The 144,179-nt window shown below is 38.8% G+C and overlaps 2 protein-coding genes across 2 annotated transcripts; one reads left to right on the top strand and one right to left on the bottom strand.

The window, feature by feature from the left end:
- Positions 1-62,332: 62,332 nt before the first annotated feature.
- On the top strand, positions 62,333-122,145 carry EPOR (erythropoietin receptor). The gene is made up of 8 exons (XM_053717852.1): positions 62,333-62,648; positions 109,890-110,022; positions 111,278-111,444; positions 113,573-113,712; positions 114,562-114,715; positions 116,643-116,733; positions 116,822-116,909; positions 116,990-122,145. The coding sequence occupies exons 1-8, from the start codon at positions 62,525-62,527 to the stop codon at positions 117,632-117,634; spliced, it is 1,542 nt and encodes a 513-aa protein (XP_053573827.1). The 5' UTR covers positions 62,333-62,524; the 3' UTR covers positions 117,635-122,145.
- Positions 122,123-126,083, bottom strand: SWSAP1 (SWIM-type zinc finger 7 associated protein 1). Its single transcript, XM_053717853.1, has 2 exons — positions 125,637-126,083; positions 122,123-123,138 (listed from the first exon to the last, which is right to left on the bottom strand). The coding sequence occupies exons 1-2, from the start codon at positions 126,039-126,041 to the stop codon at positions 122,704-122,706; spliced, it is 840 nt and encodes a 279-aa protein (XP_053573828.1). The 5' UTR covers positions 126,042-126,083; the 3' UTR covers positions 122,123-122,703.
- Between the last annotated feature and the right edge of the window lie 18,096 nt (positions 126,084-144,179).

Raw genomic sequence — 144,179 nt, 5'->3', positions numbered from 1 at the left:
AATTATTCCCACTCTCATTTTCTAAATCCATTAGGGCTTCTAGTGTTTCCATATCTGTCTGTGTCAGACTATCCAAATTTTGTAACTTCTTTTCTTTTTCAAAGTGTCTTACCAGTGTGAGTTTTTGTGTAAATTTATTTATATCAATGAAAAGGTCAAACGGGTTAGGTTTCTGAGTTGGTGCAAAGGATAGGCCTCTTTTTAATAGACTTGTCTCCTCTACGCTTAGTATTTGTTTGGAAAGGTTAAAGATTTTTATAGTTTCTTCTTTTATACCTTTTATCTCATTTCCCTGCGTCTTTTTAAGCTGAGATTTTCTTCCAGCCCTGCACCCTCTTCTTCTTCCATTTGTCTTTTTCCCCTTCTCCCTTCTAGGGGTATTTGTGGTTGTCTCCACTCTAGGGGTGTATATTGTGTCTCCCTTCCTTCTCTTTGTGTCTCTATATTTCTTGGTCTGTCTGTCAGGTGTCTTTCGTGAAAATCCTTATCTAAATGGTTATTTCTATTTCTGTAGTTATCATGGGTATATAAAACAGATTTCAGAAATGAAGGGCACTCTCAGGGTTTGTGATAATTGCGCGTCAGCAAAATATTTTCACAGTTTTTCTCCATTTTGGTGAGCACGGCTGAAAGCCGATATGAGTTTTGATTAGTCTTGATGAAGGCTTCTGTGAAAGCCGAAACGTCAACCAATAAATGTTGTTACTAAGAACAATAAAAGAAAATATTTTGCTGACACGCAATTACAGGTATACCTCACTTTACAGCGCTTCACTTTACAGCGATTCGCTAATACAGCGCTTTGTGGAGCTGAAGTTCAACCTCCAAGGATTTTGAAACAGTGCTGTATATCATTGTGAGATTGCGAGAAAAGTGACTGGCACCATTTTGTTATGCTTAGCTCACTCTGTTAACTGCATTGCAGTGCAATCTGTGTCTCAGTGCTATAGTCTGGCAAATTTTACTACTGTAATTGTCACTATTTTACAGGTACAGTATTTATTGAATACTAATTGAATACTTGCTGTGCGAGTGTTAACCTAAACGTAGCACTATTGCACTTCTAATATATGTTAGTTGAAACATGTTTTTAAGATTTTCTGTATGAGCGGGGTATACCTGTATCACAAACCCTGAGAGTGCCCTTCATTTCTGAAATCTGTTTTGTATATCTTTTTGAGGATTGCACCCAGGTTCTGGACTATTTACCAAGGTTGGAGTGCTGGAACAACCACTGTTTATATTATATACTAATACAATCTCTATTTAACACTCATTTGATGTAGTACAATAGATGAAAGATTTGTTATACATACTGTTAATACCACAGCACAATATACAAAATGATGATAATTTTTCAAATCTAGCCTCTAAACAAATTGTAACAATAAATAATATTGACGGCTCAATAGAACTAAAATGATAATATATATACACATATAGTTGGATCATTTAAACATGTAAATTAAATTGCTAATCATGTGGAGAAGGGACACAGACATATGAATAAATATAGTATAATGAATAAAGATTGTTGAATCAGATCATATAAAATAATGTTTAACAAACGACACAAAATAATCATAAAAAGGAAAAGGAAAAATGTATATTATCAGTAATACTAAAGTGGTTGCACCAATGTATTGATGTGATATACTCTATAATAAATGCAATATAACGTGAGTGATATACTAAATGGTGATCCGTGAAAGAAATGGAAATAGAGTTCCAAGAACTGTAAAATAGTAAGTTGATATATTAAAATATTATAATGTGAAATTCATGTGTGTGTAATTAAATATTTATGTGAGTGTCTAAACTATACAATTCATTGTATATATTATTATGAGTGTCTAAACTATATCGATGCAACAATGGCTGTGTGATGTGAAGGCAGGAGAAGAGACGATATAAGGGATATAAAAAAAGAGGTGTGTGCTCTATACTAGTTTTGAATAGGCAGTATCAGTGAATATAATATGTGATATGAATAGTGATGTGCTATATATATATGTTCTAATACGATCTAAATAATATCAGTGAACACGTGATGGCTCTATTGGTGAATGAAAGATAGGGTATTTGTGACCTAAATTACAAAGATAAATAGTGATATGTTTGTTAGTGAAATATTCTAATGCTATCTGGAGAGTATCAGTGAACGTGTGATGACTCTATTAATGAATGAAAGATAGGGTGTTTGTGACATATATTACAAAGGTGTATATGTGCGACACCAAAAGGGCAAAACTGGAAAAATCATGATGTATAATATAATAAATTGAAATTCGATGTAGTATGATTAGTCTGTGTGTCTATAACAATTCAATATTAATAAATAATGATAGGAGTTCATAAAAAGGTATAATACAGTAGTATGTTGTTTTCCTAATTTGATCTGTCAGACTATTTAACATTTAAAACAGACAATGTTTTTGAAGTAATACATATCACGAGTTAAGACTAGTGATGTCCCGAACTGTTCGCCCGCGAACGGTTCACAGAGAACATAGCTTTTCGCGTTCGCGTTTGTGGGCGAACACATGGCGATGTTCGATCTGCCCCTATGTGTCATCATTGTGGAAACTTTGACCCTTTATGTCACAGCCGCCTGACACATTAGAGCCAATCAACATCAGACACTCCCTCACAGACACTCCCAGCTACTCGGAATCCGCCATTTTAGACTCATAACGACCTTGCTTTTTTAATGAGAGGACGTGTTGTGTTTTTGCTCCTGACATTAATAGGAAAAACATAGCTAGGCTAGTGTATTTACAGTCCAGAAGGACTCCACTCATCTCTGCTGCAAGCACAGCACCCCAAAAAGCCCTTTTTAGGGCTATATTTCGTGCCGTTTTTTTTTTTTTTTCGTTTTTTTTTTATTAGCATTTGCCTGGCTTTCAGCTGTGTGTTTAAGGCTCACAGCATATGCTGTGACTACTGCCACCACTGATATCTCCCTAACAACATTAGTTTAAATTTAACTAACCCAAAAATATAATTATTTTTCTAGTGTAATTTTTTTTCATTTTCTATTAGGCCAGTGTCACACAGCATATACTCTGGTTCATTGCTCTGTGCCAGCCAGCAGCCACCAGTGTTAATATCCGTTTATAACATTATTTTAAATAAAAAAAAAAAATAAAAAAAAATATTTTGCTAGTGTAATCTAATTACATTTACTATCAGGCCTGTGTCTGTCAGGCTCACTCAGCATTAATATACCTCTTTTTTTTCAGTCTTTTGGTTAATTGGTCTGTGCCAGGCAGCCACCCAGCACTCATATCTATTTTTCTTTCACCTTAATTTTAATATAAAAAAAAAAAAGTTTAAATTTGTTTGCTAGTTAGTGTAATCTAATATAATTTTCTATCCGGCCTGTGTGTTTTGCTGACATAGAGAGCCTACTGTGTTTACTTGCTGCCCTCCCTAGTCTATGAGCCATGACTCATATGTGTTTAACCTTTTTTTAATTTCCCCCCCAAAAAAATAATTTCAATCATTTTTCTAGTGTAATCTAATAGTATTTTCTATCAGGCGTGTGTGTATCCGACATACAGAGCCTACTGTTTTTAATAGCTGCCCTTCCAAGGCTATCAGCCACGACTCATATGTATGTGCTTAACCTTTTTCTTAAAATTTCCAAAAAAAAGTCTTTAAATCATTATGCTAGTGTAATCTAATTGTATTTTCTATCCGGCCTGTGTCTAACTGTCTATGTGACTTACACAGCATACTGTTGTTATAATTGCTGCCCTACGTAAATTTTCAAATATTTTGCTAGTGTAATGTAACTTAATTTTCTATCAGTCTTGTGTTTTTGTCACTTACACAGCATACTGTGTTAAATTGCCCTACCTACCATCCACGACTCATATCTGCCAGCCTGTCTGCCAGGCCCAAGTAGCCAATTAGTGGCACCAATCACAATTCTTGTAACAGTAATAAAAAAAAAAAAATCATAATTTTTTGGACTGCAAATATTCAGTCTCCTAGTGCCATTGAATTTCATTTACCTCCTGCCTGCCACTGCCAGCCTTTTGTGCCAGGCCGTCTAGCCAACTATTTACACCAATCATAATTGTTGTCACAGTCAGACAGTATAGTTATTCATTTAAATAAAAAAAAATTTTAGTGTTGATCTTAATCCTCAGTTTGCTCGTGCCTTTGAATTGCACTTTTCTACAGCCTTCCAAGCCTGTGTGCCAGGCCTACTTAAAAAATATTTACACCAATCATATTTGTTGTGACAGTATTCTAATAATTAAAAATTAAATTTTTTGGTAATAGTTGCTGTGATTTGAATCCTCATTTTGCTGGTGCCATTGAATAGCACTTTCCTCCTGCCTTGCAGCCTGCTGTGAGCCAGGCCCACCTAGCCAATTGTTGTCAGCAATCATATTTCTGTTAACAGTATTGCAAAAATTGTCAATCATCACTGTTTAGACTGTCAGTAATCAGTCTCCTAGTGTCCTTGCATTGCATCTACCTCCTGCCTGCCATCTTTTTGTGCCAGGCCGTCTTGCCAACTATTTACACCAATCCTAATTTTTTGTCACAGTATAGTTACTAATTAAAATTAAAAAAATCTTGATTGTTGATGATCTTAATCCTCAGTTTGCTCGTGCCTTTGAATTGCACTTTTCTACAGCCTTCCAAGCCTGTGTGCCAGGCCTACTTAAAACATATTTACACCAATCATATTTGTTGTGACAGTATTCTAATAATTAAAAATTAAAATTTTTGGTAATAGTTGCTGTGATTTGAATCCTCAGTTTGCTGGTGCCATTGAATAGCACTTTCCTCCTGCCTTGCAGCCTGCTGTGAGCCAGGCCCACCTAGCCAATTGTTGTCAGCAATCATATTTCTGTTAACAGTATTGCAAAAATTGTCAATCATCACTGTTTAGACTGTCAGTAATCAGTCTCCTAGTTTCCTTGAATTGCATCTACCTCCTGCCTGCCATCCTTTTGTGCCAGGCCGTCTTGCCAACTATTTACACCAATCCTAATTTTTTGTCACAGTATAGTTACTAATTACAATTAAAAAAATCTTTATTGTTGATGATCTTAATCCTCAGTTTGCTCGTGCCTTTGAATTGCACTTTTCTACAGCCTTCCAAGCCTGTGTGCCAGGCCTACTTAAAAAATATTTACACCAATCATATTTGTTGTGACAGTATTCTAATAATTAAAAATTAAAATTTTTGGTAATAGTTGCTGTGATTTGAATCGTCAGTTTGCTGGTGCCATTGAATAGCACTTTCCTCCTGCCTTGCAGCCTGCTGTGAGCCAGGCCCACCTAGCCAATTGTTGTCAGCAATCATATTTCTGTTAACAGTATTGCAAAAATTGTCAATCATCACTGTTTAGACTGTCAGTAATCAGTCTCCTAGTGTCCTTGAATTGCATCTACCTCCTGCCTGCCATCCTTTTGTGCCAGGCCGTCTTGCCAACTATTTACACCAATCCTAATTGTTGTCACAGTATAGTTACTAATTAAAATTAAAAAAAATCTTGATTGTTGATCTTAATCCTCATTTTGCTTGTGCCATTGAATTGCACTTTTCTACTGCCTGCCAGCCTGTGTGCCAGGCCCAACTATCCAATTAGTGCTAGCAATCATAATTCTTTTAACAGTATTGCAAAATTTGTCAATCAACACTGTTTTGACTGTCAATCTGCAGTCTACTAGTGCCCTTGAATTGCATTTTCCTCCTGCCTGCCTGCCTGTGTGCCAGTCCCAACTAGCCAATTAGTGCCACCACTCATATTTATTGTAACAGGATTGGAATTTTTGTTAATAATAACTGTTTTGACTGTGATTCTTCAGTCTCCTAGTGCCATTGAATTGCAGTTTCCTTTCTCCCAGCGTGTGTGCCAGACAGGCCCATTTGCCAAATAGTGCCAAACAATCATATTTGTTGCCACAGTACTAGTAATATTTCAAAAAATTAACAATTTGTGATTTTTAAAACATCTTTCTTTTTTGTTGTTGTCAGTCTCACAGCGTATACTGTGCCCACTTTCACAGTGCCACCACTCAATTGGTGTAATAATATTGTTAGTGTCCATTTAAAAAAAAATGACAGGCAGAGGCAGGCCACCCCGCAGGTTCCGTGGTCGTGGTGCTGTGATTCCTTTAGACCCTACAAATATGCACATTGTTCAGACGCCGGGTGCCAGAGGGGATGCAAAAACTTCTGAGGAGGACCTAGTTGAATGGCTAACACAGGAAACCCAATCTTCTTCAGCTTCCGCTGCTAGTCCTCCTAACCTTGACGCACCATCTAAGTCCAGCTGTGCTTTGGGCAGGTCTCAAGTGACCAGTGCCACTCCGCCGCCTGTCGCCACCACCAACACTAGCACCACAGCCGCTTCACTTGATCTGTCACAGGAGTTATTGACACATCATTTTGAAGAAATGAGTGATGCGCAACCATCATTGACAGAGGATGTAGATAATAGTGATCAGTCTCAGTCAGGCAGCATTACCGACATGGAGGTACGGTGTGATGATGATGATGATGATGTTGTACCCGCTGCTGCTTCCTTTCTTGATGTTTCAGATACAAGTGAAGCGGTTGATGATGATGTGTCGGTGGATGTCACGTGGGTGCCTGCTAGAAGAGAAGAAGAAGAGGGGGAAAGTTCAGATGGGGAGACAGAGAGGAGTAGGAGACGATTTGGAAGCACGGGGAGGTCGTCTCAAGGAGCTAGTGGCACAGTCAGACAGCATGCATCGTCACCAGGGGTCAGCCAGACAGCCCGCCGACGCCCATCAACGCATGCTGTTGCCACCACCAGAATGCCGTCATCGCAGAGCTCAGCAGTGTGGCATTTTTTTTGTGTGTCTGCCTCTGACAACAGCGATGCCATTTGCAACCTGTGCCAAAAGAAACTGAGTCGTGGGAAGTCCAACAGCCACCTAGGTACAACTGCTTTGCGAAGGCACATGGTCTCCCATCACAAAGGCCGATGGGAAGAACACATGAGTAGAAGCAGCACACAAAGTGAAAGCCGCCCTCCTCCTCCTGCTCCAGCATCTTCAGCCACGTCACCCAGTGCTGTCCTCCTTGCCCCCTCTCAACCATCCTCCACTCAGTCTCTCTTACGTAGCAGTTCCTGGTCATCTGCCCACAGTCAGGTGTCTGTCAAGGACATGTTTGAGCGTAAGAAGCCAATTTCTCAAAGTCACCCCCTTGCACGGCGTCTGACAGCTGGCTTGTCTGAACTCTTAGCCCGCCAGCTTTTACCATACAAGCTTGGTGAGTCTGATGCTTTCAAAAAATTTGTATCTATTGGGACACCGCAGTGGAAGGTACCTGGCAGAAATTTCTTTTCACAAAAGGCAATCCCAAACCTGTACTCTGTTGTGAGAAAGGAAGTTATGGCATGTCTGGCACACAGCGTTAAGGCAAGGGTCCATATGACCACGGATAGCTGGTCTGCAAAGCATGGTCAGGGCAGGTATATCACCTACACTGCGCATTGGGTAAACCTGCTGACTTCTGACAAGCATGGAATGCGTGGCTCTGCAGAAGAGTTGGTGACACTGCCACGACTTGCAGGCAGGCCTGCTTTTACCTCCTCTACTCCTCCTACTCCATCCTCTTCCATAACCTCTTCCTCGGCTGAGTCCTCTTCAACTTCTGCGTCTTGCTCCACATCTATGGCACCCCCCCAGCTCCCCAGGTACTATGCTACATCCCGGGTACGGCAGTGTCACGCCGTCTTGGGGTTGACTTGCCTGAAAGCAGAGAGTCACACCGCACCAGCACTCCTGACCGCCCTGAACGCACAGGTGGATCAGTGGCTGACACCGCACCAACTGGAGATTGGCAAGGTTGTTTCTGACAATGGAAGTAATTTGGTGGCGGCATTGAAATTGGGCAAGTTGACACATGTGCCGTGCATGGCACATGTGTGTAATCTAATTGTACAACGATTTGTCCATAAGTACCCAGGCTCACAGGAGGTCCTGAAGCAGGCCAGGAAGGTGTGTGGCCATTTCAGGCATTCCTACACGGCCATGGCGCACTTGTCTGATATCCAGCGTCGAAACAACCTGCCAGTGAGGCGCTTGATTTGCGACAGCCCGACACGGTGGAATTCAACACTCCTAATGTTTGACCGCCTGCTCCAACAAGAAAAAGCTGTTAATGAGTATTTGTATGACCGGGGTGCTAGGACAGCCTCTGGGGAGCTGGGGATATTTTTGCCAAATTACTGGACGCTCATGCGCAATGCCTGTAGGCTCATGCGTCCTTTTGAGGAGGTGACAAACCTTGTCAGTCACACCGAAGGCACCATCAGCGACATCATACCATTTGTTTTCTTCCTGGAGCGTGCCCTGCGAAGAGTGCTGGATCAGGCAGTAGATGAGCGTGAAGAGGAAGCGGGAGAGTTGTGGTGTCCATCACCCCCGCAAACAGCCGAATCAGCATTGCTTGCTGGACCTGCGGCAACGCAGGAAGAGGATTGTGAGGAAGAGGAATCAGAGGAGGAATGTGGCTTTGAGGAGGATGAGGAGGAGGAAGACCGAGCACAACAGTCATCCCAGGGTGCTCGTTGTTGTCACCTCTCTGGTACCCGTGGTGTTGTACATGGCTGGGGGGAAGAAGATACCATCAGTGAGATCAGTGAGGAGGAGGAACGCGACATGATTAGCTCAGCATCCAACCTTGTTCAAATGGGTTCTTTCATGCTGTCGTGCCTGTTGAGGGACCCTCGTATAAAAAAGCTGAAGGAGAACGACCTGTACTGGGTGTCCACGCTCCTCAACCCCCGGTATAAGCATAAAGTGCCTGAAATGTTACCAAATTCCCGCAAGTCGGAAAGGATGGAGCATTTTCATAATAAATTAAAAACTATGCTTTACACAGCGTATAAGGGTGATGTCACAGCACCACGGGAATGTAACAGGGGAAGAGATGAAATTAATCCTCCTCCTCCCACGACCACGGCGGCAAGGACCGGGCGCTTTCCTGACGTCTTGTTGATGGAGGACATGCGTACCTTTTTAACTCCCATGCACCATCAGAGCCTTTCGGGATCCAGCCTTAGAGAAAGACTCAACCGACAGGTAGCAGACTACCTAGCTTTAACTGCGGATCTCGACACTCTCAGGAGCGATGGACCCCTTGACTACTGGGTGTGCAGGCTGGACTTGTGGCCTGAGCTATCCCAATTTGCAATGGAACTTCTGGCCTGCCCCGCTTCAAGTGTCCTGTACGAAAGGACTTTTAGTGCAGCAGGAGATTTTGTCACTGAGAAGAGAAGTCGCCTAGGTCAAAAAAGCCTTGACTATCTCACTTTTATAAAAATGAATGAGGGCTGGATCCCGAAGGGACTGACATTGGGAGATACATTTGAATAAAAAACTACTGATGATGATATGAGCTGGCTTGGGCTACAACTGGTACACAGGCTGGCCTTTTTTTTTTTTTGGTTATAAAGACGGAGGACTTGCTTGACTTATCTGCCAACAACTAGTGTTCAAGCCACAAGCTTTTAGGGCACTTTATAAATGTTTTACAAACATCGATTTTTCTGGCCGCTGCTACAGCAGTTGCTACAACAATACCCCAATTTTTCAGTCATTTGTACATTCCTAATTTTTCTGACCTCTGCTGCATCTCTGTGGGTACAAAAAAAAAAATAAGGCACATAACACTAGTGATTAAACTGTTACGAATTGTACAACTTTACACACCACTCATATCCGGTGGACCATTCAATTGAACGAAAAATGCAACAAATTTGAAAGAGTAGGACCGACCAAGCATCTTTATCCGTCTCTTGGTTGCTCTAAATTATCTCCGTGTTCCATCTATGCCATATCTGTACTCTATTGTAAAAAAGGGTGGCATATGTTGTGTTTCATGCTGTTGTGCCTGTTGCGGGTCGTGGCCCATGATATAAAAAGGCTGAAGGAGAACGACCTGTAGTAATGGGTGCCCCATCCAGTTTTTAGAAAAATGTTCCTGGTTCCTCTCAATTATCTTTGGGTTTCTAAAATGGATGCCATACCTGTACTCGCTTGTGCAAAAGGATGGCATATGTGGTGGTGTTTCCTGCAGTTGTTTCTGTTGAGGGTGCTGGACCCTCTTATAAAAAAGCTGAAGGAGAACGACCTGGAGTGGGAGTCCAAGCATGGTTTTTGGGGCTATTTCACTTTTACAAACAATTATCTGTGGGTTTCACAAATCAATGCCGTACCAGTACTCTATTGTTCCAAAGTATGCCATATGTTCTCTTTCCTGCTGGTATTTTGTTTGAGGGTCCTGGACACTCTTATAAAAAGGCCTAAGGTGAAAGAGGTGTACTGGGTGTCCACTCATTTTTATTTTCTATTTCTCATTTGACCAAAATTATCTCTGGTTTTGTAAAATCAATGCCGTACCTGTACTCTATTGTTCAAAAGGATGCCATACGTCCTCTTTCCTGCTGGTGTTTTTTTTGAGTGTCCAGGACCCTCTTATAAAAAGGCCTAAGGAGAAAGAGGTGTACTGGCTGTCCATCGAATCATTTTTTTTTATTCAAATTTCCATTTAAAAAAAAATTTCTATGGGTTTCTAAAATCAATGCCTTTCCTGTACTCTATTTTTCAAAAGTATGCCATATGTCCTCTTTCCTGCTGGTTTTTTGTTTGAGGGTCCTGGACCCTCTTATAAAAAGGCCTTATGGATAAAGAATTGTACTGGGTGTCCATCCAATCATTTTTTTTTATTAAAATTCATGGTTGCAAAAAATTATCCACGGGTTTCTAAAATCAATGCCTTTCCTATATTCTTTTTTTCACAAAGGATGCCATATGTCCTCTTTCCTACTGCTGGTTTTGTTGAGTGTCCTGGAGCCTCTGCTAAAAAGGCCTAAGGATAAAAAAGTGTAATGGGTGTCTATTCAATGTTTTTTTAGATTTCCCGGTTGTAACAATTTTTTTCTGTCTTTCAAAAATCAATGCCTTTCCTGTAATCTATTTTTCAAAAGGATGCCATATGTCCTATTTCATGCTGTTCTTTCTGTTGAGGCTCCGGGACACTCTTATAAAAAGGACTAAGGATAAAGAAGTGTACTGGGTGTTCAATCAATGTTTTTTTTCTATTTCCCGGGTCATATAACTGATCTCTGTGTTTCTAAAATCAATGCCTTTCCTGTAATCTAATTTTCAAAAGTATGCCATATGTCCTCTTTCCTGCTGGTGTTTTTTTTGAGGGTCCAGGACCCTCTTATAAAAAGGCCTAAGGAGAAAGAGGTGTACTGGGTGTCCATCGAATCATTTTTTTGATTCAAATTTACATTTGCAAAAAATTATCTATGGGTTTCTAAAATCAATGCCTTTCCTGTACTCTTACTCTATTGTTCAAAAGTATGCCATATGTCCCCTTTCCTGCTGGTGTTTTGTTTGAGGGTCCTGGACCCTCTTATAAAAAGGCCTAGGGAGAAAGAATTGTACTGGGTGTCCATCCAATCATTTTTTTGATTCAAATTCACGGTTGCAACAAATTATCCACGGGTTTCTAAAATCAATGCCTTTACTGTAATCTTTTATTCAAAAGGATGACATATCTCCTCTTTCATGCTGTTGTTTCGGTTGAGGCTCCGGGACCCTCGTATTAAAAAGGCCTGAGCATAAATAAGTGTCACGGGTGTGTAATCAATGTTTTTTTCTATTTCACGGTTGCAAATAATGATCTGTGGGTTTCTAAAATCAATGCCTTTACTGTAATCTTTTATTCAAAAGGATGACATATCTCCTCTTTCATGCTGTTGTTTCGGTTGAGGCTCCGGGACCCTCGTATTAAAAAGGCCTGAGCATAAATAAGTGTCACGGGTGTCTAACCAATGTTTTTTTCTAATTTCACGGTTGCAAATAATGATCTGTGGGTTTCTAAAATCAATGCCTTTACTGTAATCTTTTATTCAAAAGGATGACATATCTCCTCTTTCATGCTGTTGTTTCGGTTGAGGCTCCGGGACCCTCGTATTAAAAAGGCCTGAGCATAAATAAGTGTCACGGGTGTGTAATCAATTTTTTTTTCTAATTTCACGGTTGCAAATAATGATCTGTGGGTTTCTAAAATCAATGCCTTTACTGTAATCTTTTATTCAAAAGTATGACATATCTCCTCTTTCATGCTGTTGTTTCGGTTGAGGCTCCGGGACCCTCGTATTAAAAAGGCCTGAGCATAAATAAGTGTCACGGGTGTGTAATCAATGTTTTTTTCTAATTTCACGGTTGCAAATAATGATCTGTGGGTTTCTAAAATCAATGCCTTTACTGTAATCTTTTATTCAAAAGGATGACATATCTCCTCTTTCATGCTGTTGTTTCGTTTGAGGCTCCGGGACCCTCGTATTAAAAAGGCCTGAGGATAAATAAGTGTCACGGGTGTGTAATCAATGTTTTTTTCTATTTCACGGTTGCAAATAATGATCTGTGGGTTTCTAAAATCAATGCCTTTACTGTAATCTTTTATTCAAAAGGATGACATATCTCCTCTTTCATGCTGTTGTTTCGGTTGAGGCTCCGGGACCCTCGTATTAAAAAGGCCTGAGCATAAATAAGTGTCACGGGTGTCTAACCAATGTTTTTTTCTAATTTCACGGTTGCAAATAATGATCTGTGGGTTTCTAAAATCAATGCCTTTACTGTAATCTTTTATTCAAAAGGATGACATATCTCCTCTTTCATGCTGTTGTTTCGGTTGAGGCTCCGGGACCCTCGTATTAAAAAGGCCTGAGCATAAATAAGTGTCACGGGTGTGTAATCAATTTTTTTTTCTAATTTCACGGTTGCAAATAATGATCTGTGGGTTTCTAAAATCAATGCCTTTACTGTAATCTTTTATTCAAAAGTATGACATATCTCCTCTTTCATGCTGTTGTTTCGGTTGAGGCTCCGGGACCCTCGTATTAAAAAGGCCTGAGCATAAATAAGTGTCACGGGTGTGTAATCAATGTTTTTTTCTAATTTCACGGTTGCAAATAATGATCTGTGGGTTTCTAAAATCAATGCCTTTACTGTAATCTTTTATTCAAAAGGATGACATATCTCCTCTTTCATGCTGTTGTTTCGTTTGAGGCTCCGGGACCCTCGTATTAAAAAGGCCTGAGGATAAATAAGTGTCACGGGTGTGTAATCAATGTTTTTTTCTATTTCACGGTTGCAAATAATGATCTGTGGGTTTCTAAAATCAATGCCTTTACTGTAATCTTTTATTCAAAAGGATGACATATCTCCTCTTTCATGCTGTTGTTTCGGTTGAGGCTCCGGGACCCTCATATTAAAAAGGCCTGAGCATAAATAAGTGTCACGGGTGTGTAATCAATTTTTTTTTCTAATTTCACGGTTGCAAATAATGATCTGTGGGTTTCTAAAATCAATGCCTTTACTGTAATCTTTTATTCAAAAGTATGACATATCTCCTCTTTCATGCTGTTGTTTCGGTTGAGGCTCCGGGACCCTCGTATTAAAAAGGCCTGAGCATAAATAAGTGTCACGGGTGTGTAATCAATGTTTTTTTCTAATTTCACGGTTGCAAATAATGATCTGTGGGTTTCTAAAATCAATGCCTTTACTGTAATCTTTTATTCAAAAGGATGACATATCTCCTCTTTCATGCTGTTGTTTCGTTTGAGGCTCCGGGACCCTCGTATTAAAAAGGCCTGAGGATAAATAAGTGTCACGGGTGTGTAATCAATGTTTTTTTCTATTTCACGGTTGCAAATAATGATCTGTGGGTTTCTAAAATCAATGCCTTTACTGTAATCTTTTATTCAAAAGGATGACATATCTCCTCTTTCATGCTGTTGTTTCGGTTGAGGCTCCGGGACCCTCGTATTAAAAAGGCCTGAGCATAAATAAGTGTCACGGGTGTCTAACCAATGTTTTTTTCTAATTTCACGGTTGCAAATAATGATCTGTGGGTTTCTAAAATCAATGCCTTTACTGTAATCTTTTATTCAAAAGGATGACATATCTCCTCTTTCATGCTGTTGTTTCGGTTGAGGCTCCGGGACCCTCGTATTAAAAAGGCCTGAGCATAAATAAGTGTCACGGGTGTGTAATCAATTTTTTTTTCTAATTTCACGGTTGCAAATAATGATCTGTGGGTTTCTAAAATCAATGCCTTTACTGTAATCTTTTATTCAAAAGTATGACATATCTCCTCTTTCATGCTGTTGTTTCGGTTGAGGCTCCGGGACCCTCGTATTAAAAAGGCCTGAGCATAAATAAGTGTCACGGGTGTGTAATCAATGTTTTTTTCTAATTTCACGGTTGCAAATAATGATCTGTGGGTTTCTAAAATCAATGCCTTTACTGTAATCTTTTATTCAAAAGGATGACATATCTCCTCTTTCATGCTGTTGTTTCGTTTGAGGCTCCGGGACCCTCGTATTAAAAAGGCCTGAGGATAAATAAGTGTCACGGGTGTGTAATCAATGTTTTTTTCTATTTCACGGTTGCAAATAATGATCTGTGGGTTTCTAAAATCAATGCCTTTACTGTAATCTTTTATTCAAAAGGATGACATATCTCCTCTTTCATGCTGTTGTTTCGGTTGAGGCTCCGGGACCCTCATATTAAAAAGGCCTGAGCATAAATAAGTGTCACGGGTGTCTAATCAATTTTTTTTTCTAATTTCACGGTTGCAAATAATGATCTGTGGGTTTCTAAAATCAATGCCTTTCCTGAAATCTATTATTCAAAAGGATGACATATCTCCTCTTTCATGCTGTTGTTTCGTTTGAGGCTCCGGGACCCTCGTATTAAAAAGGCCTGAGGATAAATAATTGTGTAACGGGTTTCTAATGAATTTTTTTTTTTATTTCACAGGTCATATAAATGATCTCTGGGATTCTAAAATCAATGCCTTTCCTGTAATCTATTATTCAAAAGGATGACAGTACTACCAAAATACAGCCAATGAAGGGCCTTAGGAAGACTGAGCCAAGGTTGGATTGTAGTATTTGGTTAGGCTAATCATGATGGCCATGTAGACCACCACCACCGAGAGTCCTGAAAGTAACAGGGATGATGAGATGAAAGAGCTGAGAATAGTAGAACTTGAAACAACAGAGTTAGCCATGGGTGTTAGTGCAAAACCGCTTGGCTTTTTTTTGGCTTTGGGTGCGGCTATTCATGCAGGCCATATAGAGCTGACAACATTCGGTGTTGTATCAGCTATTAAACTAATAAGAACAGTACTACCAAAATACAGCCAATGAAGGGCCTTAGGAAGACTGAGCCAAGGTTGGATTGTAGTATTTGGTTAGGCTAATCATGATGGCCATGTAGACCACCACCACCGAGAGTCCTGGAAGTAACAGGGATGATGAGATGAAAGTGCTAAGAATAGTACTACTTGAAACAACAGAGTTAGCCATGGGTGTTAATCCAAGACCGCTTGGATTTATTTTTGTATTGGGTGCGGCTAATCATGCAGGCCATATAGAGCTGCCACCATTCGGTGTTGTATCAGCTATAAAAATAATAAGAACTGTACTATCAAAATACAGACAATGAAGGGCCTATGAAGACTGAGCAAAGGTTGGATTGTAGTATTTTCTTCGGCTAATCATGATGGCCATGTAGACCGCCCGTAACAGGGATGAAAGTGCTAAGAATAGTACTAATTGAAACAACTGAGTTAGCCATGGGTGTTAGTCTAAGACCACTCGGCTTTTTTTTGCGTTTGGGTGCAGCTAATCATGAAGGCCAGATAGACCTGCCACCATTTGGTGTTGTAACAGGCATGAAAATGCAAAGAACAGTACTACTTAACACAACCTACTTACCATGGGTCCCAGAGCATATGTTTGGTTGTTATATTTTGTAAGGGTAATCATGCAGGCCATATAGACCTCCACCGATAGGGTGAGTATGAGTAACAGCTATTAAAATGCGAAGGACATTACTAATTAACACAACATAGTTACCATGGGTCGCAGACCAAGAGCAGATGTCTTATTATTATATTTTGTATGGGTAATCATCCAGGCCGTATAGACCTCACCAAATAGGGGGAGTTACAGAGATTAAAGTGCTAAGAATGGTAGTACTTAAAACACAACCTCGTTAAAATAGGTAGCAGACCACATGTCTTATTATTATAATTTTTCAGGGTAATCTGGCAGGCCATATAGAACTCCCCCGATAGGGGGGGGGAACAGGGATTAAAGTGCTAAGAAAAGTACTAATTGACACAAGCTAGTTGGGTCCAAGAACGCATGTTTGATTATTAGAATTTATTAGGGTAATTATATATCTAACAAATCTATCTATTTCTCTTCTATCGATTCTATCTAACTATCAATCTATGTATATCTATCTATCCTATCTATCACTATCAATCTATCTTCTGTCCGGGATTTTAGTTGATTTAGACCCATTATGGCTTAAAAGCAGACTCTGCATAAACTATGTAATTTTCCATGGGAGTTTTGCCAGGGATCCCCCTCCAGCATGCAACAGTCCAGGTGTTAGTACCCTTGAAACAACTTTTCCATCACTATTGTGGCCAGAAAGAGTCCTTGTAGGTTTTAAAGTTCGCCTGCCTATTGAATTCAATGGCGGTTCGTGCGGTTCGCGCGTTCGCGAACAATACCGGAAGTTTGAGTCCGCGGTTCGCGAACCGAAAATTTTAGGTTTGCGACATCACTAGTTAAGACCTTACAAGAATTTTAAGCTAATTACACCTATTCTAAGCCTCCCAATAAAATAACAAAGCCCTCCAAAATAAACAAAAATTCCCTACCCTAATCTAAATTAAAAAAGTTAACAGCTCTATTACCTTACCAGCCCTTAAAAGGGCTTTTTGTGGGGCATGCCCCAAAGAAATCAGCTCTTTTGCCTGTAAAAAAAAACACAATACCACCCCCCAACATTACAACCCACCACCCACATAACTCTACTCTAACCCAAACCCCCCTTAAATAAACCTAACACTACCCCCCTGAAGATCTTCCTACCTTGTCTTCCCCCAGCCGGGCCGAGCTCTTCATCCGATCTGAGCGATGTCTTCAATCAAGCGGCAGAGAAGAAGTCTTCCATCCGGGCAATGTCTTCAATCAAGCGGCAGAGCAGAAGTCTTCCATCCGGGCGATGTCTTCAATCAAGCGGCATCTTCAATCTTCTTTCTTCGCTCCTCCGACGCGGAACATCCATCTTGCACGATGACTTCCCGACGAATGAGGTTCCTTTAAATGACGTCATCCAATATGGCATCCGTCGAATTCCGATTGGCTGATAGGATTCTATCAGCCAATCAGAATTAAGGTAGGAAAAATCTGATTGGCTGATTGAATCAGCCAATCAGATTCAAGTTCAATCCTGCTGATTCAATGCTGATTGGCTGGTAAAAGAGCCGATTTCTTTGGGGCATGCCCCGCAAAAGCCCTTTTAAGTGCTGGCAATAGAGCTGTTACTTTGGGGCAATGTCACGCAAAAGGCCCTTTTAAGGGCTAGTAATAGAGGTGATTACTTTAGGGGGATTAGATTAGGGGTTAATGTATTTAATATAGCTGGCGGCGGGGTAGGGGGATTAGATTAGGGGTTAATAATTTTAATATAGCTGGCGGCGGGGTAGGAGCTCACATTAGGGGGTAGTTTAATGTAGCTGGCGGCGGTGTAAGGGGCTCACATTAGGGTGTAGTTTAATGTAGCTGGCAACGGTGTAAGGGGTCACATTAGGGGGTAGTTTAATGTAGCTGGCGGCGGGGTAGGAGCTCACATTAGGGGGTATGTAATGTAGCTGGCGACGGTGTAGGGGGATTAGATTAGGGGTTAATAATTTTAATATAGCTGGCGGAGGGGTAGGAACTCACATTAGGGGGTAGTTTAATGTAGCTGGCGGCGGTGTAAGGGGCTCACATTAGGGGGTAGTTTAATGTAGCTGGCGGCGGGGTAGGAGCTCACATTAGGGGGTATGTAATGTAGCTGGCAACGGTGTAGGGGGATCACATTAGGGGGTTATACTTTTAATGTAGGTGGCGGCGGGGTCCGGGAGCGGCGGTTTAGGGGTTAAATACTTTATTAGGGATTGCGGCGGGGGATCGCAGTTGACAGGTAGATAGACATTGCACATGTATTAGGTGTTAGGTTTTATTTTGCAGGTAGTTTAGGGAGTTACGGGGCTCCAATAGACAGCGTAAGGCTTCCTACGCCTGCAATTTGTGGCGAGGTGAAAATGGAGTAAGATTTCTCCATTTTCGCCACATAAGTCCTTACGCTGTATATTGGATACCAAACTGCGTGGGTTTGGTATACCTGTCTATGGCCCAAAAAACTACGGGCGAAGGCAGAAATATACGAGCGTAACTTCTAGATTAGGCCGTATATAGGATACCAAACCCGCACAAATTTTGGCGTCGCCGGCTTCTGCGGGCGACGCTGTATATCGGATCGGGCCCCTTGCTCTGCAATTAATGTTATTCAGGAATAATTGTCACTATATAACATATGAGGTTTTGCTACAGTTGATACAGAGAGACAGCTTATAGCATTAGTACTCATAAAGAATGAGTCTGCTTTACTCACCTGGTTACTAAGCTATTTTACAAATGTAAACAAAATGCAAGAAGCTTACAAACAACTCTCGCCCTCATTCCTTATCTCAGAGCTCAGTCAGGCTTTTCATTTCACATGAATATTTATGATATTGATGGAAGTGATTCTGGATTTTCAGTTTGGTTTGTTGTGGTTAAGCACTTAAATCGTTATCACTCAGGAGAATGTGCTAATGGCGCGAACAGAAAAGCTACAGTGCTTGTGTATTGGCTGAGAGGTTTGGGTGGGACAGTGTCTGCTGTAGGAGATAGTGATAAAACTGCTGCACTGTGCTGTGTTATTAGTGTGATCACTGTACAAACATCATACACTCTGTAGTACAATCTACTACTCCTGCACGACACTAATTCAGCTGTATCTGAACTTCCATTATGCCCTGTATAGAATTAGAGCCCATATACAAAGCAAAATCAATGTACACCCATCCTGGCACATAGAAGTCACTACATCAGAGGTGTCAAACTGGCGGCCCACGGGCCTCATGCGGCCCTCAACCTAATTTTGTGCAGCCCACCGCCACCTCCATGAAAAATACTAATTATAATATGCTTATTACTTAAAGGGACACTGAACTTAATTTTTTTATTTTGTGATTCAGATAGAGCATGCAATTTTAAGCAACTTTCTAATTTACTCCTGTTATCAAATTGTCTTCCTTCTTTTGTTATCTTTATTTGAAATGCAAGAATGTAAGTTTAGATGCCGGCCCATTTTTGGTGAATAACCTGGGTTATTCTTGTTGATTGGTGGATAATTTAATCCACCAATAAAAAAGTACTGCCCAGAGTTCTGAAACAAAAAAGAAGCTTAGATGCTTTCTTTCTCAAATAAAGATAGCAAGTGAACGAAGAAAATTTGATAATAGAAGTAAATTAGAAAGTTGCTTAAAATTGCATGCTCTGTCTGAATCACGAAAGAAAAAATTTGGGTTCAGTGTCCCTTTAAAGAGCGAGTGTGCTTACTGTTAGGGATGCGCATATGTTAAAACCCCTCAGTCTTTAACAAGAAAGATTGTTATTAAAAAAAAAAAAAAAAAGCAAACACAGATAAATACATAATGATTTATTTGACATATGCAGCACTACTTTATATGTGTTCATTACTATGGCAGCACTGATTTCCCACATCATTTCTGTCCATTCCTTTCCATAATTTGCTCTTTAACTAAAATCACATACTTTATATGTATTTATTTTATATTATATACAACAGGTATATGTCTATCGCTATATAAACAGTGGGTCGCTATGCCGACAGCATTGTGATCCACTATTTATAATGCAAAGGAAATGTTATACTTTGAGTATGCGTATGCTAAACTGTGAGTGCGCCCAGAACAGGGCTGCTAAAGAGAAAAATAGCACGGACTCTGTGGCAGAGCAATCCGATGGCGCGTGTGTGTCACCTTCTTAAAAGCATTAGAGCGCGTTTCATCAAGCCAGAGTAAGTTAATTAGGAGTTATAGAACACAATCTTTTGAAATGTATGCAGTTAGAGCAAATGTCACTGCTTTCTTTAACAATGACAAGATATGTAGGTAGTGTGCGGCCCACATGAGTTGTACTTGTATGTAAAATGTCCCGTGACTCAAATGAGTTTGACACCCCTGCACTACATTCATATACTAATATGCTATCATCATTCAGATCTGCAACATATTCTACTAATCCTGTACAGAACCTATACACAATGCACCTGCATTGTGCCATGCTGAGGTCTCTGCTATCCCTGTACAAACCCTCTGTTGCTCTGTATGAACAGAGGGGAAAGTCACAGACCTTAGTGGGCAGGGATCTCATTGTTTTGTGAATTTTGATTTCAGTGATGTATTCAGTATTCATGCTGTCCTAGGCACTATGGAAATCGGTTGCCCCCCACCCCCCATCCCCAGCAATTTTATTTCAACTGCTTCTTATAAATGGAGGCCAGGGGCACATAGGGCAAGATTACAAGTGATCAAGTAATGCGCAACAGGCTTTGCGCTAGTGCAACAGTGATTTTGAGACCAATTTTTCTTCCGCTAATATTACAAGTCGGGAGAAATCGCTATTGCTCCCACTGCAATAGTCCTTTCAGCATTCACAAAACACAACAAAAATACATTACAAAGTACACTTACCCCCATAAACTACACGATTAACTCCTAAACTGCCATCCCCCCACATTGCAAACACTAACTATACATATTAACCCCTAAACCACCACCCCCCCACATTGCAAACACTAGATAAACGTATTAACCCCTAAACCGCCACCCCCCACATTGCAAACTACATAAATAAAATATTAACCTCTAAACCACCACCCCCCCCACATCACAAACTACAATAAATAAAATATTAACCCCTAAACCGTTCCACATCGCAAACTATCTAAATAAATCATTAACCCCTAAACCGCCATCCTCCCACAATGCACCATAATAAACTAATAACTAAACCCCCTAACCTAAAGGGACAGTCTAGTCCAAAAAAAACTTTCATGATTCATAGGGTATTTAATTTTAACCCCTTAGTGACCAGACCATTTTTCAATTTTCTTACCGTTAAGGACCAAGGCTGTTTTTACATTTCTGCAGTGTTTGTGTTTAGCTGTAATTTTCCTCTTACTCATTTACTGTACCCACACATATTATATCCCATTTTTCTCGCCATTAAATGGACTTTCTAAAGATACCATTATTTTCATCATATCATATAATTTACTATAAAAAAAATTATAAAATATGCTGAAAACAATTTAAAAAACACATACGGCTAGATTATGAGTTTTGCGTTATGAGGGGTGCGGTGCTAACGAGCAGTTTATGCTCACCGCTCACTTACATACAACGCTGGTATTACGAGTTTTTACAAACCCGGCGTTAAAAGACAAGAAGTGAGCGTTGAGCAAAATTTTGCTCCACATCTCATTCCAATACCAGCGCTGCTTAAGTCAGCGGTGAGCTGGTGTAACGTGCTCATGCACGATTTCCCCATAGGAATCAACGGGGAGAGCCGGCTGAAAAAAAGTCTAACACCTGCAAAAAAGCAGCGCTTAGCTCTTAACGCGGCCCCATTGATTCCTATGGGGAAATAAAATTTATGTTTACACCTAACACCCTAACATGAACCCCGAGTCTAAACACCCCTAATCTTACACTTACTAACCCCTAATCTGCCGCCCCCAACATCGCTGACACCTACATTATATTATTAACCCCTAATCTTCCGCTCCGGACACCGCCGCCACCTACATTATACTTATGAACCCCTAATCTGCTGCCCCCAACATCGCCGACACCTACATTATATTTATTAACCCCTAATCTGCCGCCCCCAAATGTCGCCGCAACCTACCTACAATTATTAACCCCTAATCTGCTGCCCCCAACGCTGCTGCCACTATAATAAACATATTAACCCCTAAACCTAAGTCTAACCCTAACCCCCCCTAACTTAAATATAATTTAAATAAATCTAAATAAATATAACTATCATTAACTAAATTATTCCTATTTAAAACTAAACACTTACCTGTAAAATAAACCCTAAGCTAGCTACAATATAACTCATAGTTACATTGTATCTAGCTTAGGGTTTATTTTTATTTTACAGGCAAGTTTGTATTTATTTTAACTAGGTAGAATAGTTAGTAAATAGTTATTAACTATTTAATAACTACCTAGCTAAAATAAATACAAAAGTACCTGTAAAATAAAACCTAACATAAGTTACAATAACACCTAACACAACACTATAATTAGATTAATTCCCTAAATTAAATACAATTAAATACAAGTAAATACTATAAAATAAAATTATCTAAAGTACAAAAACAAACACTAAATTACAGAAAATAATAAACAAATTACAAGATTTTTAAACTAATTACATCTAATCTAATCCCCCTAACAAAATATAAAAGCCCCCAAAATAAAAAAGCCCTACCCTACACTAAATTACAAATAGCCCTTAAAAGGGCCTTTTGCGGGGCATTGCCCCAAAGTAATTAGCTCTTTTACCTGTAAAATAAATTACAAATCCTCCCCAACATTAAAACCCACCACCCACACAACTAACCCTACTCTAAAACCCACCCAATACCCCCTTAAAAAAAACTAACACTAACCCCTTGAAGATCACCTTACCAGGAGAAGCCTTCATCCAACTGGGCCGAAGTCCTCAACGAATCCGGCAGAAATAGTCCTCCAGACGGGCAGAAGTCTTCATCCAGACGGCATCTTCTATCTTCATCCATCCGGCGAGGAGCGGGTCCATCTTCTAGACATCCGACGCGGAGCATCCTCTTCTTTCCATGGCGACTGAAGAATGAAGGTTCCTTTAAGTGACGTCATCCAAGATGGCGTCCCTTCAATACCGATTGGCTGATAGAATTCTATCAGCCAATCGGAATTAAGGTAGGAAAAATCCTTTTGGCTGATGCAATCAGCCAATAGGATTGAAGTTCAATCCTATTGGCTGATCCAATCAGCCAATAGGATTGAGCTGGCATTCTATTGGCTGATTGGAACAGCCAATAGAATGCTAGCTCAATTCTATTGGCTGATTGCATCAGCCAATAGGATTTTTCTATTTCTATCAGCCAATCGGAATTGAAGGGACGCCATCTTGGATGACGTCACTTAAAGGAACCTTCATTCTTCATTCGCCGTGGAAAGAAGAGGATGCTGTGCATCGGATGTCTAGAAGATGGACCCGCTCCGCGCCGGATGGATGAAGATAGAAGATGCCGTCTGGATGAAGACTTCTGCCTGTCTGGAGGATCACTTTTGCCGGATTTATTGAGGACTTCGGCCTGGTTGGATGAAGACTTCTCCCGGTAAGGTGATCTTCAAGGGGTTAGTGTTAGGTTTTTTTAAGGGGGTATTGAGTGGGTTTTAGAGTAGGGTTGGTTGTGTGGGTGGTGGGTTTTAATGTTGGGGGGTTTGTAATTTTTTTTACAGGTAAAAGAGCTGATTACTTTGGGACAATGCCCCGCAAAAGGCCCTTTTAAGGGCTATTTGTAATTTAGTGTATGGTAGGGCTTTTTTATTTTGGGGGGGCTTTTTTAGTTTGTTAGGGGGATTAGATTAGGTGTAATTAGTTTAAAAATCTTGTAATTTGTTTATTATTTTCTGTAATTTAGTGGTTTTTTTCTTTTGTACTTTAGATAATTGTATTTAATTGTATTTCATTGTATTTAATTTAGGGAATTAATTTAATTATAGTGTAGTGTTAGGTGTAATTGTAACTTAGGTTAGGTTTTATTTTACAGGTACTTTTGTACTAGATTATTTTAACTAGATAGTTATTAAATTATTAATAACTATTCTACCTAGTTAAAATAAATACAAACTTGCCTGTAAAATAAAAATAAACCCTAAGCTAGATACAATGTAACTATTAGTTATATTGTAGCTAGCTTAGGGTTTATTTTATAGGTAAGTATTTAGTTTTAAATAGGAATAATTTAGTTAATGATAGTTATATTTATTTAGATTTATTTAAATTATATTTAAGTTAGGGGGTGTTAGGGTTAGGGTTAGACTTAGGTTTAGGGGTTAATAACTTTAATATAGTGGCAGCGACGTTGGGGGCGGCAGATTAGGGGTTAATAAATGTAGGTAGGTGTCGGCGATGTTAGGGACGGCAGATTAGGGGTTAATAATATTTAACTAGCGGTTTAGGGATTAATATATTTGTTATAGTGGCGTCAATGTCAGGTTTGGCAGATTAGGGGTTAAAAAATTATTTTAGTGTTTGCGATACGGGAGGGCCTCAGTTTAGGGGTTAATAGGTAGTTTATGGGTGTTAGTGAACTTTTTAGCACTTTGCTACGGCGTTGTAGTGTAAAACTCTTAATTACTGACTTTAAAATGCGGTACCAGTCTTGATAGGAGGGGGTCTACCGCTCACTTTTTGTCAGACTTGTAATACCGGCACTATGCAAGTCCCATTGAAAAAAGAGGATACGCAATTTTGAGCGGTACACCTGTACCTGCAAGACTCGTAATACCAGCAGGCGTTAAAAAGCAGCTTTAGGACCGACTAACGCTGCTTTTTAAGCCTAACGCACAACTCGTAATCTAGCCGATTTTCTTCTAACTTTGACCCCCAAAATCTGTTACACATCTACAACCACCAAAAAACACCCATGCTAAATAGTTTCTACATTTTGTCCTGAGTTTAGAAATACCCAATGTTTACATGTTCTTTGCATTTTTTACAACTTATAGGGTAATAAGTACAAGTAGCACTTTGCTATTTCCAAACCCTTTTTGTTTTCAAAATTAGCGATAATTACATTGTAACACTGATATCTGTCAGGAATCCCTGAATAACCCTTCACATGTGTGTGTGTGTATGTATATATATATATATATATATATATTCTATATATTAGTAGGCAACCCAAAGTATTGATTAGGCCCATTTTGGTATATTTGATGCCACCATTTCACTGCCAAATGCAATCAAATGAAAAAAATCATTAACTTTTTCACAAACTTTAGGTTTCTCACTAAAATTATTTACAGCAGCTTGCGCAATTATGGCACAAATGGTTGTAAATGCTTCTCTGGGATCCCCTTTGTTCAGAAATAGCAGACATATATAGCTTTGGCATTGCTTTTTGTAATTAGTAGGCCGCTAAATATCGCTGCGCGCCACACTTGTATTATGCCCAGCAGTGAAAGGGTTAATTAGGTAGCTTGTAGGGTTAATTTTAGCTTTAGTGTAGAGATCAGCCTCCCATCTGACACATCCCACCCCCTGATCCCTCCCTGACCCCTCTCAAACAGCTCTCTTCCCTCACCCCCCCCAGGTCACCCCCATCTTGAGTACTAGCAGAAAGTCTGCCAATATAAAAATATTTTTTTTTAATTTTTAATATATATATTTTCTGCAGGGTAGTATCCCCCCTTACCTCCCAACCACCTAAGATTCCTTTACGTACCGTAGCAGTCCCACCCGCTCCCGCCACCTCCCATCTGCTCACGCCCTCTCCCTGCTCACGCCCGTGGAGTTACCTAGAATGCAGCACTGATTGGCTAAAATGGAAGTCTGTCAAAAGAACTGAAATAAGGGGCCGTCTGCAGAGACTTAGAAACAAGGTGATCACAGATGTAAAAAGCGTATTAATATAACTGTGTTGGTTATGCAAAACTAGGGAATGGGTAATAAAGCGATTTTCTAGCTTTTTAAACTTTAAAAATCCTGGTGTAGACTGTCCCTTTAACCCCAATTAAAATATACATAAATTAAATTAAAACTATACTAACTACCTTAAAAAAACATAATTTAGGTAAGAACTTACCTGATAAATTAATTTCTTTCATATTGGTAAGAGTCCATGAGAGTGATGTATGGGATATACAATCCTACCAGGAGGGGCAAAGTTTCCCAAACCTCAAAATGCTTATAAATACACCCCTCACCACACCCACAATTCAGTTTAACGAATAGCCAAGTAGTGGGGTGATAAAGAAAGGAGTAAAAAGCATCAACAAAGGAATTTGGAAATAATTGTGCTTTATACAAAAAAATCATAACCACCATAAAAAGGGTGGGCCTCATGGACTCTTGCCAATATGAAAGAAATTAATTTATCAGGTAAGTTCTTACATAAATTATGTTTTCTTTCATGTAATTGGCAAGAGTCCATGAGCTAGTGACGTATGGGATAGCAATACCCAAGATGTGGAAAACCATGCAAGAGTCACTAGAGAGGGAGGGATAAAATAAAAACAGCTATTTTCCACTGAAAAAAATAATCCACAACCCAAAATATATATTTCATTTCATAGATAAAAGGAAAAAACTTAAATCAGAAGCAGAAGAATCAGCTGCATAAAAAACTTTTATACCAAAAACTGCTTCCGAAGAAGCAAATACATCAAAATGATAGAATTTAATAAATGTATGCAAAGAAGACCAAGTTGCAGCTTTGCAAATCTGACCAACTGAAGCTTCATTCTTAAAAACCCAGGAAGTGGAAACTGATCTAGTAGAATGAGCTGTAATTCTCTGAGGCGGGGCTTGACCCAACTCCAAATTAGCTTGATGAATCAAAAGCTTTAACCACAAAACCAAGGAAACGGCAGAAGCCTTCTGACCTTTCCTGGAACCAGAAAAGATAACAAATAGACTAGAAGTCTTTAGTAGCTTCAACATAATATTTCAGAGCTCTCACCACATCCAAAGAATGTAAAGATCTCTCCAAAGGATTCTTAGGATTAGGAAACAAGGAAGGGACAACAATTTCTCTATTAATGTTGTTAGAATTTACAACCTTAGGTAAGAATTTAAATGAAGTCCGCAAGACTGCCTTATCCTGATGAGAAATCAGAAAAGGAGATTCACAAGAGAGAGCTGATAATTCAGCAACCGTTCTAGCAGAAGAGATGGCCAAAACAACACTTTCCAAGAAAATATTTTAATGTCCAAAGAATGCATTGGCTCAAATGGAGGAGCCTGTAAAGCCTTCAAAACCAAATTAAGACTCCAAGGAGGAGAGATTGATTTAATGACAGGCTTGATATGAACCAAAGCCTGCACAAAACAATGACTATTAGGATGTTTAGCAATCTTTCTGTGAAATAAGACAGAGCAGAGATTTGTCCTTTCAAGGAACTTGCAGACAAACTTTATCCAAACCATCCTGAAGAAACTGTAAAACTCTAGAAATTCTAAAAGAATGCCAAGAGAATTTATGAGAGGAACACCATGAAATGTAAGTCTACCAAACTCGATAATAAATCTTTCTAGAAACAGATTTATGAGCCTGCAACATAGTATTAATCATGGAGTCAGAAAAACCTCTATGACTAAGCGTTCAATTTCCACACCATCAAATTTAATGATTTGAGATCCTGATGGAAAAACGGACTTTGAGATAGAAGGTCTGGCCTTAATGGAAGTGGCCAAGGTTGGCAACTGAACATCTGAACAAGATCCGCATACCAAAACCTGTGAGGCCATGCTGGAGCCACCAGCAGCACAAACGATTGCTCCATGATGATCTTGGAGATCACTCTCGGAAGAAGAACTAGAGGCGAGAAAATATAAGCAGGTTGATAACACCAAGGAAGTGTCAACGCATCCACTGCTTCCGCCTGAGGATCCCTGGACCTGGACAGGTATCTGGGAAGTTTCTTGTTTAGATGAGATGCCATCAGATCTATTTCTGGAAGACCCCACATCTGAACAACTTGAGAAAACACATCTGGGTGGAGAGACCACTCTCCTGGATGTAAAGTCTGACGACTGAGGTAATCCGCTTCCCAATTGTCTATACCTGGGATATGAACTGCAGAAATTAGACAGGAGCTGGATTCCGCCCAAACAAGTATCCGAGATACTTCTTTCATAGCTTGAGGACTGTGAGTCCCACCCTGATGATTGACATATGCCACAGATGTGGTATTGTCTGACTGAAAACAAATGAACAGTTCTCTCTTCAATAGAAGCCAAAACTAAAGAGCCCTGAGAATCACACAGAGTTCCAAAATATTTATTGGTAATCTTGCCTCTTGAGATTTCCAAACCCCTTGTGCTATCAGAGATCCCCAAACAGCTCCCCAACCTGAAAGACTCGCATCTGTTGTGATCACAGTCCAGGTTGGACGAACGAAAGAGGCCCCTAGAATAATACGATGGTGATCTAACCACCAAGTCAGAGATAGTCGAACATTGGGATTTAAGGATATTTATTCTGATATCCTTGTATAATCCCTGCACCATTGATTCAGCATACAAAGCTGGAGAGGTCTCATATGAAAACGAGCAAAGGGGATAGTGTCCGATGCTGCAATCATGAGACCTAAAACTTCCATGCACAAAGCTACCGAAGGGAATGACGGAGACTGAAGGTTCCGACAGGCTGCAACCAATTTCAAACGTCTCTTGTATGTTAGAGACAGAGTCATGGACACTGAATCTATCTGGAAACCAAAAAAGGTTACCCTTGTCTGAGGAATCAAATAACTTTTTGGTAAATTGATCCTCCAACTATGTCTTTGAAGAAACAACACTAGTTGATTTGTGTGAGATTCTGCAGAACGTAAAGACTGAGCAAGTACCAAGATATTGTCCAAATAAGGAAACACTGCAGTACCCCGCTCTCTGATTACAGAGAGTAGGGCACTGAGAACTTTTGAAAAGATTCTTGGTGCTGTCGCTAGGCCAAAAGGAAGAGTAACAAATTGGTAATGCTTGTCTAGAAAAGAGAATCTCAGGAACTGATAGTGTTCTGGATGAATCGGAATATGAAGATATGCATCCTGTAAGTCTATTGTGGACATATAATGCCCTTGCTGAACAAAAGGCAGAATAGTCCTTATAGTCACCATTTTGAAAGATGGTACCCTTACATATTGATTCAAAATTTTTAGATCAAAAACTGGTCTGAATTAATTTTCTTTCTTTGGAACAATGAATAGATTTGAATAAAAGCCCAGACCCTGTTCCTGAAACAGAACTGGCATGATTCCCCCTGAAAACTCCAGGTATGAAACACACTTCAAGAAAGCCTGAGCCTTTACTGGGTTTGCTGGAATGCATGAGAGAAAAAAATCTTCTCACAGGCGGTCTTACTCTGAATCCTATTCTGTACACCTGAGAAACATTACTCTGACCATTGATTTTGGACCGAATCAATCCAAACATTTTTGAAAAATCTTAATCTGCCCCCTACCAGCTGAGCTGGAATGAGGGCCGCACCTTCATGCGGACTTGGGGGCTGACCTTGATCTCTTAAATGACATGGATTTATTCCAATTTGAGGAAGGCTTCCAATTGGAAACAGATTCCTTGGGAGAAGGATTAGGTTTCTGTTCCTTATTTTGTTGACAGCAACGAAAATGGTTAGAAGCTTTAAATTTACACTTAGGTCTTTTATCCTGAGGCAAAAAACTCCCTCCCCCCCAGTGACAGTTGAAATTATTGAATCCAACTGAGAACCACTTAACTTATTACCTTGGAAAGAAAGAGATCTGGACTTAGAAGTCATGTCAGCATTCCAAGATTTTAGCCACAAAGCTCTTCTAGCTAAAATAGCTAAAGACATAGATTTAACATCAATTTTGATGATATCAAAAATGGCATCACAAATAAAATGATTAGCATGTTGAAGTGAACAGAATCCAATTCTTGTTGCGCTAAATGTTCCAACTAAAAAGTTGATGCAGCTGCAACATCAGCCAAAGAAATTTCAGGTCTGAGAAGATGACCTGAATATAAATAAGCTTTCCTTAGATAAGATTCAAGTTTCCTATCTAAAGGATCTTTAAAAGAAGTACTGTCTTCCATAGGAATAGTAGTACGTTTAGCAAGAGTAGAGATAGCCCCATCAACTTTTAAACCTTGAAGAAGGAATAAAAGAAGTACCAGGCCTATTCCATTCTTTAGAAATCATATCAGAAATAGCATCAGGAACTGGAAAAACCTCTTGAATAACCACAGGAGGTTTATAAACAGAATTTAAATGTTTACTAGTTTTAATATCAAGAGGACTAGTCTCCTCAATATCCAATATAATCAACACTTTTTAAACAAAGAACGAATGTACTCCATTTTAAATAAATAAGTAGATTTGTCATTGTCAGTATCTGAGGAAGGATCTTCTGAATTAGATAGTATGTTGTCGGTCATTTAAAATTTCATCAATTTATGAGAAGTTTTAAAAGACCTTTACATTTATTAGAAGGCGGAATGGCAGACAAAGCCTTCTGAATAGAACCAGCAATAAATTCTTATAAATTCACAGGTATATCTTGTACATTAGATGTTAAAGGAACAGCAACAGGCAATGTACTATTACTGATGGACACATTCTCTGCATGTAAAAGTTTATCATGACAATTTATTACAAACCACAGCTGGAGATATAATCTCCACAAGATTACAACAAATATACTTAGCTTTGGTCAAACTGTTATCAGTCAGCAAGGTTCCAACAGTGATTTCCGAGACAGGATCAGATTGAGACATCTTGCACATGTAACAGAAAAAACAACATATAAAGCAAAATTATCAATTTCCTTATATGGCAGTTTCAGGAATGGGAAAAAAATGCAAACAGAAAAAAAATGTTGGCGCCAAAAACGTCCGGAATGACACACTCTCGTCACGGATCACGCAACCTTGTGAAGGACTTGGCGTTGACTAAGACGCGGGAAATTACGAATTTGCTTCAACAAATGTAACTTTGTGCCAAAAAAATCTTGCGCCAAGAATGACGCAATAAACTTTGGCATTTTGCGCTCTCGCGAGCCAAATTCTGCCCGCAAATTTAAAAAACATTAAATTTGAAAAAGAGACTATACCCCAGGTAAGAAATAACTTTTTCCAAAAAAAGCATTTCCCAGATATGAAACTGACAGTCTGCAAAAGGAAATATACTGAAACCTGAATCATGGCAAATATAAGTACAATACATATATTTAGAATGTTATATAAATACATAAAGTGCCAAACCATAGCTGAGAGTGTCTTAAGTAATGAAAACATAATTACCAAAAGACACCCATTCACATATAGCAGATAGCCAAACCAGTACTGAAACGGTTATCAGTAGAGGTAATGGAATATGAGAGTATATTGTCGATCTGAAAAGGGAGGTAGGAGATGAATCTCTACGACGATAACAGAGAACCTATGAAATAGATCTCCTATGAGGAAAACCATTGCATTCAATAGGTGATACTCCCTTCACATCCCTCTGACATTCACTGTACTCTGAGAGGAATCGGGCTTCAAAATGCTGAGAAGCGCATATCAACGTAGAAATCTTAGCACAAACTTACTTCACCACCTCCATAGGAGGCAAAGTTTGTAAAACTGAATTGTGGGTGTGGTGAGGGGTGTATTTATAGGCATTTTGAGGTTTGGGAAACTTTGCCCCTCCTGGTAGGATTGTATATCCCATACGTCACTAGCTCATGGATTCTTGCCAATTACATGAAAGAAATTAAAAAATGACGTCCTAAAATAAAATGTAAACCTAAGCTTACCCTAAAAAAATCTAACATAAATTAAAAAAACCTAATATTACCACAAAAAAAAGACCTAGCCTTTACAAAAAATAAAAAAACTAACTTTTTCACACACACAAAAACCTGCCATTACAAAAAATACCAAAAGCTACCCTTACAAAAAATAACAAACGAAATTACCAAAAATAATAAAAAATATTCCTATTCTAATACCCCGCAACAAAACCCTCTTCTACAAGTAAACTACCAATAGCCCTTAAAAGGGCCTTTTGTAGGGCATTGCCCTAAAGCTAACAGCTCTTTTATATTAAATAAACAATTAACCCCTAAAATTACAACTCCCTACCCCTCCAAAAATAAAATAATAAAAAAAACTACCCTTTAACCCAAAAAAGATAGGCATTCAGCTCTTTACCTGCCAAAAAAAATTCTTAAAAAAACAAAACACCCAAAAAAAAATAACTCTAACATCAAAATTGGTACTCAACAATGATGATAGGCGGCGCTCCATCTTCATCCCAGCGGCGTTCCATCTTCATCCATCGCTGGTCCATCTTCATCCCAGCCGCGGTCAAACTTCTATCTTCATCCCGGTTGGCGGCAGCGAAGTCATCAGCGATGGTGGCGGCGATGTCGGTCCTCATCTTCAGCACAGCAACATGGAGCTTCCGCTTCATTGCGGTCACCAGCCGCACAGTGAAGATTGAATGCAAGGTACCCCTTTTATATAGGGGTACCCTTGCATTCATATTGGCTGATTTGATTCTTCAAATTCAAATCAGCCAATAGGATGAAAGGAAAAAGCTTTCATCCTATTGGCTGATTTGAATTTGAAGAATTAAATCAGCCAATAGGAATGCAAGGGTACCCCTATATAAAAGGGGTACCTTGCATTCAATCTTTAGTGTGCGGCTGGTGACCGCATGAAAAAGGGAGCTCTGTGTCGCTGGGATGAAGATGAGGACTGACTTCACTGCCACCATCGCTGATGACCTCGCCGTCGCCACCAGGATAAAAAAAGAAGATGGACTGCGACCGTTATGAAAATGGACCAGCGATGAATGAAGATGGAGCGCTGCCCATCATAATTGGTGAGTACCAATTTTGGGGTTAGAGTTAGTTGGGGTTTTTTTTTGTTTTTTGGGGTGTGTTTGTTTTTTTACATTAGAGTTTTCTTTTTTTATGAGCAGAAAGAGCTTAATGCCCTTTTAAGGGCAAAGTGCAACCAAATGCCCTTTTCGGGGGAATGGGTAGTTTAGGGTTTTTTAGTTATTTTTTATTTATTTTGTGGGTTTGGGGGTTGTAATGTTAGAGGTTAATTGTTTTCTTTAATGTAAAATGCTGTTAGCTTTAGGATAATGCCCTACAAAAGGCCCTTTTTAGGGCTATTGGTAGTTTATTTGTAGAAGAGGGTTTTATTTAAAGGGCCAGTCTAGTCAAAATTAAACTTTCATGATTCAGATAGGGCATGTAATTTTAAACAACTTTCCAATTTACTTCTATTATCTAATTTGTTCAGTTCTTTAGATATCCTTTGTTGAAGAAATAGCAATGCACATGTGCGAGCCAATCACACAAGGCCTCTATGTGCAGCAACCAATCAGCAGCTACTGAGCATATCTAGATATGCTTTTCAGCAAGTGATATCAAGAGAATGAAGCAAATGAGATAATGGAAGTAAATTAGAAAGTTGTTTAAAATGACATGCTCTTTTTTCTCCCCTAGATAAGACAAAACCTTATGGCTAATTTCAAAGTAGTATCGTGGAACATTGGAGGTATCACCACCCCCATTAAAAGGAAATCGATTCTTACTTATCTAAGGAGAATCAACAAAAACATAGCATTTCTTCAGGAAACGCATTTAAACTTGGGGGAAACCCTAAAATTGAAAACATCCTGGGTTAAAGAGGTCTATGCTTCTCCAGGCCCCGGACGAAAGAGAGGGGTGGCTATTTTATTAGGGAAGAAGCTTAACGCAGAAGTGCTCTATGTGAAGACGGATCCGGAGGGGAGATCAGTGATTTTAAAAATAAAAATAGATAAAACGATTTTTACGCTTTGTAATATATACGCACCTAATATTTTGGATCTCAAATTTTGGGACCAGATGCAGACTAAAATCCTCTCTGTTTCTGAGGGCTTCGTAATTTTAGGGGGAGACTTCAATATGGCCCCACACTGTCCTCTTGATAGACTAAGGCAAGATGCGAAGCAGAAAAAACATAAAAAAGATCATTTGGAAACCAAATTACTTGCCAGAATTATGAAAAACCTAGGTATTAGAGATATCTGGAGGATACAGAATCCTGACTCCAGAGATTTTACATGTCTATCTAAAGCCCACAAAACACTATCAAGAATCAATTTGTTCCTAATTGATGAGAGGTTATGTACACCAAAGGTTAAAGCAAAAATTTTGCCTATCTTTTTATCAGACCATGGGCCAATTTCTTTAGAGCTCCAACCGAATGATTTTAATTTAAAATCAACGCGGATCTTTTTCCCTTCTTTTTTAGCATCAGACTTAAAATTTAAGAGCTGGCTTAGAAATAAATTTAACGATTATAATCACTATAATCACGAATACAGAGATCGCCCTATTCTATTCTGGGAAGCTGCAAAAGCAGTGCTAAGGGGCGAAATTATTGCACATACCGCTATACTAAACAAGAAACTGAAGCGGAGAGAGAAAGATTTAACAAACGCAGTAATTAATTCATATAACCGACTTCTTCTGGATAAAAATTCGGCTAACTGGGCGAAATATATCAGGGCTAAAAGCAATAAAGATGCGTTTGCTTTATATCGAGAAACACAGAAAGACTTAAAGCTACAGTCGAAATTATATAAATATGGAAACAAGTCTGGGAAATTACTGGCCAAATTGGTCAAAAATGAAAAAAAGTCATTGTTAATTGAGAAACTATCCTTGGGAGGGAAACACCTTTCTAAACATGAAGATATAGTTGAGGAAATGGTTAAATACTATCAAGAAATCTATGCCTCCAGAAATCTTGATCTAGCCCAGGCGGAAGACTTTTGGAGCAAAATTCCCTGCCCTAAAATACCGTTGGATTCAGTGGAGCTTCTCAATGCTCCAATTACTGAAGAAGAAATAAAAAAAGTGATTGCCGATTTAGCTTTGAATAAGGCATCTGGCCCGGATGGGCTACCTAATGAACTCTATAAAATCTTATCTCCAGAAATCATAATCCATCTGTGTAATTTATATAATTATATGTATATCCAAGGAGAGCCTGTGGCAAAATCTTTCTCAGCCTCACATACAATCTTAATTCTTAAAAGCGGGAAAGATACAATTCTTAGAGAGTCATATACAGGGAGTGCAGAATTATTAGGCAAATGAGTATTTTGATCACATCATCCTCTTTATGCATGTTGTCTTACTCCAAGCTGTATAGGCTCAAAAGCCTACTACCAATTAAGCATATTAGGTGATGTGCATCTCTGTAATGAAAAGGGGTGTGGTCTAATGACATCAACACCCTATATCAGGTGTGCATAATTATTAGGCAACTTCCTTTCCTTTGGCAAAATGGGTCAAAATAAGGACTTTACAGGCTCAGAAAAGTCAAAAATAGTGAGATATCTTGCAGAGGGATGCAGCACTCTTAAAATTGCAAAGCTTCTGAAGCGTGATCATCGAACAATCAAGCGTTTCATTCAAAATAGTCAACAGGGTCGCAAGAAGCGTGTGGAAAAACCAAGGCGCAAAATAACTGCCCATGAACTGAGAAAAGTCAAGCGTGCAGCTGCCAAGATGCCACTTGCCACCAGTTTGGCCATATTTCAGAGCTGCAACATCACTGGAGTGCCCAAAAGCACAAGGTGTGCAATACTCAGAGACATGGCCAAGGTAAGAAAGGCTGAAAGACGACCACCACTGAACAAGACACACAAGCTGAAACGTCAAGACTGGGACAAGAAATATCTCAAGACTGATTTTTCTAAGGTTTTATGGACTGATGAAATGAGAGTGAGTCTTGATGGGCCAGATGTATGGGCCCGTGGCTGGATTGGTAAAGGGCAGAGAGCTCCAGTCCGACTCAGACGCCAGCAAGGTGGAGGTGGAGTACTGGTTTGGGCTGGTATCATCAAAGATGAGCTTGTGGGGCCTTTTCGGGTTGATGATGGAGTCAAGCTCAACTCCCAGTCCTACTGCCAGTTTCTGGAAGACACCTTCTTCAAGCAGTGGTACAGGAAGAAGTCTGCATCCTTCAAGAAAAACATGATTTTCATGCAGGACAATGCTCCATCACACGCGTCCAAGTACTCCACAGCGTGGCTGGCAAGAAAGGGTATAAAAGAAGAAAATCTAATGACATGGCCTCCTTGTTCACCTGATCTGAACCCCATTGAGAACCTGTGGTCCATCATCAAATGTGAGATTTACAAGGAGGGAAAACAGTACACCTCTCTGAACAGTGTCTGGGAGGCTGTGGCTGCTGCTGCACGCAATGTTGATGGTGAACAGATCAAAACACTGACAGAATCCATGGATGGCAGGCTTTTGAGTGTCCTTGCAAAGAAAGGTGGCTATATTGGTCACTGATTTGTTTTTGTTTTGTTTTTGAATGTCAGAAATGTATATTTGTAAATGTTGAGATGTTATATTGGTTTCACTGGTAAAAATAAATAATTGAAATGGGTATATATTTGTTTTTTGTTAAGTTGCCTAATAATTATGCACAGTAATAGTCACCTGCACACACAGATATCCCCCTAAAATAGCTATAACTAAAAACAAACTAAAAACTACTTCCAAAACTATTCAGCTTTGATATTAATGAGTTTTTTGGGTTCATTGAGAACATGGTTGTTGTTCAATAATAAAATTAATCCTCAAAAATACAACTTGCCTAATAATTCTGCACTCCCTGTAGGCCAATAGCCTTATTAAACTCTGACTATAAAATCTTTATGTCAATTTTAGCTCAAAGACTGCAAACACTATTTTCTAATATCATCCATAAAGACCAAGCAGGGTTTTTAAATGCCTGGAATTCATCGGCGAAAATAAGAGAGGTGCTGGTTATATCTGAATATTTTCACAATGTGGAGCTGGCAGGACAGGGGAGAGGAGAGACAGTCCATGATTTAGCTGTGATCTCAATCGACGCTGAGATTCAGTTCAACATGAACATCTTCTCTCCACGTTAGCTAACTTTGGGTTTAGTGGAGGATTTCCTAGTTTCATTGAAAAACTATATTATCAGCCCTACACGAAATTAATTGTTAACAACACACTGTCTCCACAAATCACGCTGGGTAGAGGAACACATCAGGGCTGTCCTCTCTCCCCTCTCCTTTTCAATCTCTGTATTGAACCACTAGCAATTATGATCAGGCAACAACTAGATGGTATTAAAATAGGCAAATCGGAGCTTAAAATAGCCCTCTGCGCTGATGATATCCTCATTTATATGGCAGATACTAAGGTAAATATACCTAAACTTCTTCAGATTATTAACCAATTTGGCTCATTCTCAGGCTACAAAGTAAATACCACAAAATCAGAACTTCTATGGCTTAGAAGAACTAATAGCTCTCCTTCTCATATTCCTTTCCGAGTGGTCAAAGACTCATTTAAATGCCTAGGGATTTTTATCCCAAGTAAACCAGAGGACCTGTATAATCTTAATATACCTCCAATCCTATCAAACTTTAAGGATAAGCTTAGAACCTGGAAAAACTTACCACTTTCTATCTCGGGGCGAATAGCGTTATTTAAAATGGTGCTTTTTCCTAAGTTACTTTACATTTTACAGAACACTGCACTAATGCTGTTAGAGAGAGATATCCGAGCACTGAATAGTATGCTCAGTAGATTCATATGGCAGAATAAAAAACCTAAGATCTCTCTTGTTAAGCTATCACTCGCAAAGAACTTTGGAGGTTTTGCTCTTCCTGATATCCGCCGGTATAATTTGGCTTTCTTGGCAAGAATTGTGGCAGACTGGATTTTTGGCAATGACTATGTCCTGAACAATGTTCTCGAGGAGAATATCTGCGATCCATATCTGCCACGAGCACTGATACACTGTGAGTCAAAAGAGTGGCCAGTTGGCATCAGAAAACTTAAAATGTTTTTTAACCCATTAAAGGCCTGGCGGAAGATAGGAAAGCTTCTATCAATTAACTGTCACGTTTCGCAATACCTACCTCTCATTGGGAATCCAAAATTTCAGGCAGGCTTGGACTCCCCAGTTTTTAAAAACTGGCATTTAGTAGGATTGGATAGGGTTGTAAATCTTGTCGACTGGGAGAGAAAATGTATTAAAACATTTGAGGAACTCAAGAATAATTTTAACCTTTCTAACAAGGACTTCTTTGCATATTTGCAGGCAAGGCATTTTACTCTAGAGTTAATGAGGGCAGCAAAGTGGCACTGGGAGATAGGCAGCCTAGAGGGTTGGCTAACTCTGGCAAAAAAAAGGGCTCATGTCTATCACTCCATGCTACCATATTTTGGGAGCTGGAAAAGGGAATCTCATTTTGGAAAAAACCACTCAGGAGTGGAATTTAATGCTACCACAAGAGAATTTAGAGACCAAACTCATACAAACTTCTATTTGTAAAGTTTCACAGGCTACTCTTTCAGCTACCTGGAGGGAAGCATATCTTAAACTTCTTCACAAATTCTATTTCACCCCTGAAAAAGGGTATAAATTAAGAAATCCAAACTTCAATAAGTGCCCTAAGTGCTCTCTTTTGGCTGCAGACTTGGTGCACATGCTTTGGAAATGCCCACTGATTAGGCAGTTCTGGAGTAAATTAGAATTTTGGATGAAAATATCACTCAAGATCTCTCCTCTGGCCCTTTCACTGGGCCAGGTTGTGTTTTTTTTAAAAGAACAGGAAGCATATCAGCCCAATGAAAAATTAATAACTGTATCTCTTCTGGCAGCCAGGTATGCAATCTTCAAGAAATGGAAACTAAGAGACCTACCAACCATTTCAGAGATTAAAAACTTTCTTAAAAGGCAATGTATAATAGAACAGTGAGATACTAATATAGATAAGGAATCGGATATTAGACAATTCTTTAGTAAATGGGCAGCATTTATTAAATCACTCCCGGCTCCAGAAATTGATTCTATAATATTCCCTTTCCAAAATTCAGAACTAGTACTTTTGGGGATGTGGTGAGAGGGCCGGGAGGAAAGAGGGGTTCAGGGTGGAGGGGTACCTCTCCCTTTTTTTTTGTTTTTGTTTTTGCTTTGTTTTGTTCTGTTTTTTTTTGTTTGTTTTTTTTGTTTTTGTTTGTCTTGGTTCATGGTTTATTGAAGGGTCAGGTAGGTACGAGCAGAGGGAAGTTTTGGTAGGGAGGTAGGTTCAGTAAGTACAAGCTACAATCAAGGATATAATCAAATAAAACTAGGTTGACTATAAGCAGGGGAACGTCGAGAGGAAGATGAAGGGACTTAATTGGCAATTATTCAATTAAGAACTATTTTGGTATCTACAAGATAGCTAAGCAGAGGGTTGAACTTTGTTTTTGATTGGTAAAAGTAATAATCGGCTAGGTGATAAGTTATACATACCAATATTCTTTTTTTTTTTCCTCTTCTTTCTTTTCCTTTTCTTCTTTTCCTTGCGACTTATCTTAATCAGGATTAACTAATATTGTACTTAATTCTGGATCTAAATAATGTTTATGATTAAAATGTGTCTTGTATGACGTAAACAATTGTTTGAATGTAAAATAATGAACATTAATAAAAAAAAATATAAAAAAAAAATTACATGCTCTATCTAACCCATTTAAAGGGACACTCAAGTCAAAATAGACTTTTATGATTCGGATAGAGCATGCATTTTTAAGACACTTTTCAATTTACTTTCATTATCAAAAAAAAATAAAAAAATGACATGCTCTTTCTAAATCACAAAAGAAAAAATGTGGGTTTCATGTCCCTTTAATTTTGGGGTGGTTTATTTTTGGGGGGTATTAGAATAGGAATATTTTTTATTATTTTTGGTAATTTCATTTCTTATTTTTTGTAAGGGTAGCTTTTGTTATTTTTTGTAATGGTAGGCTTTTTTGTGTGTGTAAAAGTTATTTTTTTTTTTTTTTTGTAAAGGCTAGGTGACCGATTTACTAAAGTGCGGACGGAAATGATACGATGTAGCATATCATGTCCGCCGCACATCGATAGACGCCGACAGCTTAAGCTGTTGGCATTTATCATTGCACAAGCAGTTCACCAGAACTGCTTGTGCAATGCCGCCCCCTGCAGATTTGCAGCCAATCGGCCGCTAGCAGGGGGTGTCAATCAGCCCGAACGTAAAGGATCGGGCGGATTGAAGACCACAGCCTCAGAGGCAGCGGACAAGTTATGGAGCAGCTGTCTTTAGACCGCTGCTTCATAACTACTGTTTCTGGCGAGCCTGAAGGCTTGCGCGGAAACAGGGACATCAAGCTCCATTCGGAGCTTGATAATTCGGCCCCTAGGCCTTTTTTTGTTTTTGGTAATATTAGGTTTTTTATTTTTTTAAATTTAATTTTTAAGTAATGTTAGATTTTTTTGTTAGGCTAAGCTTAGGTTTAAATTTTATTTTACAGGTAATTTTTTAATTTTTTAATGTAGTATAGTTTTAATTTAATTTATGTATATTTTAATTGCGGTTAAAGGGACAGTCTACACCAGATTTTTTAATGTTTTAAAATATAGATAATCCCTTTATTACCCATTCCCCAGTTTTGCATAACCAACACAGTTATATTAATACGCTTTTTACCTCTGTGATTACCTTGTATCTAAGCCTCTGCAGACTGCCCCCTTACTTCAGTTCTTTTGACAGACTTCCATTTTAGCTAATCAGTGCTGACTCCTAGGTAACTTCACGGGCATGAGCACAATGTTATCTATATGGCACACATGAACTAACATCCTCTAGTGGTGACAAACTGTCAAAATGCATTCAGATAAGAGGCGGCCTTCAAGGTCTAAGAAATTAGCCATTTTTGGGGGGGTATTAGAATAAGAATATTTTTTTGTTTGTTTTTTTGTAATATTAGGTTTTTTATTTTTTTATTTTAAGTAATGTTAGATTTTTTTAGGGTAAGCTTAGGTTTAAATTATATTTTACAGGTAAATTTTTTATTTTTTTAAGGTAGTTAGTATAGTTTATTACTGTGTGTTGTAGGGGGGATGGCGGTTTAGGGGTTAATGATTTATTTAGCTAGTTTGCATTGTGGGAGGATGGTGGTTTAGGGGTTAATAGTGTATGTAGTTTGTGATGTGGGGGGATGGTGGTTTATGGGTTAACAGTTTTATTTAGTGTTTGCATTGTGGGGGATGGCGGTTTAGGGGTTATTAGTCATTGGGCTTATGGTAGGTTGTTAGCTTTTTTTTCTACTTTTTTGTCCGTTTCGCAAGTAGGGTTTTAGTTTTTTTTTCCCCACTTTTTTTTTCTCCATTGATTTCTATGAGAGAACACGCCAAAACTCCGCTACTGAGGTTTGCGATTCTCGGGCTACCGCTAGTGAAAAAACATATTTTTTTCAACTAGTGATACCAGCGGATCCCGAGGATCGCAAAAATACATATCGCTAGCGGTGTTTTCACTAACGGTAAATTTAGATTTACTGCACGACTTGTAATCTGGCCCATAGTGTGGTAATGCACCAAGACAACCGTGGATCATTAAACTGTAATAAAAATGTAAATCATTTGGAAAAAGATAGTGGGAGGACATTGTGCCTTATAAATACTTGTTGCTCCTAAATCCTTCTGCCTGGATCCTGTTGTCCAGGTCTAAATATGTTGCTGTTCATCCATTTGCACATGCCCCATAATTTACAAAATATGAGCATGTGCTTTAAATGAACAGTAAAGCAAAACTCAAATTTCATGATTCTGAAAGAGCATGCAGGAGTGTGCACGTGTCTTTAGCACTCTATTGCAGCAGTGTGTGCAACAATGTATAACATTGCTACAAACAATGTTGCAATCACTGCTGTCATAAAGTGCTACAGGCACGTGAACATTCCTGAACTCTAGTGAGACTACCTAGATTTACTCTTCAAGAAAGGATAAAAAGAGAACAAAGCACATTCAACAATAAAAATAAATTTAAAAGTTGTTTAAAACTGCATGATACATCTGAATTTTTTTACTTTACTGTCCCTTTAAGTGGGTTCTGTAATGTACCAAACACTTAGGGCTAGATTACGAGTGGAGCGATACAAGTTGAAAGTAAAAAGTTTTCACAAAAGCGCTAGCCTGAAGTGCGCAAAAACCCGAACATGGAATATTGCGACCGCATTAACGTATTTCCCCATCAGGGCTGTCTTTAACACAGGGCAAAAGGGGCAGCTGCCCAGGGCCCAGTCTTTGTTGAGGGGCCCAAGATTCAGGGGCCAGCCTGCTGATGTCATGTGACATGGGGGGGGACACAGTCAGTCCTAATACTGTCACAGTCAAAAGTTTTCTGATTACATTTATTTGTGAGAAACTATGCCAGAAAGTGCCGGTGTCATGTGACATGCCAAGCTAGTGCCATGTGCTGTTTTAGATGTGCACTGTGCAGGCGCTAAGCCCTAACTCAGCATCCAGCCAATCCCACTGCATCAGAAAAGGTCACTGCATCAGAACTTGTTCCTAGCCAAGAAGTGACGACATGTGCTGGTGTGGCTGATGTATAATGTGATGCTGATACTTCACACATTAAGGTAAGGTTTAGTTTTATAGTTTTTTTTTCTCTGTCTCAGATTTTACAGCTTCCCATAGTAGTTCTGCTGTTCCAGTCAGTAAACTTATATTTGTCTGCACCTCCATGCTTCCTCCTCAGTCTTTACCTTACTTTGCTCCTGTTGACTGCCCTAAATCTCTTTAACCAGCTAACCTCACACCAGAATCACATTCAAAAGAATATTAAATGAATCCACAGTGGAGGAATGTATACTTATTAGTAATGGTTAGGTCCAGTTTCACATATTGCAATTTATTTCATTTTTTTTAAAATGATTAGCCCAGCAGTGGATGATCCACTGCTGGGCTAATAGTTAAAAAAAATAGAGAATTATAAATTAAATTGATTTAGTTGCTTTTTGGGATGTTGGGATTGAGATAGAAATTGCATGGGGAGGGGGGGCAAGAAAATGTTTGCCCAGGGTCCAGTCAATATTAAAGATGGCCCTGTCCCCCATAGCCTTCAATGAAGCATAAAAAACCCAACAAGTCGTGCAAACCTAATTGCATATTCTCAAGTGCGCTAACCCAACATGAAATATGAATGTTTCACATTCCAATGTTCTTCACATAGCAGAATAAGTTCTATTTATTCATAAATACATACTTCTACATATATCTGATGTTTTTTTATTTTTTTTCAGTTAGCAATGATTTTGGCAAAACACACAAAAATGATCATCCGTTAAAGTAAAGCAAACACTTTCCAGTTTAAAAAGTAATAATAAGCACATATACACTAGTAAAAAATAGCAAATCCATACCCAAACAAGCTTTCCCACTATACTGATAATGTCCCTGTTCAAATCCCATAGTAAGACATACACACATAGCTCTATGGTCACCTATCAGTATCACTGCACAATGGTAAAAGAAATCAGTCAACATACAGGCCTTTCATGCAGTGATTAATGACTAAATCCAACAAATCACCATTTTATTTGTCGTTGATCATGCGCATTTCCTTCTTTCAATAGCAAAATCTCAAGATTAACAATGCAGATAACATTTTCATATTTTTTCAGGAGATAACAATTTCTAACTTCAGGGATATTAATGGCAGAAGTATTTTAGGATTGTGATCATCAGTAGAAAATCACACAGACAATACCAATTGAAAATGTTTATCTGACAAAATAAAAGCTCAAAATTGTGATTAACCCCTATGGTCTAGGTTACAAGAAGATTTCCGTTTACTTGCGCTCATATTACAAATTGAAACTCAACCGCACGAGTGAACACTAAATTTGCCCTCGTCGAGTTAGCGAGACTGAAGTCCACTCATAAAGAGTTAGGGCTAAATAAAATATTGCCCAAAGCACAACATAAATCATTTAAACTAAAGTGTTACACTCATATACACTATTTAATAAAATGTATTCATAGATATATTAATAAAAACAAGTTATAAGGGTTAAAGGGTATATGGTATATGACAAGGTGTTTGAATGGAAAGGCCCGGGCTATATTGTATATATGTTATGGGTAAAGTCAGATATCTGGGTAATCCTAGGATTACACGGGTTATATGGACATTACCCAGCGGCTGTGGGTGAAGCCCGGTGTAAGATCCTACATCAGGCTTTACCTGGGTAATCCTAGGATTATCCAAACGCTTCTGGATAAAGCTAATCACAGCGCAGCTCACTTCAGACCTGCTTAAATATAAATGTTTTGTTACACTAAAAGTGCATAGAGTCAGGAGAACACCACTGACTAACAACTTACATTAAAACTAGGGGAAAAAATACCTGAAACATTATTCTATGTTTTGTTAAACTAACAGGAAAGTGCACAGCTACTTTGAACAGTATTACTAACATAATGAAGACAGTATTACTAACATAATGAAGACAGTATTACTAACATAATGAAGACAGTATTACTAACATAATGAAGACAGTATTACTAACATAATGAAGACAGTAGTACTAACATAATGAAGACAGTATTACTAACATAATGAAGACAGTATTACTAACATAATGAAGACAGTATTACTAACATAATGAAGACAGTATTACTAACATAATGAAGACAGTATTACTAACATAATGAAGACAGTATTACTAACATAATGAAGACAGTATTACTAACATAATGAAGACAGTATTACTAACATAATGAAGACAGTATTACTAACATAATGAAGACAGTAGTACTAACATAATGAAGACAGTATTACTAACATAATGAAGACAGTATTACTAACATAATGAAGACAGTATTACTAACATAATGAAGACAGTATTGCTAACATAACGAAGACAGTATTACTGACATAATGAAGACAGTATTACTAACATAATGAAGACAGTATTGCTAACATAACGAAGACCGTATTACTAACATAACGAAGACCGTATTACTAACATAACGAAGACAGTATTACTAACATAACGAACACAGTATTACTAACATAATGAAAACAGTATTACTAACATAACTTAGAAAGTATTACTAACATAACGAAGACAGTATTACTAACATAACGAAAACAGTATTACTAACATAACTTAGAAAGTATTACTAACATAACGAAGACAGTATTACTAACATAATGAAGACAGTATTACTAACATAATGAAGACAGTATTACTAACATAATGAAGACAGTATTACTAACATAATGAAGACAGTATTACTAACATAATGAAGACAGTATTACTAACATAATGAAGACAGTATTACTAACATAATGAAGACAGTATTACTAACATAATGAAGACAGTATTACTAACATAATGAAGACAGTATTGCTAACATAACGAAGACAGTATTACTGACATAATGAAGACAGTATTACTAACATAATGAAGACAGTATTGCTAACATAACGAAGACCGTATTACTAACATAACGAAGACCGTATTACTAACATAACGAAGACAGTATTACTAACATAACGAACACAGTATTACTAACATAATGAAAACAGTATTACTAACATAACTTAGAAAGTATTACTAACATAACGAAGACAGTATTACTAACATAACGAAAACAGTATTACTAACATAACTTAGAAAGTATTACTAACATAACGAAGACAGTATTACTAACATAATGAAAACAGTATTACTAACATAACTTAGAAAGTATTACTAACATAATGAAAACAGTATTACTAACATAATGAAGACAGTATTACTAACATAACGAAGACAGTAGTACTAACATAATGAAAACAGTATTACTAACATAACTTAGAAAGTATTACTAACATAATGAAGACAGTATTACTAACATAATGAAAACAGTATTACTAACATAACTTAGAAAGTATTACTAACATAACGAAGACAGTATTACTAACCTAATGAAGACAGTATTACTAACATAATGAAGACAGTAGTACTAACATAACGAAGACAGTAGTACTAACATAACGAAGACAGTAGTACTAACATAATGAAGACAGTATTACTAACATAACGAAGACAGTAGTACTAACATAACGAAGACAGTAGTACTAACATAACGAAGACAGTAGTACTAACATAACGAAGACAGTATTACTAACATAATGAAGACAGTAGTACTAACATAATGAAGACAGTAGTACTAACATAATGAAGACAGTATTACTAACATAATGAAGACAGTATTACTAACATAACGAAGACAGTATTACTAACATAATGAAGACAGTAAAACAGTATTACTAACATAATGAAAAGTGTAAACAAGATTGGGTTGGTGGGGGCTAGGGCATTAAAATCACAGTATTACTAACATAATGAAAACAGTATTACTAACATAACTTAGAAAGTATTACTAACATAACGAAGACAGTATTACTAACATAACGAAAACAGTATTACTAACATAACTTAGAAAGTATTACTAACATAACGAAGACAGTATTACTAACATAATGAAAACAGTATTACTAACATAATTTAGAAAGTATTACTAACATAATGAAAACAGTATTACTAACATAATGAAGACAGTATTACTAACATAACGAAGACAGTAGTACTAACATAATGAAAACAGTATTACTAACATAACTTAGAAAGTATTACTAACATAATGAAGACAGTATTACTAACATAATGAAAACAGTATTACTAACATAACTTAGAAAGTATTACTAACATAACGAAGACAGTATTACTAACCTAATGAAGACAGTATTACTAACATAATGAAGACAGTAGTACTAACATAACGAAGACAGTAGTACTAACATAACGAAGACAGTAGTACTAACATAATGAAGACAGTATTACTAACATAATGAAGACAGTAGTACTAACATAACGAAGACAGTAGTACTAACATAACGAAGACAGTAGTACTAACATAACAAAGACAGTAGTACTAACATAACGAAGACAGTAGTACTAACATAACGAAGACAGTATTACTAACATAATGAAGACAGTAGTACTAACATAATGAAGACAGTAGTACTAACATAATGAAGACAGTATTACTAACATAATGAAGACAGTATTACTAACATAACAAAGACAGTATTACTAACATAATGAAGACAGTAAAACAGTATTACTAACATAATGAAAAGTGTAAACAAGATTGGGTTGGTGGGGGCTAGGGCATTAAAATCACAGCACTGTGGTAGCTTTATCCAGAAGCGTTTGGGCAATCCTAGGATTACCCGGGTAAAGCCCGATGTATGCTCTTTACATCAGGTTTTACCTACAGCCACTGGGTAATGTCCATATAACCCGTGTAATCCTAGGATTACTGGGATATCTGACTTTACCCATAGCATATATACATACATGTATATGTCAAAGTTATTGTTGCTTATTATTATTATCGGTTATTTGTATAGTGCCAACAGATTCCCCAGCGCTATAAACAAAGGCGGAGTTTAGCAAAACAATTATAGTGATCAAATGGGTAGAGGGCCCTGCCAAGAGTCGCACTGTTGTAGTCAGCTCTTACGATGGTGATCTACAAATAGCTGGACTTTTAGGCATGCATGCTAATGGGGTTCAGGGGATAGCAATGGAGGAGAGGAACTAGTAAAAAGAAAGGTTAGTGTAGGTTGTATGCATCCCTGAACAGTAGAGTCTCTAGGGAGCGCTTGAAAGGGACACTCAGGTCAAATTACATTTTCATGATTCAGATACAGCATGTAATTTTAAACAACTTTCCAATTTACTTCCATTAAAAAATGTGCACAGTCTTTTATATTTACACTTTTTGAGTCACCAGCTCCTACTGAGCATGTGCAAGAATTCACAGACTATACGTATATGCATTTGTGATTGGCTAATTGCTATCACATGGTACAAGGGGAGTGGAAATAGACATAACTTTGAAATTTGTTAGAAAAAAATCTACTACTCATTTGAAATTCAGAGTAAATGCTATTGCATTGTCTTGTTATCTTGCATTTGCTGATTATGCAAATCTACTGTGTTTACTGGTCCTTTAAGCTTTCAAAATTAAGGGAGAGTCTTGTGGAGCGAGGCAGAGAGTTCCACAAGATGGGAGCCAGTCTGGAGAAGTCCTGTAAACGGGAGTGTGAGAAAGTAACAAGAGAGGAGGAGAGTAGGAGGTCATGAGCAGAGCCAAGGGGACAGGAGGGAGAGTATCTGGAGACAAGGTCTGAGAAAATATATGTATGTATGTAAAAATATATGTATATATGTGTATACATGTGTATTTATGTGTTTATATGTGTATATCTGTATATACATGCATATATACACATATAAACACATATATACACAAGTATATTTACTTTGGAGCCCTTTCCACTCAAATACCTGAATGAAATAAAAAAAATTTTAATGTGCATTACTATAAATATTTTACATTCCAATGTTCTTTATATAGGATTTAAATGTTCTTTGTATTTCTAAATATAATTTTAATTTATATATATATATATATGTATATATTCATATAGATATATAGGTATAGCTATATATTTTAGAAACAAAAACATGTTTTTTTTAAACTTTTTTTTTTGGGACTATGTTTTAAACTTTTACAATAAAAGTTATTTTTTATTCAAACCCAGTGAGTGCTGTCATTATACTGGATATATATATATATATATATATATATATATATATATATATATATATATATATATATATATATATATATAAAATAAAAATAAAATTTTATCCTATGTAAAGAACATAAGAATGTAAAATATTTATTACTCACTTAAAGTAATGTTATATTATTATGCACATAGTGCAGAATTATATAACATTATCTTAGCGCCAGATTTCTAAAGTGAAGGGTTAAATAGATATCTTGCAAAGAAAACACAACACCACTCCTGGCTCTACTGAGTGGGTGTCTTTTCTTCAAAGCGCATCACGGGCACGCTGTCTCAATGTAAAGTCAATGTAGAATGATCCCGCTCTGGTCTGGTAGCGGGAGCGAGCAATATTGAGTTTAATAGTGCAATCGGGCCGGCTGTGATTAGACAGCGTGCCCAGATGCGCTTAGGAGAAGAAATCAGACCCGCTCAGTAGAGAATTATGCACAGAATTATATAACATTATTTGCTAGGTTTACTGGCCCTTTAAGGTTAGCACTGTAGGTTGCATACGGTGTGGGGTTAGCTAACTTTTTACTTTCCTGCACATGTTACAAGTACTGCTCCACTTGCTCCACTTGTAATCTGACCCTATGGGTGAGATTCAGAGGTGTATTTATGCCTAGGCCAACAAGGCCGGTGCCTAGGTCAACAGATTTGGGGGGTTTGGCACAGTGGCACTTATATGTTGGCAACTGCATATATTTTTTATTATTATTTTTTGCAAAAAAATTTTTTTTTGTGTGTTCGGGGGTCACGTGACCCGGCTTTTGCCGAGGTCACGTGACGTTTCCTTACTTCCGCCTGCCTTCCTGTCCGCCCGCCTTCCTCTCTGCTCCCTCACAGTTGCCGCACATGGATGGAGGGAGACGCGGATGTGATCTCCCTCCCAGGGCAGTGAGGAGCGGCTGTGAGTTGGATCGCAGTGAGAAGGATCGCATCGGACTGGACCGGAGAGGACTGGTGAGGAGGGGGGTGACCTGGCGGGAGGATTGGTGAGGACCCAGCGGGCAGGCAATAATAGTAAAACTATTCACTTCTCACTTTGCTCAGCTCACTCATTATGCCTTTGACTGTCCTGCTGTTAGTATTGTGCAGCTTTATTGACAGTTAAGTCTGTCAGACAGTCACAGTTATTATTAGAAATACATGTGGAGTCCATTTTTTATTTTAAAGTCCACTAGAGTAAGATTGATTGATTCCCAAAGCCAAAGCAAAATAATAGCTCTTAATGTTTAAAACTTCTGAATGCTGATTTAATGCAGTGTACGGTATTTTCTTATATATACTACATACACACAATTCACTGTATGTATTCTATTAAAAGATGAAAGTTATACACATGTCCTGCGCTTTAGTAGCAGGGGGGGGGGGTATGTGTCTTCATATGTGTGTGATTTAAAGCAAGGCAAATAATATGTATGCAGTTGTGTTGTACCCAGATATGCATGTGCTTTAAGAGCAGGCTCTAGGTAAGTGCCCTAATATGCTTGGGTTTTAACTGTGCAGAGGATAGGTATGTGCTCTCTGATGTGTGCATTTTAGGAGCAGATAATAGGTATGTATGTGCCCTCCTATGTGTGTACTTTAGGAGCACTAGGTAGGTATGAACCCTTATATAGGTGTGCTTTATGGGCAGAGGATTGGTATATGCCCTGAAATGTGTGCTTTAAGAGCAGGTTATATGTATGTATCTTGATATAAGGGCAGAGAGGATAGGTATGTATCCTGATATGCATGTGCTCTAAGGGAAGAGGTAGGTACCCTGTTGTGGGTATTTTAAGTTCATGTGATAGGAATGTGCCCTCATGTGTGTAGTTTAGGAGCAGGGGTAGGTATGTACCTTTATACTGTATGTGTGTGCTTTAAGGGCAAAGTATAGCATGTATCATTGTACCCTAATATGCGTGTGCTTTCAGAGTAGCAGATAGGTATGTACTAGACTAGACGTGTGTTAGGAGTAGGGGGTAGGTATGTGCCTTTATACTATATGCAGGTGCTTTAAGGGCAGAGTATAGGTTGTTTACACATGTGCTAATTCAACCTACCTGAGACTGTATGCAAGCTTTTTACGAGCCCTGGCTGGGGAAAATGGAATTTTAAAATGCAGCAGCAGCAAAAAAAAGAAAGAAAAAAGAAATCACAACTCCCTAACCAAAAAAATGATATGTCCAAAAATGACATGTTACAACCTAACACCCCCTAACCAAACACCCCCCCAAATTAACTCCAATTACCTAAATTAAAAAATGCTAAGTTACAAACAAGATAAAAATGCTAACATTACTTAAAAATAAAAAAAACTAAGATTAAATTAATCTAAGATTACAAAAAATAAAAAAAATTAACATTACATAAAATAATAAACCAAATACAAAATAAAAAAATTAAACCTAATCTTTATGAAAAAAAAAAACACCCCCTAATCTAATGCTATACTACCAATAGCCCTTAAAAGGGCCTTTTGTAAGGCATTGCCCTAAGTAAAACAGCTATTTTACCTTAAAAAATACTAAGTCCCCCCTCTAACAGTAAACCCCCCCAAAAAAAACCTAACACTAAAAAAATCCTAAACTACCCATTGCCCCTAAAGGGGCATTTGTATGGGCATTTCCCTTAAAAGGGCATTCAGCTATTTTACTGCTGATTGGAGAACTGTTAGCTCACAGAAACATTTACTTTTGAAGTGGGTGATCAGAGTGAATAGACTATAGACAGCACAGTAAGTAAAACATGGGGACACAACATTCTTTAGATATATCAGTAAAAGAAGACTATGGGGCATATTTATCAAGCTCCGAATGGAGCTTGATGCCCCGTGTTTCTGGCGAGCCTGCTGGCTTGCCAGAAACAGCAGTTATGAAGCAGCGGTCACAAAGACCGCTGTTCCATAACCTGTCCGCCTGCTCTGAGCAGGCGGACAGACATTGCCGGAAATCAACCAGATCGAGTACGATCGGGTTGATTGACACCCCCCTGCTGGCAGCCGATTGGCCGCGAGTCTGCAGGGAGGCGGCGTTGCACCAGCAGCTCTTGTGAGCTGCTGGTGCAATGCTGAATACGGCGAGCGTATTGCTCGCCGTATTCAGCGAGGTCTGCCAGACCTTGATAAATATGCCCCAAAATAAGGTTGGAATAGTAAAATTAAAAAGTTAATGGTAGAATCATAGAAGGTGATAAGCAAATTGCAGATTGTCTCAATGATTACTTCTGTTCTGTTTTCACAAAAGATTGTGAAGATAGAATGTCTACATTAAGGGATGCTACAAAAAATGGAAACAAGCTTTACACTAATCTTTTTACAGAGGATGAGATTTTGTGTGTAAACCTGTTCTTGGAAGAGCTGGTCTCTGACCAACCTATCCCTCTCCGACCGGCTGGGCCCCTTGAACTACCGGTCGGCCCCTCATCCAGCACCCACCAGAACACTTTACCCCGGTCGCTTTGAAGGCCCCTTGCCCCGAGCTCCGCTCTCTTGAGGATTGGAACCCCTTGGGGAGGGCAAGAGATGGGCCAGTTGCCAGAGATGAGCTTCAGTGAGAAGTGGGGTTTCTGAGCCCTATTCAGCAGAGCGCCCTTCGGCTGGCCGGCCCCATGGAACCTCCATACGGCCACATCAGCTCGGATTCCCAGTTTTCTTTAACCCTGGTCGCTCCAGTGGTCCATGCCCTAGAGCTCCACTCTTTTGGTAATTAGTTCCCCATGGGAAGGGCAAGAGGCCGGGTGATTGCTGGAAGGGAGCTCCCTTGGGAACCGGGGGTACTGGACCCCCCCTTCAACACACCTTTTCCAGTGGCCTTCCTGGGTGTACATTTGGTCGCCCCTATCAAGCCACGCCATGGATTAAGGCACTTTTTGGAGTGTAAGAGCTCGAGACCCAGGGCTTTCCAACGACACCCTGGAAATGCTGCTGCTCCCCCGGAATCACCCTGAATACACCATCCTTGTACCGCTGGACACTGGGGAACAATGGACACAATGAAGGTGCCAGCCTGTCTGGAGGGGCGGGAATGGTGGGAGATGTGAGGGACTGATAAGGCTCTTATCAAGATCAGTTTCTGTATAAATGTTGTGTTTGTTTCCCAATAAAAGGTCACTTTTTTTTAGGTATTTGGGTGGGCTCCTGCCATAATCACTTTCTCTGCTACATAGCGGTTGGTTCCAGGGGTTGGAAGGACCCATTGGTTGAGCTACCCAGTCGGGGTAGCCGGAAATCTGTCACATTGGTGGCAGCGGTGGGATGCTTCCATCTACCTGGAACTTCCAAACCACCACCTGAAGACACCTTCAGATGGAGCGGTACTCGACGCTAAAAGCCTTGTTGGAGGCAAGAGGGAAAATTGGCAGCAACAAAACCAAAGAAGCCATCATAACTGAGCTGATGGAGGATGACCGTTCGGATGAGGTGGCTGGAGGGTCCCCAAGAGACTGAAGCAGTGAACGACCCAGCATGGTGTCTACCCAAGGACTTCCATGTCCTAGGTCCAATGGGAAATTGAGTGGTGGAGAGCCCTGTATGATACCTGACTATCTGAGGAGGTCATCAGCAAGATAGTATCAGAGGTAACCCAGCTCAAACTAGCAACAGTCCACAAGGGGAGCCCTGCCGGTCTCTCCCCAGCCGGTTCCACGTCCCCCAAAGTTGCCACCCTGTCTGTTCGGGTGGCTGGAGGTGCCACCCTGCAGGTCCCCACAGCCCACATCCACCTGCACTGGGGCACAGGCTCCTGGTATGTAGAGGTGGACATTATACCCAAACTTCCTGCCGAGGTCCTGCTAGGAAATTACCTCGGCCATTTGGTATCCGCTTTTGTGGGGGATACACCTCTGGAGATTTGCCCAGTGACTACATGCCAGCAAGCCAGATGCCCAGCCACTACAGCTCCCCTGGGGACCCAGGTAAGACCAAGACAGCCCACTCCAACAACTACCTGTCCCCGCCGGCTCGTTCCGACTTCCCCTTCCCTCCACCCGCCTGTACCTGCTCCTACCCTTACCCCAAACTGAACCCCCTGGGTGTCCCCCTCCAACTTCGCCCAGGAGACCCTACCGATACAGGGAGAACTCCTGTATCGGATCTCCAAAAGGAGAAAAGGGCTAGTGCCAAACATCAGCTAGTTGTACCGAAATGGTTTCAGTCTGATCTGCTGCAGATAGGTCATGACATACCCCTAGCTGGGCATCTGGGGGGAAAAAAGGACCCACCACCAACTAACCCAGACCTTTTTCTGGCCCGGAATCACAACCGACATTAAGGAATACTGTAACACGTGTGAGGTATGCCAGAAAGTAGGGAAGGCTGGGGACCACACTAAAGCCCCCCTTCAGCCCCTCCCCATTATAGACGAACCTTTTAGCAGGGTTGCCATGGATATAGTGGGTCCCTTACCTCGACCCAGTCCCACAGGAAAGAAATACATCCTTACGGTGGTGAACTATGCCACCCGATACCCGGAGGCAAACCCTCTGGCCAATATCCAGGCGGAGACAGTGGCAGATGCTATGCTCTGGATATTCACCAGAGTGGGCTTCCCTCAGGAAGTAATTTCAGATCAGGGAACCCAGTTCACTGTGGAGATTACCCGACAGCTATGGAAGCTATGCGGGATCAAGCCCCTGCACAGCGCTCCATACAACTCCCAGACAAATGGTCTATGTGAGAGGTTTAACGGGACCTTGAAGCAGTTGCTCAGAACGTTCTCGGCCACTCACAAGGACTGGGAAAAATTCCTACCGCACCTCCTCTTTGCATATAGAGAGGTGCCCCAGGAATACACAGGGTTCTCCCCCTTTGAACTAGTATATGGCTAGTTAGGAGCCATTGGGAGGGGTCACCGAGGGGGTGGGACCCTCTGTTGTAGAGTACATCCTCCAACTCTGAGACCGACTGAATGATCTTGCTGCCCAGGTGCGGGAGAACTTGCAAGTTGCTCAGAACCGACAAACAGTGGTACGACAGAAGTGCTTGTACACAAACTTTAGCAGTAGGGCAGAAGGTACTAGCCCTGAAGCCTGTCAAAACAGATAAACTACAGGCTTCTTGGCAAGGACCCTACCAGGTAGTGGAACAGTTAAATGACACCACATACCTGGTCACCAAATGTTCAGATGCCCGGGTCCAAAGGACTTTTCATGTGAACATGCTAAAGGCATACTTAGAAAAGGCACAAGACATGGCCGCTATCTGTGCGACGGCTGTGGAAGACTCTGTGAGCCTCCCCATGCCGGAGCTTCCCATACCCAATAAAAAACCACAGGGGGTAGACGACATAATCTTAGACGAAAGATTAGAACAGGAACAGAGAGGGCAGGTCCGGCAGCTGTTAGAACACCGCCACAAGATGTTCTCTAATATCCCTGGGTACACCACAGTGGCCATACACCAAGTGGAAACCCCGGGACAGCCCCCCTTGTGACAAGCCCCTTTGTGGGTCCCAGGGGCAGTGCGAGACAGCATGCACCTGGAGCTCCGGGGAATGTTGTACCTAGGTGTTGTAGAACTGTCCAACAGTCCCTGGGCCTCCCTGGTGGTGCTGGTTTCCAAGAAAGATGGGAATACTCGGTTCTGCATTGACTACCACAAGTTCAATGACAGAACCACCACTGTTGCCTACTCCATACCCTGGGTCGATGACCTGTTGGACAGAATTGCCGGGGGCCACTTCCTAACCTCCCATGACCTCTGCAAAGGGTACTGGCAAATTCCCTTAGCCCCCGACTCGGTCCCCAAGTCCACCTTCATCACCCCCTTCGGCCTCTACCAGTTTAAGATCATGCCATTTGGGATAAAGAAGGCCCCAGCCACCTTCCAACGCATGGTAGACCGTCTACTAGATGGCCTTTCAGGACTGTGCCTGTGCCTACTTGGATGACATTGCCATCTATAGCGACACCTGGAAGGACCACTTGGTCCACCTAGGCATCATCCTAGATCGCCTTAGAGCCACCGGGTTAACCCTGAAGCCCTACAAATGCACCATAGGGTGCTCGGAGGTCCAGTACCTGGGCCACCGAGTGGGCTGTGGGAAGCAGCAGCCCGAGCCGGTAAAAGTTGAGGCAGTAGCGAACTGGCCCACCCCCAGGACAAGACACAAGTATTAGCTTTCCTAGGGACCGACAGGTAGTACCGGAGATTTGTCCCCAATTACAGTGCCCTGGCCAAACCCCTGACTGAACTAAACTGTAAAAACCTACCCCGACAAGTCCTGTGGTCCCCGGAATGTGAGAAGGCATTCCAGAGTCTCAAGGTCGCCTTGGTCTCTGCACCAGTACCGCCCGCCCCTAACCCAGCTTAAACGCTTCTATGTCCATACAGATGCATCCATGTTCGGGATGGGAGCAGTCCTAAGCTGGACAGACAAAGAGGGACAAGACCACCCCGTAGCAGTGGAAAAAGAATGTCTAGCTCTGGTGTGGGCCGTGAAAAAACTCCAGCCCTACCTGTATGGGAGACCATCCTAACCAATCACAACCCCCTCGTCGGAAGACAGTTAAGGTGGAGTTTAGCCCTGCAGCCCTTTAACTTTGACATTAACTACAGGCCGGGAAAAAACAATGGAAAACGCTGATGGCCTTTCCGGCAAACTGAAGTGGCATAGTTCCTCGGACAGGCCCAGGCCGTGTAAGGATCTAGCCTGGTCTGCCGAACTGAAAGGGGGGAGTTGTCATGGATACCAGGCTGCAAGGGTTAAACCCCTACCCCCCTACTACCTCACCCCCTCTTCTTTCTTGGCAGTTTTGGGGTCGTCAGAGCAACTGCAATCTCCCTGATCTTTCCTTTTGGGAGATTTTGTGTGTAAACCTGTTCTTGGAAGAGCTGACCATCCTATCCCTATCCAGCCAGCCCCTCATCCAGCACCCACCGGAACACTTTACCCTGGCTGCTTCGAAGGCCCCTTGCCCCAGAGCTCCGCTCTCTTGAGGATTGGAACCCCTTGGGGAGGGCAAGAGATGGGTCAGTTGCTGGAGATAAGCTTCAGTGAGAACTGGGGTTTCTGAGTCCTATTCAGCAGACCGCCCTTCGGCTGGCCGGCCCCATGGAACCGCCGGCCACATCAGCTTGGATTCCTGGTCTCCTTTAACCCCGGTCGCTCCAGCGGTCCTTTGCCCTAGAGCTCCGCTCTTTTGAGAATTAGTTCCCCATGGGAAGGGCAAGAGGCCAGGTGATTTCCGGAAGGGAGCTCCATTGGGAACCGGGGGTCCTGGACCCCCCTTCAACATCCCTTTCCCAATTGCCTTCCTGGTGTACATTTGGTCACCCCTAACTTTCGAGCCGCGCCATGGATCAAGGCACTTTTTGGAGTGTAACAGCTCGGGACCCAGGGCTTTACAATGACACCCTGGAAGTGCCCCCGCTCCCCTGGGATCACCCCGAATACACCATCCTTGTACCGCCTGACACTGGGGAACAATGGACACAATGAAGGTGCCAGCCTGTCTGGAGGGGTGGGAATGGCGGGAGGTGTGAGGGACTGATAAGGCTCTTATCAAGATCAGTTTATGTATAAATGTTGTGTGTGTTTCCCAATAAAAGGTCACTTTTTGTTCACCTGAATGCTGGTATGTCTAATTATTTGGGTGGGCTCCTGCCATAATCACTTTCTTTGCTACATAGCGGTTGGTTCAGGGTAGCCAGAGATCCGTCACAGCGAATGTAGTACCTCTTCATAAAAAGGGCAGTAGGGAAGAGTCTGGTAACTACAGGTCAGTTAGTTTAACTTCAGTAGTAGGGAAATTAATGGAAAGTCTCTTAAAAGAAAAAATTATGACTTCCATCATGTCAGACTCATCTAATTTACTTATTTGATTATGTAACAAAAGTATTAGACAAGGGTGGAGCATTTGATGTAGCAAATCTAGATTTCAGCAAAGCATTTTTCACCATCACACACAACAAACTAATTTACAAACTGTATCTCCTTGGTCTAGACTCAAAAATTGTGAACTGGGTAGAATGCTGGCTTAAGGACAGAAAATGGAGTACATTCAGCAGAGGGGGCTGTTACTATTTGTGTTCCTCAGGGGTCAGTTCTGGGCCTGTTTTGTTTAACATATTTATCAGAGATATCAGCAAAGGGCTACAGGGGAAAGTATGTCACTTTTTAGATGATACAAAAATTTGTAATAGAGTAGATGTTCCAGGGGTAGAAAAATTTAGAAGTGATATACAACAATTGGAGGATTTAACAAATGACTGGGATCTAAAGTTTAACACAGTAAAGTGTAAAATTATGCATTTAGGGAAGAAAAATCCAAACTTTAATTACAGACTCAATGACACTTTACTGACTGTTACAAATGAGGACTTGGGAATTATTATTTCAGACGATTTAAAATTTAGTAAACAATGTAGTACTGCAGCGAGTAAGGCCAGTAGAATGCTTGGTTGTGTTTGCAGAGGTATTTGCAGCAGAAATAATAAGGTTTTTATGCCTCTTATCTGCCATCAATATCTATGTTTCTATCGTTTGTTAAAGCCCCGTTTTCCATTTTGTCGTGATCTGAAAACAAGATGTCGACTACAGGTTTTTATAGAAAGGACATGTAACACTTTCTTATACTGAATTTAAACATAAATGAAACTTTAAAGTGTGGACCCACTGCCTTGCAATATTGTATTTGCCTAGTTGACCTTCAAATATAATTGTGATTTTGTGAACAGGTTTGGTGTGTTTCAAAGTGCTTGCGTTTATATTATTGAACTCTGTTTGGACTTAGCATGTATGGAGGTGCAACCCTATAAAAATCTGTTCATAAAACCAAAATGATATCTGAAGGTCCACTAGTACATGTACATACCTTCATGAAAAAATACTTTATTACAAAAAAATGCTAACCATCACCTGAGACTTCAGAGAGTTGTAATCTTTTTGCTGGTGGTGTGTCAAAGGAGACCTTGACGTGGTCCTGGGCTTGATCATCTGGGCTTGATCTTGATGGTGCCAAATGTAACTGACTTCCCCCAGTTTTGCTTTTAAACATGACTGCGTATCTGCTGTCGAGCGCCAGTTTTTTTGTGTGTTGTGTGTGTGCATATATATATATATATATATATATATATACGTGTGTGTTTGTATACATACAGTATGTATTTATGTCTCTGTGTATATATACATATGTATTTATGTTTGTGTATACATATGTATTTATATGTGTGTGTGTATATATATATATGTGTGTGTGTGTACACATATGTATTTATGTGTGCGTGTATAAATATGCATTTATGTGTGTGTGTTCGTGTGTATATATGTGTGTGTTTACATATGTATTTATATGTGTGTATACATATGTATTTATATGTCTGTGTATACATATGTAGTTATGTGTGTGTGTATATATATATATATATATATATATATATATATGTGTTTGTGTATACAAATGTATGTGTGTGTGTGTGTGTATACATATATGTTTATGTGTGTGTTTACATATATATTTATGTGTGTGTGTGTGTATGTATATATATATATATATATGTGTGTGTGTAAACAAATGTATTTGTGTGTGTGTGTGTATTCATATATGTTTGTGTGTGTGTTTACATATGTATTTATATGTGTGTACATACATATGTATTTATGTGTGTGTATACATATCCTATTATATAAAAGGCCAAGTGTGTTTGTCCGAAGCTGTCATGCGCAGTAGAGACAGCACAAGAACAAACACACCTGGCCTAACCTGACAATCCATGTTGTTTGCGGCGAAAGTGGGCGTGGCCGGGGCGTGAATGGGCATGTCGGGGGCGTGGTCGGTGCGTTCGGCACGACAGAGAGGAGAGAGAAATAGAAAGAGAGGGTGAGAGACAAAAATAGATAGGAAAGAGCAGAAGAGAGGGTGAAGAGCAGAAGAGAGGTGAAAGTGAGGGGGAAAAGGGGGGAGAGAGAAAAAGAGAGGGGAGAGAGACAGAGGAAAAGAGAGGGGGAGAGAGAGAGCAAAAGAGAAGGGGGAGAGAGAGGGCAAAAGAGAGGGGGGGGAGAGGGGAGAGAGAGAGAGCAAAATAGAGGGGGGAGAGAGAGAGCAAAAGAGAGGGATGGAGAGAAAGAGCAAAAGAGAGGGATGGAGAGAGAGAGCAAAAAAAGGAGAGAGAGACAGAGAAAAGGAGAGGGGGAGAGAGAGCAAAAAAAGGAGAGAGAGAGACAGAGCAAAAAGAGAGGGGGAGAGAGAGAGTGCAAAAGAGAGGGGGGAGAGAGAGCAAAAGAGAGGGAGGGGAGAGAGAGAGCGCAAAAGAGAGGGGGAGAAAGCTCAAAAGAGGGGGGAGATAGAGCGCAAAAGAGGGGGGAGAGAGAGAGCGTAAAAGAGGAAGAGAGAGGAAGAACGTAAAAGAGAGGGGAGAGAGCGCAAAAGAGAGGGGGAGAGAGAGCACACAAAAGAGGAGGAGAGAGAGAGCGCAAAAGAGAGGGGGAGAGAGAGCACAAAAGAGAGGGGGAGAGAGCACAAAAGAGGGGGGAGAGAGAGCGCACAGAAGAGAGAGAGAACGCAAAAGAGAGGGGGAGAGAAAGAGATAAAAGAGAGGGGGGAGAGAGCGCAAAATAGAGGGGGAGAGAGCGCAAAATAGAGGGGGAGAGTGTGCAAAATAGAGGGGGAGAGTGCGCAAAATAGAGGGGGGGAGAGAGCGCAAAATAGAGGGGGGGAGAGAGCGCAAAATAGAGGGGGGCAGAGAGAGCAAAAGAGAGGGGGGGGGAGAGAGAGCAAAAGAGAGGTGGAGTGAGAGAGAGCGCAAAAGAAAGGGGGAGAAAGCACAAAAGAGAGGGGGAGAGAGCATAAAAGAGAGGGGGAGAAAAAGAGAGCAAGGGGTGGGACCGATGTACTGCAAAAAATGGCCAATTTGAACGGGCTTTAGGACTAGTGTATTTACAGTGGGGAAAAAAAGTATTTAGTCAGCCACCAATTGTGCAAGTTCTCTCACTTAAGAAGATGAGAGAGGCCTGTAATTTTCATCATAGGTATACCTCAACTATGAGAGACAAAATGTGGAAACAAAACAAGACAATCACATTGTCTGATTTGGAAATAATTTATTTGCAGATTATGGTGGAAAATAAGTATTTGGTCAATATCAAAAGTTCATCTCAATACTTTGTTATATATCCTTTGTTGGCAATGACAGAGGTCAAACGTTTTCTGTAAGTCTTCACAAGGTTGTCACACACTGTTGCTGGTATGTTGGCCCATTCCTGCATGCAGATCTCCTCTAGAGCAGTGATGTTTTTTGGGCTGTAACTGGGCAACACGGACTTTCAACTCCCTCCAAAGGTTTTCTATGGGGTTGAGATCTAGAGACTGGCTAGGCCACTCCAGGACCTTGAAATGCTTCTTACGAAGCCACTCCTTGGTTGCCCAGGCGGTGTGTTTGGGATCATTGTCATGCTGAAAGACCCAGCCACATTTCATCTTCAATGCCCTTGCTGATGGAAGGAGGTTTGCACTCAAAATCTCACGATACATGGCCCCATTCATTCTTTCATGTATACGGATCAGTTGTCCTGTTCCCTTTGCCGAGAAACAGCCCCAAAGCATGATGTTGCCACCCCCATGCTTCACAGTAGGTATGGTGTTCTCTCTCCTCCAAACAAGACAAGTTGTGTTTCTACCAAACAGTTCTAATTTGGTTTCATCTGACCATATGACATTCTCCCAATCCGCTTCTGGATCATCCAAATGCTCTCTAGCATACTTCAGATGGGCCCGGACATGTACTGGCTTAAGCAGGGGGACACGTCTGGCACTGCAGGATCTGAGTCCCTGGCAGCATAGTGTGTTACTGATGGTAGCCTCTGTTACGTTGGTCCAGCTCTCTGCAGGTCATTCACTAGGTCCCCCTGTGTGGTTCTGGGATGTTTGCTCACCGTTCTTGTGATCATTTTGACCCCACGGGGTGAGATCTTGCGTGGAGCCCCAGATCGAGGGAGATTATCAGTAGTCTTGCATGTCTTCCATTTTCTAATTATTGCTCCCACAGTTGATTTCTTCACACCAAGCTGCTTGCCTATTGCAGATTCAGTCTTCCCAGCCTGGTGCAGGTCTACAATTTTGTTTCTGGTGTTCTTCGACAGCTCTTTGTTCTTCACCATAGTGGAGTTTGGAGTGTGACTGTTTGAGGTTGTGGACAGGTGTCTTTTATACTGATAACAAGTTCAAACAGGTGCCATTAATACAGGTAATGAGTGGAGGACAGAGGAGCCTCTTAAAGAAGAAGATACAGGTATGTGAGAGCCAGAAATCTTGCTTGTTTGTAGGTGACCAAATACTTATTTTCCACCATAATTTGCAAATAAATTCTTTCCAAATCAGACAATGTGATTGTCTGGATTTGTTTCCACATTTTGTCTCTCATAGTTGAGGTATACCTATGATGAAAATTACAGGCCTCTCTCATCTTCTTAAGTGGGAGAACTTGCACAATTGGTGGCTGACTAAATACTTTTTTCCCCCACTGTATATGTGTGTGTATACATATGTATTTATGTGTGTGTGTGTGTGTATACATATGTATTTATGTGTGTGTATACATATGTATTTATGTGTGTATACATATGTATTTATGTGTGTAAATATACACATATGTATATGAATTTGTGTGTATACATGTGTGTGTATACATATGTATTTATGTGTGTGTATACAATACATATGTATTTATGTGTGTGTAAATGGAAAAAAGGTGTTGATAGATTTGCTTGACACAGGGTTGCCACAAACCTTCAATTTGTAATAAAAAAACACTATACCTGCAAAATGCAATAAAGCGGTGCGCAATAAAAGGAGGTACACCTGTACCTTACTGTACCTGCGCACACAGTGCATCCTGTCACTTTCCATACATCTACCTCCTTTGTACTCTATTATATCTGTTCTGGTCACACACACAGTCAGTTCTATCACTTATCACCATCCTCTGCTATTCCTGTGCTAGACCCCACCTACAACGGTCACTGTACACATCTTTACGTGTAGTACAAACTATCTTTCAGGGCAGGCTTGGAAAAGATGTTTCAGTGAAAACATACAGGACAGAAGCTGGGCGGGTAATACAAGAGAAATGAGTAAGAGAGGGAAGCAGAAAAGATAAGAATCAGTTCATGTGAGAGTATGAAATAGTAAAAACAGACTCATGGCGAGCTGCAGGAAGAGTCAACGGTGATATCTGCAGAAAAAGCAAATGCTAAAATAAGAAACATACAGAAACAGAGGGACCCACTACATTATGGGAGTGTGGTTATCCGGGACGCTAAGATGGGGGGGCATCTTCCTCCTACTGGTGCTGTGGTATGGTCTATCCTGCGGTGAAAGGGAAGAAATAAATGTTACTTCTGAGCTCCTTCGCAATGGTAAGTGTACAGAGAGCAACGTATCATCTCTGAAGCCTTTATTAAACTTGTTGCTTTTTTTTTTTAATCTCATCTAACTTTAAAGTCCTCAATGGTTTCCATACAGCGGGCTTCCCAAGAGTCAATATGCAACCTATAGTGTTTTCTTTATTCCAGTGTTTTTCAACCAGTGTGCCGTGGCACACTAGTGTGCCGTGAGAGATCCTCAGGTGTGCCGCGGCAGACTGACAACAGTGTGACATATTTTTTAAACTTTGCTTGTTTTTTACTCCCAGTGCAGGGGTAGTTTGTAGGAGGCATGGCATAACAGAACAATACATACAGTATGTGTGTGTTTGTGTGTATGTGTATATATATATGCTGTATTAGGCTACAATGTGTGATTTTTTTTAAATTTTGGGATGGTGGTGTGCCACAGGATTTTTTAATGTAAAAAAGTGTGCCACGACAAAAAAAAGGTTAAAAATCACTGCTCAAGTGCCGTCCCTTCTAATGCACAATTTGCTATTCCTCTCTACACATTGTTTTTTTCTGCTCTCTCTTCCTCTGCGTCTACATATGATGGTTGTAGCACTTACCTTGCTAAAAACGAATCAACCATCTATACTTGGTTTATGGACAAGTATTTCATTTTTGAAAAGCAATATTAGTGCAGCCTTTGGGAAAAAGTTGGACACTACTGCAACACAGTCATTATAGTATAGCGGCACTGTTGTTATGGGTTTAAATAAATAGAACAATGGATTATTGCCTTACTCTTGCAGAGTGATAAAAGATAACAGCTAGATTCAAAACAATGTGATCCATAAATGCACATGAATTTTGCTACACACATGCGCACACACACTGTCATATCTAGTCAAAAAGAAATAAAAAGAATGCGACCCCTAATTTATGTTTATGGATGGTTTTGCACTCTAATAGAAAACCCAGAGGTACACTTAAAAATACCATGCTTGTATATATTTGTGTGAAATCCATACAGCTGCTTGTATCCTTGCAGTTAAACAGCACGGAAGTCAGCTATTTCTCGTTTATTCAGATTCCTTAGGGAAAACAATATTTTATGTACAAAAAAGCATGCTAAATTGTTCTCTTGTATGCTACAGTTATATGGCATTGTTGTTGTGGGGTGATGGGAAGAAGAATTAGAGCCATACAACACATGTAGATATATATTTTGTCTGTGTACCTCTGCCTTGCCTTGGTTTTTCCCCTGTTGCTTACAGCAGCGTTTGCCAGTAAGCAGCTGAGGAACTTTTGTATTGTGATTAGGGGTCCGATTCTCAAAAGCTTTCTGGTCTGGTGAGGTTCTATAAGATGCCTCATCAGTATTATAAGGTTCCTCAGGGGTTGTTTTAAAGGCAATTTCTACTATGGAAACGGTGTATTGCATTAAGGGGAGTTCACTTATAAGCTTTATGTGAGGGAGAGATACTTACTTTACAATATAATGCACAGTAAAATAAGTTGTCGGTTTCTCTCCATGCCAGCAAGTTTTTGAGAATCGGGCCCTAGGTGTGGGTCTGTAAGACCTAGACACTACTGTCTGGTTTTTTTTGTACAGCAATTCAAGATAATACACTTGTAGGTATGAAAATTGCAAGTCCATTTTGTCCCCTGTAACGATCAATGCATCTAGGGAACGGTCATGTAGGAAACAATATTCATGTGTTATTTCTGCCATTTTGTGAGAATTTCATATGGTTAAACATTTACTTTTGATTTTTGAATAGGTCTGAATTAGAAATTACTAAACTACTTAAAATATTTAAAGAGACATCTTTTTTTTTTTTTAATTTGTCATATCTATATGAGGGAATTTCATAATATATTACAGTTGTTATTTGTTTAAAGGGACACTAAACCCAAAAATGTTATTTCATGATTCAAATAGAGCATGCAATTTTAAGCAACTTTCTAAATTATTCCTATATATTATCATTTTCTTCATTCTCTTGATATCTTTATTTAAAAAGCAAGAATGTGAGGCATAAGAGCCGGCCCATTTATGGTTGAGAACCTGGGTTATGCTTGCTTATTGGTGGGTAAATGTAAGTTTCCAATAAGCAAATGCTATCCATGGTTCTGAACCTAAAATGAGCTGGCTGCTAAGATTTACATTCCTGCTTTAAAAATAAAGATAGCAAGAGAACAAAGAAAAATTGATAATAGGAGTAAATTAAAAAGTTGCTTAAAATTTCATGCTCTATCTGAATCATGAAAGAAAAAAAAATGGGTTCAGTGTCCCTTTAATAAATTGATATTTTTGTACTTAATAAACCACCTTTCTCTTGCAAAAATGTAAAAGTCTGTGACCTTTAGACCTGCGTGAGTTGTCTTAAAGGGACAGTATACACCAATTTTCATATAACTACATGTAATAGACACTACTAGATAGAAGAATATATACATATACTGATCTAAACATACAGTATAAAACGTTTTAAAAACTTACTTAAAAGCTCCAAGTTTAGCACTTTTGATGAGATTAGCTGGAATACCCAGTGAAAGGGGCTTGGTGCAGATACTCCCCCCCCCCCCACTTCCCTGCATATGAAAAGCCAGATTAGACAAACAGGAGCCAGCAGTGGTCTGTAAACACATGTATACATCTGACACTTTGGGGCTTGGTTAGGAGTCTGAAAACCAGCGCAATGTTATTACAAAAATAAGCAAAACTAAACAATGTTACAAAAAACTCCCAGATGGGCTATATAAATGGATCATCTAGAAAACATGTATGCAAAGAAATGTCTAGTGTATAATGCCCCTTTAACAACCAATGAGTATTAATCCTGCTGTTTCAGTTGTGTACAAACTTTTGTAAGCATGACTGAAAAACAACTTGTTTATATTTAATCAGATCTGATAAACAAATCATGCATATATGTTATATAAACACACATATATATACTGTATATATATATATATATATATATATATATATATATATACATACACACACATATATAAATACTGCAAACCACTTGTAATGGCTGATTATTTATCGCGATAAATTAGTGCTCCACTTGTAATCTAGCCCATAGTGTGCTAAATTATTAGAGTAATTTATTTTTATCTTACAAGCAGGAAGTAGATGGTTAGCAAGGGTAGTTATGAAATAGTTTACAATAAGTGTACTTTACACAGGATTCTCAGAAAATATATACAAATTCATGAGAACAATATTGAATATTTTCTTTGAATTTACAAGGTAAAATGAATCCAAGAAAACTGTTTAGGCACATTTGTAACAATGTGAACAATGTCATGATGCAGTTTATATAGCCTTGTCCTGGAAAGTAACATCACCCTGGCGTGCTGGCGTGTTTGTGTCATTCAACCTCTTATCTACAATTCCAGACGCATGAAAGGGAGGAGGTGCAGATGTAACATGCGTATGTGCTGTTTATGGACATTATGTACATGTGATGTGAGTACACTTGTTTTTAGCATTATATTTAAGCACTAGGTGTTAGATATAACAATTTATAAGCTGGGTTACTGCAATAAGATGTTACAAGACAATAAGGCACTAAGGAGCTCAATTACTGCAATAAAAAGATGTTACAGGGACAATAAGGCACTCAGGAGCTGGGTTACAGCAATAAGATGTTACAGGACAATAAAGCACTCAGGAGCTGGGTTACTGCAATAAGATGTTATAGGGGCAATAAGGCACTCAGGAGCTGGGTTACTGCAATAAGATGTTACATGGACAATAAGGCACTCAGGAGCTGGGTTACTGCAATAAGATGTTACAGGACAATAAGGCACTCAGGAGCTGGGTTACTGCAATAAGATGTTACAGGGGCAATAAGGCACTCAGGAGCTGGGTTACTGCAATAAGATGTTACAGGGGGCAATAGGGCACTCAGAAGCTGGGTACTGCAATAAGATGTTACAGGCAATAAGGCACTCAGGAGCTGGGTTACTGCAATAAGATGTTACAGGCAATAAGGCACTCAGGAGCTGGGTTACTGCAATAAGATGTTACAGGGACAATAAGGCACTCAGAAGCTGGGTACTGCAATAAGATGTTACAGGGCAATACGGCACTCAGGAGCTGAGTTACTGCAATAAGATGTTACAGGGGCAATAGGGCACTCAGAAGCTGGGTACTGCAATAGATGATACAGGGGCAATAAGGCACTCAGGAGCTGGGTTACTGCAATAAGATGTTACAGAGGCAATAAGGCACTCAGGAGCTGGGTTACTGCAATAAGATGTTATAGGGCAATAAGGCACTCAGGAGCTGGGTTACTGCAATAAGATGTTACAGGACAATAAGGCACTCAGGAGCTGGGTTACTGCAATAAGATGTTACAGGGCAATAAGGCACTCAGGAGCTGGGTTACTGCAATAAGATGTTACAGGGCAATAAAGCATTCAGGATCTGGGTTACTGCAATAAGATGTTACAGGGACAATAAGGCACTCAGGAGCTGGGTTACTGCATTAAGATGTTACAGGGTAATAAGGCACTCAGGATCTGGGTTACTGCAATAAGATGTTACAGGACAATAAGGCACTCAGGAGCTGGGTTACTGCAATAAGATGTTACAGGGCAATAAGGCACTCAGGAGCTGGGTTACTGCAATAAGATGTTACAGGGCAATAAGGCACTCAGGAGCTGGGTTACTGCAATAAGATGTTACAGGGCAATAAAGCATTCAGGAGCTGGGTTACTGCAATAAGATGTTACAGGACAATAAGGCACTCAGGAGCTGGGTTACTGCAATAAGATGCTACAGGGCAATAAGGCACTCAGTAGCTGGGTTTAAATAAGAAAATGTATACAAAAATAATTACCTTTAGAGATTACAAGTAAACCCAAATGTTATTATTTTGTTATATTCACAATCTAAGATGCGTTTCTGTAATATTTTTTAGGTACACACAATTTTCTGAGCTAATATATGGTAAATTGATTGTCTTTGACTAAGATTAAAGAGCTCTTTCCCGTGAGAACAATCTTATAAAGTCAGATACTGTCACGTTTTAAAGTTGTTTCCAAAGAATCACAGGAAGGTTTTGAGATTATTTCTCATTCAAGGGACCTTTCAATTATTGAATATAAGCCAGTGTGCTTGATGATCAGTGCTAAGGAGAACTAACCACGTCTGGATCTGATATCCATAGATGCTTTCAGTAAACATGAATTCCCACAAAATATCACAAGCCAAGGAAAATGTATGCACGACTTTACACTACAAATGTTAAAACTAAGGCAAAAAGCATTATTACAATTGGCTGGTGCAAAATACTTTTTTGCAGGTTTTTTATTAGTTTATCTTCTTAAAGGGACACTCAAGTCAAAATAAACTTATGAATCAGATAGAGCAGCAGTTTTAAGACACTTTACAATTTACTTAAATTATAAAATTTTACACTGTCTTTTTATATTTACACATTCCGGTAAACAAGATCCTACTGAGCATCTGCAGAAGCTCACAAGGTAAACGTATACTTGTCTGTGATTGGCTGATGTCTGTCACATGATATTGTTTTGCATATGAAACCTTCACCTGTGATTGACTCAAACTTGGATTTTTAGTTAATATATTTTTCTTCATGGTTTTAAACCTTTGTGAACAGATATAAGGGGTCATCTTTTTCTGCAGCCATTTTTAACAACTATAGCAAGCAGAAAAAGACTAACACAAGTAAAGTAAATGTTTCTGTTTGTTTATAAAGAAAAAGATAACCTGTTCATATAGCTATTTAACCCTTTCGTGACAGGGTTAAAGTGCCTACATCGGAACAACTGTTCCGATGTAGACAAATTGAAACTACACGATCGTGCATACGATCGCGAGATTTCAATTATTGGATCGCATCTGGGGGGCGTCCCTACAACCCTAGGAACGCCCTCCAGACAGCGATCAAATCCTAGAAGCACAGAAGGCTTCAGGACAGCCGTTAGCTATGACGTTCTATTCCGTCATAACGGCTTTAAAGCCCAGTGTAATTATGACGGAATAGAACGGCATAACGGCATTAAAAGGTTAAGGAAATGTTTATACAGGTACAAATCCCAAAATCCAGAAAACAAAAATCCAAACTTTTTAATTAATATATTTTTAAAAATAAAATTCTCAAAAATGACTATGTTCCCCGTCTGTAAGTCACAATCTTTTCTGCCAGTGTTTTTTGTTTTGTGTTCTAGAATACAAAAATTAGTTTATATTTATTTAAAGGGACACAAAACTCAACATTTTCTTACATGATTCAGATAGAGAATACAATTTAAAATAACATTCCAATTTAATTCTATTTTCTAATTTGCTTCATTCTTTAGATATCCTTTGTTGAAGAAATAGCAACCCACATGGGTGAGCAAATCACACAAGGCATCTACAGTATGTGCAGCCATCAATCAGCAGCTACTAAGCCTATTTAGATATGATTTTCAACAAAGGGTATCAAGAGAATGAAGCAAATTAGATAATAGAAGTAAATTGGAAAGTTGTTTAAAATGACATGCTCTTTCTAAATCATGAAAGAAATTGTGTTTCATGTCCCTTTAAAACAGCAACTATTACCTTTCTGATTACAGTACTGTACTTTAAAAGACCTTTATTCTTTTGTCTTGGGTCCCATTGATAATACAACGTTTCAAGCCAGCATTAGGCTCTTAGTCATGTACATGACTAAGAGCCTAATGCTGGCTTGAAACGTTGTATTATCAATGGGACCCAAGACAAAAGAATAAAGGTCTATTAAAGAAATTGGTGGCTGGAGTTCTTTGAAATTTATGGACTTTGGTGAGACTTGGCAAGTCTGTTGCTCCGTGCCCCATTGAAAGAAAATCTGGTGTGCTGTTTCCACTACTTTGATTCTACTACAGTACTGTACTATCTTTCTGACGGTACTAGGTATACAAAAGTAATACAAATGATATAAAACTACCTATAGGTTTCATGTATAAGCTGCATTATAGCATGTAAATATTGCCTAAATGACATAAAATATTGTTGTTTAGACTTGGTCCCATCCCCTCTCCAAATTGTCCCATTTTAATTATGTAAATATTCCAAAAGCAGTTTGGATAAAGGGCTTTCTACCTGTTGTAACTAACCCTGATACAGTCATGCAATTGGTATTTGTAAGCAATTTTGCTAATGATCCCCAATATGTAGTTTTGTTTTTAAGAAAACACCCCCAAATATTACAGCTTTCCTATCCCAAATGAAATCTTCAAAGAAAAATTGAAAGTAAACTAAAGGTAAGCTCCAACATTAGCTTTCTTTAATAATGATTTCAAATGAAATGACATAGTGAATAAATACTGTACCACTGCACCCTTAAAACGTAGTTTTGCGATCAATATTTTGCACCCTGAGTTTTATGATCTAGAATCACAGCAGATCCAGCGGTGCATAAGGCAATCTAAATATCTAAAGTCACATATTAATGTTTATCCCATCATGCCATACTACAGGAAGCAATAGATACACTAAGTTTCAGATTACAAGTGGAGCGTTAACTGCACTAGAAGTAAGCGTTTTGCTTGTGTTGGGTGGCACTCATATTATGAGTTGCAAGTAAACTGTTTTCGTTCACACGCTAACCTGACCAGCGCAAAAAGCTGAACTTACAATATCGCGCAAGCGCAATAACCTATTTCCCCATAGAAGTCAATAGAGCAAAAAAAACAGAAGAAAAAAAAAAAACTAACACTCAACTCTTGCGCAAACCCGATTGCATATTCCCAAGTGCACAAACCTGAAATGGAAATATTACATTTTTCACACTCCAATGTTCTTTACATAGCAGAATATGTTCTATATTTTTTTTAATTAGCTCTCGTTTGCATTGCTGTCAACTTGTAATACCAAATAACATTAGCTGGTATTACTCAGTGGAGCGCAAATATCACTTTCACTTGTAATCTGGCCCATAGTCTTTTGACTGGAGGGATGGCTGACTTCTGATATTTCTAACACCTAAAAACCCATACAATAAACTACTTGACTTACAATTTATTTGTAGTTTTGTTTTTCTATAATGTGCCAGATAATGAAATAATAAGGCCAATTATCATACACATATAAAATAATTATATTTGGAGATAAAAATATATATATTTCCATTTGAAAAGGTTAAGTTAAAGAATTTTGAACCGAATCTGACAGTAACAGGATGCGCAGTGACAGGTTGCTCATTGGCTGATAGACAATTTGCACAGCTGTTTTGTTGTACAGTGAGTTACACCCACGCATAGAGATAATCCAGCATAGGAATACCAGTTAAAAAAAGCCAAACATAAATATATGCAACAAAAAAAAATGACTTTAATCATTTAATGTCCATTTAATAGAGAAAACTGTCAGTCAGTAGAAAGTTGTATGAATTTCTAGAGACAGGGGCGAAACTACAGGGGGTAATAAAAAACGTTGCCCTGCCACTGCCTGCACTGATATCATGTGAGTGTGACATGATGCTTCACTAGTGTCTCTGACTACAGGGGTTAGTGTTTCTGTTTTACCTATTGGTGTTTATGTGTGTGTGTATGTGACTGTGTGTGTATTTATGCATGTATGTGTGTGTGTGTGTGTGTGTATGTTTGTGGAACCAGCAAATTACAGACCTTGTTACTACAGCATTGGGGGGTGGGGGGTAAACAGTGTCACTATAGAGTACCACTATATACAGTACGGGGGGGGGGCTGGGCCATGTCACTAACTACTGTGGTCACTTTATAAAGTACTGGGGCGGGTAGGGTAAGGCCAGCCATCTCACCGGCAGATTACAGACTGTGTCACTAACTCACTATATACAGTACTGGTGGGTTAAACAGTGTCACTATATACAGTAATAGGGGGTCAGACCATCTCACAGACTGTGGGCAGATGTAATCTGATTCACATTTTTTTTCTGTGATAAATGTAAAAAAAATAAAAAAAATTAGATATGTATCAAATTCACTTTTTTGGGGGGCGGGGGATTCTTGCACCTGGGCTGTGTGGTTTCTAGTTACGCCTCTGCTTAGAGAAATGGGTTTAAGGAAAGATGAGGTTTGAAGGCAGATATGACACACAAGGCCCTGCCCTCCTATATCAAATTATGACTTGCTGTTAAGGCATTCTTTTTCAGAATAATCTTTCCTTCCAGAATGTTATCAAATCTCTTTATATAGCTGACATAAATGTCACAGACTCATTTCTTAAAAATAGATTTTCTCTAGAAATGCAGTAAAAATATATTTATTGGGACATGAAACACAAAATTCATGACTCATATAGAGCATAGAGTTATAAACAACTTTCCAATTTACTAATATTAATTCTGCTTTATTCTCTTGGTATCCTTTGTTGAAAGAGCACAAACCCACTACTGGGTATAATCTTTACATATTGTGTAAACAAATGATCAGAGGTATATATGTGTAGCCACCAATCCTCAGCTAACTCCCAGCTCCTGAGCCTACCTAGGTATGTTTTTTAAACAATGGATACAGAGCAATTTAGATGATAGAAGTAAATTGGAAAGTTGTTTAAATTGGTATGCTCTATCTAAACCATAAAAGATGATTGGGTTTCATATCCCTTTAATTATCAAAAGAAAAAAATAAATAATGGCATCCATTATTTTTCTTTATTTTACAAAAGTGTTCTGAAGTATTACTGTTCATTTACTATTAATAAATATTTCATTAAAGGATATTAAACAGAAAAGCAATGCTAGTATAATGATGAATGCAGATGTATTTTTGTATAAATATGCTAATTGTTCAATATTAAATTGTAAAGTGTAAAGGTTTAGTTTGTAGAAAGCACTTTAGATTCTATAAAGTAATAGCTGCTGCCATGTTGAAACCTAGGTTTCCCTCAGGTTTACCATGGTGCAAAAATTAAACATTGGATCAATACATAGCAGAACAAATGTAGGCAGCAGGCTGTGTGTTGCCAGTGGAGAGATACATATGAGTAATGTCAGATATGTGTGAAGCCAAGTTTTAGATTTGACTAATCTGGTGTATATGTTAAAGGGAATCCCTTATTTCTCTTCATTATTTAATACTTATCAGCTGTTAGGCAATATGCAATGTATTGATTAAAAAACATCTTTCTTTTGGATTTAATTATTTGCCTAGGAAATGTATATAATACCTATATACACAGTTTCAGTTGCCCCAGCAAAAACTTTCAAAAACTGTTGCTACAAAACAAAAGAAATTCTCTATTTTACTGTTTTCCATATTGCAATTCCTGGTATTCTCTTCAGAGAGATTAGTGGTTCCACAAAAATATTACCCCAAAAAGCTTTTTTATCCCTTTGGAAGAGGGTATGCATGGTGCAATGAGGTAACAATTATATAGTTGCCCTAAAGGGACAGTCTACAATAGAATTTTTATTGTTTTAAAAGATAGATAATCCCTTTATACCTATTGACCAGTTTTGCATAACCAACACTGTTATACAGGTGGCCCTCATTTTACATCGGTTCAATTTACACCGTTTCAGAATAACAACCTTTTTTTCCAGTCATGTGACTGCTATTGAAAAGCATTGAGAAGTAGTGCATTTATTAAAATAGCCAGTAGATGGAGCTGTCCGCTTGTGTTGCAGCAAAGCCAAGCAAGCTGAAATTAATCAGTTTAACCAGACCTGAGCTATCAAGCAGATTTCAAAGGAATAAGATCTTCCTGTCTATAAATCAGTCCAGATTGGAATGCATAGAAAGAACTGTTTGCAGAAAAATGCAAGTTAAGTCTGTGTTGTGTGATTATTTTATTAGGTTTATAATGATGTTTAGCAAATGTTTTTGTTAATTTAACTTAGTTTAATTATATATTCTATGTTGTGTGATTATTTTATTAGGTTTATAATGCTGTTTAGCATTTAAAGTCTTTATTTTAAAGCTTTAAAAATAATGTATTATATGTTACTTATGACAATTTTGAGAGGGGCCTGGAACCTATCTCCCTCACTTCCCATTGACTTACATTATAAACTGGGTTTCAATTTACAACGGTTTCGATTTACAACCATTCCTTATGGAACCTAACCCCGGCGTAAACTGAGGGCTACCTGTATTTATACACTTTTTACCTCTGTGATTACCTTGTATCTAAGCCTCTTCTGACAGCCCCCTAATCACATGACTTTTTATTTATTATCTATTGACTTGCATTTAGTACTGCGTTGTGCTAACTCTTAAATAACTTACCAGGCATGAACACAATGTTATCTATATGGCTCACATGAACTAGCAGTCTCCTGTTGTTAAAAGCAAATAAAAAAGCATGTGGTAAGAGGCTGTCTATAGTGGCTTAGGAACAGGCAGAAACTTAGAGGTTTAAATTAGACATGTGCGATTCGATTCGGTCCGAATCAAAATTCGGACGAATTTGTCGAATTTGGAGATTCGGATTGATTCAAATTTCCGAATTGCGGTAGTGCCGAATCTACCGAATAAATCCGAATCGATTCAAATTTATTCGGTAGATTCGGATGGATTCGGATGGCCGTGTATTACACTAGTATTGTACAGTATACTAGTGTAATACACAGCACATCCACTAAACACTTACCGAAATTCCGAAATTCCGAATCGATTCGAATCGAACCGAATTTTTCACGAATCCGAATGAATACGAAACGAATTCATTCGATTTCTTCCGAATTCGAATCGATCCGAACCGAAATTCGAATCGATCCGAATCGATCCGAATTTTTTAAAGCTGCACAAGTCTATTTTAAATGTTATAAAATATATTAAAATAACAATGTTGGTTGTGCAAAGCTGGGAAATGGTTAGTAAAGACATTATCTATCTTTTTAAATAATAATAATTTTAGTGTAGACTGTCCCTTTAAGGGGACAGCTTACTCCAGAATTGTTATTGTTTAAAAAGATAGATAATCCCTATATTACCCATTCCCCGGTTTTACATAACCAACACTGTTATATTAAAGGGACAAGAAATCCCAAATTTTTCTTTCATGATTCAGATAGAGAATACCATTTTAAAAAAGTTTCTAATTGACGTCTATTATTAAAATTGGTTTGTTCTCTAGTTATTCTTTGTTGAAAAGATATCTAGATATGTAGTGTGCGCATGAATAGAAATACTGCTGCCATCTAGTGCTCTTGTTAATGAATAACGTTGCAAAGCTGCTGGCATCTAGTGCTGCAGACACATGCACACTCCTGAGCTTACACCCCCTGCTTTTCAACAAAGGATAAAAAGAAAATGAATACAATTTGATAATAGAAGTACATTTGATAGTTGTTTTTAAATTGGATGATCTATCTGAATCATGAAAGAAAAATGTTGGGTTTTACGTTCCTTTAATACACTTTTCACCTCTCTGATTACCTACTGAGGAGCAGTAAACACAGTAGATTTGCATAATCAACAAATGCAAGATAACAAGACAATACAATAGCATTTACTCTGAATTTCAAATAAGTAGTAGATTTTTTTCTAACAAATTTCAAAGTTATGTATATTTCCACTCCCCCTGTACCATGTGATAGCCATCAGCCAACCACAAATGCATATACGTATAGACTGTGATATCTTGCATATGCTCAGTAGGAGCTGGTGACTCAAAAATTGTAAATATAAAAGACTGTGCACATTTTTTTTAATGGAAGTAAATTGGAAAGTTGTTTAAAATTACATGCTGTATCTGAATCATGAACATTTAAGCCTTTGCAAACTGCCCCCCTATTTCAGTTATTTTGACAGACTTGCATTTTAGCCAATCAGTGCTGAAAAAATGTTAAAATGCACTGAGATAAGAGGCAGCCTTCAAGGGCTTAGAAATTTGCACATGAGAATACCTAGGTTTAGCTTTCAACAAAGAATAGAGAACAAAGCAAATTTGATGATAAAAGTAAATTGGAAAGTTGCCCTGTCTGAATCATGAAAATGTAATTTTGACTCGACTGTCCCTTTAAGTACAATGTGTTAGAGTGCTAGAGTCAAGTGTATTCAAATTTAATGTAACATAGTAATTAAAAATGTTTCTATCATATATATGAAAGATATTTTTTTTTTCCAATGAAAAGGATTAAGTAAAAGCTGTTTAAATTTGGGAGGTGTGTGTCTGTGGAGGTTCCGGTTCCGTTGGGAGGAGCTAGCGTCGTAATGGTGGAGTTTGGACGCTAAGAGCTCGAGTTAGGAAAATCTTCCCTTCCACAAGCCCGTTGTTGGAGTGAATCAATACTCCCTAGGGCAAGTGCATCATATCGGTGGTGCGGGTGGCGGAACGCCGGAGCAAGCAGCGTGACTCAGCTGCATGAGTCAGCCCCCTAAGTCGAGTACCGCATTGGAGTTAACCCAGGTCGGACCTATGATCCAGAGGCTGGTGTGAGGGCGCGAGAGTGGACTTGGTGCCCCAAGAGATATTGCTGGTAAAGAGCTGATAAAGAGCTGCAGACCAATCGCGAGGGCCAGATATTGCCAAAGGGATCTGTGAGGTGATGCTAAGAACAGACCTCAATCGCTGGAGCACTATTAAACACAGAGCACCGCTTAGGCGGATGGGAATGTCGTGTGAAGCGGAGGTTTAACTTGGTCACGAACGAAAGGGCGCTGGATCACTACACACTTAGACCTCCCTGCTATCACAGGAGATATAGTGATTGCTGCCTGAAGATAACCTGAAGATAACCCAGCAGTACGGTGAGGTACAGCAAAGCCTGGGCCAGTAAGGTTTTTTTTTCTCTTCACATAAAAAAGGAATCGGATACTCTCGAAATTAATGTACAGATCTGGTGGACATACCTAAGCATACGCAAGTATATATAAGAAAAGACCTGTTTTGACTTACATGTTTCTACTCTGCCCTGCTTTGTTTTTCCCCTTCATCCTTTCGGACACAACAGGCTTATATTCCTTTTTTTTCTCTCTCTGAACTGCCGGAGCTATAACTTAGGTCTGTTGCTATTTTTTTTGGGACTTTCTCAGTGTGGTATTGGATACAGGGTGGAAAGGCAGAGGAAGAGGAAGATAGGAGAGAAAAACAGTCTTCACCGGAAAGTTATAAATATAAAACCACAATTTTGAGAGAAAAAATGTAATGGTCTTGAGAGTTTTAGACGGTTTACAATATAATGTTTGTTGTCTAGGAGATGTGTTTGGTTAAAATAAGATAGCCGGAGGTACTGGGAACAAAGCAAAAAAGTTATATACAAGAGAGTTGAGGGCCTAAGGTGAATCAAGTAAAATAGGTCGCTTTCATTCTAATTTGTTGTATATCTCCTAGCCTAATTATCAAACTGATATGTCCTTTTTGATATGTTAATTTAAAATAGGATGTAAGGAGTTATTACGAGAAAAATTTTGGTCTCAATTAGAGAGAGGGGTGGGTGGCCAGGAGATTTAAATTTAAAAGATTGTCACTGCACATAGGGTTGTTTCACAATCAAGGTTTCTTATTGTTTCTTGTTTTTGTTTTTTCACTTTTGTTATTTTATTTATTATTTAGTCAAACACATAAATAAATTGTAAGCACAGACACACAAAGTCTAAGGTCATATTACTCTAAAGAAAGAGTCAAAGGAAGCACAGTCACAGAAGTACAGCTACTACACTGTACATGGATAAATTTATTACGCACAATAAAAGTCACTCCCTGGCCATGCCTCCCAGGCAAAAAGATAAGAAAACAAGGGTTTCAGATACACATATAGAAAGCACTCCTGACCACATAATGCAAAAGGACGATATCCAGCTCTTAGTATCTCAAATGTCTGAAATTTTCCTGCCTCAATTTGAATTGCTTAAAAGTCAAACAGCTAACATAATGACAGAACTTAAACAAATTAACAGCCGTCTCACAGAAGTTGAAGACAGAGTATCTAGTAATGAGGATATAATCTATAAGCAGGAAAAAATCATAACAGACAATAGCAGGACACTAAGTAGACTACAAGATAAAATCTATGAGCTAGAAGATCGATCAAGACGTAATAATTTGAAAATTATAGGTTTATCAGATAAGGGCGAATTCCCAGACTTAATAACCTTTGCCAGCATTACCCTACCCAAGGCATTGGGTATTATATCCAGTGACACGCCAATTTTAGTTGAAAGGGCTCACCGGTTGGGGATGCCTAGAGACAACCTAAGAGAGAAGAATTACAACAGGCCGGTCCTTGTAAAATATCTAAATTATCAGGATAAGAACAGCATTCTGAGGGCATATAGGAAAATAGGAAAGTTAGAAATTAATCAAAACAAATTATTGCTCTTTCAAGATTTCTCCAGTGATACGTCAATGAAAAGAAAAGAGCTAGCCCCCTATTGTACTAGGTTAATCAATGCCGGCCTGAAGGCTAGACTAACATATCCTGCAAAGATAATAGTGGAGGAAGCGGAGGGCAATGTCACTCTGGTTAACACAGAAGAAGTGAGAGACTTTTGTAAAACTAGACAGATAAGGTAAACAAAGGGTTGAAAAAGAGATCCTAATTGATTATAATTTTAGTTATAGGGGACTTATGTTGTTTTTTAAATAATGTGGAGGTGTGTGGTTTCTTCTTTTTTTCTCTTTTTTTTTTTTTTTTTTTTTTTTTTCTCCTCTCTCTTGTATTGCGCTTTGTGTTCTCTCCCACGCTGCAGCTATCAGAAGGTAATGGTAGAGGGAAAAGGGCAAAAATTTAAAGGCTAACAATAAGATGAGGAAGATCAAATTTATTTCATGGAATGTAGGAGGGATAACAACACCAAGAAAAAGAAAGTTGATAATCAGACACTTAGCTAAACTTAAACCTGATATTGTCCTATTGCAGGAAACACACTTGAAAAACACTGAAGCTCAGAAACTCAAATGTAACTGGGTAGGACACGTAATAGCATCAGACTGTTCTAGGAGGAAACGGGGGGTCGCATTCCTATTTAACAAAGATCTGGAATATAATATACGAGAGAGCCAAATAGATTCTAATGACAGATGGATAATTCTAACTGTGGACATTAAAAAAATAAAATATGTAGTGTGCAATCTATATGGGCCCAATATCAAAGACCAACCATTTTGGAGTGACATGATAGCAAGATTAATGTTGAAAGAAGACCCAAATATAATTCTCGCTGGAGACTTTAATTTAACCCCTATACCAGCATTAGATAGGTTGTCCCATAGACAAAATAGAAGGTCTACGCAAAATTCTCAAATATTTTTCCAATTATGTGAAGAATTAAGCTTACATGATATATGGCGGGTGCAGCACCCCGGGGGAAAAAGTTTTACTTGTGAATCCCAAGCACATAAATCTCTCTCGCGTATTGATTTTTTTCTAGTCTCAAATGCTTTATTGCAGGAAGAGATAGGTACAGACATTGGTGAAATTATAATATCAGATCATGCTACAATATCACTGGAGGTAGGGGTACGTGAGCAATATATACGGGGGGGAAATAATTTTTTCTTTCCAAAGCATATGATTAATGATGGACCCTTTCAAATATGGATAAAAAGTAAATGGCGCGAATACTGTCTTAATAACCAAGAGTATGCTAATAATTATGAAATATTTTGGGAAGCAGCCAAAGCATATTTAAAGGGAGAGATTAAATCATATATGATCACTTTAAAAAAAAAGGTCATAGCTCGCGAGATTCATTTAACAAAAACTGTTGCTAGGGCTCTCCATAACTATACAAACAACACTCTAAGGAAATATTGGTTAGAGTATAGAAAGGCCAAGCAAGAAAGAGATTCGTTTCTCCTGGCTAAAATGATAAAACAAGAAGCCAGAGCAAATTCTGTTTATGGTGGTAGATACGGTAAATCAGTAAAGTATCTGTCAAAGTTAGAGAAAGGCAGGAATCGGAAGAATATAATTGAGAATGTGATAGTAGAGGGTCACAATTATACACAAACTGAAGATATTAGTAAAGCTTTCTATGGATATTATAAGAACATATATACCTCGAAAGCTATAGATAAAAAAGCCAGTAAGATATTCTGGAACACTATCACTTGTCCACAGATTACTACAGATCAAGCGAAGGGATTGAATTTGCCTATCTCCCCAGATGAGGTCATAAAAGCGATAGAGGCAACGAAATTAGGTAAGGCACCTGGACCAGATCAAATACCAGCTGAGTTTTACAGGCTCCTAAAATCAGAAATTGTGCTTAATTTAACCTGTCTATTCAATGAATACTTTATGGAGGGAAAATCAATGTCGAGGTTCTTCTCCGCGTCAGTCATAACACTTATACCAAAAAAAGACAAAAATTTAACAGATTTAGGGTCATACAGACCTATCTCCTTGTTGAACATAGATTATAAATTGTTAACATCTATAATAGCGAATCGTCTCAAGGTAGTACTTCAAGAAATTATTCACCAAGACCAAGCGGGTTTCATGTGTAACAGATCTCTTACTAAAAACATTAGAAAAACATATACGCTAATAGAATATTTTTGGAATAAAATCAATAAGGAGAAAATAACATATCAAGACGATATCGCTATGGTTATGATTGACGCGGAGAAGGCATTTGACTCCATAATATGGGATCATTTATATGTGGCCCTGACAAAATTCGGCTTTACAGGAAAATTGATAGAATTTATCAAAACTATATACAATTATCCAATCTCCTCAATAGCGATTAATAATACCCAAACGCCTTTTTTTAAAATGGAGAAAGGTACACGTCAGGGTTGTCCACTGTCCCCCCTTTTATTTAATCTGGCCATTGAACCCCTAGCAATTTATTTACGCCAAGAACTCGAGGGGATAAATATAGGCGAACAGAAACTAGTGCTGTCGCTCTATGCAGACGACCTATTACTATACTTTAAACATACATATAAAAATATCCCCATAGCGTTTGGTGCATTAGAACTATTCAGTAAAATCTCAGGCTATAAGGTAAACACAACTAAATCCGAGATATTATGGATATATAAAAAGAAGGATAGCAGGATTCAATATGACCTAAAGGAGGTCGAGACGCTCAGATACCTTGGGATTATTCTACACAGAGATCCAAATAGTTGGTACAAACTTAATTTTACTCCTTTTTTTTCTAATATGAAAGCCAAATTACAACGCTGGGCACTACTTCCAATTTCCCTATCAGCTAAAATCATAATGATAAAAAACATTTTGTTTCCACAGATATTATTTGTAATGAATAATCTTCCTCTATTTATTAAAGCTAAAGATATTAAAATATTTAACCAGGCCTGTGCCAAGTTCCTTTGGAATAAGTCTAGACAGATGATTTCGATTAAAAAACTATCTCAACAGAAGGAACAAGGTGGCCTAGCTTTCCCAGACATTAAGGCATATAACTTAGCTATCTTGGCACGTTATGGGATAGATTGGCTGTATGATGGCAAGACATTGACGAATTTAAGGCTAGAAGAGACTATTATACACCCGTTTTCTTGTAAAACAATTCTTCATTGTGTCAGTATCCAATTACCAAAAAGTATAAAGTTGTATATCAGTATCTATAATGTAGTTAAAGCTTGGCAACTTTTATGCTCTCGGCTTAAGATTAATTCCCACATATCATCTTTTCTGTTGATCAGAGGAAATCCTGAGTTTCTACCTGGGTGTTCGTATAAGTTATTTAGAGAATGGGATAATAAAGGGCTCTCTAAGATAACACAGCTCTTAGACGAGCAAGCCAATATAAGAACCTTTGAAAGTATCGCTAATGAATTTAATCTCCCCAATAAACACTTTTTCGCCTATTTACAGCTACGAAATTTTCTGATTAAGAAATTACAGCTTGGAAATTGGTCGGAATGTTTCGCGGAAATTGGAGGGTATATAAAGTTATATAAGCAAGGTAAACATTCTATTTCTCTTTTATATAATATCCTGCTGGCTAAGCAGGGTCAATTATACTCTGACCAACATATCTCGCATTGGTTGAGGTATTTTGAAGGAGTTAATTATGATTTAATTAAAAAAAGTATTAAATGGTTGATGAAAGCGCCCCTTCGCTCCTCCTGGCATGAATCCCATCTAAAATTACTTAACAATACATACATTTCACCGAAAAGATTAGCACAGTGGTCGCAGGACAGCATGGGCCTCTGCCATAAATGCTCTTTACCTTGGGCAGATTTGTTACATTGTTTTTGGCATTGCCCGAAAGTGTGGCAATTCTGGCAGAAAGTTAATTTTTGGTTAAACAAGTTGGACCCAGAGTATGTTATTGATAGTCCAAAAATGATGGTTTTCTTAGACTCGGGAGGCCACAATACTGACCTGATTAATACAATTATACTAATTGTCCGCAACCTCCTACTAAAAAATTGGAAACACAGAAAAGCCCCCCCCTTCACTAGATTTTTGGAAGCGGTAAAACAACAGATAATTTTTGAACAATATAATATTTCTACAATGCATAACAAACAAATTCAAAGATTCTTTAATAAATGGACCAAAATTATTCAAACATATCCGCTCAATATACAGTATATTCTTACTAAAGAACTACATAAAACAGAATACTTTGAAGGTTTAATTTTGAGAGAAGTGTTCCCAGTGGCATGGTTCTGAGAGCCTGTAGCGGGGGAGAGGAGACAAATTTAATAATCTATATTTTTTTTTTTTTATTTTTTTTTTTTTTTTTTCTTTCTTCTTCTCGCTTAGATAAATATGCTAAAGGCCAAATGTATTATGTATTGATTAACCGATCACGGCATTATGTATGTATCTTGATTTACCCTGCGTGGTACACAAATGTGAGCGAATGTGCTCTGTTGATACTTTTTTCTTCCTTTTTTCTGTTAAAAACTAAATAAAATAAATATATGTTAAAAAAAAAAAAAAAAGCTGTTTAAATTTAAAGGGAAACTAACAGGATGTGAATGTTTGCGTCATGTCATGCTGCTTAATGGCAGATAAAGACAAATCACACAGAAAACGTTGGATATTTACCACATTTCCCAAATTCAAAGCACTGTATTACATTTTGAAAGATTCTGTTACAAATGGAACAGATCTTTTTTTTTTTAGGATTATGTCCTTTATTTAAAGCTGGGGCTGTCATGTGTGTTTAAAAATATGAAGGCTAAAATACTGTGATCTCTAAAATACCCATGGTGCTATACTATCATGCACTAGCTTGCCCACCAATCGGCACTCATGTAAACCTCAATAATAGCATCAAGCTTAAAGGGTCATGATACCCAATTTTTTTCTTTCATGATTTAGAAAGAGCATGTCATTTTAAACAACTTTCTAATTTACTTCTATTATCTAATTTGCTGCATTCTCTTGATATCACTTGCTGAAAAGCATATCTAGATATGCTCAGCAGCTGCTGATTGGTTGCTGCACATAAAGGCCTTGTGTGATTGGCTCACACATGTACATTGCTATGTCTTCAACAAAAGATATCTAAAGAATTGAGCAAATTAGATAATAGAAGTAAATTGGAAAGTTGTTTAAAATTGCATGCCCTATCTGAATCATGAAAGTTTAATTTGGACTAGACTGTCCCTTTAAGCATATGGTGCCAATCTTGATGTTAAAAAAAGTTAATCCATATTTGTTTGTTTTTTTCACCATACTTTGTGTTGCAATGTGCATTACAATAGTACATTGGGACTGTAAATATCCTGCATGCATTTTACATCCCTTTAACCATGAAGGTGAAATCTCAGAATCTCAGGAACAAAATGTATGCTTACCTGATAAATTGGTTTCTTTCATGGTGGTGGTGAGAGTCCACAAGCAATTACTCCTGGGATTCAACTCCTAGTCACTAGGTAGAGGCAAAGATTCCCAAAATTTAAGAGCTCTTAATCCCTCCTACCTCTCTGGTATCCCAGTCTGCCATAAGAAAGGAGAAATAGAAAGGTAGGAAAGGACAAAGCAGGGAAAATGAGGGGCAAACTAGAACTGTTGCCAGTAAAATATAATAAAAAAAAATTAAACTGGGCTGGTCTCGTAGACTCATCACCATGAAAGAAAGAAATTTATCAAGTAAGCATATATTTTGTTTTCTTTCCTAAGGTGGTGACAGTCCACAAAGCATTACTCCTGGGAACTAATACCCAAGCTACGGCATCCATGAGTAATTGGGCAGGAATTTTTTTTTTTTTTTAATGCAGACACCTTACTACCATACACTGCTGCATGGAGGACTTTCCTACCAAAAGCAGCCACAGAAGACCAGGTATGTAAGGAAGACCAGGTTGCTGCCTTGCAAATTTGTTCAACAGAAGCTTCATTTTTGAAAGCCCAGGAAGTGGAAACTGATCTAGTAGAATAGGCTTTAATACTTTTTTTGGAGACATTCCCACCTCCAAGTAAGCCTTGTGAATCAAGTGTTTAGCCGAGACCCAAAAAAGTAGCAAATAAAATAGGAGCTTGTCTAAAATCCTTTGTAGCTTGTAAGTAGCATTTTGATGATCTTAAAAAACATCTTAATTATGTAAGAGTCTCTCTTTTGAATATAATATATATAGCGAACCATGTCCTCCGCACATTGATAAATGCATACGCTGTTGGCATATATCATTGCACCAGCAGTTCTTGTGAACTGCTGGTGCAATACCGCCCCTGCAGATCCGCGGCCACTAACAGGGGGTGTCAATCAGCCCAATCGTACATGATCGGGCAGATTGCGGCGTAAGAGTTAATGAGCAGCGGTCTTTGTTAAATAGACCCCAATATCTTGATTAAAGTTATCTGAAGAAACCACTTTAGGTAACAAATTAAATTTAGCCCTTAAAGTGAAGGTAAAGTTCGTTATATCACATTAGTCATGTATACAGTTCACCCTAAAATAATGGTACTTTCATTCATCATTTTTTTATATTTTTATTATACACTGAGTTTTCGCCGTTTTTAGTTAGCTTATTTCAATTGCAAAATTCAACCCGGTGTTTTTTTTTTTTTTTAACTTGCAGGTCACGTTTTAACAGTAGCCAATTGAAATACTGGCCGTTAGGCGGCCGTCATATTGCGTCATTAGTCTCTTGGATGATTTGCGCATGCGTCCCTGAAATGTTATTTGACTATGATGACAAGCGCGCTCCCGTTGCGCGCATGCTTATAGCAAATCTGTGGTTATTGAATGCCTTGCAAATGTTTTTTTTGTTTTTTTTAATAAGACGTAGGGCGCTTTGTTAAAAACTTGGCCAATATCGGTGTCTCAAATCTGGAGTGATAGAATTATAACAAGATTATTGGTGACTGTAGAAGACGCTATGCGCATGCGCAATTTGTGGAATCCTCGTGAACGCGCTCTAGAGAGAGCTCTATACGTCAGACTGTCAATACTGATGGGAGGAGTCTGTCACGCACGGTAGGGAAATAAAAAATATGTTTATTAGAAAAATATATAATTGTTTGGGGCAAAGAAGGTAGCGATTAGATTGTTTAACATTTGACTAATGTATCTGTATATAGAGAAAGTGAAAACTTTACCTTCACTTTAATACCGTCTTATCTTGGTGAAAGATAGGGAGGTTCGCAATAAAGAGCAAATAATTGAGAAACTCTTCTGACTGAATATATTGCTAAAAGGTACAAAACCTTCCAAGACAGAAGCCATTTGGTCTTAACCATGCATAGGTTTGAAAGGAGAAACTTGTAAAGATCTTAAAACCAAATTAAAGTTCCAAGTAGGAGAAATTCGTATAAATTACTGATTTTATTCTGACTAAAGCCTGAACAAAGCTTTGAATGTCAGGACACTTAGCAATCTTTTTGTGGCATAAAACAGAAAGAGCAGAAATATGACCCTTTAAGGAGTTAGCAGATAAACCTTTATCTAAACCATTTTGCAAAAATTAAAGAATTCTAAAAGAATGCCAGCTAAAACCCTGGTTTTCACACTAAGAAAGAAATTTTTTCCAAACCTTGTGATAGATTTCTTTGTAACAGGCTATTGGGCCTAAATTAAGGTTTCTACTACAGCGTCAAAAAAGCCTCTGTTTTAAAATTAGGAGTTCAATCTCCAAACCTTAAACTTTAAAGACTCGAGATCTTGATGAAAGAAGGGACGTTGAGACAGTAGGTCGTGTCACAGTTAAAGCAACCATAGAGGAAAACTGGACATCTGAACCAGATCCACAAACCAAGATCTTTGGGACCAGGTTGAAGCAATCAGAATTACTTATGAGTTTTCCTGTTTGATCAAACCTATGACTTTTAGAAGTAGAACAGTTTTAGGAGTCAAAACAAAAAGACTAAGGAGCTGATAGAGCATCTACAAACTCTTCCTAAAGATCCCTGGATCTTGCAAAGTATTTGGGAACCTTGTTGTTGTCATGATCCGATCATTGCCGTGTCGCAGCGGGTTCCGGATCTCTCACTCTGTCTTCGCCGCGTCACGTTGCATAGTAACGTGACGTGGCCTTCCTGTGTCATGCCCCCTACACGTCACAACCCTTTAAATCTCTGGCGGGACTTCTCTCTGGTGCCTGTTTGTTGGATTTCGCTTCCTGCTTCCTGGCTCCTATACTGACCATAAGTGCCTTATCTTTAAACCTGCTTAAAGGAACTTTTGACCATTGCCTGCCTGACTACTCTGCTGCTGAATCCTTAAACCTCCTTAAAGGGATATTTAACCATTGCCTGCCTGACCACTCTATTGCCAAATCCTAAAACCTGCTTAAAGGGACATTGACCATTGCTTTGCCTGACCACTCTGTTGCCAAATCCTTAAATCTGCTTAAAGGGACATTGACCATTGCTTTGCCTGACCACTCTATTGCCAAATCCTTAAACCTGCTTAAAGGGACATTGACCACTGCTTTGCCTGATCACTCTAACAGGTCATCCACTGCCTGCTTTAAAGTGATACTGATCTCTGCTTTGCCTGATCACTCTAATGGAGCATCCTCAGCCTGCTTTTAAGTTTCTGTACATTGTATTCCTCATCAAGAACCTGTTCCGTGAACCTGCATCATCTGTGAGTACACAGTTTTCTTTTCCTGCATACTAACTGTTTTTTCTTCCCTGAGTGGGTCACATCCTGGACTGACTCTATACGGCTGACAGTTGCGTAAACAAGAAGCCATCACATCTATCTCTGGGAGACAAATTGTTCCTCAATCTGATTGAAAAACTCCCGATGGAGAGACCATTTCTCCAGATGAAGAGATTGTTGACTCATATAATCTTCTTTCCAGTTGTCCACTCCTGGGATGTAATTCACAAAAATTTTACAGAGATTGATCTCTGCCAAATTCAAGATCTGTGAGACTTCCTACATCGCTAAGAAACATAGTTCCCCCTTGATGACTGATATAAGACACTGCTGTGACATAGTCTGATTGAAAGATAAGATAAATCTCTCTTTTCAGCAGAGGCCAGCTCTGAAGGGACATAAAGATTGCACAGAGTTCCAAGATATTTCTTAATAACCTCACCTCTTGAGAAGACTAAACTTCCTGTGCTTTCCTGGACCCCAGACTGCACCCTCAACCAAATAAACTGGCATTTATAGTGATTATTGTTTAAGTTGGAAGAAAAAAGGATGCCCCAGAAAAATGGACTGGTGATCTATGCACTAGGACAGAGACAGAGCATATCATCTGATGCTGCAATCATCAGACCTAACACTTCCATACATAGAGCTAAAGATGGGTTGGAAATTTACTTAAGTTTTGCACAGAATGTCTGTAACCTTGACCTCAATGATCTGTAGAGAAAGCCTCATTGACACTGAGTCTGTAATGACTCCTAGGGAAGAGACTATTATTTGCAGAGAAAGATAACTCTTTGGAATATCGATTGTACAACCATGTCTGCAAAGAAACAACAGAAGTCTGTTTGTATGAGATACTGCTATAGGTAAAGATGGATCCTAAACCAAGATATTGTCCAGTTATGGAGCTACCAAAATAAGTTGAGCTCTAATTACAGACAAGTAGTAATTGCATAAACAATTTGGAAGCTGTAGATAGACTATATGGAAGAGACCCAAAGTAAAAGTGTTTGTCCTGAAAAGCAAATTGTAATAACTGGTGAGGATATGAAGATAAGCATCCTTCAAATCTATTGTGGACATTTATGAACCCTGAAGAATAAGGTGTAGAATAGTCTGAATGTCCATTTTGATATTAGAAAACCCAGAGAAGCTTGTGCTTAGTTTTTAAATCCAGAATGGGCCTGAAAGTTCCATCCTTCTTGGAAACAGTAAACAGGCTGGAATAAAAATCCTGGCCTTGTTTAAAAACAGGAACAAGAACTATTACTCCCATACATTCTAGATCTAGTACAGACTGAAAAAAGGCTTTTGCTTTCACAGGATTCTTTGGAACATGACACAGAATAAAGTTTATTTAATGAGGCCTTAATTTGAAGACTATTCTGTAACACTGGGATACTGTTTACAACCCATGGATCTTGGACAGACTGTGAACAGGCCTTCTGAATAAAGCATAATCTGCCCTCTAACAGAAGTGGATCTGGATCAGGGACCACACCTCCATGCTGATTTGGAAAAGGAAGAAGGTTTTTTTTTGACTGCTTGGCCTTGTTCCATCTGGGACTGGACTTCCTGGAAGGTCTGGAAGATTCCAAGTTTTTGTGACCAAGAGCAAAATTTGCTATTTGATCTGTTTTTTTCCCCTTAGATTTCTTGTCCTAATGGAGAAAAGCTTTTTTTCCTCCAGTCACGGTAGAAATAATGGTTTCTAGACCAGGACCAAACAAAATATTTCCTTGAAAAGGAAGAGATAAAAGTCTACCTTTGTAAACCATGTCTGCTGACCATGGCTTAAGCCACAAAGCCCTTTTAGTGAGTACTACTTTTGTTGCATTCATTTTGAATATGTCAACAATGCCGTCACAAATAAATGCATTAGCTGACTTTAGAAGTTTAAAACAACGTTGCAAATCTTCATTTGTTCAGACCACAGAGTAGACGCTGCTGCAACACAAGCAATGCTATTGGCTGGTTTATACAAGTAACCCGCATGCTAAAATGCCTTTCTGCTAAAGGACTCCAATTTCCTGTCCATAGGGTCCTTGAAAGATATATTATCCTCTAAGGAAATTGTGGTGCATTTAGCTAAAGTTGAAATTGCACTATCCACCTTCGAGAAAGTTTCCCAAATCACTACAATAGAAGTCAGTAAGGGAAACATCCTTTAAATTTAAAGAACAGATTAAAAGGAAGAGGAGGCTTGGCCCACTCTCTGGTAATTATTTTAGTAATTGCCTTCAGAATAGGAAAAACCTCCGGAGACTTAGAAGTAGGTTTGAAAATCAAATTGTTTAATAGATTTTTACTCAAGTGGTTAAGGGTCTTTGACACCTTAAGTACATAAAACATATTTTAGCATAAAAAGAAAATGTTCAAGTTTAAACATGAAAAAGGAAGATTATGCCTCAGATTATGACTAAGATTATGACTAAGATTAGTGCCCCTTTAACATTTTATAGAAAAATATTTTAACATATTTAGTTGCAGTTTTACAGTTGTACTTACTTAAAGGGACAGTGTAACATTTTCTCCCCTTTAATAGCGGGAGCGAGCTACAGTGAGTATAAAGTTGGCACTAAATTAATGTTACATAGTTCTGCACTATGTTTAGGTTTACTGCCCCTTTAAAAGGGCATTCAGATCTTTTTCGGCCCATTAAAATAAAAAAGCCCTAATCTTAAAAAAAAAAAAAAAACACCCCAAAAAAACAAAAAAAATACCTAGCACTAACCCCAAAATCTGCACTCACAGTTGCTGAAGTTACGCGAAAGATTTTCATCCCAGCGGCGAAGCATCTTCATCCAGGAGGCTCCATCCGTATGGGAAAAAGGAGAGTGTGTGTAAAACAAGTATCCTATATTAGTCCACAAAGGAAGTTTATGGAGGGTGCTGAGTGCCGAAAGTAATGAGTGAATATAAATGGAAAAGAAGCACCTATAGCAGGTTGAGCGCAGTTGCAATTCGTGGCACACTAAAAAGGAGATACCTGTCGGGGAATTCCTGAGACTGAGGAGGAACTGCTCAGACCTCAACACATTTTTCTTACGATCCAAAGAACTAAGAGCCAGACTTAAAACCAGAGGTTATACTTGTAAGGTTATTAAAAAAAAATTTCATAGAGTGCTACACACGAACAGAGAAAACCTAATAGTAACCAAAAACAAAACCACTGGGTTTTGATCAGAAAGTGAGGTTTATAACGACTTATAATGAAAAACACAAAGAAATCATGAATATTTTGAATAAACGTTCTGATATCCTCAGAACTGATGATGACTTGAGAGATGTGGTTGGGGAATATGTGGCAGTTAGTTGGAAAAGAGCTCCAACTATTAGCAACAAATTAGTGAGAAGCCACTTCACACTTAAGAACCAGAAAAAAGCTTTCTCAGGAACCCGCGGCTGTGGGTCCTGTTCATACTGTAAATACATGCATAACTGCAAAGAAATACAGACGTTCCCAAAACGAATTAATAAATTGACAGATTTTGCTAACTTCAGAACCAAGAATGTTATATACTGTTTGCAGTGTGACTGTAATAAATACTATGTGGGGATCACGACAAGAGAGGTACGCACCCGGCTGGGTGAACATTTTAACAACATTAAAAATAGCACTGAGGAAACCTTAAAAACAGTAGCCAGACATTTTCTAAAGCATCATAACGCCAAACCATCAGTAAAACTGACCGTCCTGCAAGTTATCAAAACAGGGATACAGGGTGGTAATATCGAGCAGATGTTATTACAGGCTGAAAGCCGATGGATATTTTGGCTCAATTCTATGGCACCTAATGGCATGAATAAAAATAATGGTTTTGGAGATTTCCTATGAAAGGCTACCTATGTTACTACCACACTGTTGGGCGTATATATAATTTGTAGATATTACTAACATCATTAGGGTTGCCACCTGTCCCTTAAAATACAGAACACTTATAAGTTGCACATGATGCAGGGTGTGCAGGGAGGAAAATGAATAGTGCTGTCCAGAAACACAATACATGTTCCTCCCTGCACACCCTGCAGCATGTGTAACTCATAAGTGTATAGGAAAACATGCCTGAGGTGGCAACCCTAAACATCATATACCCTATACAATATTGGGCTCCAACAATATCTTGTGCTACTTTTTTATATGTCTGATTAAATGCATATATAAACACTGGTTAAATAACATTATGTTCCCATGTACAAATAAATACTTGTGCATGTTTAATGTATGTTGATTACAGTCACAATACCTGCCTAAAATTTGCAGCAATCTATGCTGTATGGTTTCATATATATTATATGAGTAACTTTCACACCAGTGTTATTTGTTCAAAACTGCTATAAGCTGTTTGCCATAGCCACACATGTGTGACTGCTACTTACATCAATAACATGTAATGGGATTATGTGGTTTATTATGTGATAACCAAATATGGGATTTATTTCACAATAAACTCTGACAATGTTTACTGTGTAATCTAACACACCCATGTCCTGTGATTTGTGCATTATAAACTCCCCCTCACTGATGTCATCACTGCTGTCATCCTCTGTAATCACGTGACATGTTCACATGACTGGATAGACCAATTGGTTCATCCCTTTATCGGATAAGCTAAGATAAGGGTGTGTACACAATATCCCATTCTGATTGTCCACTATATGCTATATAAGGGTAGGTAACCCTACATCCTGTTTACCTTTAAAAAAGCTACGGCGAAATGTACATCAGTACATCAGGCAACCGCTGCCTTCTATACACAATCCCTATGTGTGAAATATGTTCCACATAGATCTGTTAACTTAGCCTAACTATAATACTAATTACTTGGTACTACTTGTTTTGGGTTTTTACCTTAAATATTATTTAGTGTTATATTAGTATTGTCCGTGTGTGTGAAATTTGTGCCACACTCGGATTAGGCTAACTATACTGGGTTTGTCTCTGTGTATATCTCTCTGGCCTGTTTGCTTTATATGTAATTAGGACTGTCTCTCTATTTTAGTGGTTGAATTGTTCATACAGTTTTTCATATCCGTTTGTGTGAAAATTGTTCCACATTCAGGATTAGGCCAGTAACTCAGGGTCTATATAGAGGCACCCCCTATTGGGGTATTTACCCCTTTCACATGTTTGGATAGTGTCCTCTTAATAGACTAATATATGTGCATATATAATATTAGGGGCCCTATATTCATCCCAGTATTTAACTACCAGTTAAGTGAGTGCTGCTAGAGGTGCTTCTTTTCCATTTATATTGGCTCCATCTGTATCCGTTGCGGGACTGGCATCTTCTATCTTCATCCCAGCGGAGGAGGAGCAGTCAGTGCATTCCTATTGGCTGAAAAATTGAAATCATGATTTAAGCAGCTCTCATTCCTATTTGCTGATTTGAATTTTTCAGCCAATAGGAATGCAACAGTACTCCAATATAAAAGGGGTACTTTGCATTCAATCTTCACCGTGTGGCGGTCGATCGCATGAAGAGGACCTCCACGTCAGACCGATGGAACTCCACCTGGACCTCCGCCTCTGCACATCCACCGACCGCTCCGCTTCCCTTGGGATGAAGATAGAAGATGCCGGTACAGATTGAGCCACCTGGATGAAGATGCTTCGCCGCTGGGATGAAGATCTTTTGTCGGACTTCAGCAACTGTGATTTTTGGGGTTAGTGTTAGGTATTTTTTTGTTTTCTTTGGGGGTGTTTTTTTTTTTAGATTTAGGCTTTTATATTTTAATGGGCTAAATGCCCTTTTAAGAGGAGTAAAAGAGCTGAATGCCCTTTTCAGGGCAATGGGTAGATTAGGTTTTTTTTAGTTATTTTTTTTTATTATTTTGTTAGTTTGGGGGGTGGGGGTTTGTAATGTTAGGGGGGGTTTGTTGTATTTTTAAGAGCAGTAAAAGAGCTGAATGCCCTTTTAAGGGCAATGCCCATATACACATGCCCTTTTTCGGGGCAATGGGTAGATTAGGTTTATTTTGTGGGTTTGGGGGGCGGGGGGTTGTAATGTTAGGGGGTGGGGTTTTTTTGCAAAAGAAAGAGCTGTTAACTATAGGGCAATGCCCTACTAAAGGCCCTTTTATGGGTCCTTGGTAGTTTATTAAAGATTAGGGTTTTTTATTTTAGGGTGGGTTGTTTTTTTTAAAACCGGGTATTAGAATAGTTATGTTAGGTTTTATTAGTGTAAGCTTAGTTTTTATTTTTATTTCACAGGTTATTTTGTATTTATTTTAAATAGGTAGTTAATAATTGTAACTTTAATTTAGGTCTATTTTAATTATGTTAAAGTTAGGGGGTGTTAGGTTTAGGGGTTACTATAGTTTAATTTAGGTTGTTGCGATGTGGGGGCGGCGGTTTAGGGGTTCATAGGTTTAGTTTGTGTTGGTGATGTGGGTGTACGGCGGTTAAGGGGTTAATGTGTTTTTATTAGATGGCGTTATTATTTTGATATGTTTTGTTTTGCAAAACAATTAACCAGAGCTCTGAGGAGTCGGACACGCTACACCGACGTGCAGTTATAAACTTCAGATGAACTTTTAATCAGTTGACTGTATCTGCTGCAAGATACTTGCTTAAATGGATATGAAACCCAAATATTTACTTTTGTGATTCAGAAAGAGCATACAATGTTTTTTTTTAAAAAAAATCTATTTATTTCTATTAACAAATTTGCCTTGTTCCCTTGTTATTCTTTATTGCAGTAATACCTAGTTAGGTGTGTGGAGCACTTCATGGCAGGACATAGTGCTGCCATCTAGTGCTCTTGCAAATGGATAACTTTCTTGCAAATCTGCTGCTACATAGTGCTCTAGACACATGAACACTCCTGAATTTGCGTCCCTGCTTTTCAACAAAATATACCAAGAGAACAAAGAAAATGTTATTATAGAAGTCAATGAGAAAGTTGTTTAAAATTGCATGTTCTATCTGAACCATGAAAGAAACATTCTGGGCCCCATGCCCCTTTAATTTCTGATTATCTGTTTGCTTTTGAAAGAAGATCTACCCTAGATTATGTCTGTTAATTGTTACCCTTAAAACTGCATTGTATTGTGAACTATGACAGGCTGTTGTTCTTTACTATATATACCTGTTATTGTAAGTTACATATACTTTTTCTTTCGCAAAACCTCAATAAAAGATCATTATTTAAAATAAATAAATAAATAAATAAAAAGATAGATTATCCCTTTATTACCCATTTCCCAGTTTTGCATAATCACTGTTATATTAATATACTTTTTACCTCTGTGATTACCTTGTTTTTAAGCCTCTGCAAACTGCCCCCTTATTTCAGTTCTTTTGACAGACTTCCATTTTAGCCAATCAGTGCTCACTCCTAGGTAACATCAGGTGCATGAGCTCAATGTTATCTATTTGAAACACATGAACTAACGCCTTTTAGTGGTGAAAATGGTCAAAATGCATTCAGATTAGAGGTCTAAGAAATTAGCATATGAACCTCCCAGGTTTAGCTTTCAACTAAGAATGCCAAAAGAACAAAGCAAAATTTGTGATAAAAGTAAATTGGAAAGTTGTTTAAAATTACATGCTCTATCTGAATCGTGAAAGTTTTTTTGGGACTTGACTGTCCCTTTAACATTGTATCCAAATCTGATTTTATTTTTCTTTAAAGTGAATGTAAAGTTTGATGAATGTGTGCCCGGTTTTTTAAATCCTATTAAAAACAGGGGCACTTTCATTCATCAAACTTTACATTTCACTTGTTTAGTTAAAATACTAACCTTTTATTCTTGAAAGCCACTCCAACGCTTCCCCTGCCCGTCGCAAGTCTCTTCATATGTCAAAAATGACAAATCTGTCTTCCTCCAATCATGGCTTGGCCTCAGACAATGTTTGCTCGGGGGGGGGGGGGGACTGTGATTGGAGAAAGCCAGATTCGTCATTGCTGACATATGAAGAGGCTTGCGAAATGCAGGGGTAGCGCTGGAGCAGCTTTTAAGAATAAACAAGTAAATTGTAAAGTTTGATGAATGAAAGTGCCCCTGTTTTTAATAGGATTTTTAAAAACCGGCCCCACATTTATCAAACTTTACATTCACTTCAAAGGATCAGTAAATACAGTAGATTTGCGTGATTAACAAATGAATAACAAGATAATGCAATTGCATTCAAGTGAGTAGTAGATTTTTTCTGACAAATTTCACAGTTATGTCTTTTTCCACTCCTCCTGTATCATATGACAGCCATCAGCCAATCACAAATGCATATACGTATATTCTGTGAATCCTTGCACATGCTCAGAAGGAGCTGGTGACTCAAAAAGTGTAAATATAAAAAGACGGTGCACATTTTCTTAAAAGGACAGTCAATACCAGAATTTTTGTCGTTTTAAAAGATAGATAATCCCTTAATTACCAATTCCCCAGATTTGCATAACCAGCACAGTTATTATTATACACATTTTACCTCTGTAATTACCTTGTATCTAAGCCTCAGCAGACTGCCCCCTTATTTCAGTTCTTTTGACAGACTTGCATTTTAGCCAGTCAGAGCTGTCTCCATGGTATATTCACGTGCATGAGCTCAATGTTATCTATATGAAACACGTGAACTAATGCCCTCTAGTGGTGAAAAACTATCAAATTGCATTTAGATTAGAGGCGGCCTTCAAGGTCTAAGAAATTAGTATATGAACCTCCTAGGTTTAGCTTTAAACTAAGAAAACCAAGAGAACAAAGCAAAATTGGTGATAAAAGTAAATTAGAAAGTTTTTGAATAATGAAAGTTTTTTTTGGACTTGACTGTCCCTTTAAAGGAAGTAATTTTTTTTTAAGTAAATTGGAAAGTTGTTTAAAATTGCTTGCTCTACAACATTGAGCAAGTTTAGTACACCAACGTATATTTTTTTCTTAATAATAGAATGCAGGTTTACATAAAGATAAAATTCTTCTCCACCCCTCCTTTTTTCTCTCCTTCCTTCTCCCTCTTGTCCTATATGAATGACAAATCTAGCGACTAATTTTAAAATAGTTTCCTGGATTGTAGGAGGCATTACTACCCCTATTAAAAGGAAATCAATTCTTACCCACCTGAGAAAGACTAATACAGACAGTGTTCCTCCAGGAAACGCACCTAACCCTAGAGGAAGCTATGAAGCTTAAAACATCTTGGGTAAAATAAGTTTTTGCCTCACCTTTCCGGGAGGAAGAGAGGGGTGGTTATACTTAAACTTAAGAAGATTAACACGGAAGTCGTTCATACCAGGGTAGATCCAGAGGGGAGATTTGTGATGTTAAAAATTAAAATTGACAAGCTGGTTTTCACGCTATGTAACATCTACGCACCTAATGTTCTTGACCCAGAATTTTGGAACTTGTTACAATCTAAAATTCTCTCCTATTCTGAAGGCTATTTGATCCTTGGAGGAGATTTCAATATGGCCCCACATTGCACCCTGGACAGACTAAGGCAGAACACTAAACAATTAAAACACAAAAAAGATAACTTAGAAACTAAATTGCTTACTAAAATCATGCAGAATTTAGATATCAGGGATATATGGAGAATCCAGAACCCTGATATAAGGAATTTACCCTGTTTATTAAACACATGCGTAAAGTAGTGTGCATTGAGAAACCACCAAACTCCTCAAAACCTATGTGTCCCTCACAATAGGAAAAAACAAGCAATAACAAGAAATATATGAAGGAGCGCTTAAGCTAAAGGTGTATTCAAAGAACAAAGAGAAGCATATACAAAGGATAAGATGAAAGAAAAGGGTATGACAATTTATTTAAAACCATAAGTAAAATACCGAATTAATTTGGCGATGAGTGATAATCACTAATAATAAACCAGTTACTATAAGATCGGACGTCTCCGATACACATAAAATATATAATAAAAATAAAAAATAATAAAAAATGAAGTTGCCACCACAGGGAAAAAAATAAAAATCGGTCCTGACTAATAGGTAGTGATGTCGCAAACCTAAACATTTTGGTTCGCGAACGTCGAACACGAACTTCCACAACTGTTCGCGAAAGGGCGAACCGGGCGAACCGCCATTGACTTCAATAGGCAGGCGAACTTTAAAACCCACAGGGACTCTTTCTGGCCACAATAGTGATGGACAAGTTGTTTCAAGGGGACTAACACCTGGACTGTGGCATGCTGGAGGGGGATCCATGGCAAAACTCCCATGGAAAATTACATAGTTGATGCAGAGTCTGGTTTTAAGCCATAAAGGGCATAAATCACCTAACATTCCTAAATTGTTTGGAATAACGTGCTTTAAAACATCAGGTATGATGTTGTATCGATCAGGTAGTGTAAGGGTTACGCCCGCTTCACAGTGACAGACCAAACTCCCTGTTTAACGCACCACAAACAATCACAAACAGTCCATTTGCACAACCGCAAACTCCCCATTTGCACAAGGTTGGATACCAAGCTAGCCATGTCCCGTTCCTTGTCCTCACTGGTGTCATTGAAGGTCTCTTCCTCCACCCAGCCACGTACAACACCAAGGGTCCCCGAAAGGTGACAACAAGCCCCCTGGGACGCCTGCTGTGTTTGGTCTTCCACCTCCTCAAAGCCACCTTCCTCCTCTGACTCCTCTTCTTCAGACTCCTCTCTCTGCATTGCCTCTCTCTGTGTTAAGTAGTACTATTCCTATAAGTTTAATCCCTGTTACGTCCCCTATCAGGGGATGTGTATATGGCATGGATTTTAGGAACCGGGAGATGGAAAAAGATGCTTGGTCGGTCCTCCTACTTCAAATTTGGGGCACTGCGCGTGCAATCTACTGTGCCACCAGATATGAGTGGTGTGTTAAGTAGTACTATTCTTATCAGTTCAATCCCTCTTACGTCCCCTATCAGGGGACGTGTATATGGCATGGATTTTAGGAACCGGGAGATGGAAAAAGATGCTTGTTCGGTCCTCCTACTTCAAATTTGGGGCACTGCGCGTGCAATCTACTGTGCCACCAGATATGAGTGGTGTGTTAAGTAGTACTATTCTTATCAGTTTAATCCCTGTTACGTCCCCTATCAGGGGACGTGTATATGGCATGGATTTTAGGAACCGGGAGATGGAAAAAGATGCTTGGTCGGTCCTCCTACTTTCAAATTTGGGGCACTGCACGTGCAATCTACTGTGCCACCAGATATGAGTGGTGTGTTAAGTAGTACTATTCTTATCAATTTAATCCCTGTTACGTCCCCTATCAGGGGACATGTATATGGCATGGATTTTAGGAACCGGGAGATGGAAAAAGATGCTTGGTCGATCCTCTTACTTCAAATTTGGGGCACTGTGCTTGCAATCTACTGTGCCACCAGATATGAGTGGTGTGTTAAGTAGTACTATTCTTATCAGTTTAATCCCTGTTACGTCCCCTATCAGGGGACGTGTATATGGAATGGATTTTAGGAACCGGGAGATGGAAAAAGATGCTTGTTCGGTCCTCCTACTTCAAATTTGGGGCACTGCGCGTGCAATCTACTGTGCCACCAGATATGAGTGGTGTGTTAAGTAGTACTATTCTTATCAGTTTAATCCCTGTTACGTCCCCTATCAGGGGACGTGTATATGGCATGGATTTTTGGAACCGGGAGATGGAAAAAGATGCTTGGTTGGTCCTCCTACTTCAAATTTGGGGCACTGCACGTGCAATCTACTGTGCCACCAGATATGAGTGGTGTGTTAAGTAGTACTATTCTTATCAGTTTAATCCCTGTTACGTCCCCTATCAGGGGACATGTATATGGCATGGATTTTAGGAACCGGGAGATGGAAAAAGATGCTTGGTCGGTCCTCCTACTTCAAATTTGGGGCACTGCGCGTGCAATCTAATGTGCCACCAGATAGGAGTGGTGTATTAAGTAGTACTATTCCTATCAGTTTAATCCCTGTTATGTGCCTTTTTTATTGGTTTGGTTTTTGAAGCCAAAGTGCTGCACCAGAGGCCACAAAAATTAGGCATGTACACATGCCTGAAAAATTTGGTATTTTTGCAGCCGCAGCTGTAGCGCGGACAGAGAAATTGATGTTTGTTTCCCAGGCAGAAAGTGCCCTAAAACATTGCGGCTTGAACCCTAGTTGGTGGCGGATAAGTCACGCAAGTCATCCGGCATTCAGAGATAAAATAAACCAGCGTGTGGACCATTTTTAGCCCAAGGCAGCTCATCTCATCAGACCTTTTTTTACTCAAATGTATCGCCCAATGTCAGTCCCTTTGGGATCCATCCCTCATTCATCTTAATAAAGGTGAGGCAATCTAGACTTTTTTGACCTAGGCGACTTCTCTTCTCAGTGACAATACCTGCTGCACTGAAGGTCCTTTCTGACAGGACACTTGAAGCGGGGCAGGCCAGAAGTTCTATCGCAAATTGGGATAGCTCAGGCCACAGGTCAAGCCTGCACACCCAGTAGTCAAGGGGTTAATCGCTCCTCAGAGTGTCGAGATCTGCAGTTAAGGCGAGGTAGTCTGCTACCTGTCGGTCGAGTAGTTCTCTGAGGGTGGACCCCGAAGGGCTGTGGCGATGCATAGGACTTAAAAAGCTCTGCATGCCCTCCATCAACAACACGTCTGTAAAGCATCCTGTCCTTGCCGGCGTGGTTGTGGGAGGAGGAGTATTACTTTCATCTCTTCCCATGTTAGATTTCCGTTGTGCTGTGACATCACCCTTATACGCTGTGTAAAGCATACTTTTTAATTTCTTTTGTAACTGCTGCATCCTTTCCAACTTGCGGTAATTCGGTAACATTTCAGTCACTTTATGCTTATACCGGGGGTCTAGTAGCATGGACACCCAGTACAGGTCGTTCTCCTTCAGCTTTTTTATACAAGGGTCCCTCAACAGGCACGACAGCATGAAAGACCCCATTTGCACAAGGTTGGATGCCGAGCTACTCATGTCCCGTTCCTCGTCCTCAATGATCTCACTGAAGGTATCTTCTTCCCCCAGCCAAGTACAACACCACGGGTACCAGATAGGTGACAACGAGCACCCTGGGATGCCTGTTGTGGTTGGTCTTCCTCCTCCTCCTCAAAGCCACATTCCTCCTCTGACTCCTCTTCCTCACAATCCTCTTCCAGCGTTGCCGCTGGTCCAGCAAGCGATGCTGATAAGGCTGTTTCTGGTGGTGACCACAACTCTTCCTCTTCACGCTCATCTAGGGCCTGATCCAGCACTCTTCGCAGGGCACGCTCCAGGAAGAAAACAAATGGTATGATGTCGCTGATGGTGCCTTCTGTGCGACTGACTAGGTTTGTCACCTCCTCAAAAGGACGCATGAGCCTACAGGCATTGCGCATGAGCGTCTAGTAACGTGGCAAATAAATTCCCAGCTCCGCAGAGGCTGTCCTAGCACCCCGGTCATACAAATAGTCGTTAACGGCTTTTTCTTGTTGGAGCAGGCGGTCAAACATTAGGAGTGTTGAATTCCAACGTGTCGGGCTGTTGCAAATCAAGCGCCTCACTGGCATGTTGTTTCGCCACTGGATATCTGAAAAGTGCCCATGGCCGTGTAGGAACGCCTGAAATGGCCACACACCTTCCTGGCCTGCTTCAGGACGTCCTGTAAACCTGGGTACTTATGCACAAAGCGTTGTACGATCAGATTACACACATGTGCCATGCACGGCACATGTGTCAACTTGCCCAAATTCAATGCCGCCAACAAATTGCTTCCGTTGTCACTAACCACTTTGCCGATCTCCAGTTGGTGCAGAGTCAGCCACTTATCCACCTGTGCGTTCAGGGCGGACAGGAGTGCTGGTCCGGTGTGACTCTCTGCTTTCAGGCAAGTCAACCCCAAGACGGCGTGACACTGCCGTATCCGGGATGTGGAATAGTACCTGGGGAGCTGGGGGGTGCTGTTGATGTGGAGCAAGATGCAGCAGCTGAAGAGGACTCAGCCGAGGAGGTTATGGAAGAGGATGGAGTAGGAGGAGTAGAGGAGGTGGCAGCAGGCCTGCCTGCAAGTTGTGGCGGTGTCACCAACTCCTCTGCAGAGCCACACATTCCATGCTTGGCAGCCGTCAGCAGGTTTACCCAATGCGCAGTGTAGGTGATATACCTGCCCTGACCATGCTTTGCAGACCAGCTATCAGTGGTCAGATGGACCCTTGCCCCAACACTGTGTGCCAGACATGCCATTACTTCCTTTTGCACAATCAAGTACAGGTTGGGGATTGCCTTTTGTGCAAAGAAATTTCGTCCGGGTACCTTCCACTGCGGTGTCCCAATAGCTACAAATTTTTTGAACGCCTCAGACTCCACCAGCTTGTATGGTAAAAGCTGGCGGGCTAAGAGTTCAGACAAGCCAGCTGTCAGACGCCGGGTAAGGGGGTGACTTTGTGACATCGGCTTCTTACGCTCAAACATGTCCTTGACACCTGACTGTGGGCTGGTGATGAGCAGGAACTGCTCAAGGCGAGAGACAGAGTGGCGGATGGTTGAGAGGGGGCAAGGAGAACAGCAGTGGTTGACATGGCTGAAGATGCTGGACCAGGAGGAGGTTGGCGGCTTTGAGTTTGTGTGCTGCTTGTACTCATGAGTTGATCCCATAGGCGTTTGTGATGTGCGATCATGTGCCTTCGCAAAGCAGTTGTACCTAGGTGGGTGTTGGACTTCCCACGACTCAGTTTCTTTTGGCACAGGTTGCAAATGGCATCGCCGTTGTCAGAGGCAGACACACACAAAAATGCCACACCGCTGAGCTCTGCGATGACGGCATTCTGGTGGTGGCAACAGCATGCGTTGATTGGCGTGCTGTCTGGCTGACCCCGGGTGCCGATGCATGCTGTCTGACTGTGCCACTAGCTCCTTGCGACGACCTCCCCCTGTTTCCAACTCATCTCCTCCTCCTCCTCCTCTCTGTCTCCCATCTGAACTTTTCCCCTGTTCTTCTTCTCTTCTAGCGGGCACCCACGTGACATCCACGGATGCATCATCATCATCAACCGCTTCACTTGTATCTGACAAATCAACAAAGGAAGCAGCAGCAGGTACAACATCATCATCATCATCACACCGTACGTCCATGTCTGTAATTCTGCCTGACTGAGACATATCACTGTTATCTACATCCTCTGTCAATGATGGTTGCGCATCACTCATTTCTTCCAACTGATGTGTAAATAACTCCTCTGACAGATCAAGTGAAGCGGCTGTGGTGCTAGTGTCGGTGGTGGCGGCAGGCGGGCGAGTGGTAACTTGAGAGGTGCCCGAAGATAAGCTGGAGGAGGATGGTGCGTCAAGGTTCGGAGCGGAAGCTATAGAAGATTGGGTGTCCTGTGTTAAAAAGTCAACTATGTCCTCAGAACTTTTCGAGTTCATGGTACGTGGCCTCTGAACACTGGGCATTATTCTAGGGCCAAAGGGAATCAAAGCACCACAACCACAACGGCACCTGCGGGGTGGCCTGCCTCTGCCTGTCATTATTTTTTAAATGTACACTTACACTACTATTAAACAAGATATGAGTGGTGGCACTGGGCAAGTGGGCACAGTATACGCTGTGAGCCTGGCACACACGCTGGCAGGCAGGCAACTGCAATTAGATTACACAAGCAGACTGATGTTTCACAGTCAAAAAAGTTTTTTTTTTTAAATTTACACTACTGTTACACCAGATATGAGTGGTGGCACTGGGCAAGTGGGCACAGTATACGCTGTGAGCCTGACACAAAAAAGCAGACTGATGTTTTACAGTCAAAAAAGTTTTTTGTTTTTTAAATGTACACTTACACTACTATTAAACAAGATATGAGTGGTGGCACTGGGCAAGTGGGCACAGTATACTCTGTGAGCCTGACACAAAAAAGCAGACTGATGTTTCACAGTCCAAAAAGTTTTTTGTTTTTTAAATGTACACTTACACTACTATTAAACAAGATATGAGTGGTGCCACTGGGCAAGTGGGCACAGTATACGCTGTGAGCCTGACACAAAAAAGCAGACTGATGTTTCACAGTCAAAAAAGTTTTTTTTTTTTTTTTAAATGTACACTACTATTAAACAAGATATGAGTGGTGGCACTGGGCAAGTGGGCACAGTATACGCTGCGAGCCTGACACACACGCTGGCAGGCAGGCAACTGCAATTAGATTACACAAGCAGACTGATGTTTCACAGTGAAAAAAGTTTTTTTTTTTTAAATTTACACTACTGTTACACCAGATATGAGTGGTGGCACTGGGCAAGTTGGCACAGTATACGCTGTGAGCCTGGCACACACGCTGGCAGGCAGGCAACTGCAATTAGATTACACAGGGGAAAAAAACAAAAAACAGCCCTCAAAAGGGCTTTTTGGGGTGCTGTCCTTACAGCAGAGATCAGATGAGTCCTTCAGGACTGTAGTGGACACTGAATACACTAGCCTAGCTATCAATTTCCCTATTAATCAGCAGCAGCTACACTGTCCCTCCTCTCCCTAAGAATGCAGCTTCCGAATGAATCTAAAATGGATGCTGTCCAGGAGGTAGGAGGGTCTGGGAGGAAGGGAGGGTGGGAGGGTCTGCTGCTGATTGGCTGGAATGTGCCTTTTGACTGTGAGGTACAGGGTCAAAGCATTACTCAATGATGATGAATAGGGGGCGGATCGAACATCGCATATGTTTGCCCGTCGCGGCGAACACGAACATGCTATGTTCGCCGGGAACTATGCGCCAGCGAACAATTCGCGACATCTCTACCAATAGGATCGCAACGCCAGGACAGTGCCTACTTCTTGTGACGTCAGTAGTCACGTGTGCGCCTCTACAGAGGTGTGGAGCCCTGAGAGTCGAATTGGAACGGTGTCCGGATTTATAAGGTAACAGATACCCGGTTACCCTAGTATGCTGAACTTTTGCAGCCAATGACTTAATATTGGGGACTATACGATTTACATACCTTCTGGTGTTGCACACTTTTTTAAGAGATTTTTTTTTTTTCTCCCTGTGGTGGCAACTTCATTTTTTATTTTTATCATGTATTTTATGTGTATCGGAGACGTCCAATCTTATAGTAACTGGTTTATTATTAGTGATTAGCACTCATAGCCAAATTAATTCGGTATTTTACTTAGAAATTGGCATAGCCATTTCTTTCATCTTATCCTTTGTATATGTAACATAGTAACATAGTAACATAGTAGATAAGGTTAAAAAAAGACTGAAGTCCATCAAGTTCAACCTATAAATATCTCAAATACTTACAAAAAGCTCCAGTTAAGCTTAAATAACCCCATTAAAATGTGACCCATTTAATACTAGCAATCATATCCATGAATTTTGTTTATATACAGAAATTTATCCAGACTATTTTTAAATGTATCTATGGTATTGGCATTCACTACCTCCTTTGGTAATGAGTTCCACAATTTTATTGCTCTTACAGTGAAAAAACGTTTCCGTTGCAGGAGATTAAATCTCCTTTCCTCCAACCTTAAATTATGACCTCTTGTCAGAAACAATTTTCTTGGAATAAACAGAGCTTCTGCCATCTCTGTATATGGGCCTTGAATATATTTATATAAAGTAATCATGTCACCTCTCAAGCGCCTTTTTTCTAAAGAAAACAGACCCAGTTTGGCTAGCCTCTCCTCATAGGTTAATTTCTCCAATCCCCTTATTAGCTTTGTGGCCCTTCTCTGAACTTTTTCTAGTTCTGCAATATCTTTATAAGCAATTGGTCCCCAGAACTGCACTCCAAACTCAAGGTGAGGTCTTACCAGGGCTTTATATAATGACAGAATTATGCTTTCTTCCCTTGAATCAATGCCTCTTTTAATACATGCTAGTATCTTATTAGCCTTTGAAGCCGCTGCCCTGCATTGTGCACCCATCTTTAGCTTGTTATCTATTACTACTCCCAAATCCCTTTCCTCCTGTGTTTGGCTAAGTCTTGTCTCATTTAAAAAATATGTAGCCTGCTTATTTTTACTTCCAAAATGTAGAACCTTGCATTTTTCCGTATTAAATCTCATTTTCCATTCACTTGCCCATAGTTCTAATTTTAGCAAATCCCTTTGTAAAGAGAGTTCGTCCTGCTCTGACCTTATGACCTTACTTAACTTAGTATCATCTGCAAAAATAGAGATTTTGCTATTTAATCCTTGCTCCAAGTCATTTATAAAAATATTAAAAAGAACAGGGCCCAGTACTGATCCCTGGGGGACGCCACTGATTACCTTTGTCCAATCTGAGTATGATCCATTTACTACTACTCGTTGCTCCCTATCTTTTATCCAGTTATTTATCCATGAGCTAACATTTTCAGCTATTCCCAGTCCCTTAATTTTGTGCATTAATCTCTCATGTGGCACTGTATCAAATGCCTTTGCAAAATCTAAGTATATCCCATCAACTGATTCCCCTTTATCTATATTTTTACTTACTTCCTCGTAGAATCTAATTAGATTAGTTTGACATGATCTATTTCTCCTAAAGCCATGTTGATTAGAACTCATATTCTTGTTTACACGAATATACTCATCAATATAATCCCTTATAATCCCTTCAAATATCTTCCCCACTATTGATGTCAGACTAACTGGTCTATAGCTTCCTGGATCGTCCCTGCTTCCCTTTTTGAAGAGTGGCACCACATCAGCTTTACGCCAATCCTGGGGTACCATGCCTGAGAATAATGAGTCTTGAAAAATTAAGAGTAAAGGTTTGTCTATAACAGTGCTAAGTTCCCTTAACACCCTTGGGTATATTCCATCTGGGCCTGGAGTTTTATTTACCTTAATATTTTCCAGTTTTTTTCCTGATATCCTCTAAACAAAACCCAGTTAGTGGTATGGACTGGCATGTTCTATTCTGTTCCAAAGTATCATTCAATGGTTCCTCTCTTGTGTATACTGAAGAAAAAAACTGGTTTAGTACCTCAGCCCTCTCCCTGTCATTATTTATCATGCTACCCTCCACGCATTTTAATGTACCTATATTATCCTTCTTAGATTTTTTGCTATTTATGTACTTAAAGAACCTTTTAGGGTTAGACTTAGAATCCTTGGCAATTAATTTTTCATTTTCAATTTTGGCTAATTTGATTGCTTTTTTGCATGCTTTGTTACATTCCTTCTAAATATTGTATGCCGAGTCTGTACTATTTTCTTTTAATAATTTAAATGCCCTACGTTTTTTCCTAATTTCTCTTAACACATTTTTATTTAGCCATAACGGCTTTGTTTTTTTATTTTTATAACCATATGGTATGTGTTGATATGTATATTTATTTAACACATTTTTAAATATTATCCATTTATTCTCTGTATTTTTATTAGAAAATACATTGTCCCAATTTATATTATTTAATGATTTCCTTAAATCGTTGAATTTTGCTTTCTTGAAATTAAAAGTCTTAGTTAAGCCTTTAAAACACTGCATTTGAAAATAGATTTCAAATGTGACCATGTTATGATCACTGTTACCCAAATGTTCTTTAACTTCTATGCTTCTCTTTGTTCTTTGAATACACCTTTAGCTTAAGCGCTCCTTCATATATTTCTTGTTATTTAACCTGTTTATCTAAGGCCCACAAAACACTATCAAGAATCGATCTCTTTTTAATTGATGAAAGATTATGTACAATGAAGGTAAAAGCAGGAGTAATGCCTATTTTCTTATCAGATCACGGACCTATCTCTCTAGAGTTTCAGATGAATCACCCCAAATCTAAACCCTTACGATTCTATTTTCCCTCCTTACTCGCATCTGATTCAAAATTCAAGATCTGGCTTAAAAACAAATTTAATGATTACACCCATTTTAATTATGAACATATAGATTGTCCTGTACTATTCTGGGAAGCTGCAAAAGCAGTATTAAGAGGTGAAATCATTGCATAGAACTTCATTGTAATTAGGAAACTTAAACTGAGAGAGAAAGAAATAATTAAATCAGTAACTAATTCTTACAATGGATTTCTGCTCGAAAAAAATCCAGTTAATTGGGCAAAGTACATTAGAGCTAAGAGCGATAGAGACTCATTTGCAATCTACCAAGAAACTCAAAAAGATTTAAAACTCCAAACCAAATTATACAGGTATGGAAACAAGTCTGGGAAATTACTGGCTAAATTGGTAAAAAGAGATAAAAAGCCACCCTTAATTGAGAAACTCCATTTCAAGGGGAAGTCTCTCTTTAAATCTGAAGAAATATCTGATGATTTTGTAAAATATTATCAAGAAATTTATGCCCCCAGAAACTCAGACATAGGTCAGTCTGAAGATTTCTGGAGTAAAATCACCTACCTTCAATAACAGCTGAATCAGTAGAGATTCTTAATGCCCCGATTACTGAAGAGGAAATAAAGACAGTTATCTCTGACCTCGCTCTGAACAAAGCACCTGGGCCCGATGGGTTACCCAATGAGCTTTATAAAATCTTATCTTCAGAGATCACATTACATCTCTGCAAACTCTATAATCACATGTACATTAATGGAGAACCTGTAGTTACCTCCTTTTACGCCTCACATACAATTCTAATTCCTAAGGGTGGGAAAGACCCCACTCAGAAAGAGTCATATAGACCTATAGCCCTCTTAAACTCAGACTATAAGATATTTACTTCAATCCTTGCCCAGAGACTTCAGGTAATACTTGTCAATATTATTCACAAAGATCAAGCAGGGTTTCTAAATCTGCGAAACTCCTCAGCGAAAATAAGAGAGGCTCTGGTTGTGACAGAGTACTTTGGCAACATCACGGCATCTGCGCAAGGGGGAGGGGAGGACATCCCGGCATCTGCGCAAGGCGGAGGGGAGGACATCCCAGATCTAGCTGTCATTTCAATTCATGCAGAGAAAGCATTCGATTTGGTACACTACGATCATCTTTTTCTGTCTTTAGCTAAATTTGGCTTCAGAGGTGGCTTTCTCAATTTTATCAAAAGTTTGTATAATCAACCCCATACAAAAATGATAGTAAATAACACTCTGTTCCCACAAATTATGCTAGGTAGAGGAACTTGTCAGGGATGCCCTCTCTCTTCTCTCCTCTTTAATCTCTGTATTGAGCCATTAGAAATTATGATCACCGATTAATGGGTATTAAAATAGGCAAACAAGAGTTGAAAATTGCCCTTTACGCCCATGACATACTCATTTATCTGTCAAACTTTAAAACCAACTTACCTAAACTCCTTCAGATTATAAATCAATTTGGGTCGTTTTCTGGCTACAAGGTAAACACTGCAAAATCAGAACTTCTCTGGCTCAGAAAAAATAGTAACTCTCTCTCTAGTATCCCTTTTCGAACGGTCAAAGACTCACTTAAATATTTAGGGATCCTAATCCCATGTAAGCCAGATGATTTATACAACCTTAATATACCTCCAGTCTTAACAAGCATTAGGGAGAAACTCAGAAGTTGGCAAAACTTACCGTTATCTATTTCTGGATGAATTGCCTTATTCAAGATAGTTCCCTAAGTTGCTCTATATTTTACAAAATACCGCAAAAATAATTTTAGAGAGGGACATTCAATTACTTAATAGTATGCTTAGAAGATTTATATGGCAGGACAAAGGACCTAGGATATCGTTGATCAAATTATCTCTTGCAAAGGATTATGGAGGCTTTGCATTGCCTGATATATGATTGTATAATCGTATATTTTTCTGGCACGCATAGTGGCAAACTGGATCTTCTCTAATAATTATGTCCTGAATAATGCACTTGAGGAAATATATGTGACCCATTTCTTCTACGAGCATTAATTCACTGTGAGCCAAAAAGGCTACCAGTTGATATTAAGAGACTCAAAACTTTTTTCAACCCATTAAAGGCTTGGTGGAAGATAGGAAACCTTCTATCAATAAATTGCAGGGTCTCCCAATATCTACCTCTCACTGGAAACCCAAAATTTCAAGCTTGTCTAAATTCAGCAGTATTTAAAAAATGACATACCCTAGGGCTGGATAGAATCGTGCATTTAATTGACCAAGAGAAAAAATGTGTTAAAACGTTTGAGGAACTTAAGAACGTTTTCAACCTCACTAACAAAGAGTTTTTTGCATACCTGCAGGTAAGACATTTTGCCTTAGAATTAATGAAGGAGGCAAATTGGTGCTGGGCCTCGGGTAACCTGGAAAGATGGCTTATTCTGGTTAAGAAAGAGTGCATGTCTATCACTCCCTGCTATCATCTTCTGGGATCTAGTAAGGGAACCTCTATTCTTGAGAAAAAACACTTCTGAATGGAATCTGATGCTACCACAGAATAACATTGACTCCAAATGTATACAAGCATCTGTTCATAAAGTATCACAGGCCACTCTTTCAGCTACTTGGAGAGAAGCACATTTTAAACTCCTACACAAATTCTATTTTACTCCTGAAAAAGGCCATAAGTTTCGAAACACAAATTTCAATAAATGCCCCAAATGTGCTCTCATAGCTGCAGATCTTGTGCATATGCTATGGAATTGTCCAAGGATTAGACATTTTTGGTGGAAATTAGAATTCTGGCTGAACTCATCACTTAAGATCTCCCCTCTGGTACTATCACCGATTCAGGTTCTATTCTGCTTAAAAAACCATGAGGAACTTCAACCCAGCGAAAAATTAATAATTATATCTCTCCTGGCAGCTAGGCACTTAATCTTTAAAAAATGGAAAACAAGAGAGACTCCAAGTATCTCAGAGATTAAAAATTATCTTAAGAAGCAATGTATACTAGAAAAACAAGACACCAATATAGATAATGAATCAGATATTAGATAATTCTTCAACAAATGGGCAGCATTTATTAAGTCACTCCCAACCACGGAGATTGACTATATAATATTTCCGTTCAAGAACTCAGAGCTGGTACTTCTGGGTATATGGTAACTACCAATAGGGTCTGTTAATGAGAAAGAATAGATTTACGACGCTTAATCCCCCCTTCCCCTTTTTTTTTTTTTTGGGTTACTTTGCTTATGGGTAGAGGGTATTATAGGAAATAAAATGACTCAGCAGTATAAAATAGAAATCCAAGGTCTTTTTTGTTAACTATTTATACTAGTCAAGCTGTGATTTAAACTATGTTAATGTTACATTATGTTCTGTTTTTCATTACTGGCCTTGTATGGCGCAAACTGTTTGTTTAAATTTCATCATGCTGGATAAAAAAGAAAATTTAAAAAAAAAAAAATTGCTTGCTCTATCTGAATCATGAAAGTTTCATTTTGACTTGAGTGTCCCTTTAACTATCCACTTGTAATACCGGGTTGTGCGCTATTCTTGCGCAAGGTCCTGCTCTAGCAAGTTCGCTCCACTTGTAATCTAACACTGTTGTTGGTTTTAACTAGAATACATTTAAAAGTGACAGATGTAGTTAATCAAACATACAGTATATTTAAATATGCAAATGAGGTAATGTGGTTTATATTTTTTCTAGTATCAAACCTGATCCAGAACAATGAAGAAAACGAAGATAATCCGCTGTGTTTTACAATGAACTTGAATGGACTCTTCTGCTTCTGGGAAAGCAGTATACAAAATGCATCATACAACTTTACCTACACAATAGAGTGAGTATTACTAGCAAAATAACACGTCAACAATATTTGTATTTGAAATTTGGGAGAAATGTCAGTAGTTTATAGAATAAAACAAAAATGTTAATTTTACCCACACATTTACCTATTAATAGTAAAACCACGGAAACTGATAAAACATTTTCCAGTGATATAGTATATATTTATATGAATTTTAGGAGATAAGAAGGCTCCCAAGAAAGACATGAAGTATATTCTTAACAAAAACAGATCTGGAAACCCCCCACAAGAGAAACTGTACAACTGATTATACCTCACAGCTATGAGATAAATACATTGCTTGTAGGTGGGAGTTTAAATCTAAAAATTAAATTGAGAATCCTCTGTCCTAATATGAGAAAATGTAATTGGTGCTGGTTTATATAAAATGAGTGCAAATTGCAAAGATTTATTTATCTGGGTCAGGTGTATAAAATGTCACATATCCCAAGCATAAAAAGTATTGTTTTCTAGTTTAAAAGTCCCATAAGAAGCTAAAACCAAAAGTGGGGAATAGTTTGAACAAACGGCTTTTTCTTAAAGGGACATAACAGTCAGAATTGAACTGCACATAGATGAATTACATCTTTGTATAGAAACATATTTGCAATATACAGGTATTGGCAAACATGTTTCTAATAAAAGCTCTCTGTTTTAGTGTTAACATTTGTCTCTGTACGTGCATGTGAAGCATTGCTAGATATTCTCAGTGCACCAGCATTGTAAATACTGCAGCTGCTCCGACTACCAGAAAGACTTGTATCACGTCAGCAATTGACAAACTGAGTCATTACAAACAGCTTAGGATCTCCTAGCAAGTGCTGCGTTTAAAATGCTGGTGCACAGTGCATACTGAAATACCCTTTTGAAACAGCTATAGTTTTTTTTACAAAAATGCTTCTATTCAAAGCTGAAGTTTATCCATATGGATTACAATTTTGGCTGGAATGTCCCTTTAATTATCAACAATCCTTCCTGCTCTAAAAATTCTAGAAAGGTGCTTCAGGAGTGTAAGAGAGAAGCCTGTGCCCTTGTGAGTGCTCCACAGAACAACCGAAAGTAACATAACTCCCAGAATTCCTCACGCATTTCATGAAAAAGGTTTCAATGTCCTGTTGCAGGATGACACAGACAGTAAAAATAGCTATAGGGCATATTCCATGCATTATATTGTAGAAAGACATGCTTAGAAAAGAAAAATATCACATTCACCTATCCTTTGGTAACATAGTGCCTCTTTTCTCTTTAGAAACCCAACAGAATGTAAGTTACGTACAGAAGTGGCCTCTGGTGACACCTGGTGGTACATCTGTGAATTTCCAGTCTCTGATCGAGTCTGTTTCACACCCATAAATGTCCTAGTGTTCAACAACAGTGATATATTGTACCAGAAGACCTTCTTTATGAATGAAATAGGTATAAAGCAGACATTTGTATCTGCCATTCAGGTACTCTCAGCATTATTCTCAAGCACAATACAAATAAAAGCTATCATCATATATTAGTTCATATACTCTTAAGGTGAAATAAAAGGGAGTTTAGAAAGTGTTCCAGATATGAGAGGCTGCATGGATGGATGAGTGAGAAGAGTTTGAGACATGTCAAAACATAGGGTATTTGCAGTAAATGAAATACAGTGCAGCTTTGATGATGGGTTTTGCATGTTTGAATTAGCACTTTAAAGTGATGAAACAGTTTCCCCTTTTTATAAACAGATCTGGAATGTTAGTGATATTTTAGCTGGAGTTTTATTAATCAGTTGTAATGAAGAAGCGCTTGCTTCAAATACCTAGAGCTCCTGCCACCCACTTCAAAAGTTTTTTTTTTTTTTGTGGGCTAATAGTTTAAATTTTTCTCCAATCGGTGCTCTAGCCATACGGCACACACATTTTTTTCTTTGCAGAGCGTCAATTGGAGAACAGTTCAAACTGTTAGCTTACAAAAAAAAAACTTTTAAAGTGGGTGGGGCAGACCGGGGGAGGGGGATTTTTTTTTCTGAGCTAGCGGTTTGAAGTGTTCTCCAATCAGCGCTGTAGCTACAAAAAACTAAAACTAATTTGGCCCTATGTTTTTTTTAATGTATACTTTGTTACTGTGCACACCCACCCACACACAAAAAAAGGTATAAAGTAAATAAAAAGTAAGTAAGTGTATCTTCATTACAACAGAGGAATTAAGTTCCAAAAATATGGCTAGCATTCCGGATCTGTTTATACAAAGAGGAACATTTACCATCACTTTAACCTCTTAAGGACATATGACGGAATTTTCCCGTCATAAAACAATTGAGCAAACTGAAAGCTGTGTCCTTAAAGGGTTAAAGTAATTCTACAGAACATTATGAGCTAGTGCAGTGCAGAGGTGCAGCACATGATAAACCTGAGTTGATGGAAATGAGGTGGGTGGTTCTTATACATAAAAAATAGCAATAGCAATAAATAGCAGCTTGCACTTGATCTTAGCTCCATTTTGTTTTAATTACCTATACAGTTTCTTTACACAGAGCATAATTTTAAAATACATTACTAATAAATTACAGGATTGGTTGAAACCATTGACTTAATCAGTGATGGCTAACCTTGGCACCCTAGATGTTTTGGAACTACATTTCCCATGATGCTTTAGAGAGCATAAGACCATCAGGTCCATAATCTTGCCAGACCTGAGAGCTTTTAGTCCTAATTAAATATTTGTCATCTATATGCTCAGTAAAAATGTATTTGTATATTTTGTATCCTATATTTTTCTTACAACCATTGGGAGTTTTGTTTTTGCTTTTTTGTAAACAAAATATTTTATATTTTTATTGTAAGATTATTAAAAAATAAAGTTTACTGGGTACACATTTTAAACATTTTTCATGTTAGAACTTTCTATAAGTCATTTTTTCAGTCAGACGGTGCTAGTTCGTGTGTGTAATATAGATAACATTGTGTTTACTCCCCGTGGGGTTATTTAAGAGTCTGCATGGATTGGCTAAAATGCAATTCTGTCAAAAGAACTGAGATGAGGGGGCTGTCAGAAGATGCTTAGATATAAGGTAATTACAGAAGTATAAAGTATATTAATATAACTGTGTTGGTTATGCAACACTGGCAAATAGGTAATAAAGGGATTATCTATCTTTTTTAAATAATACAAATTTTCAAGTACACTTTCCCTTTAACGGAAAGTAATTTATAGTTTTCATATATGTAAATTTAAGGGACATGAAACCGAAAAAAATTCTTTCATGATTCAGACAGAATATAAAATTTTAAAAAGTTTACAATTTACTTCTATTTTCAAATTCGTTCTCATGGTATTCTTTGTTGGATACCTAGGTAGGTAGTGTGGATTTTTCTTGACCACTACATGACAGGAAACACTGCTGCCATCTAGTGTGGTTGCAAGTGTATAACATTCTTGCAAAACAAGTAGGTGCAATACAGAGAGAGAATGGGTGTACGATTGAATGGAATCTAGTCCTGCAGAGCTTACACTGTAGCATAGAGAGGGGAACACGTACAAGATAGTGAGAGGAACTAAACTGTTTCTTTAACAGTATTAAATGACCCCCCCACAAATCTGACCGTGGAAGAAACGCAAAGGCCATGGAATCTACGGTTAAGCTGGGATGTTCTGGATAAATCTGAAAACGTGCATGAGGTCAGCTACTCTACAGAAGAATCTGGCATAGAAAAGGTAAACAGATATAGAACATATACTCAACAGCATTATGCAGCACAGGAGTGATCTTGCTAATGGTATGGGGCGATGTATTGGCACCTCCATAACAAATAAATATTTTTTATTTAGTTCAAAATGAATGTTTGCTGAATATTTCATTTTTTTGCATAGAATGTCCATTTTTCAAGAATCTAATTTTAACATATGAAAATATTTAATATTTAAATATTAAAGGGAAATGAAACCCCAAAAATGTATTTTGCGATTCAAACAGAGCATACAATTTTATCAAAGTTTCTTATTTGTTTATATTATCAAATTTGCTTCGTTCCCATGACATATTTTTTTTAAGAGATACCTAGGTAGTATTTGGAGATGTACATGGCAGGAAATTGTGCTGTCGTCTAGTGCTCTTGCAAATGTATAACATTCTTGCATAAATGCTGCCAAAAAGTGCTCCAGAAACGTGCACGCCCCTGAGTTTATGCCCCTGCTTTTGAACAAAAGATACCAAGAGCCCGAAGAAAATTTGATAAAAAATCTGTAAATTTGTTAACTTTTTAAAACGGCAAACTTTGTATGAATCATAAAATGAACATTTTGAGTTTCATCTTTCTTTAACATTTGAATGTTGATGTTTATAGACTTCATTTTAAGCCCATAGTAATCAATAATCAAAGCATCTCAATGGCCCAATCAATTTTCAAATGTTAACAACAGTTATAAAGAAGCATTAGAATAGTAAATATATATATATTATATAGTGTAGCATGTTATTTATAAATGAACTCTGTGCATAATTGTATTATTATTATTACTGTACAGCTATTATAGGCTGCATACTGAGCATTATTGTATTTCTAGTACGCACGTGTGGACAGAAAGAAGACGGAATTTCTCCTCACAAAGCTCAGACCATTCACTCAGTATACATTCAGAGTAAGAACCAAAGCAGACTATGTCTATAAAGGCTACTGGAGTGACTGGAGCAAACCCATCACCCGAGAGACAACAAATGGTGAGAGGCCCCTATCAAATAATATACAGAGGGAGCATTGGTGATTAAGTAAGAAATTAATTGGGTTTACGCCCTGGGCTGGGTGCAAGTCCAATAGAGATAGATCACATATAAATATCAACACAACACACAGGACAATTCAGTTACATAACTTGGCTAAATGGTGATAGGCCCTGGTGCTATGTGAAGGCCTTTTCTTAAAGGGACAGTCAAGTCCAAAAAAACCTTTCATGATTTAAATAGGGCATGTAATTTTAAACAACTTCCCAATTTACTTTTATCACTTATTTTGCTTTGTTCTCTTGGTATTCTTAGTTGAAAGCTAAACCTAGGAGGTTCATATGCTAATTTCTTAGACCTTGAAGACTGCCTCTAATCTGAATGCATTTTGACCACTAGAGGGCATTAGTTCATGTGTTTCATATAGATAACATTGAGCTCATGCACGTGAAGTGACCTAGGAGTGAGCACTGATTGGCTAAAATGCAAGTCTGTTAAAAGAACTGAAATAAGGGGGCAGTTAGCAGAAGCTTAGCTACAAGGTAATTACAGAGGTAAAAACGTGTATTATAACTGTGTTGGTTATGCAAAACTGGGGAATGGGTAAAAAAGGGATTATCTTTCTTTTTAAACAACAAAAATTCTGGTGTTGACTGTCCCTTTAACTGGTTCCCTAACACACATGCTTGCTCACAAACAAACACACTGAAATGCAAACAAGCTCACAGATATTTAATATCATCCCTGGACATACAAAACATGGAAGTGGACTGCATTCTTAAAGGAACATGAAACCCAAAATGTTTCTTTCATGATTTAGGTAGAACATACAATTTTAAACAACTTTTCAGTTTACTTCGATTTTCAAATGTCATTCATTCTCTTGGTATCTTTTGTTGAAGTTGCTGCAATGCACTACTGGTTTCTAGCTGAACACATAGGTGAGTCAATAGCAATCGGTATAAATATGCAGCCACCAATCTAGAACCTACTTTATTTGCTGTTCCTGAGCTTTCCTAGATAAACCTTTCAGCAAAGGATAACAAGAGAATGAAGCAAATTAAATAGAAGTAAATTGGAAAGATGTTTCAAATTGTATGCTGTCTAAATCATCAATGTCTAAATATGACTTTACTGTCCCTTTTAACTAGAGTGGTAACACATCCCATGTCACTGGCAAAACTCACAGCTCTGGGTGCTCACTTGGCACTCTCACAAAACTGGGTACAAAGTCTAGTAGGGATAGATCACACATAAATATTTAACAGAACTAACAGGATAGCAAGCAATCACTTGGATAAATACATTAAATGAAGAGTTAGTTACAGCATTTGGCACTTGTGCTAAACACAATTTGGCTAAATGCTGAACCTAACTTAATTTTATGAGAGGTTTGTAATGCTAGCTCTTGGGTTAGATGTGAGTTTAAGGGATAGTATAGTCAAGAATAAACTATCATGACTCAGATAGAGCAGGCAATTTTAAGCAACTTTCTAATTTACTCCTTTTATCAAATTTTCTTCATTCTCTTGGTATCTTTATTTTAAAAAGCTGAAATGTAAGCTTAGAAGCCAGGCTATTTTTGGTTCAGCACCTGGGTAGTGCTTGCTGATTGGTGTTTAAATGTAGCCATCAAATCAGCAAGCGCTACCCAGGTGCTAAACCAAAAATGGGCCAGCTCCTAAGCTTACTTTGCAGCTTTTTAAAATAAAGATACCAAGAGAACAAAGAGAAAAAAAAAGTATAAAAGGAATAAATTAGAAAGTTTCTTAAAATTGCATGCTCTATCTGAATCATGAAAGTTTATTTTTGACTAAACTACCCCTTTAAACAAGAAAGCATCTTAATTTTAGATTATTTTATGGGGCCCCTCTAGGCCCTGGAATAATATATGCGAAAGATACTAACAAAAATCTCTCTTTAATAGATATGGATGCATTCTACATTCCACTGATTATCATTGCCGTTGTGCTCCCAATCCTAGCAATATTGATAGCAGTTATGTTGTGGCGGGGCAAGTAAGTGACCCAATAAAATGACATTTCCAATTTTATTTTTTTTTAGTAAAAAAACGAAATACTAAGTGCCTCCTCTTTCTCCCCACAGGTTACTAAAACATAAGTTTTGGCCAGAGGTGCCCACACCAGATAGTCTCTTTCAGGGACTCTTTACAACACATAAAGGAAATTTTAAGGTACATATTTTTTGCATAACAGATCTTAACCAAAAAGCTTTGGTCCGACCACTCAACTTACCCTTTCTCTTTTTCTGTAGCTGTGGCTTGGCCAGGCTGACTCCTACCTAGTATGGGTATCCAGGCACCTCATGCAAGAGGATCCCTCTGCTTCTCTTGAAATCATGTCTGAAATCTTGCCTACCCCTACGTTGCCTTGCTCTCCTACTCAACTGGCTTTAAAGGATAACTATGTGGCTCTAGATAAGAATCTCATTCCCCACTTCCCAGCATGGGCTGAGTTTCCAAGAAATGATGTACCAAGGACTATAAATTGTTCAGAGGATTCTAGGTGGGAAAAGGCTCCAATGGTGGAACCCATGCAAGAAGGATTTACCTGTGTGGAGGGTTCAGGGACAGAGGCCAGCCTTGAGGAGATCCTAACAGCTCAAAATGATTTTGAAGGGTCCTCAGTGAGCGAGCCAATGCGGATAAGAATTTTAAGAGATGAATCCTTGAGTTCAGATGAAGGAAGGCACAGTTTAGCCTCCAGCTTTGAGTACACTGTTGTGGAAACCTGCGATGGACTTCTTTCCACAAAACCACGCCCCATTCTCCCTCGAATCCCTCTGAATTACAGCTACTGCCTAATGTCTGACTCTAAAAAACAAATTCTCCCAACTTCCCATAATTACCAAAACAGCCCTTGTACCCATCCTTCACAACCAATATACTCACATTGCTGACAAGGTGATGGGTAAAGAAAACAAATACACCACAAACAAAGACAGGACAACTGACTGTCAGAAAGTCAAAGAGAGCAGTAGACAACAAGGAACGGTGGGAAGGAATGGTTAATACCAGTACATCATGTATAGATTGATGCAGTATTGAGTTGCCACGTCTCAATATCACATCAAAAGAGTATAACAGTCACCACATTTCCTTTGTTTTTGTCCGAAAATGGGTCCAAAGAACACAGTGAAAAGTATTTTCACTGTGTTCCTTGGACCCATTTTGCAACAAAAATAAAAGGTCCCATTCTGAGGAAATTTGGTGGCTGGTTATATTTTTTTGATATGACATTCCACTTTGAAAATCATGAGTTGAAGGAGGACAGAATTAATTGATTCATTTTCTTACTGTTAAATCAGTTTTAATTCTTTGTCTACAAGACGGATGTGAAATGCATGAACATTTGGAAACTAGATCTTCAGATTGAACTCTAAATATATGTGAAGTTTTGAGATATTTGGGTTGTACATAAAAGAACATTTTTATACTGCACAAGCTGCAAACTGCCATGTACATAAGTGTGTATATTTATGAATATTAAATGTGGTATTTTTTTTTTTTTATGTCAGAACTTCTGGTTAAAGGCAACTATACAAACTGTAATCTAGCAAACATATGTAAAAATGTATGTCGTTACCATAATATTGTAGAGTTATTTTGCAGCTTTGGTTAGTTAGTAGCTTTGGTTTACATCTAAGGGCTAGATCACATACCAGCTTTTAACTTTAAAGTGATTGTAAAGTTTAATGAATAAATGCCCGGTATCTAAAAATACTCTTAAAAACATTTCATTTATGAAACTTTACACAGACGCTTATTTTTTTAAATACTTAGCTTTGCGTTATGGCTAAACATAATGCCGATGCTCCGCCCACATCTCCTGCTTTAGCAGATTGATGGCGAATCTGACTTCCTCCAATCAGTGTGTGCCTCCCTTTGGTGTCCAGCTTGTAGGGCACGCAACAATTGGAGGAAGCCGGATCGTCATCGATCTGCTAATAAAAGCAGGCGCTGCAGGCGGAGGGTCTTTGTAAAGTTTAATGAGATTATTTTTAGATACCGGGCACTTATTTATTAAACTTTACAATCACTTTAAGGTTTATTGAAGTCAAGAACTAAACTCTAATAATTAACTCAAAATTAAAAAAAACATTTGATGGTTTAGATATAGCATCTAATTTTAAACAACTTTCCAATTCACGTCTTTCATCAAATTTGCTTTGTACTCTTGGTATCCTTTGTTGAATAGAATACCTAAGTAGGCTCAGGAACACCAATGCATTACTGGAAGATGTAGGTGATTGGTGGCTATATGCATATATGTCTCTTCTCATATATAAAATATATTTTCAGATATGTTCAGCTAGCTCCCAGTAATACACTGCTGCGTTAGAACAGACTAACTAAAAATCTTATGCAGCGGTAAACACATAGTTCTTTGAAAACAATAGTGCAAAAAAAAAAATACTAAAAGAGAGGAAGTAAATGTAATAAAAGAAGCTATTTTGATTTTTTTTATTTAACACATTCTGAATTGAGGAAATTTAATTTTGACATCTGTCACTTTAAATGGTTTCAACAAGAAAAATCTTCACCGACTTTAAAAAAGATTTTTGTTGTAACTACCAGGTATTAAAAAGGTACAGTATACACCTTGGTATTTCTATATAAAATGTTTAGTTAGGTGTAAAATAAGAATTTTGCTATTATTTATTTTGCCCCTTTTCATGTAATTTAGCTATTAAAAGCACCCTGCTGACCGCTCAAGTTTAACTCTGCTACATATCTGTCCCTAAACAGAAACTAGTGCAATCAATTAAACAGTGAATTACTATAATCTAAATAAACCAACAACAAAAGTGAAAACACAATGTGCACAAATGTGTTAATTAGCAATATAGTCTTAGTGTCGTTAACCTTCAATAGGGAATAAAGTTTTCTCTTCAAAACTGTTCTTCCTCCAGAATTACCTCAAAGAAATCATGAATTGATAGTGAAGTTCTGTCATCAACAGGGTATAACACATGAAAGAACGTTACTCGCACTTTACAGAGCTATAACAAAGCTCCTAGTATATGTGCATGTTACATCCACCACTGTAACTTTAAGCAGGAAATAAATGAAGGATCTGGTTAAAAAAAGATTTTCTAAAAATCATTAAAATGTAGGACATGTTTTAATAAGTATTTTTAACCGGATCCTTTTGTTTGATTCCTGTTTGAAGTTACAGGGGGTACCCATGTGCATATACTAGGAGCTTAGTTAAAGCTCCACAGAGTGCAACATTCTTTCCTGCGTTATTCCCTGTTGTTAACAGAACTTCACTGTCAATTCTCCATTTCTTTGAGGTCAATCTGGAGGAAGGACAATCTTAAAGGGACAGTATACACTCATTTTCATATAACTGCATGTAATAGACACTACTATAAAGAATAAGATGCACAGATACTGATATAAAAATCCAGTATAAAACTGTTTAAAAACTTACTTAGAAGCTGTCAGTTTAGCTCTGTTGAAAAGGTAGCTGGAAAGCCCAGTGCAAGTGGGAAATAAGACACCCCCCTCCCCCTTCTTTTGCATATGAAAAGACCCTTTACACAAACAGGAGCAAGCTGGAGAAGGTAGCTGACAGTATTCACATAAAACTTTGGGGCTTGGTTAGGAGTCTGAAAATCAGAGCAATGTTATTTAAAAATAAATAAAACTATGCATTTATTTAAAAAAAAAACTTTATGGGCTATATAAATAGATCATCTACAAAACATTTATGCAGATAAAAAATGAGTGTATAATGTCCCTTTAAAGAGAAAACGTTCCCCGTTAAGGGTTAGCACAAGGACTGTATCCTTTATTAACATACCTGACCCTAATTGGCTTTAACTTCATAACAACTGCAACACAATGCATTTTATACTCATGGGCGGAACTACCATTGGTGCAGCGGCACCTGGGCCTAAGTGCTGGGGGGGCCATAGCAGCCAGTCTATACATAGGAATGTGCCTATGTGGTAATTATCTGTGTACTGATACTCATCATTATACTGCACAGCATACTCATCAGTGTAAAGATACACAATACTAAAAATCATTATACGGAGAAGAATGTATATTATTATTGTGTACTGAGTTACTCTTGAGAGGCCCAAAAATATTTTAGCAGCAGGGCCCTCTGTTAAAGGGACAGTACACTGTAAAATTGTTTATCCATTAATGTATTTTAAATAACTTGTTATACCAACTGCAGAGTATAAAATATTTGAGAAATTGCATTTTCATGCTTATTTGTGTATATAAAGTAGCTGATTTTGTGCTTTGAAACCACAGCCTATTACAATGGGTTTAACGTAAAGGTGATATCAGATCTCATTATGTTCTAAGTTTGTGTAAACAGACTTGCTTCCTTATCTTTTATTTGTCTGGAACACCAAAGCTCAATACATAGAGAGAACAATGGAAAATTATCATTTTATTACTTAACTATCCTGCATCCCACTAAGAGTGTAATCTCTTCTGCTGGCTGTGTATACTTAGGCTATTCAATAGCCTATACTCCAGTATTAATTTGTTCAGTGTACATGGCGATACCACAGGCTAAATCAGCTATTTCATATGCTGAAATAGGAGTAAAGGAGCTACTTGTAACCAATTTAATACACTCTAGCAGGTTAAAAGGATCATTGGGAATAATTTAAAGGGGAGACATTTTTTAGGTGAACTGTCCCTTTAAGTAGGTTCGCTACTGTTTGTAGACTTGTTGTCTTTGGACTGTGGAGTTTAGTTATTGAAATATAATTGCAGTAAAATGTATATTTGTTAAAAAAAAACCATTAAGACTTGGGTGATAAGTTATTCTGTACCAGTGATGGTTAACCTGGGATGTTTCAAAACTACATTTCCCATGATGCTCAACTAGACTGCAGTGCCTAAGCATAATGGGAAATGAAGTTTCAAAACATCTGGGGTGTCATGGATAGCCATCACTGTTCTATACCAACACAATATATGCGTCTTGTAATTACAAGGTGTTTACTGTCCCTTTAATAAACTGGAATGTGATCTGGTCCTATATAAATTTTGTGTCACACCATCTAAATAACAACAATTACAAGAGCCATATAAAGTTACTGCTCATCGCTCTGCATTGCTTTTGTGCAACTTTGTCAGTTGTAAATATGAATTTGCAGCATGATATGGGAGCTTAGTTCTCAGATCATGCAAAGCCTAGCAGCGTTGTCATTTTATTAAAATAAAGAATTAGCTAACTCTGTGTTATCGTTTAAACTATAAAATATCTCACATTTAACTATTGATTTTCTAAATCAGTCTATCTATAGCTTTGTTTCATCAACATGCTTTTTGCTATCTGTATATCTATATTTTAAACCTAAAACTTATTGTGAAACATTTGGGGAAAAAAAATGTGTTTTTATACATTGTGCTTCAATAAAATATATTTTTATTATTTTGGGCTTTTTCTCTCTCTACATCTTTAGACTTAACAAAGAGAATATAATGTAATATCCCCATCGTAGGGAGCAGGAAAAGATATACCTCTCACACTAAATACATCCATTTTTGCAACCCATAACATACAACCTGCAATTTGAATAAACATTGTTGCCTTTGAAATAAGATATTAATATACAGCTTCAGTGTCTCTGTAATTGCCTAAGTGATCATCGAATAAAACTTAGCTTACTTTGTTTAACCCACAGAAAGTGGTTAAACACACAGATAAAGTTTAAACTTCACATCAGGAGGGTCAGCTGCAAGTAGCCCCCAGTCAGCAAAGGTTAAGTGCTTGTGGCTTCCAAGTGGAAAAGTCTCTATATGTTTAACAACTTTGCAGGGATTAAAAGCTTAAACACATAGTAAGCTAGGGTCAGTAATGTAATAACTACTTTAATTATTAATATTGTATGGCAATAACAGATGCCTAGTCCACACAAGACAATTTAAATGCAATTCTTGGAACAGTATATGAACCCATAAGGTAAGTAAGCAGTCTGATTCTGTCAGGTTACGTGCTTGTCTCTGCTTTCTGGTCATTGGGAGATAATGAGCTAATTCTTAAAGTCCCATCCAGCTCTGTATGTAAAATCCAATGTGAGATATAGGGCAGGAAGTGGACTCTAAATAATGTTTCAGGTATTTCTGTTGACTCTTCAGGACACAGCCTGCACTGGGTTGGGAAATACCTCTCTACAGCTGAGAATGCCCCCTCTGAGCCTTCAGAATGAGGTACAGCAGATACAATAATGCCACAGTTGAAGTGTGATGCACAGTCTAGGAGTAAAGCAGAAAGGAGAGCCCCGTCAGAGGGGCCACAACTGGACTGAAGGTACCGCTCCAATCCATCCAGCAAGATGAGCGAAGAAGAAGGACATGTAATGTGAAGGGATGAGAGGAGGAGGAGGAGTTCTTTAAGTGAGGAGGGATACAGAAAACGAATTTGCTGCAATGAAAGAGAAAAATATGTTAGATATTGCACCAAACAAAAACTACAGTATATAACAATAACTGTATTACCTTTATTATATCTACCACTCACTCAAAGTTCAATAAAAAGGGACATGAAACATAAAAATAATATTTCATTATTCAGATAGAGCATACAATTCTAAACAACTTTCCAATTTACTTCTACCGCCAAATTTGCTTCATTCTCTTGGAATTCTTTGTGGAAGGAGCAGCAATACACTACTGGGAGATAGCTGAACACATATGGTGAGCTGCTGACAAGAGGCACATATGTGCAGTCACAAATTGGGAGCTAGCTAACAGAAGTAAATTACATCACCTCCTTAATTACATCATCTTAGTGTAATCAGCTTGTAAGAGCAAAAGAATATGTATTATTAAAAAGGACATTTAATACTAAATACATTTTATAAGCATAATATTAAGGGGCGATTTATCAAGCTGAGGCAGGCAGGGGCGCACATACGCGCCCCTGTCTGCCACAGCTTGCCTCTGGCGGGCTAAATTCCCCTGGTGGAATTCAGCATTGCACACGAGCACTATTTTGCGCTCACGTGCAATCCCGCCCCCTGCCTACGCATAGCCAATCATGCGCGGGCAGGAGCTGTCAATCTCCCCGGTCCATGGAGATTGAATTTCGCCACTTTAGAGGTGACGAAAGGTTAGGAAAGCAGCGGTCTAATGACCATTGCTTGTTAAATACGGCGTGCAGGTTCTCTTCTGAGAACCTGCAGTCAAAGGGGCTCAAAGGCTGGCAAAAGCCTTTGATAAAGCGACCCCTAAGGATAGTTTCTGCCTCCCTCTATTTGTGGTGCCACAATGTGCAGAATCTCTCCTTCAGATACCTAGGTTTAAGGATGATGGAACCCCATAATTAGAGGGAGGTGCATGAAATGTATTTAGTGTCAACAGTCCCTTAAATTGCTTTAGCATTAGCTTCCTAAATACATGGAAAATGATTTATGGCACAATGAAACTACATTCAATGGCCAATTAAATAAATCACAATTCCTTGTATCAGTGACCACTTACACAATTACCTAATCAACCAATAAGTAAACTAGGTACATGTCTTGTCTCTCAGCTTCTTTAGATTACGATGTAACCAGTGACTGGGTGATACACAAGTATGCTGCCTTTAACTGGCTTATTGGTTGTATTCTCATTAGTCGTCACAAAAAAGCACCAGGAGCATAACTTTGACTTTAAAGAGACAGTAATGTTGATAATAGAAGTAAATTGCTTAAATTTGCTATCTAAACACTAGACACGTGCACTCTGCAATTTTTGTTTTCTAAACAAATACTGAATATGGGGGATAGCAAATCCAGATCTTTGTGTGTAGCACTGTCAAAAGAATAAATGTGGCTCAGAAAAGAGAAGAATGTTTATATTCTGCATTCGTTTAGAAAATGTAACTGCCGAATGCATTTACCTACTAAACAAATAAAGTACTGCTTGGGAGCTGCAGAGAACTGCTGGTTCCGAGTGGAAACTGCTGCTGAGCCAATCACCAGATATTTGTACAATTGGGCTGTGTGACTAGTGCTACTGATTGGGTAAGCATAAGTTTCTGATCTGGACCAACAATTCTCTACTGCTCCTGAGCAATGCTTTATCTATGCGTTCCCCCTTTTCAGTATTTACATAGATGTGCATTGTTGATAGTGATAACATTACATTTCTCAATAGTGTAACATACTACTTTTGATGCCGTAACTGGTTTAACATCAATATTAGGGTAGGATCTCCAAAACAGAGTGAGCTCACACATAGGCATATTCATAAATGGGGATGTACTAAAAGGAATGACAAGGGTGAATGTATGGGCATTCCATTTTGTCATTCACCCTTGTCATTCCTTTTAGTACATCCCTCATAAATGTCTTCATGCCATGCATTAAAGGGACAGTCAACATCAGAATAGTTGTTTAAAAAGATAATCCCTTAATTACCCATTCCCGAGTTTTGCATAACCAACACAGTTAAAATAATACACTGTTCACCTCTGTGATTACCTTGTATCTAAGCCTCTTCAAACTGCCCCCTTATTTCAGTTATTTTGCTAGACATGCATTTTAACCAATCAGTACTGACTCCTAATTAACTCCACTTGCGTTAGCTCAGTGTTATATATATGACACACATGAACTAACAACCTCTAGTGGTGAAAAACTGTCAAAATGCATTTAGATAAGAGGCAGCCTTCAAAGTCTAAGAAATTAGCATATAAGCCTACCTCGGTTTAGCATTCAACTAAGAATACAAAGGGAACAAAGCAATATTGGTGATAAAAGTTAATTGGAAAGTTGTTTAAAATTGCATTCTCTATCTGAATCATGAAAGTTTACTTTAAACTTGACTGTCCCTTTAATAATTAAGTAACTTATCAAGAATATGGGCTAAGTAAGATTTAAGTTATAGTTATATCAGCACTACTCCACTTGACCAGTCAACTCGCAAACCAGACACCTTCAGAATCAGCGGGTCCCGTGTAGCCCTTCCTCCACCAGGGAGCCTCTTCACAGGGTCCTTAGACAAGAAGATAACTGGCCCCTCTCCATCCTCTGCTGCTTGTACTGCAGCCAAAAACAAGAGTCCGCTCTTCCCTGAACCAGGTGGACCAATGAGCAGCAGAGAGGGCTTATGTGAGGCAGCAGTTTCCAAGGAAGATATACAAGGGGGCTTCATTAAACTATGGGTTATATGACAACCCCTGTCAGGCTCTTGAGGACAACTCGTCAATGAGACAGCTCCAGACTGGGGTTCTTTAGATACAACCAATTCAGAATGTGCCACCTGCACGGTGCTTGTTACATCACTGGGCTCCAACGAAGATTTCAGCTCCTGGAAGACCCTTAACAAGACTTGAGCCATGTGAGAACCATATGCAAAAGCATGATATTCTCTTGCCTTACTCAGGACTCCAAGCCACGCCCACGTAGTTTAACTGGCTAGTGAATCCGCTCTGTCTCTTCCTTGTATTCCTATTGGCTAAGTGAAATGGTTTCGTCATTGTCGCTCGCTGCTTTTTAATGGCTATCTCTTTACTCTGTGTTTACCTTGTCTTGCAGGCTAATTACTGTTTGACAATCAGGAAACGTAAACACGTTCCTTTCCTTTCACGTTTCAAATTGTGCTACAAACTACACTAGAGGGAGAGTGCAGAAACGTAGCGTTTTCATAAGGAGGCTTGGAACGCGGAAGTTGTGACTCGTGGTTTGCTGGGTCTTATTTTATTGTGTATGTGCAGTATATAATGTGTCGGATAGTAATGTAAGGGTTGGTTTTGTTTAAATTGTATTTTTTCTCTCTCTGTATTTTAGAAAAAAATAGCATTTAATAAATAATGCAATCAGGTAAATACCTCCTAATTAAATTGTAATATATTGCCCACTTTATTTTCGGTTTATGCAACTAATAGACTTGTAGACAATGTTTCCCAATATTTTTTTAAAAAATACAGCATGTTTGAGTTGAACAATCCAGTGCACGTGCAATAAATCAGAAATAGCATGCCATGCACATGCTTCAGTACACAGTGAACTGGGTCAATATCAGGACATAATGGAAATAGATTATGATATGACCAGATTGCCTACATACTACTGCTCAGTGCTCTGAAATCACACACTGAAGGATAAAACAATTTAAACCACTTAAACTAAATTGTCCAGATCGCTTAAATGCTTTCAATTTTTTTTTAAAATTGATGGTAAAGTTAAATGATAATATTGACCATATTTGTAATAAAAAAAGCAAATGATGGGCACTATTATTCATCAAAATCATATCATTGTAAATGTTAAATTATATAAATAATTACCCTTTATATGTTGTTATACATTGCGCCATTCCTCCGCCCTTGCGCCCATAACGTATAGTCTATGCAATTGCATCGCGCCCCCTTTGGTTTCCAGCATGTTAATAATAACGCCCCTGGTTTTTACGCTAAAGGGGGAGCGATACGATTGGCTACAGCATGATTAGTCATTGAACACAGACATAGACTGCGTTACGGGCAGAGGAACAGGGCAATGTGTAACAACATAAAGATTATTATATAATTTAGCGTTTCCAATGATTTCGATGAATGAAAGTGCCCATCATTTTCTTTTTTATGACAAATATGGTTAATATTATCGTTTGAAGTGAAGGTCAATTTTGATGAATTAGTGCTCGTTTTTTAATAATCCTATTAAAAATAAGGGCACTTTAATTAATCAAAATTGACATTTCATTCGTTTTCTTAAAAAAACTTACCTTTTAATCCTGACAGCCGCTGCAGCGCTTCTTACGCCCGTCGTAAGCCGGCATCGCGGGTCCAAAAATGATAAATCGCAGTGTTGCCTCAAGCTATGATTCCCCCGGAGGGGGGAAGCTGTGATTGGAGGAAGCTGGATTCGTCATTTCTGACATATGAAGTGGCTTCCGACGACCGGGGGAATCGCTGGAGTGGCTGTCAGGATTAAAAGGTAAGTTTTTGAAGAAAACAAGTGAAATGTCAGTTTTGATGAATTAAAGTGCCCTTGTTTTAAATAGGATTATTAAAAACCGGGCACTAATTCATCGAAATTGACCTTCATTTTAAAGTGAATGTAAATTTAGATGATATACTGACTTTTTTTTAAATCCGATTAAAAACAGGGGCACTTTAATTCATCAGAATTTACATTTCACTTGTGTTGTGAAAATACTTACCTTTTAATCTTGACAGCCGTTCCAGCGATTCCCACGGTCGTCGCAAGCCTCTTCATACGTCAGAAATGACGGATCAGTCATCCTCCAATTATGGCTCCCCCCCCAGGGGAATCAGTGTCTGATTCAACGCCCTGATTGGAGGAAGCTGGATTCCTCATTTTAGACCCGGGAAGAGGCTTTGCAGGGGAAGCGATGCAGCGGCTGTCAAGATTAAAAGGTATTTTCACAACACGAGAGGACTTTTAACAATTACAAATAAATGACTTGATTTTTAGTTGAAATGTTTTTTATTGAATTTTGAAACACAAAATACAAAGCATTAGTACCGGGTGAAGATGACTCGTTGTATACACGTAAGTCCCGCCTACCACCTTGTGTTTTCTCTGCACATATATCAAGTATTACTTTCACCTCACACCTGGTCAACTTTGAGTAGAGTCATCTTCCCCTTAACATGAGCAGATAATAACAATACATTAAAAATAACAAACTTAACTCCCCCTACCTCCCATCCTTCCCTCCCACCAGGTGATTCCATGCTCCCTAGAGATCTCTCAAATAATATTTCTGTTGAAGAAAAAGAAAAATTACTGTCTACATATTACAACCTCAGTCAGGCAAGTCAGGTATCTCCAGGCCCGGTCTGTCCCCTAACTTCGAATTTCCTCTACAAATATCTTATCTCCCCTACTGTCTTGATTACTCTCATTCATCTCTGTCCTGAGTGGTGTGTGGTCGAGTGCAACCTTTCAGAATCCAGTAGAACCATATTTTTTGAAACTGCTCAGTGTTCCCTTGCGCCCAAGCTGCTAATTCTGACATTGTATATATATCTTTTATTTTATCTAAAACTTCTGTCCATCTCGGTGCTCCCACCTTCCAATGTCTGGCTATACAGATGCGTAAGCAAGTACAAAGAGTCCTAATAAAAGTGTTGATCGCTGAATTCAGCAAGCCCACCCTCTCATGTAAAATTGCCTGAGTTATCGTTAGTTCAATGTTTTCATCTAATGTGTCACTGAGCAGCCTCGAGAGCCTATCCCATAATGGTCGGACCTTTGGACAGTCCCACCACATATGTCTGTACGTCCCTCTCATCCCACATCCCCTATAGCAGAAAGCACTATTTACAGATTGAATGTGAGCCGTCCTTTCTGGTGTAAGATACCAACGAAAGGCCACCTTCAAACAGTTTTCCTTCATATCTGCACTAAGCATGCCTTTCCCTGCTTCTGACAGGATCTTTTCCCATATCTTCTGTTCTTTCACCTCCTCTACCTCTCTTTCCCACCTCTCCATTAAAGGAGTCTTAAGGTTGGCCTTCTTTCTTTGCAATATCAAGTATATCTGAGAAATCACGTGTTTCCCTCTGGCTTGTGTGCTGCATATCTTTTCCATAGAAGTCAAGGGTTGCTTAAGTCTGTCAGTCATGTGTTTTGAGATTGCTGATGAAATTTGTAAGTAGAGAAACCAGTTCAATGTGTGTGGTTGGATCTTATCTCTGATCTGATTAAAGGTAGATATTAGTTCCCCATCTAAAAAATCTGCGACCCTATAGAGGCCCTTATTTTCCCATTTTCCCACTGCTTTTCTAAGTTCGACTGGCAGTAAAAGTTTTAAAGGTGTCAATAGAGAGTGAGGGTTAAATAAGTCCATCTGTTTGGTTATCTTATGCCAGATGTGTAAAGATTCATATGTTACCAGTGACCTATATGCAAGTTTTTTGGTATTCCATAAGGGATCCCATAATATATCTGCCGGATTGTCGCTGCCTTCAATATCTGCTTCAATTTTTGGCCAGAGAACCCCCTGAAAGTTTTTCTCCATGATGACAGATTGTGCCAGCCTGGAGGCATGATAGTAATCCACTAGGTTCGGGACTCCCACTCCCCCTATCTGTCTATGCTGTTTTAACAATTGTGCCGCTATTCTCGCTTTCCCATCCCCCCTTAGAAATCGAAATAAATCAGTTTGTAGGGCATTTAAATCGGCCAGGGGGACCCCAACCGGCAGAGCTCTGAAAAGGTACAAAATCCTGGGTAGGACATTCATTTTAATAGCCGAAAGTCTCCCATACCACGAAAATCTCCCCTTTTTCCAATTGTTTAGGTCTCTCCTAATGGCTTTATAAATAGGGACATAATTCATTCTATACAATTCAAAGAATGCACTATTAATCTTGACTCCCAAATAGGTAATGTGGGTTTTTGCCCATGTGAGATTAAAGTTTAGCTCAATTGACTTTTGGGTATGTGATGGAAGACAAATGGGTAAGGCTTCGCATTTATCTAGGTTAATCTTATAGCCCGAAATGTCTGAAAATTTTCCCAAAATGTCATATAAATTAGGTAGAGAGATCAGAGGCTTGGTCAATGTCAGTAAAACGTCATCTGCAAATAGTGTCAATTTATATTCGTCATTGGACACCCTCACCCCTGATATGTCCATCGAATGCCTAATAAGCGCTGCAAGTGGTTCTATACTGATGGCAAACAGGAGTGGCGAGAGTGGGCACCCTTGGCGGGTTCCGTTTAAAATATCAATGGGTCTTGAAATATACCCTGCTGCTCCCACCACTGCCGTCGGTCTTGAGTAAATGGTTGTAAGTGCCTTTATAAATGCTCCCTTAAAACCCATGTTTTCTAATACTTTAAACATAAAGGCCCAGTCTACCCTATCAAACGCCTTTTCCGCGTCAAGTGATAAAAGTAGTGATGGAGTCTTAGTCTGCTTTAGGTAATCTACTAGAGTTAGAATTCTCCTCACATTGTCCGGGGCTTCCCTATCTTTAATGAACCCCACTTGGTCTTTGTGGATTAATGCTGGTAGAATTGCTTTAAGTCTGTTAGCTATAATTTTTGTGAAGATTTTGAGATCTGTGTTAATCAGGGAAATGGGCCTGTAATTTTGGCAGTATTTTGGGTTTTTCCCTATTTTAGGTATCACCACTATCTTGGCTCTTAACATATCCCGAGGTAGTTCCCTCCCCGCTAGTATACCATTACAGAAGGTCAACATATGGGGTAGCAGCTCTCTTCTAAATAATTTATAATATTCCCCTGTTAGTCCGTCTGGTCCTAGCGCTTTTCCCGTTTTGAGGTCCCTAATTACTGTCAGTATTTCCATAGCCGTAATCTCTGCATTTAAAATGGCCAGATCCGAGTCTTGAATCTGTGGTAATCTAGCCTGTCCCAGGAGGTTGTTTGTCTGCCGATCTAGATCCCCCCCAGCCACCTTCTTCCCATCGTAGAGATTCTCATAATATTGAGCAAAGGTTTCGGCTATCTCTTGGGGATTGGAAGTGGGAGTCCCCCCCCGTGTGTGTAAAGAAGGTATTGCAAAGAGTTTGGTTCTCTCCCTTAATTTATATGCCAGATATTTATCTGGCTTGTTTGCATACACATAGTAGTGTGCCTTCAGCCGCAGTGCAGCACGGACAGAATTCTCGTTTAAGATTGTGGCCAATTCTTTACGTTTAGTCTGAAGAGATCTATATACTTCCGAGGAAAGGGTTCGTCTATGTTCCCGTTCCAGTGTCTCTACCTCTCTCTGAAGTGTGTTCACTAAATGTGTTGAGTGTCTCACCACCATCGATTTCTCTTTAATAAGTAATCCCCTCAACACCGGTTTGTGAGCGGCCCAAATCATTATTGGGTTACTTGTAGTCCCCGTATTTACTTGCCAATATTCTCCTAGTGCTATCTTTATTCTCTCCAAAATTGCTGGGTTTTTAAGGAGCGTTGGGTTATACGTCCATGATCTTGGTCTTGAGAAATTTAAAATCCCTGTTAACTCTAAAATTACTAGTGAATGGTCAGACCACACGCATGACTGCGTACTTGATGTAATCAGATTAGGGGTCAGTATTTGACTCACGAAAATATAATCTAAGGTGGAGTAAGAATTGTGTGCCGGTGAGTAGTATGTGTATTCATGTTTGGAATTGCCCACCGCCTCCCATGAGTCTATAAGATTATGTGCTCCCATCGACTCCCTAATTGACTTAACTATTGCATTGTGACGGTGTTGTTTACTCGATAGCCCCTTAGTGTCCCCCTCCGAGAAAGAGGTCATAGTGACATTGAAATCTCCTCCCAAGATTATTCTATCCTGTGACCACTGGGTGAGATGTTGCGAAATTGTTTCAAAGAAGGCATTCTGTGTCTCATTGGGTGCATACACATTGCAAAGAGTGACTTTAGTGTTCTGAATAGTGCCTCTCACTATCACAAACCTACCTTCAGTATCTCTAATTTCACTATCCAGTATAAAGTCCAAAGAGTTATGTAGTAGAATCGTCACCCCCCTTTTTTTTGAGTCTGTCGTTGAGTGGAAATGTTGTGAAAACCTTTGAGTCCAATATTTTGGGATCGTCTGGGACAGAAAGTGCGTTTCCTGAAGAAATATAATGTTTGCATTAGACTTCAGATATTGTGTCATGGCTGTGCGTCTTTTAGTATCTGTGTTTAGTCCTCTGACATTATGAGAGATTAGTTTTATATTATGTGCCATCAGTAATCTTTTTCGCCTCCCTCCCCATCCTCCCTATGTAATTTGTCTCATCAAATCTGTCTGAGTCCCAAAGGACCCCTTTTCTACCATTATTCTTTAATACCTGAGTTAACCTCATGTTACAATACTTCCTCAAATTCCTTCCTTCAAACCTTTTAGGAATCACCTGGTTTAACCAAAAAAGAATAAAAATTAAATAACATAAAAATTCAAACATAACAACATAAACTATGTCATTCCCATCCGGGAACCAACACATATTATACCTGAGTGCAGATTACAACATCACTTCAACATTATGGCTCAGTAAATATCTTGAGAATAGGCAAGAATTAAAAGAGAAAGAGAACAAAACATGGCAATTGCAATGGCATTTCTGGTTAGAAAACATATTTCAAAGAGTGACAAATAACAAATCTTGTGGTGACTTGTCTCAGCTTGAAACCTGTCAGGGGGAAAAGTTGCACACAACATTAAGAAATGTCCATATTACCAAACATAATTGTCCCGATTGCATAGGTGGTCTTCTGTATAAGGCACATAATGACTGATAACCCTCCACCCCCTTCCAATTCCCAAAATCCAGTCACAAGCAATACCTAGAAATCAAAACATTTGCTCATTGTGATCATACTTATCTGACCCTTGGTATATGATCTTACAGGTCCCACTAAGTCCAGGCAAGTTCCTCTGTATCAGCTGAGTTGTGATCCCAGAGGAGGGGGTACCAGGGTCAAAAATACAAAAATAAAGAGCTGTCTCTTCAGACAATTGAACCTTCTGCAGGGTCCATTGTGTTTAGGTCTTTCGCTTCTTTTCCGGAATCTTGGACCATTGTTTCTGACGAGGCTTTCCTCCCTGAGTTGAATGGTCAGAGGTTGTTTCCTGCTGAAGGTCGGCCGTGGGATCTAGCTTCAATCTACGACATGTTTCTAGGATCTCCTGAGGATCCCTAATAGAAAATGTCCTGTTTTCCCAGGTTATGTGTAGAGCAAAAGGGAAGCCCCATCTGTATGGCACTTGATTTTTCCTCAACAGGGATGTAAGCGGTCTAAGGGAGCCTCTTCTTTGTAAAGTCCTTAGGCATAAATCCTGGAAAAACTGGATGATGTTCCCCTGATATTTAAAAGTGGGATTCTTTCTGGCTGCTGCAAGTATCTCCTCCCGTTCTTGGAAGCGTACCATCTTGATAATAACATCTCTGGGTGGCTCGTCCCCCTTAGGTTTGGGCCGAAGTGCCCTATGCGCCCTTTCCATTTGGAAACTCTCGTCCCCTCCTGAGCCAGTAATGCTCCGAAAGAGGTTTGACAAATAAGCATTTAACTCTTTAGGGCCTATTGTTTCCGGTATTCCCTTTAGTCTGAGATTAGATCTTCGGCTACGATTCTCTAGATCCTCTAGTTTATCGTATATTTCTTCTATTTCAGATTGTTGAGAAGTGACTTTATCTGTTACTGCATTTAGATCTTCTACCATAGTATCACCGCTTTCCTCTAAGGAATTTACTCTTGACCCTAGATCAACTATCTCTTGCTTTAATTCTGATATACTGTTAGTTACAGAGTTTTGCAAGGATTCCATTTTTTCTAGCAGTCTCTCAAAGTTACTGTTAATATCCTGCTTGGAGACTAGATGATCCAGATCAGCTTTAGTTAAGGGCCTGGAGTCTTCCCCTCCATCCCTGTTTCCCTCCGTCTCCTCCCTCTCTTCATCTGATTCTTGCATTTGAGTATCAGATAACTTTTCTCCCTTCGCAGGCTTGAAAAAAAGAGTAGCTGCAGACTGTTTATTTTGTAGAGGTGCCTTAGAGCCCTTCCTCGCAGCCATCTTGATATGCTTTTGTCACCCTGTAAAGTAGGGAGTGCAGTGTAATAGTGATCAGGGTAACAGTATGTCTGTAAATAGATAGGGTGTCTGGGTTGCGTTTTATTTAACCAGCGATTGAGTATGGTTTTCACCTGCCTCCTTCACAGTAACGTATTTTTTCAAAAGACCAAAGTGTCACTAAAATATCTTCTTAGCTATATCCAGTGTTTTTTTTATCAACAAGGGAGCATGAGAAGGCCTCAAAAGACCAGCTGTGTATTGCAGGCAGTATGACCCCCCATAAAGTCTCTATTATACATTTATAGCCATATTCTCTTTATAGATTCTTCTTTAACATTTTATTGCCTTAGCGATCCTTTCAATTCATAATAAACTTCCAAGGTCCAGAGGGGGTATAAAAGAATCAAAGGGACCTAGCTTGGTGTCTAGGCAAAACAAAAAGTCTCTCCCTCTGTGTCAATAAGCTCTGTGCAGTCTGGGGATCTCTTAATATGTTATAGGCCTTTATGGGCTGTGTCATTCTATATTACCGGACCGTTTGAATTTTATGTTCAGACCTCTCTCAATAGTCTCTTCCCCTTAGATTCTCTGCATCTTGTGCCACCGCAACCCCCAGCTCAGTTACCGATCATAATCGGGCCTCCATGTGTACCTGTTGCTTCCGTTGCTTAGGTGCTGCCGTTGCTTGTCCTTCCTTCTCCTCCGCTTTCTCTTTGCCACCTCCACCTTTCACAGAGAAGCGATACCTTGTATTGTCCCCTCCGGCTCCTTTGCAGCTCACCCCATTCAAGCTAGATGCGCTCTCCGCTAGCTGTAGTAAAGTCAGTGCCACGTGGGTTATAACAATGGCGTCTGAGACGCTTCTGCTCTAACCTCCGTTATGAGTTTTTTGACATCCTAGGAGCTGCGGTTCTCCCAAAATCACTGTTGATAGCGTCTCTTGCCTTTGCTCTGTCTTTTGCCCGCTCTCCTGCCACTTACATCACTTTCTTAGCCACTTTATCTGGTTTTCTGCACGGAGCTCTCCCACTATGCTTCCATTCCTGTGCTGCACCAGGCTCCGCCTCTCGACTTGATTTTTAAATAGTGCTGTGCATAGTGTTGAATCTAAGTTTACAACATTGCCAAAGTTATTATTATTGGATCTTTAGCTGCTGGGAGCTCTTTTTCCTTTTTCTTCACAACACGAGTGAAATGTAAATTTGGATGAATTAAAGTGCCCCTCACTTTATCATCTAAATGTACATTCACTTTAACTTTACCATCACTTTAATTAAGTGTGGATATGCTATGCTGTACCTTCCGTGTTAAAGGCAAGATATTCTGTCAATTCTAAGAGCACCACATTAGTTCCATAGGTGTAATGTAAGACTTTAACACAAATAGCAAGGTTTATCATTGATGTTCTCCCATATTTGTGCCTAAAAGTACACACGCAAATTAATCCCCATATTTATCATTTAAAAATGCACTTAAAATAGGGAACATTCGACTGTAAAGTTCTACTCAATTTGTATTCGCCTAGGCGCACAGGAGCTGCAAAAGGGTTAAATTAGATTGAAACAGTCATATTTTCTATAATACGCCTTATCAATTCAACTAGTTACCTTTTATCATTGATATTGATACATGAGACAGATTTAAAAGGATAAGTATACATAATATGTATTTCAGCAATTAAGAAAGTGATTACATGATTCAGATAGTGCTTACAATTTTAAACATCTTTCCAAATGACTTCAATGATCAAATTTGCTTCATTCTCTTGGTATCCTTTGTTGAAGAGGCTGCAATCCTCTGCTGGGAGCTAGCTGAACACATTGGGTGAGCCAATGAAAAAGGGCATATATGTGCAGCCAACAATCAGCAGCTAGCTCCCAGCAGTTTAAGTGCTGCTCCTGAGCCTACCTAGATATGGCTTTTAACAAAGAATACCAAGAGAGCAAAACATATATAATAGAAGTACATTGGAAAGGCTCTGTCTGAATAATGAAAGAAACATTTTGGGTTTCATGTATCTTTAACAATGTTATTAGAAGTTACAGATAGATCTAGTAAAATGATAGTCTCACAAATGTAAAATGCAAGGGGAGGTATGTGTAGGCTGACCATATTGGCACTTTAAGAAGGGACACATATGAAAAATACATATGTCAGGGTTCTTATACAAAACATTTCTTAAAACAGCCCTGACATATGTATTTTTCATATGTGTCCCTTTTTGTATGTGTATGTCTATATATATATATATATATATACAGGTGGCCCTCGTTTTACAACGGTTCAATTTACACCGTTTCAGAATAACAACCTTTTTTCCCAGTCATGTGACTGCTAGTGAAAAGCATTGAGAAGCAGTGCATTTATTAAAATATCCAGTAGGTGGAGCTGTCCGCTTGTGTTGCAGCAAAGCCAAGCAAGCTGAAATTTATCAGTTTAACCAGACCTGAGCTATCGAGCAGATTTCAAAGGAACAAGATCTTCCTGTCTATAAATCAGTCCAGATTGGAATGCATAGAAAGAACTGTTTGCAGAAAAATGCAAGTGAAGTCTGAGTTGAGTGATTATTTTATTAGGTTTATAATGCTGTTTAGCAAAAGTTTTTGTTCATTTAACTTAGTTTAATTATATATTCTGTGTTGTGTGATTATTTTATTAGGTTTATAATGCTGTTTATCATTTAAAGTCTTCATTTCAAAGCTTTAAAAATAATGTATTAGGTGTTATTTATGACAATTTTGAGAGGGGTTTGGAACCTATCTCCCTCACTTCCCATTGACTTACATTATAAACTGGGTTTCAATTTACAACGGTTTCGATTTACAACCATTCCTTCTGGAACCTAACCCCGGCGTAAACTGAGGGCTATCTGTGTTAAAGGCATTTTGAATAAGAAAACAGCTATGGGACTGAATGTTAAAGACCCAGTTTTGCCTATTTTCCATCACCTCCCAAAGGTACATAAGGGCCTAGAAAATGTGAAGGGCCGTCCGTTTGTTGCAGGGATTGGCTCACTTCTTGAGCCAACATCTGAATGGCTAGAAACCAATTTACAACCCCTTGTGAAAAAGTTACCTAGCTACATTAGGGACACCACACATGTATTAAGACTAATGGAGACAGTTTATTGGCTACCTAATTATAAATGGTTGACTGTAGATGTGGTCTCCCTATATTCAGCAATTTCACATGATAAGGGGCTTGAAGCAATTCAATTCTTTTTTTGACAAAGACACAGACTTGAGTGAGGTTTTCAAATGTTATTTTATTAAAGTGGTTGAGTTCCTCTTGAGCCATAATTATTTTATGTTTGAGGGAGTTTTCTTTCTGCAAAGGCGTGGAACAGCTATTGGGGCCAAATTTGCGCCCTCATACACCAACCTGTTCATGGGTTGGTGGGAGCTGTTCTACGTCTTTGCGGATGAGAACCCCTTCATTGACCACTTCTGTTTTCACAGAAGGTTCATTGACGATCTTTTGTTTATTTGGCATGGGGATGAAGTGAAAAACCAATATTTTGTAGAATACCTTAATACAAATGATGAAGGTATTGAATTCACCCATAATTGTCATTCGACAGAGATTGTGTTTCTGAACCTTCTGTTGACCTTTGATGAAGCAACTAAAAAAGTTAATACCTCATTGCACCGTAAACCAATTGCAGGTAATTGCCTCTTAAATGCACATAGTAACCATCCACAACATGTTTACAAAGGTATCGTGAAGGGGCAACTCCTTAGAGCTAGAAGAAATTGTAGCCTAGACTCAGATTTTGCTAGGGAATCTAGAGATTTGATGGTATGCTTTGGAGAGAGAGGCTATAATAAGAATATGGTTGAAAAACTATCAAAAGAAGTGGCATCTTTGGACAGGGAGCAAATGCTTGGTAAGGGTAAACAGAGACCGGAAAGCAAGGGTCTTAAATTTGCAACATTATTAAAAAAATACATGCCCATATTGTATGGAGATGATACTTTGAAGCATGTAGTGGAAAATGGTTGCAACTTCATATATTCTAGAAATTTGACAATTGGCAATATGCTTTCATCAAGCATGCTTCCTGACCTATGTACCCGCAACTCATGGTTGAAGTTGTGGGTACTTATAAATGTGGTAAATCTTGCTGTAAGTCATGTGTCTATTTGAAACAAGGAGATGATTTTAGATCCTATGTAACAAATGAAACATTTACTACTAGAGGTTGTGTAAAATGTTCTTCTACATTCGTAATTTATTCGGCTGAATGCTCAGAGCATAAACAACAGTATGTTGGATTAACCACTAGGGACATACATACAAAGATTAAGGAACATCTAGGGTACATTTCTAACGACATACATTGTTCGGCACTCTCAAGACATTTCATTGAGATACACAATAAGAATGTTGACACATTCAAGTGGAATGTGATTGAAGCAGTACGTACACCACAAAGAGGTGGTAGTAAACAAAATACTTGAGAGACAGGAAATCTACTGGATCCATAAATCTTGGATGACGTCATTTAAAGGAACCGTCATTCGGCGAGTAGGCGTCGGTTGAAGAGGTTGGATCCGCGTCGGTTGGAAAGAAGATGGCTCCGCTCCACTCCAGAAGAAAGAAGATTGAAGATGCGGCTTGATAGAAGACTTCATCCCAATGATGGACTTCCGACTTCAGCCCGATGATGGAGTTCTTCAGCCGCCGCTTGGATCCAGACTTCAGACCGAGGATGGACGTCACTCTTCAGCCCCCCGCTTGGGCTTGGATCAACACTTCCGAGGCATGGATCAAGACTTCCGAGGACGGATCGGTGAACCTGGTATGGTGAAGATAAGGTAGGAAGATTTTCAGGGGCTTAGTGTTAGGTTTATTTAAGGGGGGTTTGGGTTAGATTAGGGGTATGTGGGTGGTGGGTTGTAATGTTGGGGGGGGGGTATTGTATGTGTTTTTTTTTACAGGCAAAAGAGCTGAATTCTTTGGGGCATGCCCCGCAAAGGGCCCTGTTCAGGGCTGGTAAGGTAAAAGAGCTTTGAACTTTTTTAATTTAGAATAGGGTAGGGCATTTTTTTATTTTGGGGGGCTTTGTTATTTTATTAGGGGGCTTAGAGTAGGTGTAATTAGTTTAAAATTGTTGTAATATTTTTCTAATGTTTGTAAAAAAAAAAATATTTTTTGTAACTTAGTTCTTTTTTATTTTTTGTACTTTAGTTAGTTTATTTCATTGTATTTATTTGTAGATATTGTATTTAATTAATTTATTGATAGTGTAGTGTTAGGTTTAATTGTAGATAATTGTAGGTATTTTATTTAATTAATTTATTGATCGTGTAGTGTTAGGTTTAATTGTAACTTAGGTAAGGATTTATTTTACAGGTAATTTTGTAATTATTTTAACTATTTTAGCTATTAAATAGTTCTTAACTATTTAATAGCTATTGTACCTGGTTAAAATAAATACAAAGTTACCTGTAAAATAAATATAAATCCTAAAATAGCTATAATATAATTATAATTTATATTGTTGCTATATTAGGGTTTATTTTACAGGTAAGTATTTAGCTTTAAATAGGAATAATTTATTTAATAAGAGTTAATTTATTTCGTTAGATTTAAATTATATTTAACTTAGGGGGTTGTTAGGGTTAGACTTAGCTTTAGGGGTTAATCCATTTATTACAGTAGCTGCGAGATTCGTTCGGCAGATTAGGGGTTAATAATTGAAGATAGGTGTCGGCGATGTTAGGGAGGGCAGATTAGGGGTTAATACTATTTATTATAGGGTTATTGAGGCGGGAGTGAGGTTAATAACTTTATTATAGTAGCGGTGCGGTCCGCTCGGCAGATTAGGGGTTAATAAGTGTAGGCAGGTGGAGGCGACGTTGAGGGGGGCAGATTAGGGATTAATTAATATAATATAGGGGTCGGCGGTGTTAGGGGCAGCAGATTAGGGGTACATAGGGATAATGTAAGTAGCGGCGGTTTATGGAGCGGCAGATTAGGGGTTAAAAAAAATATGCAGGTGTCAGCGATAGCGGGGGCGGCAGATTAGAGGTTAATAAGTTTAAGGTTAGGGGTGTGTAGACTCGGGGTACATGTTAGGGTGTTAGGTGCAGACGTAGGAAGTGTTTCCCCATAGAAAACAATGGGGCTGCGTTAGGAGCTGAACGCGGCTTTTTTGCAGGTGTTAGGTTTTTTTCAGCTCAAACAGCCCCATTGTTTTCTATGGGGGAATCGTGCACAAGCACGTTTTTGAAGCTGGCCGTGTCCGTAAACACCGCTGGTATCGAGAGTTGCAGTGGCGTTAAATTATGCTCTATGCTCCCTTTTTGGAGCCTAACGCACTGAAAACGCAGCCATTCTGTGAACTCTAAATACCAGCGGTATTTAAAAGGTACGGGAGAAAAAAAGCACGCGTAGCTAACGCACCTCTTTGGCCGCAAAACTCTAAATCTAGGCGTAAGTGTGTTACATCTATATGTTAAACTCATTCTAGTGGGATACAAATCATTAAGCCCTTTCTCTAACTAGAGTACATTCAGAAAAATGGGATGTGTTGTTCCAGTGAGTACATCAATAGTACATACTAGAATACAAATACTACAAACTACACATAGAGTATCTGTAGAGTATCAGTTGAGAATATATGCAGAGCATTTATTAGTAATTGTATAAGTAGCTATATTGAGTAATTCATTATTTGTTTTACTTTTGTAAAACAATCTATATATAGTATATTATAAGTAATTCAGAAATTCTTCATTAGTAGTGTAATGGTAAATTTAAATCTATTGTTTTAAAGGGGGCGGAGTGTTGCCCTATAAAAGCACACCCTCTAAGAAGGAGGGATATGTCTATGATTACGGCCAGACTGGCCGAAACATGTTAGGCTGTGTTTGTTGTTTTTATCTGGATACTCTGTAAATCAGGGTTTTAACCTTGGCAAATTTTGATTAAAGCTTGGATATTTTACATCACCTTTTGGACGCCTGGAATCCTTCATTTCTTCTTCATTTATATATACATCCATACATACATACATACACATGTATGTATGTGTGTGTATATATATATAACACACAGAGAAAACCCTGCACTCACTAACACGCTCTTAGCTAAGATTAAAAGCAAAAATGGAAAGGTTAGTTACCGCATCTGGCCAAATCGGACAAGCCCAGGTACCACGTCAAGGTCCTTTCCAAAAACCTGGGACCCTAAAACAGCCACACAATGCAAGCTCTCAATCCAAACAAACTGTTAACAAGTTAACCTTTCCATTTTTGCTTTTAATCTTAGCTGAGAGCTTGCTAGTGAGTGCAGGGTTTTCTCTGTGTGTAGTATTAATTTGTTTTGTAATTTCCCCTATGGTTCTTGCACCCAGACCTGTCTGGGTGCCACTGAGCACCTAGGGCTGAGCATGTTCCAGGGTCATGGGATTTGTACCTGGTCTGGTCTAGGAGTGCAGTCCCCTTCCGTGTTTTGTATATATATATATATATATATATATATATATATATATATATATATACACAGTTGCAAGAAAAAGTATGTGAACCCTTTGGAATGATATGGATTTCTGCACAAATTGGTCATAAAATGTGATCTGAACATCATCTAAGTCACAACAATAGACAATCACAGTCTGCTTAAACTAATAACACACAAAGAATGAAATGTTGCCATGTTTTTATTGAACACACCATGTAAACATTCACAGTGCAGGTGGAAAAAGTATGTGAACCCTTGGATTTAATAACTGGTTGAACCTCCTTCGGCAGCAATAACTTCAACCAAACGTTTCCTGTAGTTGCAGATCAGACGTGCACAACGGTCAGGAGTAATTCTTGACCATTCCTCTTTACAGAACTGTTTCAGTTCAGCAATATTCTTGGGATGTCTGGTGTGAATCGCTTTCTTGAGGTCATGCCACAGCATCTCAATCGGGTTGATTTCAGGACTCTGACTGGGCCACTTCAGAAGGCGTATTTTCTTCTGTTTAAGCCATTCTGTTGTTGATTTACTTCTATGCTTTGGGTCATTGTCCTGTTGCAACACCTATCTTCTGTTGAGCTTCAGCTGCTAGACAGATGGCCTTAAGTTCTCCTGCAAAATGTCTTGATAAACTTGGGAATTCATTTTTCCTTCGATGATAGCAATCCGTTCAGGCCCTGACACAGCAAAGCAGCCCCAAACCATGATGCCCCCACCACCATACTTCACAGTTGGGATGAGGTTTTGATGTTGGTGTGCTGTGCCTCTTTTTCGCCACACATAGTGTTGTGTGTTTCTTCCAAACAACTCAACTTTGGTTTGATCTGTCCACAGAATATTTTGCCAGTACTGCTGTGGAACATTCAAGTGCTCTTGTGCAAACTGTAAACGTGCAGCAATGTTTTGTTTGGACAGCAGTGTCTTCCTCTGTGGTATTCTCCCTTGAAATCCATTCTTGTTTAGTGTTTTACGTATTGTAGATTCGCTAACAGGGATGTTAGCATTTGCCAGTGACTTTTGTAAGTTTTTTAGCTGACACTCTAGGATTCTTCTTCACCTCATTGAGCAGTCTGCGCTGTGCTCTTGAATGTTTACATGGTGTGTTCAATAAAAACATGGCAACATTTCATTCTTTGTGTGTTATTAGTTTAAGCAGACTGTGATTGTCTATTGTTGTGACTTAGATGATGATCAGGTCACATTTTATGACCAATTTGTGCAGAAATCCATATCATTCCAAAGGGTTTACATACTTTTTCTTGCAACTGTGTGTGTGTATATATATATATATATATATATATATATATATATATATAGCCTGTGGATACGTAAGTGTAAATAGGACATTCCAATCTACAGTTACACAAAGGGTGTATACACATTCCCATTGTACAAACTGTCGAACGACCTTCATTATCTATATGATCACATGCTTGGAATGTGATAAGCAGTATGTAGGTTGCACCTCTCGAGAGGCGAGAGAGAGGATACGAGCCCACCTCAATGACATTGAGCGGGGTATCCTAACCACAGGAGCAGCCAAGCACTTCATAAAAGTGCATCACAGAGATGTCAGAAATTTTACATGGTTGATCATAGACCATATTCCAAAGAGACCACGGTGAGGTGATAGATCCAAGGACCTCCTTAGAAAGGAGGCCTTTTGGATTTTCACACTGGGATCCAGACAACCCCTAGGTCTTAATATAGAAACAGATCTCATTAACCATTGGCAGTCCTAGTGTGATCTCCCACCAATCCTAGCCATCGATTTATTAGTATTTAATAGTATTATTATTTTCAGTAACCAAATGTATGGGTATCTTCATTAGCAATGCCTGAATAGCTCCAGTGAATGATTATGATTCATTGGATATTCAGATAGAGGTCTAGTGGTCATTACTATACCACAGGGAGATATCAATAATAACATCAATACAGGGCTACCCATCCTTTTACCTTTCATTTTTTCTGTGCATTGAGTATAGTATCTTTATCTAAAATAAGTTATCATAGCAAAAGTACCTTGTATTTGAACCAATCATAAATATAATTCATTATAATAATAACTAGAAGTGCCATCTGTAGGTCACTTAGCATTTAAATGTTTATAATAGGTACAGAATTAATTAACCATTACTATACAAACTTTACATTCATATAGTATAAGTTTCATGGTTAAGTTCTTTATCAGTATCTAGCAATTATTAATGCCCATGCCCTTACTTTAGGCTACTTACCTATACACCTCAGAGTTAGAATTAACTATGTTCAGGTGTAGATGTAGTATTATTATCATTATTATAACTAAGAAGTTAGGATACATTGATAATTTAGTGTATATATAATAGTATATGAGTGTTCACAGGACACATATACATATATATCATATATTATACTATCACATATAGGCTATATGCCATTCAAATGTGAAAGGCTATTAGATAACAAAACTACTAAACATCAATAACTATACAACGTTTAGTGCCCTATTGCACTCAATGT

The sequence above is a fragment of the Bombina bombina genome, chromosome 6 (assembly GCF_027579735.1).
Source record: "Bombina bombina isolate aBomBom1 chromosome 6, aBomBom1.pri, whole genome shotgun sequence".
In the NCBI taxonomy this organism is placed as follows: Eukaryota; Metazoa; Chordata; class Amphibia; order Anura; family Bombinatoridae; genus Bombina; species Bombina bombina.
Note: the sequence above shows the minus strand (reverse complement) of the source record. Positions and strands in the feature narration are given on the sequence as shown.

Bases quoted from the DNA above. Each gene is read 5' to 3' on its own strand.
- SWSAP1 (XM_053717853.1), bottom strand. From the start codon at position 126,041: ATGGCTCAAGTCTTGTTAAGGGTCTTCCAGGAGCTGAAATCTTCGTTG. The intron at 123,139-125,636 runs GTGTCTGGTTTG...CTTTCATTGCAG, and splicing joins GGGACCCGCTGATTCTGAAG to CAAATTCGTTTTCTGTATCC.
- EPOR (XM_053717852.1), top strand. From the start codon at position 62,525: ATGGGAGTGTGGTTATCCGGGACGCTAAGATGGGGGGGCATCTTCCTC. The intron at 111,445-113,572 runs GTATAAAGCAGA...TTTCTTTAACAG, and splicing joins CTTCTTTATGAATGAAATAG to TATTAAATGACCCCCCCACA. The intron at 116,910-116,989 runs GTACATATTTTT...CTTTTTCTGTAG, and splicing joins CACATAAAGGAAATTTTAAG to CTGTGGCTTGGCCAGGCTGA.